The sequence below is a fragment of the Saccoglossus kowalevskii genome, chromosome 17 (genome assembly GCF_978046115.1).
Source record: "Saccoglossus kowalevskii chromosome 17, keSacKowa6.1, whole genome shotgun sequence".
NCBI classification, from domain to species: domain Eukaryota; kingdom Metazoa; phylum Hemichordata; class Enteropneusta; family Harrimaniidae; genus Saccoglossus; species Saccoglossus kowalevskii.
In genome coordinates, this window is record NC_140657.1 from 29,713,948 (window position 1) to 29,858,126 (window position 144,179).

Sequence of the window (144,179 nt, forward strand, 5' to 3'; positions counted from 1 at the left end):
TCGTGTTATGCCGTCTCAGCTCAACAGCAGCCAACCCAAACAGGTTGTTATAAATAGGCAAGCTTTTATTAGGTTTTTCCGCGATGGTGTAATGAAGATCGCGTTCAAGCACCTGATGTTAAATATTAAAACATTGAAACAATAATGTAATGGTAGTCACTCTCTGAATGATGGGGTGGTCCTGAATAGGGCACTTTGTCTTGTGCTAATGTTCGCTCAGTTAGTAAAGTGTGGGAATCGAACGGGATTGACACGACAAAACCTCACTGTACTTTCCTAGTTTGGTTCATTAGTTTTGTATTCTTCAAGTTAATGATGGCATATATACTGTTTTGTTCCAAGTGTATCAGCCAAATATAGTTAACTTATTGTATTAGTACGTGTAGCCTGTGTTATTGGACAATAGTGTACAGCTACGGGTTGAACATATCATTACAAAAATGCCGAAGATTTATCATCACAAGTTTGTATAGGTCGAAGAGCTTCTTGCAGCCAACAATTTACCCCCACAGTGTTGCTTCAGCATTGAAACTATGCGATGAATCATAAATTGCAAACATATTTTTTTACACGTTTTTTCTTTGATGTCTCAGAAAATTTACTATATTTTTAGTGGGTTCATAAAAGAGTTGTATTCATTGAAGTCTATTGAGACCGCTGCTAAACTGCCACTGTATGCATATTATTTTAGCGCCCTCTAAAAACAGATTTACAGTGAACCAAATATATTTACATACTGTAAGAAAATTGGTAGTATGCCATTGGTTAGTGCATTTAATTTGTTTGATGCAATCATTGTGCCAACTATTTCTTATGGTAGCGATATGGGGGTGCGTAAATCTAGAGGATACAGATAACATTTTGCAGATATCTACCCGGTACTTAGCATTAATAGTTGTACAAACAATGTAGCGATGTTAGACGAATGTGGAGGACTGCCATTGTGCTATGGTTATTCCAAGCGTTGTATCTCATGTTATCTCATGTTATATCATGCTTAAACGATTAGACAAGACCGGCAGACTTGCTTGGGAAACCCACATAAAAATCTCCTGTTCAAATATGGTTTCCGCATTGTCTGGTTTGGAAAACAAGTTGGAGATACTGCAAATTTCTTAGGGATATTTACTCAAAGAATAAAAAAATAGTGACATGCCTCAATTTCACAATCATCCAGGCTGGGTACTTTTGGAAAAATCAAAGTAATATTATAACCTGGGAGATTTATTGGCAAGCAATTATAGACTAAAATATATACTGACGAGTTTTGGCCATAAACATAATGTTGAATTAGACAGACAGACACAAATACAATTAGATCAATACATTTTTAGTTTTTGCAGTGATACGTTCGAATTTAGCATGGTAGAAAATGAAATTCACTTTGTTTTTATATGTCCATTTTATAATGATTTAAGGGCTGATCTTTTGTCAATAACCCTATGCAATTGTGCAAATACTGACAGTCTGGGCTTACTTCGTCGCTACACAAACTGCCACACCATATATCAAATAGCTCTATATCTTTTAAAAGTTTTCAAGCGACGAGATGAATATGAATTCAGCTTAACTTAGTACCATATGTTTACATGGATGTTGTATTGTGTTTAAAACGTGCTATGCACTTTTCTACCCATTACATTTTGTACGATAGGCTGAGGCCCTGTACAGAAATAAAATTGACTAATACTAAAATGAATAATTGTAGACAGATTTCGACATGAAATCGTGTCACTTTATGTGCGCTAACATCTGCGAAGAGCGAAAAAACTCGTAAGTAGCCTTCTACCTTGAAATACTCATAATGCTAAGATACGTACAGTCTTGTCTTTTTTGTGTATAACATTTTGCCGTAGTGGATCAATGGTGTGGTCGTGTTTGTCTGTAGGTGAGGAATAAATAGCTCAGGACCCCTTCTCTAAAATGGGAAAATAGTTCAAAGATGTTATGTGAAATATCTTACCAATAAAATTTAATATAAAAATGTCTGTAACAGAGCTCAAAAACACTTTTTGAATATTATAAAATTCACACATTTCACATAAATATATATTATTGTTTTTTTCGACCCCCCCCCCCCCCCATTCAAAAGTGCTGGCTACGGGCCTGAGTAAACTGGGTCCTAGATTTCAACGTGGTGTTTTCCCATACAAATAGTATGCGTATTTTGACCTCTATGTGGCCAACCACTGGACACGATAAGTTTGCGGCCGTTGCCAAAGAGCCCCGCGTCCATTGGCTGGCGATGCTATTATGTTTCACCCCCTCCAGAATGTTCTACTTTCGAAAAATCGCAGGAATTTGTAGAAATTTTCCTGTTTTGGCCGGATTGTTGATAGAGAATGTCTTTCTTTAAAAAATGCTGGAAAACCGTGAGTTTTTGTCTTAATTATTTTTTAATCGGCAAAAAACTGCGAATTTGGTTGCACAATTTTCCCCCTACCATATACACCCAGGGACACTTATGCCAGCTGACTGTGCCAGTTATTGGGACGCAATGGCGATATATTCATAGCGGTAAACCTTCAAGATTTTTCCAACTTGCTACGAAATGTCATGGTTTCCTCGCAGTATTTTTTTCAAATACATTTGCCGATTTCTACAAATCTATCTGTTTCACACATCCCTAAAATCACGCTGGCGACCGTTGCTGACTATCATGGAGAACATTTTTTCTACACAGCATTTTATTTTATTTAAATCTATAATTATCACATCATGCATTAATAGAAAGTTTGCATTTTATAGTAGCCCAATACTAACAACTTTAAAATATTCTTTTTTTTCTTGTACAGGCAATGGTTTTAGGTAAAGTTGTTGAATAACTGGCTAATGATCTATTTGTTGTTTTTCTGCCCAGGTTTGCTGGCAGTTTTGGGAGTTCTTTTCAGTTGGTTGACGGCCTTTCATGAACTTCCTGTATAATGTTTCCTTTTTCTCTTCAGTTTTCTGGGTCCAATGTATGTGTTAAACTTTGACATCCAAGGTGCAAGTTCAAAATTCCCATGGTCATATAACGCCCGTCTACAATATATTTGATGCAGTTTCACTATTTTATATAGACCTATCAATCAAATCAGACATCTTCATATTTTTCCAGTTTACTAGTATTAGCAGTTTTATAGTGTGGTACATGGATTCAGTTATTTTTCCAATCGATCTGAATCCACTTGTTATTTTGGCGCAGCTGAAAAACTCCGGAACGAATCTATTGTGCAATGTTTAAACCCAGGCAATGAGAGTGAATATTGGTCGGTAAATTCAATAACACAAATTCCTGTTTTGAATATCGTTCCTGGGCAGTAATTAGTCGAACCGTGGCGAGACATCGTTATAGCCGCGAGAATTTCCACAGTTCTCCAAATAACTATAGGCTTACAGGGCACTGTTCACAAGCTCGATACGATAAATGATGAATTGCAGCTTACCCGATTTCCGTCAATAACAATTAAACGTGAACACCTCAGATCCTGTCTTGCTTGTTTATTCTGACAACACTGCTCACGTTCATTCAACTCTATTCTTTAATTACAGCAACTCGCCAAAACACGCTCGTAAAAACTTTGTAGTCCACGCAGCATCGTCACGAGTCTTCTACGCAGTTCAAATGGCTTCTAACTTAAACAAACGATTAAACAACTCTTCAAAAACAGTAAAATCTAAATTGGCGACTTTACACCATCCCCCAAATTTCACAAAGCAAAATGCAATTTCTGTCGCCAAGACTCTAATACAGATAAAACAATAAACAAATTTCTATTCTATCGTGGTGTATAATAAGGTTTGAAAGTACAAATAAATGTTAACTCAATCGCGATCTACATAGTCTTCTGGCTTGCATCCCTCATCCAGACAACGACCATTCGCCTACAGAGCGAACAGGTCGGTAGAGGACGCGGTATGCCTTACTTTATACAATGTACTAAATATCTTGATTCAAAAGGTTCACCCTATGCTAGGCTTCTTTTTATTTTATTTTATTTTCTCTGCGTCCACATGTCCAGCGACGTGGTCGGTGCATGATTTTAATGATTTATTCCATCCCGTATTTCTTTTACTGGTCTTCTTCGTTAAGTAAATTGTCTAAGGGCATTCAGAAACAAATCTGCTACCTCGATGTGGACAGTACGTAATGCAAGGCATGTGAATACAACACCATAACCCTTCACCAAACTTCTTTTTAGTTTCACACCTATAGGACCAAAGTAGTCAAAGGATGGGTCACCAGCTTTCAATCGATCAGCTGGGAGGTCTGTCATTTTCTGTTCACAAACCTTGGCTCGATTTTATTTACATGTCACACATTTGCTAACCATCTTTCTCACTGCTGAATTAGCATTGGGAATCCAATATTTCTGACGTACCTCAGACAGCATATAAGATCTTCCAAAATGTTGGCCTTTTATGAATTTCAGATAGAGTAAAATCTGATACATGTGTTTTCTTAGACACGATAATTGGATGTCTTGATTCTTCAGAGAGTGTCAACAAGCTTAAACATCCTCCAACACACAACAAACCCTCGTTGTTCAAGACAGGATCCAGTTTGTAAATTCAGCTACCTTTCAAACCACTGCCACTACCAGTATGCTGTATTTTCTTCCCCTTTAAGTTGTTAATTTCTCTGGGGAATGCATTTTGCTGCACGAAACCAATAACTGCATTCTCTGCCTTCTGTAAGTCTTGAACCGTTGTATTTCTCAGTAGCTTTGTAGTCATCTAATTTTTGAAAGCGCTTCAGCAGCCACAGCATCATATGTTGACACAGTGTGTACCACAGAATTCTTCTTTACTTCCAGATCATCTACAATCAATTTATTGGCAAATAGTGGTTTAGGCCATTCTTTTTGTCTACACCACAAATAGTCAGGACCATTAAGCCATATCCTATTCCTTATCCATACGAACTGCTACTGTAGCAGCCATCAATTCCATTCTTGGAATGGAAATTTGCTTCAATGGAGCCACTCTGGCCTTGGCCATCAAGAAGGCACAATGTGCTTTACCACTCTTATCAACCATTCTGATGTATGGCACCATAACCTGATTCGCTCGATACTACCAAATTCATTAGGCTTTATGCAGGAACCTTGAACCTTTCTTCCAACTTGGACAGATCACGCAACCATTTTTCCCATTGTTTTGCGCTGTTTCACTTAAATTTCATCCTCCCAGTCCAGTTTGTCCTTGCATAAACTTTGGAGTATCATTCTGGGTGGCAGCAATGCTGGAGCTGCCATGCCTAATGGATCATATACTGAGCTAACCACTCCCATAATACATCTTCTAGTTGCTGAGCTCTCCTTAATTCCATTTCTAAATCTAAGATGGTCTGTTCCTACGTTTTATTGCACACCCAATGCATTCTCTGTTGGCAAGCTATCTCTGTCCAAGTCCAAGTAAATCACACCTTTAGCTCTATCACTTTCCGAATTGGCTTTAAGTATCACAGGTTTGTTGCTCATCCATATTGAATCCACTTTCTTACATGTATTCATTTCCCCTTCTTCTACAGTTGATACCGCTTTTAACATGTCATCAACATAAAAACTATTCTGTATGGTGTTCTGAACACACTTCAAAGTGTAGTTTGCGCAGCTGCGTGATGATGTAGCACTAAATATATATAATTTCATGTGGTACTCAGCTGGAGCTGCTTGGATGTCACCATTTGCCCACCACAAGAACCTTGATAGGTAAGGTGAACCCAAAGAAAACGTTGGACATCAATGCTATGTGTTCTTGTCTGAACCGTATTAGCACTCCAATCTGTGAGTTGACCAAACCTGGTCCCTGCATCAACTCCTCATCTAAAGAATTCCCTCTATATTCTGTGGCACAATCAAACACAACTCTAATTTGCTGATTCTGAGGGTGATAGACACCACACCGAAACCTTCAGAGAAACCTTCAAAGCGACTTAGCTGCCTCTGTGCCAGAAGTGCCAGAACGCCCACCACCAAAGCCCTGTTTCTAGGGCTTTTTCTGTCGCTAAGGGCTGTACCGATTCCACCTTGGTACTCGGTGTCGGTACTAGATACGCTGTTTACCGACATCGGTAACTGTGGTGACTGGAAACTCTGATCCCCCAGCAAAAGCGGCGGAACGGTGTTTGTCTGCCTCGGTAACTAACTCCACATTGGGAGAATTTAGTCCCGTTGCGGGTGTTTCCAAGTTATCGACCTACCCCCGTTTTGAAGGTCTTGTCACAATCGTCGATCCCGCTACATCGAGCAGGGAGTCAGATCGTGAAAACACTATCATTCTCGGTTCTCGATCGAAGGCGAGCCTCGTCGCGATTACCAAGTGGAGGGAGAGATTATTCATTCATTGAATCAAACATTTCATCGCTAGCTGCAGCTAGGAATTTCCCCTTTTTTATCGCAACCTTTACTAGCTTTTAATCACTTGCCATCAGCCTTCCACCTCGCCTCGCAATGTGACCACGTTTTAGGATCCCATTGATCGCAGAGACCCTCTAGGCAATAACCTGAGTCCCTGACACAACCCAAACATGAATGGCTACACATGTGCGGATCCCAACTAGGCATTTTTTTAATGGCAGGAGGAGCATGTCCCAACTCTGCATCAGCACCTTATTTGTCTTTTTTAGAGACTTAGGCATTATGCAGTCTACAAAAAGCTAAGAAATGAAATCATGAAAAAACAAGAAAATTCACCAAGCCAAAAATAGGAATCGAGGCGAATATAAACTGAGCTGGGGATTCAAATAAAGGTAAAAAATAGAGCCCTTAATAATGGAATGCCTTTACCGTAATGATGTTGTTGTCCACCACTAGAAATTCGAGATAAACTGCAATCTGTCTTTTTATTATTCGGTAGTACCGGAGCTGAAAATTATGCAACCGTTGGCTAGCGGAAACAGAGGCCTTGTATGATTACCCTTGAGGGTTGTATATTTCATCATCAAATGCATTCCATGTGGATGTTTGCTTAATGTCGCACGAATTAAGTCGAAGTTTATCGGTATATGTTCTTTGATATAACTCTTAAAGATGGTTTCAATTAGCATTGAGTCTTCAGTTGTAAAAGTCTTTCGTTTGACAGCCAACTTGCCAACCTGATCAAGCCAATTACTGACATTGTCCATTTTCTTATGGTATTCCTCCTCATCTTCTTCTTCGCTTGAACAATTATCAGACTCTTTAGATGGCGTTGATGGTGGCTTTGGAAAAATAGTTCGTCTGGCTGAAGTCTTTTCTTGATGTTGATCACAAATGACTACTTTTGCTGGGGATCCTACATCTGACGATGCCTTGGTGATTAGAGGTTGGGCCGCAAATTCTCACCCCATGTCAGAATATACTTTTGTAGGCGTAAGAAGTTTTCTATTTGCTTTAGTTTCAAATAGCATCTCATCTTTGATCATGCCAGAAAGTTTGTCCATTACAGATGTTGATTGAGCTATGGAACAAATTTCTAACTGTGACACTGATGAGTTATTGTTCATTTGATAATCATTTGGCATTTCATTATGATTGCCTTCAGGCGAGCATATTATTGACGATGCGGCTAATGGTATTCCCACTTCTGAGTGCAACGTAGTCAGAATTATCTTCACTCCAGATCCCACTTCCACTTCTCCATGGATCGCTGTGTCTTTGTTAGATATGATTGTGGATGAAGTGGCACAGGTTTCTTCGACTTCTGAGTGTAAAGTTGTAATACATGTGTTGACTCGACTAGATTCAGCTTCCACATCAACATGGCTCCCTTGGGTGCTAAAGGTTACTGTAGCTGGTGAAACATGCCTTGATGTGGTGGCAATCGATGTAGAGTTTGTGGCAGTAGTGGCACATGTTTCTTTGACTTCTGAGTGTGAAGCGGTAATACATGTGTTGACTGGACTAGGTTCGACTTCCACATCAACATGACTCCCTTGGGCACAAGAGGTCACTGTAGCTGACGAAACATGTCTTGATGTGGTGGCAGTCGTTGTAGAGCTTGTGGCAGTTGATGTATATTTCTGATAGATGTCAAATAGCTTCACAACATAGTTGTCACTTTGCTGTTGACCAAGAGACATTTGATAATGCTTCTCTTGAGTTCTTCTGCTATGCTGCATGTGCTTCCCAGCCATGGGGAATAATTCTGGAGCATCATTCATTAGGAGTGTTGGGATGCTCTTTCTGATGTCTGTTACTGTGCCATGTGGTCGACAGCCTGTTTCTTTAATGGCTTGAGAAATACATCTGCTGAACCTGGTACTTGTTAGGGGCAGGACCCACAAACACATTAGGCGAAGGTGTTACTGGTCGGATCATAGACACATAAAGTCATACATTTATAAAGGCACGCACATTTTCGCTGATCCATAGTCTTGTGCTCCTTCACATTAATTACCAATAAATCACCTGTGATCTTCTTTGCTTTATACAGATCTTCCAGCAACATGTTACATATGGGTCCGGCACGTTGCCATTTCATAATTCTAAGGTGATTTAGAATGGAGCACTGGTCACTTGTACTGACAGCAGATATATTGCCATCTCTGGCATTTTCGATTAGGCCTTCTATTTTAGTGTATGAGTTACTTCCACACATGTTAGATAGTTCCTCTCTGGAGAAAATGTGGTTGGCTGTTTTGGATTGGTACTCCGCTCGTCTTGCATTTTGTTTTTTGCCACATACAGAAATCCAGTTGGATACAACTCCTTGTATTCTAGCTATACCTGCTGTACGAGACGGTTGTACTACATCCAAATATTTAAGAAATCTTCTGTATGAGCCTAGTTTAGATAGCGTCATGCCTGGCTTTTCTCCTTCCAGTGATTGAGACATTCCCTACACAGATCAATGTTCACTGCTACTCTGTACAACTCATTTGTTGTCTTGCACGGATGGTTTTTGGAAATAAAACAAATAATTTATGCCTTTGTGACATGTTGTTTACGAGTTTTTTCTGAACTTTCTTTCATTCCGCCATCTATAAATTTCAGATGTTCCATGAAGTCCGAAAACACAAAAGAGAGTCATAACTGCGTCAGTGTCCACTTCAGTTGGCATCTTTTTATTCTTTGATTTGGCAAGTTGTATCTGATGGGTCATCTTGGTCGTACTGCGACCTTTTTTATGCTTATGTTCTAAGTGGGAGTCCAACCTTTTATACGTTTTATCACTACAACATCATTACTGCATCAGTGTCCACTTCAGTTGGCATCTTTTTATTCTTTGATTTGGCAAGTTTTATCGGGAGTCCAACCTTTTATACGTTTTATCACTACAACATATAGGGCACTTCAAGTGTTTTGCTCTTGCACGTTTAGTGAGCTTGTCCCTGATTGTTCGTTCCAGTTTCCACTTTCTCATAAACTCTTTAGCCTCTACCTCTTTAAGCTTATGAATGTTTTGCCCCATCTAATGATGCAATAACTGCGACTGGCTTTTGTCGCATAGTTTGCAAAAATCTATTCGCCTCCTCCTTTTCTTGCCATTCTACTTTCAACAGAAAATGTAGACCTTTTTCTGTTTCACTCCTCTGAGTGCCGCCTACCACATACTTCCTCTTTGGTTCACTCTGGTCATCTCTGTCAACTGAAGGATCTCTGCCATACCACTACTTCTTCTTTTTCTTTCCTTTCTTCTTCCAATTCTGTATCATCCCCTGAACTGTCATTATCATCTTTAACTACTTCCTTACTTTGTGGATTGTAGTCTGGTTTGTTAAATAGTCTTGTTGTTACAATTAGATAGTCAACTAAACTTGAACTATTATATGAGTGATTATGTAAAATTACCATACAAGTCAACATTTTTTCACCCATAAATTATTTTCATAATTTTCATACATTATCTGTCGATAAACAAAGGTCAATTATTTTATGTCCATAGCAATTTATATTTGTATCTTTGTTCGATCTGTTCCTCATATTATCAATTTCATGTTAATTTGGAAGTGTTATAGGCTCCACAGTGTCATTCAGTCGAATCTCCCAGAAGAATTACATCTCCATTAATTGGATGATTTTTTTTTTTGAAAATAGACGAGTTTTCTTGTGGTAAATATGCCACACAGATATAAATATCATTTTCCAAATTGAAGAACTTGTTGTCTAACGTAACCCATATAACATCATTAATGGTGGTATGCAACTTTTAAATTGCACTTTTAAACCTATGTTTGAAAAACAGTGCAACACCAGCAGAATTTTGCCTTGAAGCTTTAGTTCTATCATTACGAATATAACTAAACTCTGCTAAAGAAAAATCGTCTACTGCATCTAACCATTTTCCTTCTAATGCTAGAAAATCATAGAGAGTAACAGTGTTCATAAAATCACTATGCTTGATTTTTTGTTTAATACCTTGAATGTTCCATGTCATAAATGACAAGACATTGTTCGGATTTGTTCTCATAGTATTTCTTGCTATGCTCATTAAATTTCTGATTTAGCGTTACATTACATTTTCTGAGTTTTCTCTAAAATAACTCTCAATATAACTCCTTAAAAAGTCAATTAATTTATGTGCTAACTGTCCATCATAGTTTTTTTACAGTGCCATATCTAGGTTCTTCATACGTGGGCTGCTGTTCAATTTTCTTTGATCGTCTGTATTGTTGGTCATTGTGTTGATTTCCTCTGTTGTCATCTCTGTAAGAACATTGACTTTGTGTGTGTCGGCAGATGGGTCTGTTCCATGCATAATTCCCTCTCATCAATCCAGGTTTTCCATTATTCATTGACTTCTTTATATCTGATACTAGCAATTTCACTCCATCGGCATTACTATGTATCCCATCTTCAGCAAATAACTGTTTGCTGAGTGATAATTTATGATGGGCATTAAATACACAGCCTTTTTTGTGACAGAATTCTTTCACTTCTCCATTTATATGCAAATATCATTGTTCATATCAACACATCCTTTTCTTGGAAGAATTGCTGATATTCCAAATTTTGCTTAATTATGTTTATTTTCTCTTTCACTATCCACCTTATCTGTATCAATCTCATTAATACACATGTTTGTTTTATTGTGTGAAATTGCCACCCACTGGACAAGTACATTCTATTGACACTTGTCCTGGCTGTGTGATACTATCCTGTCCTCCATCTTGACCTTGCTTGTCTTTAACACTAACTTCCCTTTCAAAGATGTTCTCATCATCAACATAGATTTTAAGTTCAGCATAATCTTCCTTCACCCACTCCTCATAGTTTTCCCCTTGTATCATGACTCCCCTTTAGTATAAAATGTTAGTACAACGTATGTATGTTCCTTGCTACCTTGTTTATCTTTCCACAGTATGAGTATAGCCATCTTGCCTGCTGAGTTGATTTCCTTCCATTCTTCTCACAATACTCCTCTGAGTATATTTTCTTAACAGCCTCAATCCATTTTTAGTCTTGAACTTTATATTTGTTGGCACTACTTCATCTGTCTTGGAGTCTTGAATGAAGTCAATGTGTACTGTTTCTTCAGCCTGTATCTCTGACATTGATGGGTGTGATACTGTGTATGGAATGTCATACACATAATCTTCGTTTAAAGTCGTTTTTATACTCATTTTGCTGCCTGTCATGACTGTATATAACTGTGTATATCCGTATAAATATTTGTAACTGTCAGAAATGAAAGTTACTTGTAGAGCTATGTCTTTTACGCTGCATGTGCAATGGCGACCATGCACATAAAGCCACAAACAACCGTCATTAACTAGTGATAACAATGAACAGTACCTCCTCTCTGCCAACACTGAATATTTCAAAAAAACATTGCCAGTTTCGGGCAGTCGACTAAAGCCAACCAGACTTATTTTAGAATACCTGCGAAATGTTTAGATTTGCACATATACTACTCCGATGTTGACTAACTGGTCTGAATATTTTAATAAAAACGAAACTTACTGACCGTAACTTCAACCCGACATTGCTATTTCTACCATATTTGGAAGGTCAGGTCATTCTGAGAAATTCTCGTCTCAGCTTCATGACCTAGGTATGTGAACTAATTGTGGTGTTTTTGCTTTTCCACAACGGAAAACCAACACCAGCAAATAATGTCTTTTAGAGCTTTTCCCATTCACTCCTTGCGTTTGATTCTCTCTGCGATTGCGCGAACCCGAGCGAAGTAGGATTTCTGAAAGCCGGAAGTAACCACAAGTTGTGAGACTTTTGTGATCATCGCTTTGTTATTACCTGTCGCCATAATAGTTTATATATATCCTAGCAACAACAAAAGCCTTTGTTCTCACTTGTCCGAGAGTAGTTTGTTTTTTGGAGTAAACTAGAAATTCTTTGTGCAGTTTCTGTTCTCATGATTAATCATATATCCTGGTGTAAATTTAATATTGACTACTGACAAATTAAAAACATTTCACTTTCTCCTTTATTACAGACAAACATTATACAATTTACCAAGACTTTATATCCATCATAATCAATCAAGATCACTTAGGTAAGTTTATTACATTTAGTATATACTATAATACAGTAAATCTACTGATATTCACTGGATTTTAATTTATCAAATTATCTAATCAGAAAAATAAAATAAGACCAGGTGATATTACTGATAAATGAAAACTTTTGTAGTATCCTGTAATCATATAATCTGTTGATACAATAAAGGTTCAGTAAATCACACATAATACCCAAGATTATTGCATGAAATGGGACGTTAGTAACATCTTGTAGGAATAAATATTTTTTTCTTTTCCTTAGAAAATGTACTTTTCCAAAAGTGTTGTATGCTGGCAAGGTGATAAGAAGGTGACCCTCGTACCCCTAACTCACTATTGGGCATCATTTTTGACTGGGGAAAAAACAGATAATTTTAATAAGCCCCTATTATGACGGACACATTGTCAGACATTTATTGGCTTTACTTAATAGCAAGACGGGACATATTTTTTTCTCCATTACCATCAAGAAACATTTTTGGCTGTTTAATTTTAAATGTTACTTTTGATTATTCAAGTATTGGAAATTTGGCCATTATTTTTTTTAATTATTATGCAGGTGGTTTAAAGTTTGATGCTTCGTCTCTGTCTGGTCCATCAAGTGAGTCAGAAGATGTACCATCTGACCCTTAAATCTTGAAATAAAAATAAATGTTACCACAGTAATATGTTGTGATATGTAGAACTTCCCATAAATCATAGTTTGTAACACGTTGCAGACTCTTAGTTTGTTCACCTATTTTATTTGGGAGTGCAGGTAAGTGAATCTGGCTAAGTGAAAGACACGTTTATTAACAATATTCAATCTAACTTTTTCCCATGGCCACTAACATTATATTAAATATAAGCAATTAAGATATTCATCACTGTTTCAAGCAGGTAAGTTGCATTGGCTTAAATGATAAATCTACTATGTCAGTTAACTTTCATTCAACTGGCAGTCATGTATGAGTTCAGTGTTCCCCATACCTGACAGTTGTTCTGTATACATGAGAATCATTAATTCTCTTTGAAATTTATGGTAATAATTAAAGTGATCTGTGCACAAAGAAGGGTGATAGTTTCTTTCTGAAGAGCACTGGAGTAATACAACTGATTTCATATGTTACAGTTCTAAACTGGCAACATCAATTAGTGAATCAGAGCCTATTGAGGTAGGTAGTAGTATATCTAATGGCCAGGTTATGGATTTGTTTAATAGTAAGGGGCGTAAAGTCACTGCACTCTGGTTGATACAATCAAAAAAACAACCTATGAGAGATCGGTCACCAATCTGGTATCACGATACAGAAAAAATGAGATTAGATGAATTCCTGACTGGCAAATATATATTTCCATCAATACCAAGCAGAACACAACCCACACAAAAAAGTAGCATGCTGCCTGAACCAGAAATCACTGGAAGTCACTTACCACTGAAGTCACGCAACTAAAATCTTAGCTTCGCAAAAAGCAAAAAGATTTTAAACCCGTGAAAGAGTTGTCAGTGGCAAAGCCCACTATCAGATTCAAATAATCCGAAGAACTATAGTTGAAAGAAAAATTAAATTGGCAGAAAATGGCCCAAAAAAAGAACGACACAAAGAGAAGATTATTGGAGGGGTAAGTTTGTGAAATTGACGGAGGAGAGTGACCCCAAGCTGATAAAAAAAGGGAAATAAAAAGTTACAACAAATGATTGTTGAATTGTACAATCAACTTGATAATTTACATGGAGAAATATGAAAGATAAAGTTTTTGAAAATATATGATGAGGAAGGGACGTAATCACAAGCTGCCTGAAACTGGTGCATAACAAGCCAACAAAGTACAAACTGCATCAACAGTGACGAATATGAATATTCAGCGTTTGTGGTTGGCCTCGCATCACCTTTGAAGAAGAATATTCCACCAAAGAAGAAACCATCCTCCATACTGATGAGACCTCCAAGTATGAAGATAAATATGGGGCTTATGCTGGACATGACAAAGAGGCGGATTACTACTGTTTAGGTCTGCACAAGACACATTGGACACATTCCAAACTATACTGCAGGATATCAAGACCAGATCCAGTGTATCAGACTGTGATGTTGGGAAGAAAATCTTGGGCCACATTTCCAGTACTATGTCAGACAAGGCTGCTACTGAATGCAAGATCAACAGACTACTAGAAATTCATCGTCTGCAGATATTCTTCCTGAGGTCCAGCCAAATTCCCATCAATTGACAGAAGAAGGTCGCAGTTCAGTAGGCTTTCTGATGAACTTCCATGTGGGCTGCACAGTCTGGTACGCATGGCAGAAACAACCAGGGATGTGTTCAATGCTTTAGAGAAAGACCATTTTGAAAGTAGTGTCCCCCTATTTAGTTCAGATTATCGTCGGAGAGATGAGCCAGGCACACTTGCATTAGATAGGATTATGATTTTCGGGGTGTACCGAGTGAATGGTGTAAGGGTATTATCCAACCCTATTATCCAACCTATTTATAAAAAGGGTCCTCGTTTCGATGTTAATAATTACAGGGGCATCTCAATTTTTACCAGTATTTTGAACAAGCGTTTTTGTGATTGGGCCACTGAGAATGCTATTATTATTGAAGCTCAAGCGGGTTTTCGGAAACAATATTCTTGTTGACAATATTTTTAGTTTACAGGCCATTGTACAAAAATATTTATCAAAGAAAGGGGGACGCATGTACAGAGTATTTATCGACTTCTCGAAAGCTTTCGATAGGATAAATCATAATAAATTGTGGCACAGATTGATTACAAAGAGCATACATGGTATTATTATACATCTGTCACCGTAACGCCATAAGTTACAGCGTGCTGTAATTTTGCGGTATTTTACGGGGTATTTTCATACTACCATATTAGGAAATGCGAATTCCAAATATGGAATAATTACGCGCGTAAGCGTCCTCTAATAATAAAAAACAAACATGGCTACTACCAGGATTTGACCGGACTCCATACAAAGAAGTTCGCTGATTCTGTTCTAAACTTTTTGGATTTCGGCATTCCCATGATGTGTCCTTGGAAGGAAAAGATGTATAATAATAAGGTTATTACGAAGATACCTCAAAGTATGCACTCAGACAGTACGCTGTCGTATCGACCTCCGCTGCGCGACGGTCGATACTGCCGCTGTACTGTCTTCGTGCATACTTTCAGGTATCGTTGTAATAACCTTATAGTATTTTGAGGGTTCTTCGCTCAATGTACTCCCAACTAAAGTCTTGCGTTCGTTTTAATGATTCCCTTACTGAATATTTTAGTTGTACAGTGGGAACAAGGCAAGGATGTATTTTAAGCCCCTTTCTTTTCTCTATTTTTATTAACGAGTTGGCTAATTATATGGATTTTGAACCAGGGGGAGGAATATATGTTACCAAGGACTGTCCATCAGTTCATATACTTTTATATGCAGATGACGTAGCAGATGGAGATGACATGCCAATTTATTTACAACGTAAATTAAATATGTTAAGAGTTATTCTGTCAACACTGGGAATGCAGGTGAACCTTGACAAAAAAATATAATAGTATTTCGTAATGGCGGGTTCCTCAGGAATTATGAAAAGTGGCTTTATGCTGGTAAAAGTTTAGATACAGTAAAACATTACAACTATTTAGGGTTAACCATTTCTTCTAGACTGGTATGGACTCCAGCTTAACAAAATCTAGCTATGAAGGGTGGCAATGCATGCTTTCGGGTTCAGACAGTAATTAGAAAGTTGGGTGGTATTTCTGTATCTGCTGCTTTCAAACTTTAAACGCGATGATTGTACCCACCTGTTGTTATGGGAGTGAAATCTGGGGCTACGAATATAGTGAAATAATTGAACGTGTTCAGGTGAAATTTTGAAGATTTTTATTAGGGGTCAATAGTAGTGTTAATAACGTAGCAGTTCTGGGCGAATGTGGACGAGTGCCATTATGTTGTATTTATTTTAGGCGATGCATCGCATATTGGTTAAAACTTTTAAAATTAGATAACAATAAATACCCGAGAGCATGTTACACAATACTCAAACGTTTGGATGAAGCTGGTAGAACTACCTGGGCTTCTCACATCAAAAATCTTTCATTTAAGTATGGTTTTGGTATCGTGTGGATGGGGCAGCAAGTTGGGGATACTGACAATTTTCTAGATTTATTTTCCCAACAAATTAAAGATTGTTCCCAGCAGGAATGACACAGTGAGGTTACACAATCTTCCAGACTTGCCACTTATAGGAAAACAAGTCATTGTCAATGACACGTCCCCGTTCCATTCATATTTGAGTGACATATACATTCAAAGCAGATCATGACCGAAATCTCAGTGGTCTGATCCGAAATGCACCTGCATATGTACAACACATTGTATGATGTGTGTGAAATGTGGTCTTGATCGGTTCAGGCATGCCTGAGATATGGATGCTGAACTGTATTCAGTTAAAACCTGATTTGGAAAAAAAAACGTGATTCAAGATACCATAATGTACAATGTATGCATGAAGTGTGAACTAAATTCACCCATGGTGAATATGTGCAATTTTGACGAATTTTTGACCTTAAAAAGACTGGCCCAAATGCACAGGCATATGTATGATATAATGTATGATGTGTATGTGAAGTTTGAACTTGATCTGTCCAGGCATGTCCGAGATATGGATCGAAAACTCAATTTTTTAATTTTGAACTTGATCCGAAGAAAAATTTGTGTGCATCAAGCTTATATTATGTTTAATATATGCACTAAATCTGAACAAAATCCATCCATGCATGACTGAGATCCGGTTCCGGAATTGTGAAAATACGTGATTTTGATACATTTTCGGCCTTAAAATGGCCATCATTCAGCTATTGTTAAGCGGATCATGAAACAAATGCATATACATATTTGTGATATGATGTACCTTGTTGTGTGTGAAGTTTGAACTCGATCAATCCAGGCATGTCTCAGATACGGATCCACAACTGAATTCTTTAAAACAAAATGGCTGCCAGTCTGCCATTTCAAACCCGATCCACACAAAAAATGACGTGCATCAAGGTCCTATTATGTTAAATGTATGTACTAAATTTGAACAAAATCCGTTCATGCATAACTGAGATCCGGGTCCGGAATGGTGAAAATGTGCGATTTTGTTGCATTTTCGGCCTGAAAATGGCCGCTATTCGGCTATCGTTAATCGGATCATGAAAAAAATGCATGTGCATATGTCCCATATAATGTGTGATGTATGAGTGAAGTTTGGACTTCGGTCCATGCATGTTCGAGATACAGGTGATCACGGACGCACACATGGCAAACCATAAGTCCCCGTTTTCGGACTACGTCCGAACGGGGACTAATAAAAACAGCACTTGCACCTGAAATGTATTGAATTAACAAGTAATCATAGATTAAAATACATACTTGCAAGTTTTCGTTGCTAAGGGTATAAACTCAACATTGAAACGGGTAGACATCTGAAGCTGCCAGTTGAACATAGAATATGTAATTTTTGTAGAAAATGAGTTTCATTTTGTTTTCAAATGTCCCCTTTACAACGACTTAAGGTAGCGAGACTATTATTTGTGTTGAAAATTACGATTTTCACATTTATTTATTAATTAATGAAATGCACTATAAACTTTCATATGATAAAGTCAACATAACATAGAATGTCATGTAAGTTGGTTAAAATTTAGATTTTCTGAAGGGAAGCAAGGCAGCCTCAGTAGTGTTTTCCAAAATCAATAACATAGGTTTAATCTGTGTGTTTATAAGTTTCAAAGATAAACTCAAGACAAAGCAATGTTAGGATGTGTTATCAGTAGCTATCTGACACACAATGAGTGTTTCCTAACATTTGAGTGGTTTGTCTCCGCCCCTGTTTGTTTCACAGATTAGTCATTTGCATATGAATGTGTCAGACACAAGGTCACACAGCCACTGAAAAAAATCATTGATTTTGGTGTTTTCATATGCCGAATTTATCCAATTATAGCTATCCTATTCCTTTATTTTTTTGGTTTCCAATAGCCTTACACATTTGGATGTCCCTACACATGTTAAAGCAGACCTTGATGGGAAAACAAATTGATTGTGCCGATAAACAAGCTTGAAAATCTTTGCTGTTACTTCATGGACGTTTTCTAGGAGTTTGTTTTTCAAAATACAAGGTCTTTAACAAAAAATAACGTATACTTATTGTTGTCGGATTAACACCAAATTTTCACAGCTTTAAGGTGACAGTGAGAGGAACTTGAATGTGTCCAGACAAACTATTTCATCGATTATTTACCAACGAGTTGTGGTTTGAGTTGGGACAATGCGACTAAAACAGTAATTGAAATTCAGCACACTATTTTTTAAAACGCATTGCTTGCATAAAACTGACCAGACACATTCAATTTACCAGACTATTGAACAACTAGGAAAAGTGAAAAAAAAAATACTTCTTATCGCCAGCATAAATGCGTAAATATTTTTTTTACAGAAAAAGTAATTTTTCACCTTTGATTACGTAACGGGTCATAGAATGCTGATACGGGCATGGCAAACACACCTTTGCAAAGCTTGACGTCTGGCGATTCTAAAAATATATACTTTGCTGGGTCTATTTGTAGTCATTTGGTCACAATTAGAAGATGAAAACAAGTAAGCAAATAATAGTCCCGCTACCTTAAGAACCGATTTATTGCCAATTTCTCTGTGTACTTATCCCAATTCTGAAAAAAAATGGTGTCTCTTTTTTCAACATCCCAGCCTTGTATTATTCGTCGTTTAGCTATATATTTGTTACAAGCATTCAAAAGACAAGATATTTATGAGACAAGTTAAATGTAATATTTTAGTGATTTATTCATTCTTTACATGTAAATTAATTATCAATATTTTTTTACTGTTTTTGTGGTGTTGTAATTAGTAGTTTGTGTTTATTTTTCTCTGTAAAAACACCTCTACCTATGTATTTTTTAAATATTGTACGATGGGTCGTGGCCCAGTACTAAATAAAGATTGATTGATTGAATGCAAAGCTTTTGCCATTAAGTTATCCAAAGAATACTTTAACAGAGTGTGTATTATATTATTTAGATCAGGTTTTTTATGTTGCTGGATGTCGGGCTCTAGGCTTAGTTTCCAAATTTATTTCAACACCTCTGTGGAAATTATAGATATAGAAATACACATCATGAATATGGCAGCATATCATCTAAAATTGGTGATATATTTACATGATTCTTCAATCGATTTGGATGATTTCATGGAGGGCAAGATGTTGCCATTTGAAAATATACCAATAAATGAAGACCCTGTTCACAGTGCAGTATATGACCCGGATAAAAGAACCATTCTTGGGACATTATTACCAGCTCTTGCCAAATTTGTAAAGAAAGAATTCCAGGACCAACTTCCTGGTGGCTTCTTTGAGGCTGGGCAGTGGACAGACCTAATGAGACTACGCACGCAAAGTGTGGAAAAACACAACAACATGTTTGCTTATATGGATTAGCTATTGCGCTTTAAGCCAAATGGAAGTGTTTTGGCGTCAGAGGCATACCCATTGTTTTGCCTGAACAGAGCAATGGCTGTATGCCAAAGATAATGCCCTAGCTAAAAGATTGATAGGTGCTGCCCGCAAGGGTGTTAAAACCATTAAAGAGGAATTTAAGGCAAGAAAAATGGTTATCGAACAATGAAAACAGCAGAGTTTGAGAGAGCACCAAGAAAAAGACAAGTACAAGTAGACACAATGCTGAGTACACTAAAGAAAAAATAGGTGCTTTAAAGGCTCAGTTAAGATTCAGGGAAAATGTATTAAAACAAGATCCAGGAAACCAGGATTAGTTTGTTTCCAGGAGGGATGGGGCTCGCAGGGTTGCATTGACGTGGGAACAGTTATCCGAGCAGGTCATCGCTCTAGTGGACCATGCCTGCAAAATGCCAACCAGTCAATCGTCTGGAACTGCCTTTCTGGCTGGCAAAAGAATTAAGCATAAATTCGAAGAGGATGGAAATATTGTTGCATACTAAGATTAGTTGTGTTACAGGTAACAGCTTTGGATATATTTGGCACAACTCATGTCAATAACACACTAAAATCATGTTTGGCATCATTTTAAGTATAATACAAAACATTAGTTCACACTCTGAACTACGACTTTAAAATGTACTAGTTATTATTTCCATCATATTAAAGTGAAATATTTAAAAAAAATTACTTTTTATCAAAATTAGAGAATTAAAGGAAACATGAAATTAACAAATCCAAGAGAGGCCTACCCAAGGTGCATATACACCAAGTATCAAAGCATTCAGGCTCGTAGTTTTCAAGAAGTTGACACTGAGACCGACGGACATTCACTTATATGATAAAATCCGCTTTCGACTGTGCCTATGTATACCTTCATGACATATCTTCATGACATGTATGTGTACCAAATAATAATTATTTAAATATGTGTGACGTGTTTTATTGCTCCCCATTCCCCGTATATTCTAGTCCTTTATATATATATATATGCTGAAAGAATTCACGCACACGGGTGGTAAGAATCTGGCAGGTCTGACAGTTTAATAAGGTTTGTAGAAATTCCTGAGTAGTGCAGGTGAAATTCTGTTTTTTGTGGTTGCGACCACAGTTTCTATTCGGCCGTGTACTTTAGTGACTTGCGAGTCACGTGTCAGACTGCTTGGCCCTTCCACACGTGACATTTTGGTGGCAGCGGTGGGATAGCAGACCGTGGTTTGCTATCAGGTAATTTTGTGATTGCAATTGGCTTTATACAAAGTTCTAAATTATTCAGCAAGGACTGTACGGGTATGTGTGGTAGCAATTGGTAGGTAGGTACTATTTTGTATGATTGTTTCATATGAATGCTGATGAGGTAGCACATGCTAGATCCCTGGGGGAGGCAGCGGGTCTGGAAGGGGGGATTAACTAAATATGTCCTGGCCGAAGTTAAAGAAAGACAAATAAGTGATAGAGAAGAAAGGGCTGCTAAACGGGAAGAAAATGCTCTGGCGATAGAAAGGTTAAAAATAGAAGAAAGAGAAAAGGAGAGGGCTTTTGAAATTGAAAAAATTGCTTCAACAAGGTGAGCGATATAGTGGAACTGGTGATGTTGGCAAACCCCCTAAGTTACCCGAATTTCACAATGGAGATGATATGGATGCATATTTAATAAGATTCGAGATATTTGCGAAAAGTTTGAATTGGCCGGAAGACCAGTGGGCTGTAAATTTGGGGGCTTTGTTAACTGGAGATGCATTGATGGTGTATACTAGTATGGATAGGCAGGATGTGACTGATTATGTCATAGTGAATAAGGCATTACTACGTCGGTATGATCTCACTGATGAAGGGTTTAGGAAAAGTTTCGATCTGCTAGACCTGGTAACTTGGAGTCCTATAAACAATTTGTAGTTAGGTTACGCAATATTCTGGAGCGATGGATTGATCTGTCCAATATTAGTAAGTCTTTAGAAGGTTTGTCTGATTTGATTGTACAAGAACAGTTCATTAATATTTGCAATTCTGATTTGGCGTACCTTCATGAGCGCACTCCTGTTAATTACCAGAAGATGGCTGAACTGGCCGATAAATATAGAGGCTCGTAAACTCACTGGGGGCAAGAATGCATCTTATCTGAATAAACAGAAACCCCAAAATTCGCGGGGGAATTATGCAAGTCAGGGTAAACCTCCAGAGTCTCGTACTTGCTACATTTGCCATCAAGTGGGTCACATTGCTCCAGATTGTCCACAAAGGAATTTGGATCGTAGGTCAGGTGAAACTAACAAAAAACCAAGCCAATAAAATCAGCAGTATGCATTAGCAGTGATAAACGCCATAGTGAAAGTAATAATCATAGTAATCATAATGAAGATGGTATTGTGAAACAGACCAGCGCTACATGCATGATAACAAGCGATAGTGCTCATCAATGTTTGGAGGGCAAATCTAGCGTTATATTAAAATGTGGGCACGAGTTGCCAGTAGTGAGCTTGAGTAGTGTCAGCAGTAACCAGGTGTCTATGGGAGATTTACCAGTTGTGAATGGTGCAGTCGGTAGTCATAACGTTACTGTATTGAGAGACACAGGTTGTAGTGGTGTGGTTGTACGTCATAACTTAGTTAATCCTGATCAGTTTACAGGTGAAGAGAAATTGTGTTTGTTAATCGATGGGACATGTCGTAGAGGTCCTGTAGCTCGAATTCAGGTCGATACTCCATATTTCACGGGTGAGGTAGAGGTATTATGTATGCAGAAGCCGGTGTTTGATTTAATCATTGGTAGCATTAAAGGTGTTAGAAGACCGAATGAACCTGATCCTGATTGGCAGGTAGAGCACAGTGAGAGCTCAGTATCTAACATTAGTGATGAAACTAGTAGTGTGGGGACTAGTAATATTGTACTACATGATTCTGGTGATAAGAGTGAATTGAACACTTGTGTAGTTAATGAATCTAATAGTAATAATGGTAATGTAGATGTTACTAGAGAGGTCATTGGTGTGGATGAAACCCGTAGTGGGATGACTAGTAATATTGAGGCGTATAATTTTAGGAGTAAAGACAGTGAATTTGATACCAAGGTTGATGAGTCTGGTGGTAATGAGAGTGTTATAGATATGACAGGAGACTTAAATAATAGTATTGATATAGTGCATGCAGTACAGACCCGGGCTCAGATTAAAGCAGACGCTAGGTCTATGCGACCATTGGTGGTGCCATTAGTGGATGTAGTAGTGAGAATCCTGTTGATGCTGATGTTTTTAGGCAAGCTCAACTAGATGATCCTACATTGTGTTCGGTGAGGAAGAAAGCAGCTTCTAATGAAGAAAAGATGTTTGGTAGAAACATATCAGTGGGATTTAAGATTAAAAACAAATTACTTTATCGTACCTTTCAATCCCCTAGAGTTGAGCAAGGCAGGGTATCTGTTCAGGTGGTTGTGCCAACTAAATATAGGTTACAAGTTATGCGGTTAGCCCATGACTCTATCCTAGGGGGCCACCTGGGTATTAAGAAGACTACTGATAAAATAATGACATCGTTTTATTGGCCTGGTATTGCAGGTGATATAAAAAGATACTGTCAGTCTTGTGACGTTTGTCAAAAAGTAGCTCCGAAAGGGAAGGTGAGCAAAGTCCCTCTAGGAACAATGCCATTAATTGACATACCATTTAAGAGGGTAGCCATAGATCTGGTGGGGCCTATTGACCCAGTTACTGATAGGGGTCATCGCTATATACTCACTCTTTTTGATTATGCTACCTGATATCCGGAAGCGATTGCCTTAAAACTGATCACCACTGAGGTTGTAGCAGAGGCCCTTGTTGAGATGTATAGTAGGCTGGGGATACCAGAACAGATGACGATGAAGGAAGTGAATAGGCTTTTATCGGTTAAACATCTTACTACTACTCCTTACCATCCATGCTGTAATGGTTTAGTTGAAAAATTTAATGGTACTCTTAAGTCTATGCTGCGTAAGATGTGTATTGAACGGCCAAAAGATTGGGACCGCTACATTGTTATTTGCATACCGTGAAGCCCCACAGGCTAGTTTGGGGTTTTCTCCATTTGAATTGTTATATGGGCGTACTGTGCGAGGTCCCCTGGTTATACTGAAAGAACTTTGGACGGGCGAAACCCCGGGGTCGGATATTAAGTCTACGTATGAATATGTTTTAAACTTAAAGGAAAGGTTAGAACATACTTGCAGATTGGCCAGAGCCGAGTTGGGCAAATCACAAGCTAAATACAAGGTAAATTATGAAAGATGTGCTAAAGCTAGAAAACTGAGTGTTGGGGTCAAGTGCTTTTATTACTGCCTACCCAACATAATAAAATGCAAATGCAATGGCAGGGTCCATATTACATTAGAGAGAAAGTAGGGATAATGGACTACAGAGTAGAAGTTAAAGGAAAGTTGAAGTTATATCATGCAAATTTATTAAAACTGTACCAGTCACGTGACACCAAAGATGAAAATGGGTCACGGGAAGCTTCTATCTCTGTGGGTATATTGCAATGTGTTGCAACAGGTATAATTGATAATCAGGAGATAAATGCATCCTATCCTGAGACTGAAATAGTAGAGACCCCTTCTATTGAGAGTTCGGAATCAATAGAAGACGTACATATTAACGAGCAACTAGATGTTCATCAGACAAAATCTGTTAAACTTTTATTAAGAGAATTTTCAGATATTTTAAGTGATATACCTGACAAATGTAGAGTGGGTGTTCATGATATTAAGTTAATTTCTGATACTCCTGTGCGTATTAGGCCATACCCCATAAATTATGCTATGCGGGGGATACCATAAATAAGGCATTTCAGAAAATGATAGATTTAGATGTGATTGAATAATCTGATTCCCCCTATGCTTCCCCTGTGGTCCTAATTAAGAAGAAAGACAATACTATTCGTTTCTGTGTTGATTATCGTAAACTTAACCAGTTAACAACCTTTGATGCAGAACCTATGTCTGAATTTGACAAAGGGATTTTGGCAGATTCCACTCACAGAGGCAGCAAAGGAAAAAACAGCATTTCAAACTCCGAAAGGGTTATACCAGTTCAAATATATGCCATTTGGATTAGTTAATTCACCGGCGACCTTTAGTCGCATTATGCGAAAAGTACTTTGTAACTTGGAGAATGTGGTAAATCTGATCCATGATATATTAATATACACGAAATCCTGGGAAACGCATCTACATGCAGTTAAAACAGTATTTATGCGTTTGAATATGGCTGGGCTTACAGCAAAGCCCAGTAAATGTTTTATTGGATACCATACATTGGAATTTCTGGGACACCAAATTGGGGCTGGGTTGTTACAAATGACCCAAGAGAAAGTACAAGCTCTACTAGGCTAAGTAACCATGTACAGTCAAACAAGTTAGATCGTTTATGGGATTAGCTAACTATTATAGTAGATATGTGCCTAACTTTGCCACTATTGTTGCACCCCTGACTGACCTGACAAGGAAAGGTCAACCTAGACAAGTAATATGGCGTGATCCACAAGAAAAAGCTTTCACTGAATTGAAATGTATATTGAGCAAGCAACCAGTTTAAGACTGCCTGATTTTAGTAAACCTTTTATTCTGCGAAGTGACTCTTCCGATTTGGTAATCGGAGCTGTTCTTTTACAAGAATATGATGGGTACTATTTCCCATTAGCTTATGCAAGTAGGAAATTTTTAGTGCGTGAAAAGTCGTATGCAGTGATAGAAAAAGAGTGTTTAGCTGTAATATGGGCAGTTAGAAAATTTCAACAGTATCTGTATTTTACAGAATTTGTTCTGCAAACAGACCACCAACTTTTAATATATTTACAGAAAGCAAAGTTAACAAATGGTCGTCTTATGAGATGGGCAATGTACCTACAATCATTCAGGTATAGAATTGAAGCAATCAAGGGTAGTGAAAATATTGGTGCAGATTATTTAAGTAGGATAGGTTAGGGATAGTTCGTGATTGCCAATTATAATTTATGTAAGTCAGTTGTTACCATAGCGTCACTAAAGAGTGACCTGTGATCCTCCAAGACATAGGCCCAAGAGGCTATGTCTTGAGGGGGGAGTTTTGTCACGAGGTCAATCTTTAGTTGTCTTTTTTGTATATATCTATATAGTGGTACACAGTGCAGTCATTTATATTTGCATAACAATGGTGGTGCTATCACAGTGCAGGAGGGTGGGCCATTATCCAAAGTGTGGCTAGTGGCAAACCATGATTGGCTGAATTTATGTGATTATGTACACCTGGGTATGGGTATAAAAGGCAGTCACACCTTAGCCATGTGCTTCTTTTTTTCCCCATTTCGTTTTGGTTTGCACAAGTGAGGCAGGGTCCTGTGCTTTTGTTTCAACCCCTGAGTTTATTTGAACATTGGTTTATAAACTGTTCCTGTTCAGAGATGTAAAGTGAGCCTGTTGCGTGCTGTGGAAACGAACATTCTAAGACTCTACCTAAGTGCTACACCGGGAGATGTCAAGTCAACAGAAAACAGTGTTCTGTGAAGTCGCACATTGAGTCGGAACTTCGCTGTATGCTGTTATCTGCAACAAAAAGGACAACTTCATTGTGCTTCGGGTAGAAGTCAGAAGATGGTCCAGCGCTGTGAAGGTCGTGAACTGTGAGTGCACTCGGGGAGTTACGAGACAATTTATATTATTGTGGACTGTGTGTGCATTAATTTGGAAGCCATTTAATTGAAAGTACATTATTTCATTGTGTTTGTAATTAATCATGTATTAGTTGTTGCTAGGTGCAGCTCAATTCTTGTTTATTCAATAATAATTATTTAAATATGTATTGACGTGACGTGTTTTATTGCTCCTCATTCCCCGTATATTCCAGTCCTTTATATATATATGCTGAAAGATGCATATTTCCACCGAGATCCGTGACCATTGAATGTGTATCACCAGTGATCAGTCAAGTAGAAATATTTTCTCAATTTTTGCATGATATTTTCATACAGGACATCTGTCGTTCATACTCAGGGAAGACTTTATACTGATGAATAAGATGACCAAGTTTGAAAAAAAATTAGTAAAGTTATTGTGCACACAATATCACTTATTAACGGCCACAACAACGAGCAGAAATTTTTCCCTTAATGTACTTTTCCCTTCCATCTTTGATGGTACAGGCAAGGTAAAAACCAATCAATGTTGCATATTAAGAGTAATGATATATTTTTTATCTGGAAAAGACAGTCATTAAAACATGTACAGCTATTTGTTTATATAAATATTGTTTGCTGGTCGTCTCTACTGAAAGTCAGTCCTCACCTAACTCCATATAGTTGGAGGAATATATAAATTCTGCATCATATTCAACACTACTGCCTTGAAATCAATAATAAATAAAAACCAGTTGAGTCAAAGATTGAAAAAAATACAATACAATGTTATTAAATCAAAGCAACTTACTTTCTAAAAATTAACAATAATGCAAATACAGTACATTAGTATGCAACTTTTTTTAAATAATTATTTTTCAAGAAAGGGGATGTTTCCAAGTTCAATGTGCCTTAGGTGAACAGTAAAATAATCAAATTAGGACCCATTTAGTCATATATAGATTGCAGAGGTAAAATCCTAATTTTCCCCATCATATATAAGAAATTCTTCATCCAAACTCCAAGGCAAAGCAAATATACTAGCTGGTAAAGGCGTGCAATGAGTAGAATCAAAGTCTCCAAGGTACTTGCTTGCCTGCAAACAGAATAAAAAACTTAGTAAGAACTCATGTGTGCTGAGAGTATTAAAAATGAATTCTAAATTACTTGTACTTGAGATAATGATGGAAAAGCTGAAAACTGACTAATTATGCAAATCATGCAATTAAGTGTTATTATGTACAGAGTTTCTTTGAAATAGGGTAATTAGTACTTGAGATATCAGTTTGAAAGTATACAAACTAGGTAAATAATATGCACAGGGTCTGTGCATTGTCCTCGAGCATCTATGTACCAAATTTCATTTAAAAGGGATGATTAGTACTTGAGATATAAGTGGAAAAGCTGAAACCTAACTAATTATGCAAATTAGGTGATTAATATATTTAATATTTACCAAAAAATAATCAAGTGCATAGTCCTCAATTATCAAGTAATTATCTGTACCAAGTACAGATCAACTCTATCACGGACCATTGTTTGGTCCCCAGGCGGATAAGTGGAGAACCTCTGGTTGATCTGTTTCTTCCAACTTGAGGGCAACATAAGTTTTTTTTTTTTTTATCGTATTCTTTCAAAAAAAACAGGTGATACATTTCACTTTCATATGATAAACATTGACATCTACATGTCTCTGAAGAAAAAGCATCACTTACCAAAAATAGAACAAGTTTCATCTTCATATCTCGACCGAGATCATCTCCTAAAAGGTAAGTTTGAGTCAAATTCAAATTTGGCACTACTTATCTTGTTACTGTCCGTACTTGTAATGCAATATTAATAAGAACTTCCCATTTACTTTATATAATGGAAAACTATTACCATACTAGAAAATGTCATTTTTTGAAATCTTTCAACAATATTAGAAATCATGACAATAATATAAGTTTGTTTCTCAAGTCGCCGAGCAAATTTTTTAGATATGAAGAAATGTTGCCATAGAAACCAATGCAATTTTTACCGTATTTCATGACATTTTGAATCCTGTTTCTCATGAAACTGCCTGTTGACCTTGTTTTTTTTTTCATTTTCAATATCTAAATATTAATAACCCATAACAATCTTTCCCTGAAAATGATCAGCTATTGATCTATCAATATCTTCAAAGAATTGTCCACAATTACTACTTTTAGAAATACTGTAAAGATGATTTGCTGACTGATTTCTGTTAAGGTGTAGTTCCATACTTTACCTATAAGCATTGGATAACTGGTAGAATTCTCTTCTACATAGCTTTGTAGTATCTGAAGACACTCAGATTCGTCAAGCTCCAAAGAGGTTGAAATAGACACTGCAATAAACAGATAAATGTACATCAATTAAACTGAAGATCTTGTTGTATTTGGGATGTGTCTAACCCCTAGTGATTAGTAGCTATGCTTTTACTGACAGGTGATATAAACACAAATCTGAATATGAGGGGGGGGGGGGTGATTTTTTTAAAAGTACCTTAAAAACTTTTTTAAATAATCAATTTTGAAAGTAAAAATCAGTGATTACAAAAGTTCCATGATGTTATATACAAGTGTCACACTGCTGTAATACATACAGAGGTAGGCAACTTGTTAATAATAAATAGATGAGCGTTTGTTTGTACTACTAGCAGTGTCAGTGTCAGTACAGGTATGAGTCAAGGCTGCAAGCTGTGGGCATTACAATTGGTTCATTTTCATAGTAAGAAAGTGACAAACTTACGCTGTGTTATTGTATCTGGGACTGATAACCATGTATTAAGAACAGAAATGCTTTCTTCTGTCATTAATTTTGGATACCTAGAAAGAAGTCAGATTAATTAATTGTAGTGTATATTAGATGATGAATCTTCATAACACATTCTTTTTTTTGAAATACACATGTAGTCTTGCATCATGACAATTCAGGGGTGGTCCATGGTCCAGAACATTCCAGCAACAGATACTGATTATTCATAACTTAGGAAAGCATTTACATACACAGTAAAAGACAGTTTGATTCAATTATATACAGTAAAACCTGTCAAAACCAACCATGACTGGGACCTATGGTCGGTTTTCAGAGGGAGTTGGTTTATTCAGGGTGGTCGTGACTTTGATTGAAACAACAATTACATGTGCTGTAAAACACGGGACAAATGAAAGACACCATAGTTTGCCTCCGGTGATTATACATTTATTGTATTGTTTCAATAAAATAATTTACCAAACAAGACAAGAATATTATGGTATGTACATGAAATCAATAAACATTAAAATAACTGTTTGAATAGACCGAGTAAGTATCACGTATCGTAACTGAAGGCGACCATTTTAAATGACATCACAATGTAAGTTCACATGAGCTACATGTAATTATCATAATTTATGCAGACAGTCAATTTTGCTGTTAAGTCAATGAATCAAATTACGATGTAAAAAAATCATCAAGTTTTGACTGCTTTAAAGAACATCTTTTTTCAACGATTTTGTTTTCTGTTCGAATTATGACATTTTGGGTATCTGTCAAGTAACTGGAGTCTTTGTTTATTGTGAAGTTCTGTAATCTTGTCAACATGTCTAGCACATCGCCATGCGTCAAGTTACTGTCATCGTGAGGGTCAATAATTTGTCTGCAATAAAATTCTCAACAATCTGTTGCTCTCACTCGCCGTCATACATTGCTTCAGTTGGTATACGTTCATCAAAGTGGAGGTACTCATCAACGCTACACTGCAACTTGCTAAATAAGGTTTCCGAATTCTTTGTTGTCGTCTGCTTCTTCGTCATCATAAATTTCAATCTTGAAGCCCCCTTTACAGAAACATTCGAAAGCACAAAATTGTCGATCAGAATCGTTATGGAAAGAAAACAAGCAGCCTATCGGCTGAGATAGCTCCGCTGTTAGCAATGCACATTTCAATTAAAGAACTGAAGACATCATTAGAAAATGAACAATATGAATAGTATCAAAGCAATCGGACTTACAGTTTTCAACAAAAAGTCGAAAATATCACTTTTTACCAAAAATGACAAAAATATTCACCAAAATTAGAGAATATCATCACAAAATGAACAAATCTGAGAGAGGTCCACATGTAGTACCTATATATGTAATATCAAAGCAATCGGACTTGCGGTTTTTAACAAGAAGTCAAAAATATCACTTTTTACCAAAAATGACAAAAATATTCACCAAAATTAGAGAATTGAAGATATCATCACGAAATAAACAAATCTGAGAGAGGTCCACATGTAGTACCTATATATGTAGTATCAAAGCAATTGGACTTGCGGTTTTTAACAAGCAGTCGAAAATATCACTTTTCACCAAAAATAGAGAATTAAAGATATCATTACAAAATGAACAAATCTGAGAGAGGTCCACATGTAGTACCTATATATGTAATATCAAAGCATTTGCACTTGCGGTTTTTCACAAGAAGTCGAAAATATTCACCAAAATTAGAGAATTAAAGATATCATTACAAAATGAACAAATCTGAGAGAGGTCCACATGTAGTACCTATATATTGTGGTTTTTAACAAGAAGTCGAAAATATCAGTTTTTACCAAAAATGACAAAAATATTCACCAAAATTAGAGAATTAAAGATATCATTACAAAATGAACAAATCTGAGAGAGGTCCACATGTAGTACCTATATATGTAATATCAAAGCAATTGCACTTGCGGTTTTCAACAAGAAGTCGAAAATATCAGTTTTTATCAAAAATGACAAAAATATTCACCAAAATTAGAGAATTGAAGATATCATCACGAAATGAACAAATCTGAGAGAGGTCCACATGTAGTACCTATATATGTAATATCAAAGCAATTGCACTTGCGGTTTTTAACAAGAAGTCGAAAATATCAGTTTTTACCAAAAATGACAAAAATATTCACCAAAATTAGAGAATTGAAGACATCATCACAAAATGAACAAATCTGAGAGAGGTCCACATGTAGTACCTATATATGTAATATCAAAGCATATGAACAAACCTAAGAGAGGTCTACCCAAGGTACATATACACCAAGTATCAAAGCATTTAGGCTTGTAGTTTTCAAGAAGAAGTCGAAAAAGTAAAACATTGACACGGACGACGACGGACGACGGACAATCACTCATATGATAAGCTCCGCTCGACAAAGTCGACAGCAGAGCTAAAAACTCAATGTCTTGATCGTTGAAGAAGTGATAATGCAGTGTGCTTCATCGCAGTTGATGACCCCGATCATTTGTTTATATCCGGGGTCATTACACTGTCCAGACATCACGCGATGCGAGGGCGTGTGGTTTGAAAAACTTATCAGTTGCTACTGTTTTATACGGGACGTTACTTGTAGTGTGAGATTTGATATTGTTTCTATGACGTTCATGGTAAATTTAACACAACACACTTTTTAGGTCGGTCAGACTGGATTACTAGACAGCGGATGTGGTGCAACTGGTCCGATGGTCGATGTATTCAGTGTGAATATTGGACTTGGGACCGATCAATGCGGCCGGTGTTCAGAGTAGACAGTGGTCGGATTTCACATCGACGTCTATGTAGAAATTCGGGACTACATAAATCGGTCGGTTCTGAAAGTAGGTCGGTCTTGACAGGTTTTACTGTACTAAACAATAACTCTCAGCACAACATGGCAAACATCCAAAGTGATTAATTATAACAATGTATCAATGTGGTGATGGTGGATATGATCAGACATGAATCTCATGTCTATAATCTGCACAGCTGACAAGGCAAGTTGTACACAAATCTGACTACACTATCTTTAAAGTGCCTGTGAAATGCCGACTATTTTATGGCTTATATTACACTTGAAATATATCCTAGTACAAATGTTGGTCATCGTATGATCACAGAAAATAAATTTAACGCCAAAAAAGTGCTTTTTAGTTACCTCTTGCCACATAGCAATGATTATGATTAATAGATGATTATAGTGATTCAAATGGAAGTGATATATACTAACCTGCACTGCAGCAACTTAATCAATAGAAAGTTACCACGATTAGTACTTATCACACCTTCTCTGTAGAGAAAACAAATACAAGAATGTTTACACGAGACAAGAAGCAAAATCTTTTTTTTGGCCTGATAGTTTAAATTCATTTTGTACATTTCACAATATTAGGATGTCACCAATACAGCAACCAAGGTGGCTCACAACATGGCATTTTTATAAAAACTATTTTGACAATTCATTTACATTTTATAATCCTTTTTTTTAACAACCATTTTCAGTTCTGAAATCCGTTTTTAAAACCCAATTTCGTTTCTGGGATCTGTTTTTATTTTAAAACATAATTATTTAAATCAATTTTTGTTTTTAAAATCCGTTCTCATTTTTAAAATAAATTTTCATTTTTTAAATAAAAAATGATTTGTAAAAATGGTTTATAAAAGGCCATGTTGTGAGCTACCTGGTTGTCGTACACCAAAAGCATGCGGGATTCTCTGTTCGATAATCAAAGATGGACTGTATTACAAAATCAATATGACAGGATTTATTGTAGTGACAACAATAATAACTAACATAATAAACAGCACAATATGTCAGATTTCGATCAGTATAACTTGTGTAACTTTCAGATTTGATTTTTGCACAAAGTTACCCAAAACTGAAGAAGCTTTTATTCAAGTCAACACATCTATGTAGTCATTTATACTACTGCTCATGCCATATGTTTATTACCATAAATCCACCCACATTATGAGTTATTCATATGGAAATCGTAAATTGGTATTGTAGTAACTGCATATATTTCAATCTTATATACTATTGAAGGCATAATCTTGTGAACATCATTTGAAGTTTAACAAGATCCTAGCACAACAGTGAACCCACTCCAAAGCGTACAATCATTTACACTAAAATTACATTATATATAATTAAGACTTACTCTGTAGTGATGATTTCATCTTTACTTCTTCTGATCAATCTTATTGGCCCTGGATACCTAGACAACAAACAAGTAAAACCATGTAAGCAAAAGCAAGTACTAGAGCCAGATTAGAAATCACCCAAGGTCTAGTCAACAGCTTAGTCACATTAAGGTAGTAAAATGACAAAAACTTTGAGATGATATATATGTTGTTATAGTAACATGCTCAGAAAGTTTTAACTCGTATTTCCTCAGGAACTACATACACTAAAGGAATTATCAAAATTGTTTACTTCTGTAGTATTTTTTTATAGATGTTAAAACAATTTTTTTGTGTGAAGATTGTCAAAGTGCAGTCCCATAAATAATTAATTTACACAAATACTGACTCATTTAGTTTATAGTGTTAACAGAAAAATACATCACAGAATGGTTCTTTATGAAGGAAAATAACTTATCATCTCTCCAATAAAGTTTAGCCAGTCAATCAATTTAAATCCAATCTGGAAAACCCATCAAGGTTCTATAATGTCCAATGCATGTACCAAGTTTGAACAAAATCCATCTATAAACAGCCGAGATCTGGTTCCGGAATACCAGAAATGCTCAAATTTGACGATTTTTCAGTACACAAATGGCTGCCATTCAGCCATCTTGAATCAGATTGGGAAACAAATTGATGTGCATATGTATAATATTATATTTGATGTATGTGAGAAGTTTGAATGTGATAGGTCCAGGCATATCTAAAATACAGGTCTGGCCACAGAAAATGCACACAGAGGTCAATCCATAAGTCCCTGTTTTCGGACTGCGTCTGCTGCTACCACCACCAATGGGTAACCAGCATTTCAGCCAGGTGACTTATTTTTGTTGACAATGAAGCCATTCATCTCTATGAAGAATGATGAACATTACAACAGAATTTTTGATAATTTGTGTAATTATTCATTTTAAATTCAAGTGCATGCATTTTTTCTCTCATTTTCATTGAGTTAATAATAAAAATTTAATTAATGAGTAGACTTGTCATGATGATGGTGTCACATGGATTTATCAAATGTTGCAACATTCATTGGTAGTACGTGTTTTTGTCTTGTTTTTATTTTGGTAAACATAAGAGCAGGTAATTAATATGAAAACAAGCCATGCATGGCACAGTCCTCGTTAGTTATCAAATTTAAGATATATAGTTTTGTTTATAGTAATATAGCTGGAATATAACCATGTCAGGAATATGATTTTTCAACATTAAAATGATATTGCTCTGAAACAGCATTCAAAATCAACCATTTTGAATACATGTATATATATAACATGATGTATAACGAATATATAAAATTTGAATATAATCAGTCAAAGCATTTAAGAGATGTGGCTCTAGAAGCCCAATCATTAAAACAAAATGGCCGCCAGTCAGCCATTTTGAATCCAATTTGAAAAATAAAATGACGTGCATCAGGAACCCATAATGTCTAATGTATGTACCAAATTTGAACGAAATCCGTCCATAAATGCCAGAAATGCTCGATATTTGATGATTTTTTTAGCACAAAAATGACCATCATTTGGCCATTTTGAATAGGATCGTCAAACCAATATATCTGTATATCTATGACATGATGTATAATAAATATTTAAAATTTGAATATAATCAGTCAAAACAAGTCGGAGATATGGATCTAGAAGCCCATTCATTAAAACAAAATGGCCACCAGACAGCCATTTTGAATCCGATCTGAAAAATAAATGATGTGCATCAGGAACCTGTAATGTCTAATATATGTACCAGGTTTGAATGAAATCCATCAATAAATGCCAGAAATGCTTGATATTTGATGATTTTTTAGCACAAAAATGGCCACCATTTGGCCATTTTGAATAGGATCATCAAACCAATATATCTGTCTATCCATGACAGGATGTATAATGAATATTTAAAATTTGAACATAATCAGTGGAAGCAAGTCAAAGATATCGCACGAGAACCACATTCATTAATACAAAATGGCCGACTGGCTGCCATTTTGAATCTTATCTGAAAAACAAAATTATTTGCATCAAGGTCCCATAATGTCTAATGTATATACCAAGTTTGAACAAAATCCATCTGTAAACAGACGAGAAATGCTTGATTTTTAGGATTTTTTACCACAAAAATGGCCGCCATTCTGCCATCTTGAATCAGATCGTGAAACAAATTGACGTGCACATGTATAATACCATGTATGATATATGTGTGAAGTTTGATTGTGATTGGTCCAGGCATTTCTAAGATGCACACACAGAGGTCAAAACATAAGTCCTTGTTTTCGGACTGCGTCCGAACAGGGACTAATAAGCTAATTAACATATGCAGATTAATTCAAAAGTAGTGTGCATTTAAGAAATTTTATCCCATTTGAGAAAACAGTTGGATATTAAAAGAACATGCTGATTAGGAAGTATTGGAAATTCAACTACAACAGTATGCATGAACCAAGCTTTAAACATATCTGAAACAACTGTTAAAATATAAAACAAGAGTTGGCAGAGCCATCTCGATGCTGGGAAATAAAAGTTTAAAGGTAAGTTTTTGGAGCAATGGATTGGTAAACAGGCAGAAAAGCAATTTCAAAAACTTTGTTTTAATGAAAATTTGAAGTATACATGAGGGTATGACGTGTGTATTATTATATATTTTTAACTGAAAGAATTAAACTAAATTAAATAATAATGTTTGTTTATTTTGAACCTTAGAAATGACCACTGTTCAACTCAAGACGTTTAATTGTACATTACTATGACAATCAACCAATTAAAAAAAAACAGTCGACAGTGACTAAATGCATGGTCATAGCAAAATCGCTGTTTAATTGAAATAAAAAAAAAACAAAGAAGGAAGGGGAACGACAGGCGTTACGGCAGGCATGTTTGTTTCACCTCGATCAATACAGCATTACCCACAATGCACTATTCTCATTAGCGTGGATATGTGTAAGTTGTACTGCAGTCAAGAACAAGGTAAGACATTACGTGACGAGACCATCCCATTTTGCCGTTGATTTCTGGGTTCGGGTGTGTTTCATACTAGAAAATCGATACGCACTACACCACCGAGTGTAGTAGACATAATCCCGATGGCAATAGGACGTTCAAATTAAGCTAATACAGTTGATTTATAACAGACGAAGTAAATGGAAATCACTTCAGTCGAGAACACAAACGTATTTAAATGAGTTGGTAAACAAGAGACGATGGCAACTCCATGTTGTGGCAGATTTACACACTACTACAGTTCAACTAATGTTTACAAACACCACGGTCAGTCACACAAAGTCCCCCAAATCCAAAGGGATAAACAAGATGAACAATTGTGCATACTCCACGTTATGACGCAGCTTGAAAATGGCAATTTAAACTTTGCTTGCAGATTTTCCCGGGGCAGATTTACATAATACTACAGTTCGATAACACGGCCAGTCACACAAAATACATCAAAAGGGAACTGCAAGTCGTATAATGCCAAAACAGTACTATGATTTCACAACTTTCGAAATATGTTCGCTTTTATCGATGTTCACTGTACACCAGTAAATGTCTTCCGGTTTGCAAGCACTTTTTAATCTTTCATAAGTAAAATACACTACAATTTACTCCAGAAAAACAATTTTCCTGGTATATTCCTACATTCTTGCATACTAATGAGGTGTTCAGACACATTCCAAGCTGAAAAATTTTCTTGGACTAATAACAAAGCTGGTCAATCCTTTCCCCGCAAAAAGACATGTTGGAAATAGTCAATCATTATGCAAATTAGCTAAAGTAACTAGATAATAGGGGAACAAATACACACATCCTTCAACCCATGGATTCATCCACAGACAATGGTATGACATTAGCCTCTCTTTGTACTCTGCACATGAGAGCCAATAAAATTAATATACCATATTTGTTCTATTAAAAGCACAAGAGCTTAATATATGTAAATGATAGAGGTCTATTGGTCAAAATAAGATGTATTTCAATGATCTAGCATAACGGTACAATAAATGCAATATTGTGGAATAGTTTATTTTCGCTGGAATTAATTTTCCCTGAAAAGGCTTTTGGGCGTTTTGTATGGAATTTATTTTCACTGATTTTTGAGGAGTTTAATGTGAAATATAGGAAAAAAAGTATATTCGCTGGATTTTATTTTTACGGAATCATCCCTTCAGCGAAAATAGCAAAAATAAATTCCAAGCAAAAATATAGTATTCTACAGTATTTGGTTTGTATGCGCTTCCAATCGAGTAAATACTGTATCATGATTTACTTACTGGCAGAGTTGATCAGCAATGTTCAAATTAAAGTAGTCTCGCATTGACCGGATGATTAAACCTTCTGTAATTGAAAAACAATTAAGAAAGGCATGAGTACCAAAGGTCACCACTTGAATAATTAATAAATTAAATGCCCATATTTGTTAACTGGTGGGTGTGATTTATTTCATGTTATTGAAACATATAATACAAAAAAAGAAGCACATTACATTAGAAATGGTGGGGACCAAGGAGGTAGTTCAGCGAGAGACCATTGAGGAAACATGGAAAATAATTGAGTCTTATGTAAAAAAAAGTTGATAAATGAATATTTTCATGAATATGAGAAATTAGGAACTAAAATTTAGCAAAATAACAGAAAAAAATATATATACTTCATTGTAATTAGATTTTTACAGATATTTTAAGCAAATATGATCATTAGGTGGGAAAAAATACCAACAAATGGATAAATAAATATTATGAAGAGTATGTGAGATAACTAAAATAACAGAAGAATATCAGGCTGTTTTAATTAAACGATTTTTAAGAAAAAGTTTGAACTTCGAACGTGACTTTAGGTTTTTAATAGCATATGGTAGGTCGTTCCACAGATGCACTATTGAGTGTGGCAATGAATTCTGGGTAATTATGAGATTGAAGCCATCATTGGATTTTAACCATGTATTGTATGTATGGGGTAACTCGTGGATATAACGTTCAAGAGTGTGTGCATAGTGTCAATGTTTAAGGTCGAATATAAACATTAATTTGCGTTTTACAAAGTTTATAAATGTCTAGAATGTGTAGACGTGTGGGCACTTGGTTTGGAAAATGTGATTATTAAGCTGATTAACTTTTTTTGTTTTTTAAGAGAGTCAATACATTTCAATATAGTACGCCAGATGGGGCAAAATTAAGAAATGTGTTTAGGAATTAAGAATCTTATCTGTCCGATGACTTTGACTTTAGAATTTATTTTGCGTATGATTTTCTTATGTGTTACAAAATCCTGAAAATGATCTGGTGATGCGATGATTTGATTTAAAAAATCATGATTGTCGATCTGAGCATGTGTGAACAAAAGATATTGTGTCACAAACAGGCACATCGTCCTCCTTTTTGTTTCTTTGTTTCAAATAAACAAAATGTTGAGTGCAGCCTTTGAAACTGATGCGCTTGCTGACCAGAAACAAATCTAGTTTTTCGTTTTCTTTGGCTTTACATAATCACAACATTGTCTACAGCAATTACATTTGAGTCTTTCCTAATTTCACTAATACAACAGTTTCAATACAATGTACAATATAGAAATTATTATAATTAAATATTAACTTACTCCAGCTATTTGGCATTTTAGAAATAGCTAGTGGTACAATGTCATCAAAAGTGGCATCAAGAACCTAGTACATAAGAAAATAATAGACCATTATTGTACCTCAGAATATATAATTTTTCACAAACACTTCTAATTATTAATTACATTTGTAGCAGTACGAATTTCACTGTGGTTCTAAATGAATCAGTGACTTTACAGATAACATTTAATTATTGAATTGCTACCATACATACATGTAGCAGCAAAAACATGGCATGACACAGTCCCTGTTGTGCAATAGTAAACAAAGCTGAAAGAAGACAATGATATGGCTGGTGAATAAGATACACTATTTTCGCTGAAGAAATGATTCAGTGAAAATAAAATCCGCTCAAAACACCCAAAAAGCCTTTTCAGCGAAAATAAAGTATTTCACAGTATTAAAACAAAATGGCCATCAGCTGGCCATTTTGAATTAGAACTGAAAAACACAATGACATGACAAGGACGAGTGTATGTACCAACATCCAACCACGCCATGTCAGAGATCTGGCTTCAGAATAGCAGAAATACATGATTTGGATACATTTTAATTAACCATTCAGCCATCTTAAATCGGATCAGGAAACAAATACATGCGCACATGTATGACATAATGTATGTGTGTCGTTTGAACATAATCAGAGCAGGCATCCAGATGCAGATAGATGAACAGAAGTCAATTCAAGTCTGAGGTTCTCAGTTTTGTCTCAACAAGGACTAATTAAACTTTTACTACTTACAACAGCCTTGATATCAGGGTAATTCATAGCGGCCAGTGTAGCTGAATAACCACCGATTGACCATGCAAATATCACAATGTCATCAACTTTGAATCCAAGTTTTTCAATAGCATACTGCATGACGACATCCACTGCATTGGCTTCATTGACTGGATATGGTACTCCCTGTATAAACAAATAATCATTAAGTGGCAACCTAGTGTAAAAGTTTAATCAAATCATGACTGAACATGGATTGGCTTACAGATTCACATGAATCAAAACTCAGGCTTGAATTAAAAATATTGTGAGAGAGCTATAGTTTGAAAATCTTCAGATTTACATTTACTAATAATGCTAGTAGTACATCTATTTTTATAGATAATTATATCTACCAAATAGTAATTTGTATACTGTAACTTTATATACTGTAGGACGAGAAATTTTTACGCAATGAAATTTTCGTGTGAAAGCAAATTTCGTCTAATTGGCACATTTTGTCAATAAATTTAAAATGGAATCTTAACAAATAAGAACAAAGAGCATTTATTATTCAATGTCTGTTACTGATTCACACATTAAAAACGAGTCTTACACTTCAACTAGCCAACACACGTCCGAGGATTATCGCATTTCACACTCAACGCGACAGCCATTTTGCCAAGTAAAAAATAGGGAAAAGAATGCATCGGTATTTAGACACAGTTATCATTCCTACACAACAACAACATCGCCACTGTGTTTGTTCAGACCTGTTGTACCGATCGGCTACAACCCCTTCATCTTGCCATCAACAAACCTCTCAAAGACTCGCTGAAATCTAACTTTCAATCATGGTAATCTGACAGTATTTTGAAGGAACTGCAGACGGAAGCTGATATTTCCAATGTCAAAATCAATCTTTGTCTTTCAGAATTAAAACCATTTCATGGTAAATGATTAGTTGAAGCCGTGCCGTCTATTGAAAATCCCCAGGCATTATGTACACAGAGTTTCCAACTTGCTGGCATTACAGATCGACTGAAGCCACTCCCCGAACATGTGGAACAAGTTGACAGTCACATGAATATTGCTGTTGTTCTAAAAGGTCTCCTTTTTAAAACCAGAATTCAGACGAATACATAACATTTTCATTCACTAGTCTTGAGTTACTAGTATAACATTCAGAAGGAAAATGTCTTAACTTGTTTTTATAAACTTCTGGTGCTGTCACACTGAGGGGTCAGATTTCAGACAGGTTTTTAACTACTATTTGTGCGAAAAAAAATTTATTGATTGTAAATACAATTTTTAACAATTAAATAAATACTTTGTTTTTCACTGCTTGAATGACGTGAATGGACTGTTGTGTTGTGTACATCACCAGTAATACAAAAATACAGCGCCCCCAGCAGCGAAATTAAAATGAATAACCCCTGAACAAAATGTTCACGCATTTTAATTTTAGTGCAGAGAGCCACCTCCTCGAACCACACGAAAATAAAACTACACATTCAAATAATTTCCCACTCTACAGTATGTCATAGATAATGTACAACTTACAGTACTGCCAGCAAAGCCAGGATGGTTCCAGCCAAGTACAGAGTAACCACCTGTCAATGATATGTAGATATAGAAATGAATGTTTCATAGTTATGGATAACAACACTGCAACAAGTCAGTCAACCAAAACATGCACATGCAAGGAACACACATGCATCCAACTTCATAAAATCCAGCATTGCCTTCACAACACATCACCTGAACACTAACCTTCAAGAAGTGTACACATGCATCTAACTTCATAAAATCCAGCATTGCCTTCACAACACACCACCTGAACACTAACCTTCAAGAGGTGTACACATGCATCCAACTTCATAAAATCCAGCATTGCCTTCACAACACACCACCTGAACACTAACCTTCAAGAGGTGTACACATGCATCCAACTTCATAAAATCCAGCATTGCCTTCACAACACACCACCTGAACACTAACTTTCAAGAGGTGTACACATGCATCCAACTTCAAAATCCAGCATTGCCTTCACAACATACCACCTGAACACTAACCTTCAAGAGGTGTACACATGCATCCAACTTCATAAAATCCAGCATTGCCTTCACAACACACCACCTGAACACTAACCTTCAAGAGGTGTACACATGCATCCAACTTCATAAAATCCAGCATTGCCTTCACAACACACCACCTGAACACTAACCTTCAAGAGGTGTACACATGCATCCAACTTCATAAAATCCAGCATTGCCTTCACAACACACCACCTGAACACTAACCTTCAAGAGGTGTACACATGCATCCAACTTCATAAAATCCAGCATTGCCTTCACAACACACCACCTGAACACTAACCTTCAAGAGGTGTACACATGCATCCAACTTCATAAAATCCAGCATTGCCTTCACAACACACCACCTGAACACTAACCTTCAAGAGGTGTACACATGCATCCAACTTCATGAAAACCAGCATTGCCCTCACAACACACCACCTCAACACTAACCTTCAAGAGGTGTACACATGCATCCAACTTCATGAAATCCAGCATTGCCCTCACAACACACCACCTGAACACTAACCTTCAAGAGGTGTACACATGCATCCAACTTCATAAAATCCAACATTGCCCTCACAACACACCACCTGAACACTAACCTTCAAGAGGTGTACACATGCATCCAACTTCATGAAATCCAGCATTGCCCTCACATCACACCACCTGAACACTAACCTTCAAGAGGTGTGCACATGCATCCAACTTCATAAAATCCAGCATTGCCTTCACATCACACCACCTGAACACTAACCTTCAAGAGGTGTACACATGCATCCAACTTCATGAAATCCAGCATTGCCTTCACAACATACCACCTGAACACTAACCTTCAAGAGGTGTACACATGCATCCAACTTCATAAAATCCAGCATTGCCTTCACAACACACCACCTGAACACTAACCTTCAAGAGGTGTACACATGCATCCAACTTCATAAAATCCAGCATTGCCTTCACAACACACCACCTCAACACTAACCTTCAAGAGGTGTACACATGCATCCAACTTCATGAAATCCAGCATTGCCTTCACAACACACCACCTGAACACTAACCTTCAAGAAGTGTACACATGCATCCAACTTCATGAAATCCAGCATTGCCTTCACAACACACCACCTGAACACTAACCTTCAAAAGGTGTACACATGCATCCAACTTCATGAAATCCAGCATTGCCTACACAACACACCACTTGAACACTAACCTTCAAGAAGTGTACACATGCATCCAACTTCATGAAATCCAGCATTGACTTCACAACACACCACCTGAACACTAACCTTCAAGAGGTGTACACATGCATCCAACTTCATAAAATCCAGCATTGCCTTCACAACACACCACCTGAACACTAACCTTCACAAGGTGTGCACATGCATCCAACTTCATAAAATCCAGTATTGCCTTCACAACACATCACCTGAACACTAACCTTCAAGAAGTGTACACATGCATCCAATTTCATGAAATCCAGTATTGCCCTCACAACACACCACCTGAACACTAACCTTCAAGAGGTGTACACATGCATCCAACTTCATGAAATCCAGCATTGCCTTCACAACACACCATCTGAACACTAACCTTCAAGAGGTGTACACATGCATCCAACTTCATAAAATCCAGCATTGCCTTCACAACACACCACCTGAACACTAACCTTCAAGAGGTGTACACATGCATCCAACTTCATAAAATCCAGCATTGCCTTCACAACACACCACCTGAACACTAACCTTCAAGAGGTGTACACATGCATCCAACTTCATGAAAACCAGCATTGCCCTCACAACACACCACCTCAACACTAACCTTCAAGAGGTGTACACATGCATCCAACTTCATGAAATCCAGCATTGCCCTCACAACACACCACCTGAACACTAACCTTCAAGAGGTGTACACATGCATCCAACTTCATAAAATCCAACATTGCCCTCACAACACACCACCTGAACACTAACCTTCAAGAGGTGTTACACATGCATCCAACTTCATAAAATCCAGCATTGCCTTCACAACACACCACCTCAACACTAACCTTCAAGAGGTGTACACATGCATCCAACTTCATAAAATCCAGCATTGCCTTCACAACACACCACCTGAACACTAACCTTCAAGAGGTGTACACATGCATCCAACTTCATAAAATCCAGCATTGCCTTCACAACACACCACCTGAACACTAACCTTCAAGAAGTGTACACATGCATCCAACTTCATGAAATCCAGCATTGCCTTCACAACACACCACCTGAACACTAACCTTCAAAAGGTGTACACATGCATCCAACTTCATGAAATCCAGCATTGCCTACACAACACACCACTTGAACACTAACCTTCAAGAAGTGTACACATGCATCCAACTTCATGAAATCCAGCATTGCCTTCACAACACACCACCTGAACACTAACCTTCAAGAGGTGTACACATGCATCCAACTTCATAAAATCCAGCATTGCCTTCACAACACACCACCTGAACACTAACCTTCAAGAGGTGTGCACATGCATCCAACTTCATAAAATCCAGTATTGCCTTCACAACACACCACCTGAACACTAACCTTCAAGAAGTGTACACATGCATCCAATTTCATGAAATCCAGTATTGCCCTCACAACACACCACCTGAACACTAACCATCAAGAGGTGTACACATGCATCCAACTTCATGAAATCCAGCATTGCCTTCACAACACACCATCTGAACACTAACCTTCAAGAGGTGTACACATGCATCCAACTTCATAAAATCCAGCATTGCCTTCACAACACACCACCTGAACACTAACCTTCAAGAGGTGTGCACATGCATCCAACTTCATAAAATCCAGCATTGTCTTCACAACACACCACCTGAACACTAACCTTCAAGAGGTGTACACATGCATCCAGCATTGCCTTCACAACACACCACCTGAACACTAACCTTCAAGAGGTGTACACATGCATCCAACTTCATAAAATCCAGCATTGCCTTCACAACACACCACCTGAACACTAACCTTCAAGAGGTGTACACATGCATCCAGCATTGCCTTCACAACACATCACCTGAACACTAACCTTCAAGAGGTGTACACATGCATCCAACTTCATAAAATCCAGCATTGCCTTCACAACACACCACCTATAACAAGTACAAAAAATATAACAGTAAGAAAACTATGTTTAGTTTCTATTTTAGCAATGATTGTATATAGTATACTGATTTATAAAGTATCGACAAACAAATCTGAGATGTTTTTCTAGAGACAAACTGGGAAACTAATTAAAGCACTGGAATATCCTATCAGACTTTATAACACAATAATATTCAACTGTAAAATTAAGAATGCAGCACTAATTTTTCATAGTTTTGAATTTGAATAAATTTTTAATCAGCCCGACAAACATTTTCAAATCCAATCCGATACTTTCAAATATTCAAACTCACTAGCAACAGCAACCAGTCATTGCGAACTTTTTTGAATATGTGGAATTTTATTTGGATATTAAAGTAGCATAACATACTTACCAGTATATTGCCGTTATTAAAATGTTCCTTCTGATTTCTTCTATCTACAAACATAGTGTCAATTTCATTGTTATCTCTTGCCAGCAGTTTAGCCCTTATACCATTGTGCTGTTCACATAACTTGGCCCTTCCTTGGAATAACATAGGACCTGATAAGATTTAAAGGCCATATAATAATAGTTAGTACTGGTGTAGGGTGATTTTTAGATTAGAACGGATGGTAGCAATCATTGACAGGCAACTGGTAATCAGACAGGAGATAGAGGCTCAGTTGGAAAGAAAAATGATGGTGGACAGAAGAAGGGTAAATTAGTGTCTAAGGTGAATATTTGTATACAGATGGAAAGATGGGTAAATCAGTACAGTGTTTGGTTGTTTGATAGGAGGATGGTTAAGTCAGTACAGTGTTTGGTTGTTTGATAGGAGAATGGTTAAGTCAGTACAGTGTTTGGTTGTTTGATAGGAGGATGGTTAAGTCAGTACAGTGTTTGGTTGTTTGATAGGAGAATGGTTAAGTCAGTACAGTGTTTGGTTGTTTGATAGGAGAATGGGTAAGTCAGTACAGTGTTTGGTTGTTTGATAGGATGGGTAAGTCAGTACAGTGTTTGGTTGTTTGATAGGATGGGTAAGTCAGTACAGTGTTTGGTTGTTTGATAGGAGAATGGGTAAGTCAGTACAGTGTTTGGTTGTTTGACAGGAGGATGGGTAAGTCAGTACAGTGTTTGATGATTAGATAGGAGTGTTGAAGTCAATATATATATGACTTTTGACAGTTTTTACCAGACATTACTGAAAGTAAATTTAACAAGTCACCGGAATTAGGAGGAATGTTATTCATGCCAAAAATAAAGTAACATGCACCAAAAGCATAGTTAATACTTTAGAGTGAGCAGGACATGCATGGCACAGTCCCTGTTAGTTTAACATACATAATTTTGTTTATAGTAATATAGTTGGAACATAAACATGTCAGAGATATAGAACCAGAAGCTTTATTATGATGATTGACATCTTGAATCTGACCGTCAAACTAGAACTTGTCCATATTAAGAGATATTGCTCTAGAACAGCATTAATTAAAACAAAATGGCCATCGGTCAGCCATTTTGAATACATCTGTATATCTATAACATGAAGTATAATGAATATATAAAATTTGAACATAATCAGTCAAAGCATGTCGGATATATGGCTCTAGAAGTGCATTCATTAAAACAAAATGGCCACCAGTAAACTATTTTGAATCTAATATGAAAAATAAAATGACATGCATCAAGGTATTGTCCAACATATGTACAAAATTTTAACAAAATCCATGTATAAATGCTTGATTTTGATGATTTTTCAGCACAAAAATGGCCACCATTCGGCCATCTTGAATCAGATCGTGAAACAGAATCAGATCTAGCATATGTATGATATTGTGTGTGATGTATGTGTGAAGTTTGAAAGTAATCGGTCAAGGCATTTCTAAGATATAGGTCCGGACACACACACGAATGCACAGATGCACATAGGTCATTCCATAAGTCCCTGTTTTCGGACTGTGTCTGAATGGGGACTAATAATTGGCTGGTCCAGTATCAACAGAAATTATATGTATTAAAATGACTCTTCCAAAATCGTCAGCCATCTTTGATCTGATTCTAAAACAAACTGACATGATTATGTATTCCAATATGTATGATGCGTGTGCCAAATATGAATGAAAATAGTCCATAAGATATAGTTGTATGGTCAAAAAGCAAGATGGCCGCCAGTCAGCCATCTTTGATTTGATTGTAAAACAAATTGTCATGGACATGTTATCTAAAATGTATAATGTATATACCAAATTTGAACAGAGCAAAGCAAAGCATGCATAAGATGCCGCATTTTCAAAAAAACATTATGGGTGCCAGTCAGCCATCTTGGATTAAATCAGTAAACCACTGCATGTGCACATGTCCCATATAAAGTACTGGACACCAGAATGAACAGAATTGGTCCACAGGCTTCTGAAATACGACTGGATGGACAGACAGACAGACAGACAGACAGACAGACAGACGGACAGGGAACTTACCAACAGCACCAGCCAATAGAGACAGAGATCCGGGGTATATCATACGACGACCAAATGTGTGAACTAATATGTAACTGTGAAAAGAAAATAATGTATTAGTTAGTTGGTAGCAAAAACTAAATCTAATATATGCATGTTCCAGTCAATGGCTACAAGTGTAGATCAATTTTTGGAAAAAAGGGACAAAAGTTCACTTTTTTATCAAAAAGACAGAAAATAGTTAGAATGTTAGATGTACTGAGAGAGGGCAGTGTTCATATCATCTATAGTGAGAGAATGTTAGATGTACTGAGAGAGGGCAGTGTTCATATCATTTAATCTCGGGGGCGGAGCTACGTCACAAGACGTTCCACGTTGCTACGACGCGCACCACTGTACATGCATTTCTATGGGCTCTGTGCGCGCTGCTGTGGAACGCCGGTCGAGCCAGTGAAAATTCGAGAAAACAACACAAACTCAACTTTGAAGTAATCCTGAACAACCAAATTTATATATGTTACACACGTAGGGCTAATCTTGTTACACTGTTCAGAGGAGTCTCAACAATCATCCCAAAATACCGTTTTCTGCGAGTTTTGGGCCTTTGTTTTCACCGTCTCCGGTTGCCAGGCGGTGAAAATACCCGGATGTCCCCCCCCCCCCCCGAGGATAGTGAGAGAATGTTTGACGTACTGAGAGAGGGCAGTGTTCTATCATCTATAGTGAGAGAATGTTTGACGTACTGAGAGAGGGCAGTGTTCATATCATCTATAGTGAGAGAATGTTAGATGTAGTGAGAGAGGGCAGTGTTCATATCATCTATAGTGAGAGAATGTTAGATGTACTGAGAGAGGGCAGTGTTCATATCATCTATAGTGAGAGAATGTTAGATGTACTGAGAGAGGGAAGTGGTCGTCTTCACTAGACTGCACATCCACTCAATAATATGCAATACACGGTATCAATAAGGTAAGGTTGCAGGATTTAGCCACATGACAGTCCGACCAACCAATTATTTGTACTATACAAAAACGCAATAAAGAAACAACTTAAGTTCGCATTACTGAAAAGTTAGTAATAAACTTGAAGATGAAAATTAACTGAAACAAAATGCATATTCCCCCTTTGTTTGGCACACAGCCGCCCAGAAAAAAACAGAGATAAAAACCCCTTATTGTGGAAAAATACAGCTGGAAACCTGTACCCGTAGCCTTGCCATGTGTGCCAGAGGGTGGATTTCGGGTTTCATCCAATATGCTAAATTAGACTTAATAAAAATAAACAATAAATATATTTATGCACGACTGAACTGTGGCTAGTCCAGCATAGAATAATTGCTCACCGCAGACTTCTGCTTTTATACGTACAAATCACGTGATTAACATAAAGCCAACGATTGGCTGTTATCATCATGTGAAGACAATAGTTTCCCGCTATACTGGCGAACCGCAGGAAACTTTATATATCATCTACAGTGAGAGAATGTTTGACGTACTGAGAGAGGGCGGTGTTCATATCATCTATAGTGAGAGAATGTTAGATGTACTGAGAGAGGGCAGTGTTCATATCATCTATAGTGAGAGAATGTTAGATGTACTGAGAGAGGGCAGTGTTCATATCATCTACAGTGAGATAATGTTAGACGTACTGAGAGAGGGCGGTGTTCATATCATCTATAGTGAGAGAATGTTAGATGTACTGAGAGAGGGCAGTGTTCATATCATCTAAAGTGAGAGAATGTTAGATGTACTGAGAGAGGGCAGTGTTCATATCATCTATAGTGAGAGAATGTTAGATGTACTGAGAGAGGGCAGTGTTCATATCATCTATAGTGAGAGAATGTTAGACGTACTGAGAGAGGGCGGTGTTCATATCATCTATAGTGAGAGAATGTTAGATGTACTGAGAGAGGGCGGTGTTCATATCATCTACAGTGAGAGAATGTTTGACGTACTGAGAGAGGGCGGTGTTCATATCATCTATAGTGAGAGTATGTTAGATGTACTGAGAGAGGGCAGTGTTCATATCATCTATAGTGAGAGAATGTTAGATGTACTGAGAGAGGGCAGTGTTCATATCATCTACAGTGAGAGAATGTTAGACGTACTGAGAGAGGGCGGTGTTCATATCATCTATAGTGAGAGAATGTTAGATGTACTGAGAGAGGGCGGTGTTCATATCATCTATAGTGAGAGAATGTTAGATGTACTGAGAGAGGGCAGTGTTCATATCATCTATAGTGAGAGAATGTTAGATGTACTGAGAGAGGGCAGTGTTCATATCATCTACAGTGAGAGAATGTTAGACGTACTGAGAGAGGGCAGTGTTCATATCATCTATAGTGAGAGAATGTTAGATGTACTGAGAGAGGGCAGTGTTCATATCATCTATAGTGAGAGAATGTTAGATGTACTGAGAGAGGGCAGTGTTCATATCATCTACAGTGAGAGAGGGCAGTGTTCAGACAGACTGACTGATAAATTATCTGTATTTCGTAGATTAGCAGATAATTGCTATCTATTCGTATGTAAATTATTCAGGTGCCATTGCACCTGCTCCGATTGGTTAGTGGCTAAGTAGCCAGGTGCTTATGAGTATATAGTAAGAAGAGTATTCAATTGTATTCAGTCTCGATTACAAACAACTCACGATGTATTGTTAATTTTTATAAATGTATAGTATTCTTAATATGGATGACTCCCAACGTCTACCCCTAGGTACATCTGACATTGCGTCGGGTACAGGTTTCCAGATGTTTTTCTCCTTTGACAGGTTTTTATATCTACTTTTACCAGGTGGTTGATGTATTCACGATGGGGCTTTGGCATCAATTTCGTGTATATTTACATAATGTAAGTGGGGGGGATAAATAAACATTGTAATAAACGCGTGTGGCTCTTGGGTGCTGCAACCACCGCATACCGCATTTCATGCTTGCTGTGTAATTTGTATGAATAATTGAAGTTGAGTATAGATATACTCCTCAGAATATATCAACATTTATAGATGAACAAATGAATCAATAGATGATCAAAGAACAAATCCATCAGTCTTGCAATATTCAAGAACAAGTCGAAAATCAAATTGCTAAAAGATGGAAGATGAACAATAACCTATATGATCCACACTGTCAACGAATGACAGTGAAGCTAAAAATTGAACAAAATATAATGCTTTCGATTAGTTACTATGGGTATGGTGGTCATGGTTGCTAAGGACACAACCACTTTCCTCATCAATGTAGTGGGCCTCATCAATTTGGTGGTACATGTATACTTGTATCTGACAGCATGCTTAGAATTGTGTAACTGTATACAACATCAATGATGTGAGTTGGGTCTACTTAAACACTCATCAAACCATTGTGCTGATAGAGCAAATTATTTTAGTAAACTTTGTGTATTTTCAGTTCATTAGGTTTATTTGGGGGTATGGTTCTTACCTTAAAACTTGACATGGCAAACCTTTCACATGTTCCACAAGACCTCTGGATTTGTGACTTTTACTCAGTAATCTTGTTTTCTTCTCGTCACTTGAAAATACAATATTATAACAATTAACATTTCAATACAAGATATCCCCCAACTCTTGAAAATTTAGTTAAATGAAAAATTTAATCTGTGTGTGATATTGCTGATCACTATATTTGTTTACCAATAGCACTAGAGCTTAATCTCCAAGATGATCAATTAGAACAGTTTTTGGGGCATGCATTATACTGGTACATTGTCATACATTGTTTGACCTAATAGCATTCATTGTTGGATGTTATTGGAAGATTTCATTGCTGACGCACTGTTTGAAATTTCTTAAAATTGTGTACCAGACACCAGGGTACGCAAAAGTTCACAAGGCCTGCTAGAAAGTTATTACCGGTACCCTGCCTTAACAATTATTTTTAAATACCTCTATTCTTATTCCAGCTAAGCACACCAGCTAAGTATTAGCAAAAGTAAATAATGACAATAGCAATGTGAAAAATTTCAGTGTCACTTCCATGTAGAGTCTGATTTATAATTAAAATATTCAATTTAAAATGTTATGATCTTTGTATTAGTCATACTTGTAGAAGGACCTCATATTATTTAGTTAAGCTGCATGTTAAAAATTTTACTTGAAGCAAACAATGAAAAAATGTCACCAGACCACTGGGCATCCAAGTTTTAATTTATATCTGACTGGAAAGTTTGCCATCTTGGCATACAGACAGGCAGTAATTACAAACACTGGTTAACATTGAATATAACAGCGAAACTGGGTAAAACATGTATTACTTTCATAATGCATAGACATCCGCTATAACACTGTGACATTCTGTGATATTTTGAAATGTGAATTGGTCATGTGATTAAAATGTTATTTAATTGTGATCCTGAGTGAATTGGTCTGAATGTTAGGTTTGAATTAGAGGATTTAATTAGTGACTAAATGAAAGTAATCAATCATTCACTAATATCGATTGTTAGTACCTATAAATGTAAGTGTTAAGGTCCAACTGGCATGCAAGGTTAGTCACAAATGTGCAACTTACTTTTCAAGTTCATCCCATCGGAAATCTACAGGCCAGGCTTTAAAGTGAAAATCATACTGCGATAAAAGTTTCTGCAGAAAACAAAAAAAACATAGTGAAAGTCATTTTTCAAGTGATATCACATGATATATCAGGTGATGTATTGGGTGATATATCAGGTGATGTATTGGCTGATATATCAGAGGATGTATTGGGTGATATATCATGTGATGTATTGGGTGATATATCATGTGATGTATTGGCTGATATATCAGAGGATGTATAGGGTGATATATCAGAGGATGTATTGGGTGATATATCAGAGGATGTATTGAGTGATATATCATGTGATGTATTGGGTGATATATCAGAGGATGTATTGGGTGATATATCAGAGGATGTATTGGGTGATATATCAGAGGATGTATTGAGTGATATATCATGTGATGTATTGGGTGATATATCAGAGGATGTATTGGGTGATATATCATGTGATGTATTGGCTGACATATCATGTGATGTATTGGCTGACATATCATGTGATGTATTGGGTGATATATCAGAGGATGTATTGGGTGATATATCAGAGGATGTATTGGGTGATATATCAGAGGATGTATTGGGTGATATATCAGAGGATGTATTGGGTGATATATCAGAGGATGTATTGAGTGATATATCATGTGATGTATTGGGTGATATATCAGAGGATGTATTGGGTGATATATCAGAGGATGTATTGGGTGATATATCATGTGATGCATTGGGTGATATATCATGTGATGTATTGGGTGATATATCAGGTGATGTATTGGCTGATATATCAGGTGATGTATTGGCTGATATATCGAAGAATGTATCAGGTGATATATCATGTGATGTATTGGGTAATATATCATGTGATGTATTGGCTGATATATCGAAGAATGTATTGGGTGATATATCAGAGGATGTATTGAGTGATGTATTGGGTGATATATCAGAGGATGTATTGGGTAATGTATCAGGTGATGTATTGGGTGATATATTGGGTGATGTATCATGTGATGTATTGGCTGATATATCAGAAGATGCATTGGGTGATATATCATGTGATGTATTGGCTGACATATCATGTGATGTATTGGCTGATATATCAGAGGATGTATTGGCTGATATATCAGGTGATGTATTGGGTGATGTATTGGGTGATATATCAGAAGATGTATTGAGTGATATATCATGTGATGTATTGGGTAATATATCAGGTGATGTATTGGGTGATATATTGGGTGATGTATCATGTGATGTATTGGCTGATATATCATGTGATGTATTGGGTAATATATCATGTGATGTATTGGGTAATATATCAGGTGATGTATTGGGTGATATATTGGGTGATGTATCATGTGATGTATTGGCTGACATATCATGTGATGTATTGGCTGATATATCAGAGGATGTATTGGGTGATATATCAGGTGATGTATTGGGTGATTTATCAGAAGATGTATTGAGTGATATATCATATGATGTATTGGGTAATATATCAGGTGATGTATTGGGTGATATATTGGGTGATGTATCAGAGGATGTATTGGCTGATATATCAGGTGATGTATTGGGTGATATATCATTTGATGTATTGGGTGATATAACAGTAGATGTATTGGGTGACATATCAGGTGATGTATTGGCTGATATATCAGGTGATGTATTGGCTGATATATCAGAGGATGTATTGGGTGATGTATTGGGTGATATATCATGTGATGTATTGGGTGATATATCATTTGATGTATTGGGTGATATATCAGGTGATGTATTGGGTGATATATCATTTGATGTATTGGGTGATATATTAGATGATATATCATTTGATGTATTGGGTTATATATCAGATGATATGTCATGTGATGTTTTGGGTGATATATCAGGTGATGAAACATGTTGAAGTTGATAATTTTGTGAATACAGATCATATCAAACACTGACCACTCAAGGCCATTTTTGTCCAAAGCAACCCTCACTAGGGTGAAACACATTATTAGTGGTTTATTGGCCCAAATTAAAACACAACTGTAACTATATGTGTATATAAAGTTGATCAAAGACAAAGTCTTCTCTTCACTTCGTGGCTGTTGAGCCTTATGCAAGTGAATATCTACCATAGTTGTCAGAGTATAAACCACTCCAGGAAAATGGCAAATTGACGAAAAATTGGGGGGGGGGGGCTTATAGTTAAAAGTTAAAACTTCTCCTGAGTGATCATTTATGCTAATTTATTTATAAACAAATCAATGTCTTCATCAACTACCATCGTCCAAATTAACTTGAGGATCGATCGTTACGCCCTAGGGTCACTAATCACTCTTGGGTGCATTTACTAAGTGGAACAGAATTCAACCCTGCGTTTCACATGAATATTGGTCTGTATGTTTTGGGGTCCAAACTGTACTCGTCTTTTCCGATTAAATGATGGTTTTAAAAAAAAATATATAATATGACACCCGAAACGGCACACATTTATCAGGGTCCCGGGTCACGAGGATGGGGTCATGGATAGTTCATTACATACATGTTGTTTATTCAAATCACCTCATTCATACATCATCGTCAAAAGTTGTCGGTGCTGATAACCAAAGACCTGTTAATCAAACAAGTGTCTCTCGCGTTTGCAACATGGAACTTTGCAAAAATAAACTCTGTGGATATAGTCATTTCCATGTACCAACTCAGACTATCAAGCGCAAGTGATCATGTTTCATGTACAATCAATCCTGTGGAGTACATTGCAATACATGTAACTTTGAAAAGTCCGGAAAATGGGAAATTTGTTTAAAGTCTTTCAATCAGATGGCATGTAGTGCAGACAGACGTCATTCAAATTAAAAGGGCATTGTGTCATGTACCGGTAGATGAACATATGTTTTGCACCTCGTTCTTACACCATGATAACCAAAGACCTGTCAATCAAACAAGTGTTTCTCTCATTTGCAACATGGAACAAAGGCAATGTTTCTTTAGAAAAACATTTGTGGATTAGGCAATTAAACGCAGCTACCGGCGACTGAAGCACAGGCCTTTCTTCCGGGTCTTTCCTCAGTGAATTGAATACGATTATGGGCAAATCGAAAATTATAATACACGGCATGTTGGCAGTTGGCATGTCACATTACAGATGTAATCAGCTTGAGTTTGGTGTGCCGTATGAGCTTCAATGCAGACCCTGTGATACGGTGTGGTAGCAAAGTGCAGACCCTGTGATACGGTGTGGTAGCAAAGTGCAGACCCTGTGATACGGTGTGGTAGCAAAGTGCAGACCCTGTGATACGGTGTGGTAGCAAAGTGCAGACCCTGTGATACGGTGTGGTAGCAAAGTGCAGAACCTGTGATACGGTGTGGTAGCACAGTGCAGACCCTGTGATACGGTGTGGTAGCAAAGTGCAGACCCTGTGATACGGTGTGGTAGCAAAGTGCAGACCCTGTGATATGGTGTGGTAGCAAAGTGCAGACCCTGTGATACGGTGTGGTAGCAAAGTGCAGACCCTGTGATACGGTGTGGTAACAAAGTGCAGACCCTGTGATACGGTGTGGTAGCAAAGTGCAGACCCTGTGATACGGTGTGGTAGCAAAGTGCAGACCCTGTGATACGGTGTGGTAGCAAAGTGCAGACCCTGTGATACGGTGTGGTAGCAAAGTTGCTAGTTTGCAACAAGACATAGCATAGATTGTTTTGAAGATTATGGATAGCGATCTCTCCATGAATGGCCGATATTATCTGAAGGCAAAGAAGCCAGTGTTTAACCACTTGCCAAGAATCTGTGTTGCCCAGCTATGTTGCAATGGTTTCCTGACTAAAACTGAAGCTGTGCCTGCGGTTCAACAGTTACTACATGGAACGCATTTCAAAGTGGGGTACATTAACGTTTGTGTATACTGTGCAAACAAATCAAACGGCCATTTTCAGGGCCACCATATCCTTCAGAAAGGAAACTACCGTTATTCACATACCAAATAATTTTCCAGGCCGGGGTGGGGGCGATTTATAATCGGATAAATGACTTGTAAAATGCTGTAAATTGGAGGGGGGCTTATACTCGAGCAGGGGTTTATACTCGGACAAGCACGGTATAAGAACACAGCATTCATTATGGTAATATTATTTGACACCATGAAGAGAGCAATGCAATGTAACAACAACAATACCTTGGCATTTGGTGAATTGTTAACACTTGCATCATGTAATATTTTAAGAAATTGTCTGTATTCAGGATTTGAAAGTCTACCAATCCCTACAAAAAAGAAGAAATTTTGGATAAACACACAGCATGATGGTACATCTATGTAGCCTTAGAGGAGATATCAGACTCGCACAGTGATTCTGATAGGGCAGTAGAAAAATGTTTTATTTGATACCACCAATACATGTATTGGAGGGCATCTCAATGAATAATTACTGTAGCAGTGTCAGACCATTGTGATGTTAAACAAAGTACTGTGTGTTTACCACTATGCTGTATATATCTTGAGAGAAACATTAGACATTAGAGGTAGTAAAGGTACTGTAGTAAAGATCAGCGTATATTTGACATGCGTAAAATGAAGATACTGTAAAATTACTGACAACTAGATTTTATGTGGTATGTGCAATTTGAGGCAGTTTCTCTGAGATTTACAAAAAAAAATATTAAAAAAAACATACAAAAAGGGAAGACATCATTTGAGACACCTATACATGTACTTCCTTCTTTTCTTGAGATGGGACACAACGCTGACAACACACATACCACAACAGTTCACATAACAGAATCCCACAAAGATTATAATGATATTTGCCACTTGAGGGCACCAGTGTTTACTTGACATACCTCTTACACAAACTGCTCCAAATAACAACACTAATATACTACCAGCAAATTTAGCCAAACTAAGCAGCCCTTCAGGACAGAAATAACCTACAAAAAAGGAAATACAGTAAGTTTTCAATAAAAGATATACTTTGTAATATTATTTTATAAAATACATTGCAATGAAATGAGTACTGGGTATCTGATTACTTATTTGCTTTTGTGAGAATGTTTGTTTGCTATTCTTACCTCGTCTGTATAAAAAAAGTCCAATTCCCGGTGACATGTACCAGCCTACATTCCAAAAGAAATTAACCTAAACAAATAATGATAGAAAAATCACTATGACAACACAATTAAAGTACAATGCTTTCATGTGTCTTATAAATCGGTAAAGTGCTTTAATTTTAGCAACAGACAAATTTAAGCAAATTCTGTAGCAGTGAAAATTTTACTAGTTTTATTAGGTCCTAGAGAGTTGTATTGACTTTTCACAAAATGCTATCCGCATGAACATCGAAATCATCAATTCATGAAAAATCCATAGCAGTGACCGGATGGACATTTCTATGTCTTGATCAAAATTTCAATAAAAAAAATGAAAACAAATGATGCAGGTTTATATTTTGAGAAAGAATGACTTTGTCATTTACATGTACAGTATAAGGCGAAATGAATTACAAACCTGTAAAATACTTTACTTTAGCTGGATTTTATTTTCATTAAATCATCTGTTCAGCAGAAATAGCAAAAAATCCAGTATTTTCATGTGTACATCAGGATTGGGTTGTTCCATCCACATGACTGCACCAACATTATAACATGTACATGTATTTGCCCATCTTCACTGCCATCATCTATATCGACTTTGTTTACATGTTTGCCACTTAATTATGATTGAGCGTTTTTAGGCTAGTAGTGTGAGCAGTTTAATTGTAATGACATCGTTTTAAATTTCCAGTATTTGGACAAACACGTTAGGTTGATTGCTACATGTACATGTATTGTTGGAGGGTTCAGTTTATGGGGCGATGTCTGACATAAGAACACAGGTTGGCTAAAACTAACAGCAGTGACATTTGATCTGAAACTCACCCATTTTACAACTGTATCACTGTGTCTTTCTAACCGATTAGCTTCATAATCATGGCCCTGCAATCAATCAAATCAAAAACATGGTGAAACAAGCCATGCATGGCGCAGTCCCCACTAGTTATCAAAGTTATATAGTTTTGTTTATAGTAATAGCATAGTAATATTTTAGGTAAATATTTCGTAAACGTTCACTTTGTACTGAATGGTACTGAATGGGGAATACAATGTAAGCTAAGATTAAGTGACCACACCCAGCTTTTACTCACAATAGCCACACCCAAATTGAACTCCCCACACAGCACTATTAGCTACAACGAATTGGGTACTGGACATCTCAACCCCAAAAAATATCGGCCCATTTTTTTATTGGACAACTCGACCCAGTACCCCTAAGACATCTCGACCCACCTACACCTATAGCCAAAACAAAGTCAGCTTGGACATTCAGTTGTGATACATGACAAAACAAACGCTGCCAGTGATATATTTTGCGAATAACAACCCCAAAATAAATGCAATCAAAGGCGCCGACCACGCGTGTTGGAAATAAATAGAACACGTGAAACAAGTCTCACCAGCCTTTTTCGCTCACGCAAACGCACACACACATGCTATTTCCGTATATTGAATATGATGGCAAGGGGAAAAAAACACCGAAAAGGACAAGTTTAAATCATGTTATATTGCTCTCTGTGGCTGGTGTTCCAAATCAATAGATGTCGATCAACGTTGAACTAGATAGAGGTTTGCGCCGCCACATTGAGATAGGGTATATATCTTATTCTTGTTCACAATTCAAACAAATAAATAAAAGTAAATTTTGTTGTGATTCGAAACAAATCACTGAAAAGCTACAGTGAAGCATCACAGAGTTGAAATTGTCATTATTGTCTGCTTGTCCGAATTTGAGTTGTTTCTAGTGCTGAAATGACATGACTCACTCCGACCATGTAAATACATAGGGCCCAATGATCGAATCGTAAATATGAAATCTCCCATTATGACTTGTCTTTGTACCAGCTTTGAAGAAAATCTGTATGGCGTCTCTGAGAAATAACGACGGACGCACGCACTGGCGGACACACACACACGCAGGCACGGAACACAAAACACAAGTGCCCGTTTCGGATTACGTTCGACGGGAACAATAACCCAGAACCCAGTTCGTCCGTGTATTGTACAGTATTTTATTTTATGGGCAGTTTGTTAGAATATGACACAGACACCACCAATATTCACAGACAATTAACACATAACCTGGCCGACTTAAACCTCTGGCCGACCTCTCTGAGTTCACTTTCGGGGTCAAATAAAGATACCTTTTTCTCGAAAATTACACCCAATTTTGTATTTCACGTATGGCCATGACTACAGATATTTCTGATATGGCAGGTTCCCAATCTCTGCATTCCACCACGATGTCATGCAACTCTCCATATTTAGACTAATACACCCCTCACCCCCAAAATGATGGTGATGTGAAACCGGAGATGTGAGTGTCTCACTCGAGTTGCATCATCGCGACATGGTGACATACTCACCGTTTTGGAGATCGGTTCGCTATCACTGGAATAGCGCAGTATCTTCAATTTTTAATCAATATTTTTTGGCTGAAATACTTATACTCACCCTAATTTCACCTTTACCGTATAGTCTATACAACCGCGGTCCAAATACACAGCGTACTACAAGAGACGCCATGTTGGATTTGGCTCAATACTTAGCCTCGTTCGAGGTACTGAGCATTGCACGTTACAAGCCGAATACAGACTGGCTCAGCTGTGTTGATTTTTTCCATCCTTATTTATAGAATATTGAATAAAATGCAATACAGATGCGAAGAAAGACAAATATAATATAATGGTGAATATTTAGTTTACTAATGTATGTACATGACCTTGTCTTGAGGTAGCTGACTTCATTGTTTTCAGTTTTCTATGTATTTTGCTATTTGTATTATTATTTTTTTAATCTGTAATATTTAAAAAAAAACGTAAATGCGCAATTTATTTTTGTTATAATTGTTTGTTATAATTGTTTGTTTTTGTTTTTTGTTTGTTTCTGGGTGTCAATTTATTACACGTCACTATTTTTCCAGACAGTATTTTTATATAATAAATTGTTATGTTCTTTTCTATTATACCTTCGTAATCGTTCTATTAGATAGACACGTGTTTCTATTTGCCTACTAACATTTTTACTGTGAAAACAGAAGCGGGAAAAGTTAACACTGGCGTTTAAGACCAGACTTTTATTATCCCTTGTTTCGCAAACCCGCCGAATGAACAGGAGTCGAAAATGAAATAAAAATAAAATTTTATTTCAGCGTAATTTCCGAATTGTAAGTGCAAAAAATTGCTAAAAAAACTTATTTTTATCTTCATTTTTTTTCCACCCGCCGCATAACACCCCCAAGTTGCAATTCGTGGGAATATATGATCAAAGTACCGAAGTCTTGCGCAGATGAGAAACAAGGTTATACATCGATTAAAATTTTATTTCATTTTTTCTCTCCGATCAATGATCTCACTTACAATTCTTTGAGAATCACACAAATCTAAAGGAAAAAAATAATTAATTTTATTTTTTCCGCCCTCCTCAAAAAAATTGCCTAACAAAAACCCGAGAAACAAGAAATAAAAAAAAGTCTGGCCTAAAGGTTAATAAATTCAGTTTCAATCCAATTCATTCTACGGTGCTTTTTCAGTATTCCTATACTGCCCTAACTGTGCAAAACATAAAAAACGGCGGAAAAATTATCTACAAGAATATTCACAAAATGATGCCAATACGATGTAAAATAAGCTTTATTGCCACAGTGACTGGTAGACAGCATATAGTTAGTTCGTAGACATTATATTATTAAGAAGAACACGGTATATTTTTCGAAGTTTAAATGTCCGCCAAAACCAAAAATGGGCATTTTATTTTAGAAAAAATTACTTCACGAAAATTCATAATTGTATCTTCAGCTTGTCCTCTAAAATTATTTTACAAAAAGGAAGGAGGCGGTAAATTTAAAATCAGTGGAAACAGGTTGTTTTCGACTTTGCAGAACACTCATATAGAACGCCTTTGATATCAAACAGAAAGACATAAGTTATTAAGTAATATATCAATATTACTTAAGAATTTCTGATGTTCAGGTATTTAAATAAGTCATGAGTTCAAGAGAGAATATCATAACGAGAATTATTATTATATCATGATAATTCGATATATCTGTGGTTCAGGTAGTTGCCATGGTTGCGCGCCGTATTACATGTCATTATGCTGACGCGGACAATGTAAAACATTCTAAACTTCTAAAGCTGGGACGACGGCACATTTCCCAGTCTGAAGACACCATCGGAGCGACAAAGTATTGACAGATGTTATCCCTAGCCTGAAGACCACTTAAAGTACCTTGATTGCTCCTAACTCGAAGATCATGGACAAACTATCTTTATGTAATGCGCCTCTCTGGCCGTCCGTGCTGGTTATCTTAAGTATCGCTTGTTTAGCTTTTAGCAATAATCTTCCAAAGATTGTTCGTGGACGCCAGCTTTGTTTACAAGGAGCGTACTACCTTTGTAGATTATGTGTCTATATTTACGTTGGATTTCATTACGTCTGGGTCCCAGCGAATCGTTATATGGCTACACTGGTGAATATATTAGTAGTGTCGGACATCCCTTTGGAAGACGAGGAACGCGTTTACTATGCATTATCTTTGCTTGTTTCCGAGGCATTCTTCGTATTTTCTATTATGTATTTTGGCAACGCGTTCTCCCTCGATCGCTCTGCTCTTAAGGTTACACTTTCTTGGCTACTGCGTCGAACCACTCGTAAGAATAAACGCACAACGAAGACGAATAATGGTACCAACAAAAAACAAAGACATCGTAAAATAGGTGTTGTACTTCGTCGTTCTGACGCCTGTCCGAACTTGCTACATTCATACAATATTCAATCTGGAAAAAAAGTTATCAAGAAAAACGTTGGTGTTCAAAAGAGAAGTCGACGCAACGCTCACGAAGATGGGTATGATTGGACACCAATTGCTTCCCGTTCAAGTACCAACCGCTTCTCGTCTAGAAGATGCACTGCACATTCACGAGATGAGTATATGCTACGTTCCAAATACGATTTCAGTGAACGCAATGTGTTATCCTGGCCATGGCAGTTTCAAATTCGAGGAAAGGTTCCTGCCAGTTTACGCCGTCTCTTGTAATCACGAGATGTATTTTAATGTACTTTTAAAACCTCATTTCGAAAAAAAAGTTATAAGCCCAAAAAATGTTAAACTAAACAACAAAATAAAATTGGTTGTTGATCTGATAAATGGTGTTTTGTTTGTTTGTTTGTTTGTTTGTGTTGGTAAATACCAGTGAAATACCCTGATTTGTCACAGTGGTCTTGGTCAAGACAATAAAGATGTATACTGTTGGGATTGTTCATGGCCGGGTTTAGTCATCGAGACATGACCCGTTAATCCTGTTTTGTTTTTCGTGGTTTTCTTGTAAATGAGTACTCTGATGTGATAATGAAAGCAAATGTGTCTCTTCGTAGTCAAGCTCGATTTGAAGGAAAAAATAACAATCTGTTTAAAATCCGTTGTAGGGTATAGGCCCATTTTTTCTTGAAGAAAATAGACGGAGATAAACAAAAATATAATCATAAAATATGACAAATAAATATACTGGTGTCATACATCAGATTTTAATCAAGATTAGTGATAAGAACATCTACAGCAAGATGAACCATGGCAATAGTTCTATTTTAAATGAGGGTATAACTTGAATAAAATCAATTATAAATTGCGTTTTTGGGAATAATGATCTCATGGTTCGTCCATTAAACGCCCGATTCTGGCGGGCATTTTGAATTGAAAATTTGTCATTATACTGAACAGAAATTGTTCCTTATTAGGTTCATATTTCAAAAACTAGTTCCGGTAGCCCAAGTCAAGTTTTTCATCGATCACCAACAGTTAAAAGGCGGTGGTCGTTGCGCTACGCATGTGCCAGGTATATGGGTGTAATGTAAACATATAAAATTACTGTGTAATTTGTTAATATTTTTTTTCTTACTTTTTATATGGGCTTGTCCTGAAATAAAAGATAATAATAATAAAATAAACAAATGTGGCGACTTTGACTGTTGCGCAGATCAACGAGTACAAACTAAGACGTTACCAAGCTTTAATTAGGTATTTTTAGGTGATTGGAAGGTATCGAAGGAGTCACCGGCGGTAATTAGTGTAAGTCGCGCCCAGGTCAAACCTCATAACTTCTGTTTACCATTAAAAGAGCGCATTGGATTGTGGGAAAATCAATGTTTATCAACACTAATGTCACACATGCGCAGCGCGACGACCACTGCCTTTTAACTGTTGGTGATCGATGATTTGGAATGGGTATACCTATCGTTGAAACCATAATAAGCCACAGATATAATAAGGTGTGTTTCGATGTTGATAATTTCTATATATTTATTGATTATTTGTTCCAATTTAATGAGTAATTCCGAGTTATGTGTTTATAGATGTTATACATATTTATTTCGCTCCAGTTTGTATAGAAATCAATCTCTGAAATTCCATGATTAGTTTAGTACGCAGTCACTGATTGGTTGACCTCCTTTTTTAAAATTTAACGGCAGTTCTGTTCTTGTTGGTCCGTGCTCAACTGTCAACGTTTATGTTTTATGACATTCTACAAGTCTCTGTAACTACCAGAAGTTTACAATGGTAAATTCGTTTGAAGTGTTTCGATCAGCAATAAATGATGTTTACGTTGAATAAGTGATTCGTGAGTTTGCAAGCTCAAGTTTTTCCGTTGATTGAGAAATCGTATCTAATGAAGTTGGAATGTGTCCGACCGAACCCAACTACAAACAAACTCTATACAAACTCTATTGGATGTGTGAAGGTTAAAAACGGCTTGACCAATACTTTCCCAATTGAGAAAGGCATCAGACAGAGCGATGGTCTAAGTCCGCTGCCTTTTAATATATACTTAAATGATATTAAAAGCCATATAAATGCATCACACAATGACCCACCAACTTTATTAAATAACCAACTTCCATGTCTACTCTATGCAGATGACTTGCTTCTCCTTTCAGAAACCAATACAGGTTTTCAGAATGCGATTAATTCCCTGCAATTATACTGCCACAAATGGAAGTTGGAGATCAACATTACAAAATCTAAAACAATCATATTTAACAAAGCAGGTAGACGCCTAGACAAATATAATTTTTTTATAAACCAGGATGTACTGGAAAGAGTGACATCATACACTTACCTTGGCATAAATTTAAATACAACAGAGAAATTAGAAAAAGCCCAGGTAGACCTAAAAAACAAAGCTCTTAAGGCCTGCTTCAAAATGAATCAGCTATTATTTTCGGCAACTTGTACACCACTCAGAATTCATTTGAAGATGTTTGATGCAGTAGTTAGACCAATTCTCTTATACTGCACTGAAATATGGTCTAGTGATATTATTGCCCACACAAAACAGCTTTGGAATTTGACAACACCCATGGAAAAACTCCATACCAAATTCTGCAAGTTGTTATTAAAGGTGAGCAGCAGAGCCTCAAACTTGCCATGTTTAATTGAATTAGGGAGGTACCCTCTTACAATACAGGGTACAAAACAATTGTTAAAATATTGGATGAGGGTTCAGGAAATGCCTGAAAATACATTAGTATGTAAAGCATACAAGCTTGGTATTAAGATGCATGATTCTGGTACTAAAAACTGGGTATCTGGTGTGAAAAAGATTTTGGAAAACCTAAATTTAAGTAATATCTGGAAAGATGTGCAAATTAAATACAGCAATGCTACTATTGAAGACATTACAGAAAAACTTAAAATGCAATTCCAGAAAAAAAGTAAAGAATGCATGTTTGATGATGATAAGGGCGTGCATCACAAAAACAAATTGAGAACATACAGAGAAATAAAAACTGATTATTCTTTTGAGAAATACCTCCAAATAATTAAAAATCCACTATATCGTGCTGCAATGACTAAACTTAGAATAAATGCCCACCGTTTACAGATTGAATCAGGTAGATACAAAAACATCTCCATCTCTGATAGAATATGCCCTGTCTGTGATCTTGGAGAAATTGAAGATGAGAAACATTTCCCTTTCACGTGCCAGCTATATGATAAAGAAAGAACCAGCCTTTTTACTAAACATAAAATGTATGTAGAGAGAGACATTAATAAACATATTAAATAATTAAAACGATCACATAATTAAAGACGTTTCAAAACACATTTATACTTGCTTTATGCTCAGGGAGCAAAAAAATCAAACAATAATTTCAGTACCATCTGCCTCAAAAAAAAAAAAAAAAAAAAAAACCCCACAAAACACAGATTCACATTTATTTACATTATATTACAATTATTCATTTATCTCTTATTGTGAGATATGTATTTATTTCATTCATTTACAGTATTTTTAGTATTTCCTTTTATTTTCATTTTTTTTTTTTATTATTACATGTTTTTGACTTTATTGTATTTTATGTCAAGATCTCAAATGGGATACGATAGCAATAAAGAATTACTTACTTTCTCACAATACCTCTTCCCCTCTTGAATAACTCCGTGAAACAAATCGGACAATAATTCCATGTTGGCATTGTAAAGCAGGGAATCCGTATTAGCCGGAAATCAGGGAAAACATAGTATTTAAAAAAAAATGAAATGAACAGGCTATGGTACACACTGTCACCGTGAATCCTTGCTTTCTGAAAACGAGGCTTGAACCAATCTGAATAGGAAACTAATTGTCTTTGATAAACATCAGCTGTTGGCGTGCATGGTCGATCGTTTTCCGGTAAGCTTCTTTATACGACAGCTACGATGGAAGTTGATGGACTTATGCTGAATTTGGTGAATACCAAAAGGGCAGATCCAAATTCCATAGCGACTGATTTAGGAGTTAAGAATGAGAAGAAAAAACTCGGCGGAAGGGTGAGTCGAAAATTTAATTTTCAAATTTAACTTTTCGTCATTTTCTAAAGGTTAAAAACACGCTACATAGAAACGTTCATGAATGCCTGTCATCTGCGTCAATTGTGGTACTACATGCATGTGATGTTGTGTTTACCATGGAGGCATAAACAGAAGGACCCTCTGTTTATACCTCCATGTGTTTACTAAGTGTATTGATAAACACTGAAAGGGAAACAGACGCACGAACACATGTTTGTATTTCGTAATGATCACGATCGGTTCAGTAGGACGCCCTCATCTGGTGACCCTCGATCGTTTTAATTAGTCCCCGTTTCGAACAAATTACGATTTATGGGTCCGTCCATGCGTTCTGAGCCATTTCTCAGAAATGTTGTGACCAAGCTTGTTTATATACCTGGTACATATGCACATACATTTTTTTGATAATTTGGCCGACTGGTGGTCATTTTAGACCTAAATTCTAAATTATGATATTTAAACGTGTACAGAAATGTTTTCATTTGTGTCTGTGTTGATTCCTGACTAATACATTGTCTGATTCAGATTAAAGTTTGCACACAAGTACTAGAATCGCAGATATTACTGTAAGATCTGTTATTTCGTGATTCAATCAAATTTGACAAATTTATGTCCATTTTCTTCTGTACTTCCCCGATCATAAGCCCCTCCCGAGTATAAGCCCACCCCTCTATTTTTAGTGATTTAATGAGTTGAGGGCATTCCTGATTATAAGCCCAGGGTTTTTTTACCAACGTCAACGACATTTAGTGAAATATGCATGTAAAAAGGTATATACAACTTTGATTCTTTACAAGGCAGTTCACTGCATACACACTTGCAGCAACAAGATACAAGTTAGTCCAGTGCTTAAACTACATTCAGGACATCATTTCAGAATTAAAATGTCCATGTGGCTTACATTCAACATGTGAACCAAATATTTTCTATAGCCGCAAATAATCCCCATAATTGTGGATCACTACTAGTGATGGACATTGTATTTAATACAGAACTGGGACTGTGAATTTTCAATGCTTATTTCTATGAATATTTTCAGGTTATTAAAGTTGAATATAATAAATTCATGCATAATTTTTCCTTCAAAGGCTAGGTTAAAAGAAAGGCAACTGAAAAGACGAATTGATAAAAGATTGTCACGTACTCGTCAACTTGAGCAAAGCAGTGACCAAGTAGAACAATTCGACATAGAGAAAACCGCAAAAGTGAAACTCAAAAAATCCAAAACACAACTGGAATCTCCTGTGTCGTCCACGAAGCGACCAAAACAGACTATTTCATCATTATTTACACATAATCCAGATGTCCCACAAGTTGAGAGGTAAGAATATGTAAGCTATTTATTTAATATAAATCTTACTGGATGGGCCTTTATCATGTGCAGACTCTTTTACTGGGCCAAAGGGGGGGGGGGAGGGGTTAATTAAAATTCTGGCACAATTTGTACATTTAGGTGTTTAACTTAGCGTTTATAATGTGTAGAAATCCCTGTAATTTTTGCCAGGGGTATTATCTTTGAATAGAAAAGGGTGTGAATTCAAGATTCTCAATGTATGCACATACCGGTAGGTGAATACAACCTTGTTTTTAAGTCCACATTGTATGTGAAAAGTGTTGTGCTTTCACCAGAGTGTGTTGAGGGCAAAGATTAGAACCCAATCCAACCAGGGCACATTTAAATGTATTTTCCCGTACAAAAATCTGTCTGTGTTAACACTGTCCAATCACCATGTTTACAAATCCAAGTTTAATTTTCAAGTGGCGATTTTTAATCGGCCTCTTTCTCTACAATGGCAAATAAATAAATGTTATATTCTGTATGTGTGTTTGGTAAGATATTTTTTGAAAACTTTCTTCACTAGAATATTTTCAACATTTCTTCTCTTCTGACCCATAACTGCAAGTGATATTTACTTTTACTGAAGGATACATCAGTAAATTCTTAATTTACAGAAATACTGCTTTTAGCTAACACAAAGTACAAATTGATTGCAGTTTTCAGAGAAACCAAAATTTGAAATAAATACTCTTTTTGCTGCATTAGTAGTGTATACGCTAAAATAGTCTATGTCTGTAGTCAAAATAAGTTGTTTTAATAATCAAGTATGCAATATATCCCAAAATGGTATCCCCCAAAATCAACTGCTTAGGAGGTTGGTCTCCTAAAATAGTATGTGAATGTATAAACTTAAACAATAATATTGTGGCCCGTGATTTCTTGTTATTTTAAACTTATTCTTTTTATGAAATGTCAATTTCATTTTATCAAATTACAAATTCCATAACTTTAGTGTGATGTTCTCTAAGATCAATGTATAATGTAAGTCAATTGCATGTCACATCAGTTTAGAGGGTACACAGCTTCTAAATACAGGATTAAAATGAAATATTTAATTGAGGATTTTAAAATTCAAATTCTATATTCTCTGCAGACAGACAGTGAAAGTGAAAAGTGAACCGGTATTTTCATATCAGTCATTTAGTGATTTAAACCTTCATGCCTACATGGTAAGTCACTTTTCATTAACTTTTTTTTTGAGTGTATATTTTATTTAAAGTCACAATCATCAAACATGCTTCAGACTTATAGCTAACTTATAGCAGTTCTGGTTCAAGGCTAAACTGCATCTCACCGACTGTAGTTGTCCAATTCTTAGACTGTCAAAGTCAATTCTATGCAGCCGACAGTGTTAAAATCAATCAGTCAGCTGACAGTTCAAATTACACAGGCCAAAATTTCAATTGACTTAAACACAAAAGTTGATACATGTCATTCCCTTTGTCAACAGTCTGCCAACTGGCCGATCAAAATATGCAGGTATTCCTTCCAATGTGTTAATTTTTACACTAATAATGAGTCATTTGAACAGAATTCTGTAAAATACCTCATTTTCGCTATTTTTGCTGAGGTAATGATTCAGTGAAAATAAAATCCAGCGAATATACCCTTTTTTCTATATTTTACATTCAACTCGCCAAAAATCAGTGAAAATAAATTCCATACAAAATACTCAAAAACTTTTTTCAGCTGAAATTAATTCCAGCTTAAGGTAGCGAGAAGGGAAATTTTCACTTTTTTCTTGATTTTTCAAAAATTGATAAAACGGTTACTTTAGACCTTGATACATCACCCCAGGTTTACAAAAGATCGAAATTGCGAAATAACGTTGCTCAAATTAGTGTTTTAAAACACTAGCAGAAAAGACTACAACTGCAGTTTCGTGGATATTTGCATAGTGTTTGTCTTTGGAAGGAATTAAATGATAAAATTTTATCTGTATACTCTGTTGTTGACGATTCTGATATAACGGGTGATAAGCTTCCAGTTGCAAACAATGCGTGTTTATCTAACGTCCATTGTCAGCATTATTGTCAGTCGAGACTTCGTCGGAGAATCATGGTCATACAGTACTCATTTCGCCCAACCTTCCGCTTTTACATCGACCGTTTATCGCTTAATTTCCGACCACGCGGTCTTGTCCGACCGGAAACCGACCGCATTTTAATCGCGTTTTTTTTTTTCGCTCGCTCGCTTATTGAAAACATTGACCGCTCGCCCAAACACTGAAAACTGGCACATGGGTGGTCGAAATGGTGGTTTTGATAGTGAAGTGTGAACATACAACTAGTATTAACTATTATTACATTCTGAACGACACAAATCTAATAGCTGTATTACACTTGTATCGTGAAAGCAACTGAACTGGGACCTCTTGTTACGTGTTTTGGGTGCTTGTTCTAGATGTAATATTTTTATTTTAATGAGACAGTTACGTGAAAAAAGCCTAGGTAACTCCTTTTGACAGAGCAGAGAAACGAGGAAATGTTAGTGATTAATTCCAAAAATAACGATATCGAATCCACATCGGTCCACGTCTGGTAAAATTTGACATTTAATTTTTAAAATTAAGTCACGATCATTGAATGAGCTCGGTCTATACTGTATACGTACCGCAAAAGTGTTCCCACAAAAAATATTTTCGACTAAAAACGGCCACATGCCCTGAAAAAATCGAACAGAGCTTGACATGTATGAATAATTTATTGGGCTTAAAAGAAAAACGTGTCAAATTTAGTTATAGCCATAACTATTTGGTGGCCAGTCGATGAACAATGCAATGTCCTTCAGGGCTGAAAATCATCGACACTACTCTGGTTTACTTTATTTCACAACTTGCAGAGAAAACTGATTCGCGTGAGCTCTAATGTATCTTAGCCTAGTATTTTCTTTTTGAACTAAGGTCAAATTCCATCAGTTTGTCAAAATATATGTTTTTCAGCGAATAATTGTGAAGCCTGTCACAGCACAAACAACTATGTGACTCGACGCCGGTGATTGGATTGTACGACGACCCTTCAATTAGCATCAAATATGCTTTGTTACAACATCATTGATTGGCTGAGAGTCACCTGATCGGAGCACGAACTGGGTCACAGAACCATATTTGTCCGTATTATCAACAGGACTTTGCAAAATAACCACACCCACATTTTCAATCTTTTTTAGCGCGGAAGTTGCCAACAAATGTAAAAAAAATCATGAATTTCATGGATTCGAATAAAATAAAGCAAGCGATTGATAAGGATGATTATTAATATTTTCCCCGATGCTCTTCGAATTTTTATTTTTTTTATTTTAAGGTAAGAAATGGCTAGTTGAAGTTGCATCGTCTTCAATGCGGTTGTTTCACCGCGAACAACTCTAGCTCTGTTTTGGACATGGTTTAGTTTTGCGATGTAAAATAAAATATATATTAAAATAATAATACTTGTTTAATTATTTGGGGTTTCAGCCCACAAATTACGGACATGATCTCCATGAATTACGGTCAATGTTTGTCTTCTCTCGGCTGATTGTCACGGTGTTGATCGACGCCCTTCCTAAACTCAGTATGGAGAAACCAATGGGGATCGACATTCCAAACAAACAATCGAAATTGTCAACGAAAGACGAGATTTTTCTAGATATTTACAAACATACTGTCATGACAAACATATGTAAAATTAACAAATACACAAAGAGGTGTAATATTAGGTTTTATTTTAGGCTTAGAAATATTTTCTTTCACTCAGGTCCTTCAGCATCGGGGGAAAACAACAATAATTATACAAAACACATTGCGAAGACTCAACAATCAGGAAAGAAACCCCAGACAACCATGTCGTACTTGTGTTGAAATACATTTTGTATTTCACGTCAGAATATTGTTTAAAATAAAATATTCAGTCCACGCCAAATCGAGGTCAAAGGGTCAGATTGCGTGCATATAATTATATACAGTTAAAACAAAAAGTATTTGAACTTTTGTCAGCTGCTCAACATCTATAAAAACCAGAAAGACAATTAAAGGACAATGTGAACCTCGGAAATTATTCTGTTAGTCCGAATTTTAAATGCGCGCAAGCGAGCAGGTGGGCGGTGATATTTCGGGGTTTGCGCGGTCGAAAAAAAAGCGGAAATTGTCCGGTTGAATTCAACAAGCGGTCGCAAAAGCGAGAGAAAATGGTGATTGGAAAGTGGAAGCGGGCGGGAGGTTGTGCGAAAGGAGTACTGTAACTTTGCACAACTTTCTTTTAAATCGTTTTATTTTCCAAGTCAATATTCTATTTTACTAATACATTTTTTTTCTAACGCAATGGCGAAGAAAAGAAAGAAAGCGTTGACAGACGAGGCAAAGAAAAATCTGCCACTCAGTGTCGCATTCTGACACAGCAATTTTTTTTCAAACATCGGCCATTTTGTTTCACCATGAAAACCGTTTTATTAGATGTCTTATCTGAGACACTTAAAGGATTAGCTTGTTTGTAAACTGTCGGCGTGTACAGTGGGACAGTAATGTTTGTCAGAGGATTATCCCTCGTTGTTCGTTTGCATAACAATGGAAAACCCGAACGTTCCTGGAGTACGGACTCAAATGCCAGCAGTTTTCTTCATTTTTCACGCTCGAGCTTGAAATTATTCATTATCTGACACTCTTTATGAGTTCTATGATATCAGTGGGTAATATGTTTGGCCATTTTTAGTGTATATTTATAATAATGCAGCAAATCTACAGTGTTTTATTAACCAAAACTGTTTTTCGCGTTTTTCTCGAGTTGAAGATTTGATCGAGAACGACTCATTGGGACCGCCGCCAAATCAAGTGCGTTCGGACTAGGACATTCAAACTCGCAGTTATCGTTCAAAAGATAATGATGGTGCGAAATATGTCTGGGTTTTTAAAGAAAATGCTTTGTCACAGAATAATAGTCTGTTAAAGGTGCCAAGTATGAAATAATTTGGGGACAAAAAAACAAACCTGCATAGAAATCGGAATAATAGGTCTTTTGATTATCGGAGACGCATTTCAATGGACTTGATTACGGACAATGCATAACTTAAATTTCACCAGTGTGCTCTCGCAATCGCGTACTTAGTCATTTTTACAAGGTTCGCCATTTTTGATGTCACGTGATAATTTTGTAAACAATGTATGTCCAGTTTGTGCGAACTTGCACCTCTATACTTAGTCTTTTGATATATATAACCTAAATTACTGTTCTGAACGAGACAACAGACAGAGAATGTTTTATTTAAAAACGTCACAAAACCTTCTCGCTACCTTAAATAAATACTTTACAGTATAATATTTTACCATATTTAATGTGAGTGAACAGAATTTCACTGGGACTATTTTGTGGAAGGCGAAAAAATTAACAAAGGCAATGAAAAGATTATACAAACAAGAATGTGTTTACATTACTGTATTATTTCTTGTAGATTTCTAATTTGGAAAACAGACTGAAACTGTCAACAATGACCACAGTACAGAAAGAGGCTATTCCTAATTTACTTGATGGAAAAGATGCATTGATACGTTCACAGACTGGTACAGGTATGTCAGTCCCCGTTCGTCCGTTCATCCGCGTGTTGTATATTACCGGATTCTGTCGTAAATTCGCCCATCCGAAAAATTGCCCTGGGCGGTTTCACGGCTGATGGGCCCTTATTTGGGGTTAAAAAAAAATTTCATCAAATATTTTTAGGGGGCTAATATTTTCATTGAAAAATCCACCTATGCCGATTTTCAACACCGGCAGTTGGACCACCCAAAACGAAAGAAACTAAAATTGTATACATTTTTTCTAGCTGGATTAATAAGTAGACCGCGCATCTTTCTCCAAAAAAATCACATTAACGAACCTTGTGCACCAAATACAATTATTTCATTTCATTTTATTAGTAACGAAAGTATATTCTAAAAGAAGTTTCAAATAACAACGAACACAACTGCATTGTTTAGTAGCGAATGATCGTGGTAGGGCAATCTGGCCATGCTGTGTTTTACAATTGTTGATTATTACCTAGTAATGATTATAATAACGTGCAAAAAATAAATTCGTTGAATTGTTATGAAATGCAAATAAATTTCAACTTATTTCATCGTAAGCGAATGATTCCGATCACATTTTCAACGTTCGATGCTGTAGAAATGAATATCCGCCATGTTTTGACCTGACCTGACAGGTCAAATCGATAATTAACCAATGAAAACGATGGATGATGCCAAAGTGTTCAAATTACCATATTTAAATATGTTAATGTTATTGAACCCAGCATGGAAGAGATTTGCCGATGTTGTTGTAAGATCTTTTGGCTTGGATTTTGATGGGAAAGTGGCATGATTTGTTTTTAAATGAAAAAAATAGTTGTTTTCAAAAGATAAACTGAGCATTTGAAGAATAATTCAACACTATTTACAGCGATAACTCATTGTCAAAATGAAGCTAAACCATTCACGCTAGTTGCAATAAACATCAATACCCGGTACTCTTGAATAGGCATCAATGACTACGCTGAAACTTTTAGGCATCAGAAAAGATTAAAATAACACCTTAAAAAAATTGCCGAAAAAATGCCCTGGGCGGTTTCTTGGTCCCAATTTTTTTTTTTAAAACCCGAACTGTCGTTTAACGGCAAATTTACCGCAGAATCCGGTATAAATCATGTTATAGATGTACAGATGTATTGGTTTGACGATCTGGTTCAAAATGGCCAAATGATGTCCATTTTTGCGCCGAAAAATCATTGTAATCAAGATTTTCTGGCATTCCAGAACCGGACCTGAATGTTTACAGATGGGTTTTGTTCAAACTTGGTACATACATTGGTTATTATGGGTCCCCGATGCACGTCATTTTGTTTTTCAGATCGAATTTAAAATGGATGACTGGTGGCCATTTTGTTTTAATGAATGCAGTTCTATAGTATATCTCTGACATGCTTTGACTAATTATGTTCAAATTTTATATAATCAATATACATCATGTCATAGATATACAGATATGTTGGTTTGACGATCTGATTCAAAATGGCCAACCGGTGGCCATTTTGTTTTAATTAATCCTGTTCTAGAGCAATATCTCTCAATATGGACAAGTTCTCGTTTGATGATCAGATACAAGATGTCAATCATCCTAATCAAGCATCAGCTTCTGGATCCTGTATCTTTGACATGTTTATGTTCCAACTATATTATTATAAACAAACTATATAGTAAATTTGATTTACAAAGGAGTCAGCATTGCCCATTTCATAACTGTCTCGATAATCATTATTGAAAGGATTGAGCGGCCCTAGATACAAACAGAACACAGTCCCACTCTATCAGCATGTTGTGAAACACATGTATGCTAAATTCACATAGACAAAATTTTTCTTGAAACTGCTTTTTTCTTTCACTTTGTCCACAGTAACACTTCCATCCCATTTCCATAAAATAAAATATTTCATTTAATTTGCTAAAATCAAAACAAGCACCCAAATCATGTTACAAGAGGATACAGTTCAAGTTGCGTTTGTGAACGTTATAAAGTGGTATACCCGGTAGATTTGAAGTGTTGTTCAGAATTTAATGACATTTAATATTCATTGTATTCCCAAACCATACAAACATGTACTTTACACAGGGTTTGCGCTAGTGTCTCGACAAGACGAGTCCCATTTAAAAAAATTTAAGAAATTTATATATGACCCTGGATCAATTTATTAGACATTGGACCCCAGCTTGTCTGAAAAACTGGGTCCCTCTTCAATAATTGGAGTCCGGGAAGCAAAATATGGGGTTAACGCAATCCCTGTTTACAATATTTATTTATTCACTGTTTACTATAGCTAGAACGTTGTACGTGTCTTCACTTTCAGGTTAGTTCTTCTGCCAATTTTTTGCAACCAACAACATAATTTTTTATTTGGGATTTTGAAAAACTTAACATGAATCATTATGGCATCCATACGTACAACACCTCACAATGTTTCACCTTTTAAAATGTCAGTAAACAAGGTCTTTCATAGTAGTACTAGAATGAACAGCTGAAACGCAGCCGAGCGTTTTGACCATTATTGGGCATGATTATTAGATTTGATTAGTGCCACCAACAGCGCAGAAGTGATGTGGTAATTTCCTGCGGTATTTTCTTTTTGTGTTTTTTTAGAATCTTGGACAAAAATCATAATTTAATGTGATGAACTAATATGCAGGTCTCAAATGCAACAAGGTCTTGTAGGTTTTAGATAACAAAATCAACGAAATATCATTCAATTTACAGTGACCTTCGTGTTCACCTTTCAAAATCAAAACATTAAGTTTGGCGTTTTTGTAAGTGTCGCATTTTTTTATAAAAACACTTTTTCATTTTCTGTTTTGACTAGGATAAAAAATATAACTGAAATCATAATTTAAAATAAAAATATAACTGAAATAATTTAAAATAAAAATATAACTGAAATCATAATTTAAAATAAAAATATAACTGAAATCATAATTTAAAATAAAAATATCAGTGCTACTCTCAGCAGACGTTACAATTTTGACCTTTGCACTGGCGTGCATGACAAACCACTTTCTATCTTTCTATCTGATGGTGTTCCTGGCATTGACGTAGCATGACTTGTTTATGGAACGATCTCAGAATCCTGCAGTCTTTGGCTGTCTTCTCACCAAATTTAATCCAAAGCTTTTACCAAAGAAAGCAGTATTGCTTACTAATCGTATTGTGTTTTGGGGTCACATTGAGGATTTCAGTGTATTTTGTTTTATTTGTCCTTATCTCTGTGTGTACCGCACATGGTACACGTTTATTTTCTTGAGCCTGAAATTCTTAATCTGGAATTTCTTTTTATGAGTCAGTGTATTATAGCTCTGCTGCGACTACTCAGCGTTTGTTTTCTGGATTATCAATGTGCGTTACATCTCAGACCACTATAGCAGTTCCTGTGATGTGAGACGGCTTGCAGGATTTCATTTAAAATCTATGGCTGAATGCAGCAAGAACGCTAAATATTACCGATAAATATGACCAATCAGAGGGCGGTACCAGAAAGAGTTTCAGGGCGCCAACTTTATTACTGTTCGATTGCGTTCTTGTTTTGGAGTTTTCACGAGCTCACAAGCACAATAGTGTAGTTTTTTGTATTGTTCCAAACTTTAGTCAGTTGACAATAAACAGTGTTTGTTGAGTTACATACTACGAGACGTTGTGTTATCCATAAGTCTACAAATTGAACCTGCTCAGTGACGCCTGATAAAATACAGCTCAGTCGTCAAGCCACAAAATCAGTACAATGATTCTGCCTACTGGATTTTGTGGCACATTACAGTTTTGGGGGATTCAACCAAATATGCTCAGTCCATTACAGTACAGTGCCAGCAACAATTGACCACATCACAGGAACATTTATCATAATGTACACCCACACTTCTGGATCACTTCTACCGGTAGTCATGGAATTTGGCATTAAAATATAGAATGGGGACTGTTCATTGTCAGTGCTTGTTCTTTCATTTATTTTATACTGCTTGAAATCCAATCGTGGATAACCTAGACAGGCATGCCTACATTGATTCAGGTATTTTTTTTATTTGCAGGTAAAACCCTTGCATATGCCATTCCTATTGTGGAGACATTGGGACGTGTAGATCCAAAAATACAGCGATGTGACGGACCATACGCATTAGTATTACTACCAACCAGAGAGGTATTTCATTGTTATAACCACTTCATCAGCATGTTGGTTTCACAGTTTCAATTAATAAAAATGGTACAAACGTTGTCCAGAATCCTGAGTACCGGTAACAGCTTTTAACCAAATTTGAAATATGCTGAAAGTCAAAAAACAATTTATTATGAAACATATTTGTTAGTACAATGTACTCCAGGATATATTAGTTAATACTTAGACTTCTTACATGTACATAACATTAGTTGCATTAATAACAGAATGTTGTTAGGAATACAAGTCAAACCCATTCCATCCTATACACTTTACTAATATGTGTGCAGTAACATGCAGTGTAGCTCCCAGCGATCTATTAATGTCATTTTTTTTTTGCTTTTTGCATTTTTGGTTTCAATATTTGGTCACTATGTGCACTATTCTGATTGGTTGTAATTCATTCTTTTAATTTGCATACAGCTTGCTCTTCAAAGTTATGATGTTATCTCAAAACTTGTTCAGGTAAGTTTCCTATTCACTTCATCATCAGTGGTTGTCATGTTTGTCTTACATCAGAGAGCTAGGGTGTTCAGTCTCTCTAACTGACTGTTCATTCAGCAGTAGAATCAAAACATGCCACAATTAAGACTGTTGCCATGTCAGCCAATCCAAAACATAGGCAGTAGTTCATGACAAATATTGCTCCTATTATCATCAGTAGTTGTAACACAGCTTGGCCATAATGATGAAGACAGCAATTGCACATGATACTAAACTGGTTGTGTGTTTTTCCAACAGCCCTACCATTGGTTGGTGCCTGGTTGCATAATGGGTGGTGAGAAAAAAAAATCTGAGAAGGCAAGAATACGTAAGGGCATCAATATCCTTGTTGCGACCCCAGGGCGACTAGTTGATCATTTGGAACATACTGAAAGTCTGAAGCTAAGTCGAGTGAAATGGGTGGTATTGGATGAAGCTGATAGGTAAGTGTGGACTGTGTACATGTTGACATGTCAAGAAGTGCTGTATTTATTGTTCCATCTTTGTCAACTTGTGGTTATTTGAAACTTGCAGCATACATGCAATGGCCACTCTATTTTGTCCTTTGGTTGAAATGGAAAAAAGGTTCTCAGTGTAAAAATATGTAATAAGTCGTGTTTTTTACCTTGCACATACCAAAAATGAAAGGGAAAGGTATAATTAATTAATGTGTTATTGTGTACACAATAACTTTACTAATTCTATTCCAAACTGTATCAAACTTGGTCATCTAATTCATCAGTGGAAAAACTTTATTTAGTGCGAATGACAGATGTCCTGTGTGAAAACATCATGCAAAAATTGACAAAGTAGTGGCCAAAATCTGTTTCAATTTGACTGATTACTGGGGAATATGCATTGCTGTATGTCTTACCGTTAAAGTCCTAATATAAACCGCATACGTAATAGTAACCGCACCCCCAATTCCGGCTTCGGGGTTAAAGAGTTCTTAACAAAAATTGAAAACTTGAAAAGTACCTATTACTAACCGCACCCCCAATTCAACAAGGCCGTGACTGTCTTCATTGTTTCAACCAGCTGGTCCAAAACGGCATTGTTCTTAATCCTATTCATTTGTTTCGACAACATGCCTAAAAATATTCACACCTATTTATTGTTCAGCGGTGATAAGATGTCAGACAGGCAATGAAACTGCTTTTGTTCTGGCGGCGACCTCTGTCAATACTCTTTCTGAATACGTCTGTGTTTCGCAAGTTTTAGACAATGAGCTTTTATCACCGTAAAAGTGTTAAACTGAGCATTGAAGAATAATTTATCTTTCGAAAACAAATAATTTCTTGATTTAAAAAAAAAATCATGCCGTTTTCCCATGGAATCAAAGGCAAAAGATCGCACTACATTATCGGTAAATCTCTTCCGTGTTGCGTTCACCATGAGGTCGCTGAACTGTCATTAACATATTTAAATGAGCTATATAATTTAGACACGTGGGCACCATCCAGCATTTTGATTGGTTAATTAGCGGCTTGACCTATCCGGTCAATGATACGTCACGTGAGCATTCAAAAACATGGCAGATATCGTCACGGTATCGGCTGTTTACATGTGACTGAAATCATTCGCTTACGGGGAAACTAATTTGAATTTTACTTGCATTTTATAACAATTCAATGAATTTATTTTTCGTGCGTTATTGTAATCACTACTAAATAATAATCACCAATATCAACACTTCGAAAACAAGTAAGTTATTCACTTGTGACCCGCAGCATGGCCGGATCGAGCTACCGTTATGTGATCATTTGCTACTAAGCAGTGCATTCGTGTTTTTATTTGAAACTTTAGAAACTGTTAGAATATACTTTTCGTTACCAAGAAAATTAAAAAAATAAATGCATATTACATTAAAAATACTGAGTATTTTTTGTATCATGTGGAATTTTTTTTTTGATTGACTGTAATTTTTCAACATTTCGTAACGCCTATTTTAGAACCAAAATAAGGCCTTTCACTCTTCCCCGACGCCTATTCAAGAGATTGTACGGTGTATTGTTTGTTTTGTGCATGTGTTGTGTACAAAAAATGACCACGCCCATTTAGTGATTGCAATATGTACGTAATAGAAACCGCACCCCGAACTTGAGCTTTTGATCCCAATTTTTAAATTGATACATTGTAATATAAACCGCGGTTTATAATAGGACTTTAACGGTAATACATTTATTCCAATTGTCTCTGTGTTGGCTGTACACTGTTTACTGCTGTTTCATTCCTAAAACTTGTTTGTATTCAAAATAAGTTTTGACAATGCATATTCATTTTGAAACAAAGTATGATAAAGGAAACAATATAACAAAGAGCAAGATCACCAGAGTTTAACTATGTTGACATTTAATTGAAAACATTCAGTGAACCAAATGATTGTATCCCAGTTATTGTATATAGCTTTGGAGACAAAAGTTGTGGTTTGTATTTAGATGACAAAATTTGATTCTTGTGATCAACATTTCAATAAACAAGTAAATAAATCTTTTATTGTGTATTAAAAAAGTTCAATAATTTGGTCAAGCAAAAGTCAATGTTATTAATTTGATGTAATTTGTATTCTAAGATTTTTATCCATGACATCTATAAACAAAGCTGTCTTAAGTTCAGTTATTCATGTGGTGTCTGTGTTGCTCCTTTCTGTTTTTTTTGTAAAAATTCACAATTTAAGAACCACCCTCTTTCTCTATGGCAACAAGTAACCAGAAGTTGATTCATGGTCTTGTGCCATATATGAACAACTTGCCTGAATTAGAGTTTGTCAACTCTTACAAAATAAATGTTTTTTTGTTAATTTTCCCAGACTGTTGGATCTAGGATTTGAAAAAGATATTGCAGCCATTTTGAACAAACTCAACCTAGAAAGTGGCGAGAGGCAGTCAGTGTTATTATCCGCTACTCTCAGTGAAGGTGAGGTTGCCCAACTGTTTATGTTTCTTTTATTACACACATTTGAGTTGTATTGTGGTTTTATAAAGCCTGTATGAAACATTAATTTGTGGTGCTCTGCAAAATATTGAACTGTTTTTGACAATAAGAATACATGGAGTACGGTATATTTTTGTGAATATATACAGTCAAACCTGTGTTAACGACCACCTGTGCAGAGCGGCCACCTGCTCATAGCGACCACCTTAGTACAGTCCCTTTGCAATTTACACGTTAACGACACTGGATATAGCGACCACATGTCCAACGCGACCAGCGACCACCCTATTGTAGACCTATTCACACTTTAACCTTTGTATAACGACCACCAACATTTCCATCAGACGGTCTCAGCAAAAAGACAATAGCTACTTGCGAATTGCTAACAGGAACGTGGCCACATGTTACGTTCAGATTACCAAGTATGCAATCTTTAGGGTTAATAGACAGGGTGACCATCGCAACTTGGTTTGTGAAGTTGCGAAAAAGTAAGAAAAAAAAAAGTTGAATATCATCTGAATGTAACGTCTGGAGACTGGAAAAATGTTAACAACAAATTAAAAGAGTTTCATTCAAAGTTTGAAATGAAAAACTAGCTTGTTTCTGATCTATACTATCAATCCCCAGCCGGCCAGCGGTACTTTTGTGGACTGTCTCGCACATGAAGAGCAAATTCCTCCCGTCTCGAAAACGAGAAAAATGAACCAGTTTTATTAAATGAGAGATGTTTTATTTACTTTGTCGGCATGAAATATCCAAACAAAATAATAAAACATTTGTTTATTTCATTGTCATCGCGGGATTGCAAAATCCGATCTATTTTGGCCGCCATGTTGTTTGTTGATCGTTATAAATTATGCTAATGAAGCTAGCACATGGGCAAAACGTATTGTTACTGAGGGGTCATCTCAGGGTTATTCTCAACGAAAGATGTTTTCTATTTCGATCCTATTTTTTTTTTATAAACAGTAATATCAATAATTCGCAATCGAGAAAATTTTTTTCGTTTGGGCAGTTTTGACACGTCTATGCTTGAAACAAATAACTGTAAAATTGTGTGTACGATCATGAGTGACTTTTATTAAAAAAGACATATTCATTGTACAATGTGTAGGTTTGTTTTTATGCTTTGCTTATGATCTCCCTTAAAATTCATGCCCTAATTAATATTCATGATTGAATGAATAAATTAGGCCACCTCCATATAAAGACCACCTGTCTATTATAAAGGACAGTTTGGCTCAGTCCACTGACTGTCCTTTATAGACAGGTTTGACTGTCCTTTATAGACAGGTTTGACTGTACCATAAATATATAAGGGAATTAATTTTAAACATTAGAATTGTTTCCCTGATATACAAGTTTACAAGCTGGATGAGATTTCAGCATAATTAATAAAAGTATTATTCAAAGAGTTGTTCAAAATGAGTGTCAATCATGAGTTTATGCAACATCAAAGTGTTAATTTCTAGCTGTTTGTTACTGCTATCACCCGATGGTCTCTGGTGTTGCTTCTATCACCCAATGCTCGCAGGTGTTGCTTCTATCACCCGATGGTCTCTGGTGTTGCTTCTATCACCCGATGGTCGCAGGTATTGCTTCCATCACCCAATGGTCGCAGGTATTGCTTCTATCACCCGATGGTCTCTGGTGTTGCTTCTATCACCCAATGCTCGCAGGTGTTGCTTCTATCACCCGATGGTCTCTGGTGTTGCTTCTATCACCCAATGGTCGCAGGTGTTGCTTCTATCACCCAATGCTCGCAGGTGTTGCTTCTATCACCCGATGGTTGCAGTTGTTGCTTCTATCACCCGATGGTTGCAGTTGTTGCTTCCATCACCCAATTCTTACCTAATTTGCATAAATTAACCAATTTATCACGAGTACCACTCATCAAATTTCAATGAAATTTGGTACATAGGTGCTTTATTTATAGATGTGATTATTTCATATATCAAATATGTTAATTACCTACTTTATACAAATACGTTCACATGATCTCATTAATATGCATATTAAAGTGTGATATATATAGTGACATGCAACCAGTGCTCTAATGAAAGCACAGGACAAGAGACATGACTTATGTATCAGATGTCTATATATGGTCATGTGACCTTGATAATATGCGTGATATGAAATATCACATCATCATATATAGTCATAATTTCATTAATTATTTATTAGAACGAAGTCCGAACCAAGTACTTTATAATTCGGTCTTCGTCCGTTCGAAATCATATTTCAGAACCTTATGGACCAAATCTGTTCATTGTTTGCATGTGCCCAGTACTTTATCTGGGACATATGCACAGTGGTTTACGGATTTAATCCAAGATGGCTGACTGGCAGTCATTTAGTTTTTTGAAAATGTGGTATTTTATGTGTGCTTTGTCATTTTTTGTTCAAATTTAGTACATACATTATTCATGTTAGGATAAATGTCCATTGCGATTCGTTTCGCAAGTGGATCAAAGATGGCCAACTGGCGGTCATCTTGCTTTTAAACTATACTATTATATCTCCACGGCTTATGGACCATTTTCATTCATATTTGTCAGTTTTCAAATTTGATAAGACATTATACATGTTAAAATACATGTTCATGATGATTCGTTTTATGTTTTGTATCCCTGTACATGTGACTCGACAAATGAAATTCAATTTGGATACAAAAAAAACATGAATAGCATATCCTGTTTAATTTCTGACCATATACATGTATTACAAATTAATACATCTAAATTCTGTTGATACTAGACAAACCAATAATTCACTCTAAATTATAAAGTATGCTTTTGGTTCATAACCACCGTGATCACTGCTTGTAGTTGCATTTTTCACTTTCCGATTTATTCTATTAGAAGCATATCTGTTCAAATAACAAAGACAAGTCTGTGGTGAAAATAAGACATACTTCAATGTTTTTGCATACAATAAATACAGTTTTTGCTTTATATGAATTGAAGATGTGTTCTAATAATGTAAATATAATATTCCTTATTTGTACTCAATACCCTTAGTACATGGGAGTTCTTTCTAATCTTTTTTTTTTTTTTATGGCTTAGCTGTTAAAAGTTTAGCATGTATGTCCCTGAAAGATCCAGTCTATGTAAATATACAAGGTGATGTGAATACTGCTAGTAATAAAGACGTAACATCAACAATGGAACAATCTATTGATGTATCCACTCCTAAACAACTACGGCAATACTTCATTATAGTGCCAAGTAAACTGAGGCTTGTCACACTCGCTGCATTCATCATCAGCAAATGCAAGGTATGTAAGCTAAAACACTGATTGTAACAAAACCTGCAAATATGATTCATGTGTTTTTGGCACCCTTTGATACTATGTTTGATTACAAGTTAGTTTCTGAAATTGGTTCATGATGTGCATGAACATTGTAGCTTGTACATCATAGCTTGTACAACCCCAAATTTGTGGCAAGTGATGACTATACTTTCTGTATTTTCAAAATTGTTCTTAGTACACATAACAAATCAGGAGTACTGTAGAATACTTTATTTTTGCTATTTTCGCTGAAAGGGATGATTCCGTGAAAATAAAATCCAGCGAATATACTTTTTTTCCTATATTTCACATTAAACTCATCAAAAATCAGTAAAAAGAAATTCCATACAAAACGCCCAAAAAGCCTTTTCAGCGAAAATTAATTCCAGCAAAAATAAAGTATTTCACAGTAAACTGTCTGCAGGGTAACTGAAATCTTCTAAACCTGTAAATGTACCCTTCATTAGTATATGTTTGACATAACAAACTAAAAATATTTGTATTTTAATTTATGAAAAATGTTTATTTTCCAGCTTGCTTCCGAGTCCAAAATGATAATATTTCTATCCAGCAAAGATTCTGTGGAATTCCATTATAGTCTTCTTATCAATGTTTTAAATGACGAGGACAATGATGATGATGATTTAGAAATATTTCAGCTCCATGGTAGTATGCCACAGGAGGTAAGGTCCAGCATACCACTAGTTTTACTATGCTTACTCAATTTACCAAAATCTAATGTTAAGCATGGTATAGATAGTGGGCTTATTGACTGAGGGAGCCCTATGTTGGACATTTTGTACAAGCCCAGGTGCCATTGAAATTGGTCACCTAGGGGGTCCAGCACCCTCTATCTCCAGTTCTAAAGTCATAAAAAAAGGATGTCTAAAAGATGCCCAAAAGTATAGCTTTTCAGAAGTTCAGAAGTCAAGATATCGTTTGCTGATGTTGACCCTTCACATCTGCCTGGGACGGTGAGGTTATACTCTTCTGATTTCTTTTTTGTTTGAAAATAGTTTTCTGGAGAGGTCGGATTTTCATATGGTTCGACCACCATTTTGGCAGTTATCAAAGACAGACAGACTGTTTTGTTAGTTCCAAATGAAGTCGGGACTCGTAATTTTGTCTCCGTCCATCAGGAGTCATATTTCAGAACCCTCTTGACCGAATCCATTCTTTCTTTGCTTGTCCCGAGTACGATGTCTGGGACATATGCACATGCAGTGGTTTAGTGATTCGATTCAAGATGGCCGACAGGCAGCAGCCATTTTGTTTTTTGAAAATGTGGTATCTTAGACATACTTAGTCATTTTTTTTGTTCAAATTTGGTACCCTGGAATTGCTAAAAAAATTTCAACATGTGACTTCTTTGGACGGTAAGCAAACTACCGATAGTGTAGTCTACCCAATGCTAAACATCAGAATTGGCAAGGTAAGTATGACTTCACTGTGTAAAATTTTGAATTATGCCAAGGAAAATTTGTTTTAATTTGCTATATTTGAAGTCATTTCACTCTTCTAGGAGTACGTAATATCACCATCATAACAAGTTATTTATTCTAAAATCTCTTGTTGTTGTTTTTCTAGTTTTGCAACAGCTTTCAGTTTTACACTGTTTTTAAGAAATTAACCATATAAAGTTGTTGCTGGAAACAAACCTATTTATAATTCAGATGTTTACATCATTTCTACATTCAGTATTTTAAACCAAGAGAACGTGACTTACTGCAAATATTTTTTAATCATTTTTCAATCTTCAGGAAAGAAGAAAAGTTTATCTTCACTTTGTTGAATGTACCACTGGAGTTTTGTTATGTACAGTAAGTATCTAACATAAGATGTATATGAGTTAATATTTGGTAATCATTGTCCTAATATTCAAAATAACTAGGCTTTTTGAGCAATTGTTCTTCTTTGATAGCATTTAAACAACAATGACAATTTAAGAGTATAATTATGTTAATTTATGTTGCCATGACACAATCTAATTAAAGGTCTCAAATCCTGGTAATTTGTGGTGGGACTAATTCATTATAATTAAACTTTTTTGAATTAAAAAACAGTCAACACTACAAATATTGAGAGAAAAATGATTATCGTTAAACATTTAGGTACCAGGATGTGTGACCTTTAAGTACCAGGATGTGTGACCTTTAGGGGTGATGCATAATGCTTAATAAGATCTCTACTTCACGTACCTAACTGAATCCTCATTGCAATAGTTGAATGTCTTTGACTTTGTTGAATTCTGCAGGATGTTGCTGCTAGGGGGTTAGATCTCCCCGAAGTAAAATGGATTGTGCAGTATAACACACCAGGAACAGCAGCAGAATACATTCATCGTGTAGGGAGGACAGCTAGGATTGGCAAGAAGGGACAGGCACTACTATTTCTTGCTCCATCTGAAGTTGAATATGTTCAGGTTCTGGGTTCACATAAATTAAGGTGTGTGTGTGTGTCTCATCCATTATTTGCAAGGCATATACATATGCCTTTACCATGTGAAGTAGTATGTGCCATATCAGTCAATATAAAGTCCATCCATTTTGGAAGCTCAGTCCTTTGTGTTTAAAGGAACTATGAGGTATTGACTGCCCCAACAAAGATATGCCTACCCAGACAACATATGTTGAAATGTGTTAAAACTGGTTGCCATGGCAATGACTCAAACAGGTATGGTGGCAAATGATAACAACAGTAGATTTGTATAATATGCAAATATTTCCGCTTTATTATGCAAATTAGGGAGAACCTGCAAAAAATCCAATGTTAACATGAGTTTTTGTGTTCATCACAATAATGAACCAATAATTTGTCCGTTTGAGACGACTAGGAAGGTGTATGGTTACTCCTATACCATCATATGACTACCTACAATTAGAAAGATTGAAAAGTGGTACAAATGTGTTGCCATAACAACACAAAAAAGCTACAAATTTGACATGTCCTCCAAAGATTCTACATATTCTGAGCATTCCATAAAGGTACTTGCACCATTCCTAAATGCTATCCCTCTGATAGCCTGTCTGACTACCTACTTATAGATATGTAAAATGTGTAATATTTTTACCTGATAGGATACCCCAAAATATTTAATGTTATTATAATTTCTTTTTGTTCATCACATACTTGTGTGGTTGAGAGAACTATGGGGTTACCTGGTTGCTCCTATAACAGGATATGCCAACCCAAACAATTAGGAATCTTTAAAAGTGATGAAAATCTGTTGCCATTGCAACATCGCTATGCTACCATGTTAATATGTCCAGCAAAGATTTTCCTAATCTACTGGTACTGACTGTCCAGAAAAGGTATCGTGGGACTTGCTCGCAAAATGGTATCAACAATCTCTCTGACTCGTGGACTATATACCAAATGTAACATTATGGTATTTGGAAGATATCTGGGGCAAAACACACCCTGAAGTAATCGATTGGTCATTAGTAATTAGTAATTATTTCAGTAACCTATTCAGATTTAGCCTGATGTAAACAATTCTCACCGTATGTCAAAATGTCATTTGATTACACATGGTGAAAAAAATCATACGTAGTTATAAGACAGTAATTGATGGTTGTCATGAATATGATGAATTATCAGTAAATTCAGATAAGTTTCTGATATTTTTTTTTCATGAAATACTGTATTTCCCCAGGTCATAAGCCCAGGGGCCTCAACATGTAAAATTGGGGAAAGAAAGGGGTGTGTGTATACACTTTTACAATGAAGAAACAAAAATGTTCATAAAAATACATAATATTTGGAGGAAGTATTTAACACTTTTCACAGACTCCAACAGGTAACGTTGAAGGCATAGTTTACATCCCAGCTCTCCCATTCATAATAGTTTCAATGGACAACATCTTTTAAGTTTAAACTTCTTGTGACCTTGGCTATGCATCAACTGATAATGCAATAATACTGTCTTATTTTGATTCTTTACATACTGTAGTTTACAGGAAATAGACATGAATGGCGTCTTGAAACATCTATTGCTGTATAAGATGGGTCGAATGAAACGAACTGTGGAAGAATCAGCAACAGCGTTACAGAGAGACTTTGAGGAGTGGGTGAACCAGGACATCAAATTCCAGAAGTTAGCCAGGAGTGGTAAGTGAAACCGGTGACAAACATGATGAGACCGCAATATTGGTCACCGATAATGTAGTGGTTTCTGCTCCAGGGATTGGTCTTTTATTCAATTCATATCTGTAGTAAAACACCTGAAATGGATTAGGAAGTGTACCCTGAGTGAAGATGCCATAGATTTTATGAACAGGTCTAAGCCACTACCTGAGATTCACAAATGTGACTTTGGTTAATATCTGCAGTGTATATTGCTTTAAAGGAAAAGTCCAAGCAAACTACAAAATGCTACCAGACAAAGAGACTCCACAAATGCAGGAGAATGCAATCTAGAGTTTGTATCCCCTATCAAGTGCAATTGGGGGATATAATGGTTACCAGCCGTTCATCTGTGCCTCTATACAAAGCACTGTTGTAGAGACAATCACACAGTGTTGTATTGAAAACATTGGGCTCATCATCTGATCAAAATATTTAATAACTGTATATGGTCATGTGACCTCATTAAAAATACATAAGGCTACACTGATTTAATTTTATGGATGACATCCTCTGGAGACCCCAAAACTAATGCGAGAGGGCAAAAAAAAAAAAATCCTGCCAAAAAAAAAAAATCCTGCTAAAACCACAGGACTACGGAGCTGTTATTATGAATTGAACCACAGTGTATCAAAAAATCAAGTCTTGATTTGTAGGAGGCACATGTTGATGTACACATCTCGTACTGTATAACTGTCACAGATATCATCACCTTTGATTTTTAAAAGGCAAGAGGAAAAGGCAGATGTTAGCTTTGCCAAAGGCATACACATCAAGTCAATAATAAAGAAAAACTTACTGTGTTGTATTGAAAAAAAAAAATTTTTAAACAATAAGTTTGTCAACAGCAACCTGGAAAACCTTCTTTGACATTCAAACTACAGCTTTTAAAGTGACACTTCAGATAGACTAAGTGTAGACACAAATGCTCTAGTACTACTTCAACTATGTAACAAACTATAAGAGGCTTGATATTGGAAAAAAAAACATCAACAGAGAGTCAACAAAAATTTGGATGCAGAAAATTATGTACATGTATCTTGATGAAAATTTGTAATATGATCAAAATATTACTGACTGTGTGTGCAAGCAAATTATCCGAATCAGAAAATGAAAAAAAAATAATAAGAACTTTTCTTCACCCCGAAAGGGGACTTCGGTCAAGGAGCTCCCGCTGCTTTCATTACAGTTTTGTCGACTTCAATGCGGACAAAGTAATCGAACTGACTTGTTGCCTGACCGACTTTTAGGCCACCATACACCTCCACTCCTCTCCCATTTCTCTCATCGCTGCAGAAGAAACGCGGGACAGCCACTCTGGACAATATGTCCTTAAAGTTGTCTGGGCGAAACTCGCTTGCCGCTACCGATCTCTCGTATTGCTGTGTAAACGTCACATCTCCCTGGCCAACATCAATTGCGTACCAGTCTACAACAATCCCTCCGTTTTACCTCTGAACTTTTATGCTCATGTATTTTGGTGGTGTGGTCGCCATGTTGGATCATTTATGACAATTTTGGCATGTTTTGAGACAATCTCCTTCCAGTAGGTCTTTGCGCTTTACGTAACGCGCATCTAACTGTGCGGAGTTTGGTTTTGAGGTAGTCCAAAACGAGTTTTACGACAAGTTGGCACTTTGCGACAATATGAGCCGGCAAGTTCCAGACAGAAAACCGATCTGTGGAGACTCGTCGCCGGAGATTTTTTATTTTTTTTGAGAGAGAGAACAGGTGAAAACTAATGTGCGCGCGGATGTCATCCATAAAATCAAGTCGGTGTGGCCTAACTATTCTATCTGAAGCACTCTTGCAGATGTAGATATTCAACCAGTGCTTGAAATAATGTCAGGAGATCTGCCGGCTCTGATGGCTTTCTTGTTTTTACATGACTTTTCATTCCCTAGATTCTCAACTTTTCATCAGTATTATGTAGTCAAACATCTTGCTTCTCCAGCAAAGGATTATGGGTAATATATGATGTCATAGTCACTGTTGTGGAAATTTGCATTCTCCTATATTTGTGGAGCTCTTATAACCGGGAGCATTATGTTGTTTGTGCAGACTTCCCCTAGTCTAGGCACTTTTCATGCTGTCTGAATATGGAGTATGGTTTCCTCGGCAAAAAGCACTGTATCCACAGTTTTTACTCATCATGGAGTAGTCAGGAAAACAAATTGTTTACTTACAGTGGTGATTAGTTTTAACAAGCAAGGTGTTTGGTTCTATACTCTATGGGGTTGTTCACAGTACAGATCTCAACGTGTGTTGACTCCGTATGTGTGAACGGTCGGGCCGAGTCAGCATCTGTCGAAAAGAAGTCGATCTAGGTTCCAGTAGAGAGTCAGAACCAAGATTTGCCACCTGAACACTCGGCATGAGCCAAAATCATGCCCTCAGTGTTGAACTTAAGAGAACACATACTATTTCATACTATTATACATCTGTCAAACAAACATGGCTGCCACCAGGGTTTGACCGGACTCCACACAAAGAAGTTTGCTGATTCTGTTCTAAACTTTTTGGATTTCGGCATTCCCACGATGTATCCCAAAGATGTATAATAATAAAGTTATTACGAGGATACCTAAAGTATCCATCGACCTCCGCTGCGCATCAGCCGATACTGTGTTCGTGCATACTTTGGGGTATCCTCGTACTAAACTCATGAAGATGAAGGCAAGTGCAGCTAGACATGGGTGGATACTGAAGTAATGAATGAAATGAATGCAGAACATTGTCAGCAACACATATTTATGTGCTGCTGTAACCAGTTTCTTTTTGCTTTGCGACACCAACATGAAAAAACAGTTCTTTGCCATTCTTGTGTACAATAACAGCAAATGGATAGGATTTCAAAAAAGTAATTATTATCATCATATGCTTATTGTCTACTATGTTTTGGTCAACTAACAGGTCGCTGAATGAGGGCGTGATTTTTGACACGAGCTGAGTGGGTCCTGATGTGAGTTCCTCCATGAATGATTAAAAAGTTCTGCACACATGCCGATATTCCGTAACGTGAACAATAGTATATGTCTGTTAATAACAATGTGGTGCTGTAACACCTGTGACATGCAAGGAAAAACAAATAGTTTCATCAATGGAAACATGATCAAATCCATATTAGACAGGGAGTCAATCATTTCTATATGGCTGACACATGCCTTCATTGGAGTGATGTATTATTAAATTAAAATAAATTAAAATAAAATAAATTAATACATATTTAGAAAAAAATAAATGAATAAATAAAAGAAGCCCAAACAAGGATCTTATTTTAATCAGATTTTTCTGAACCTGACTGTCATTTTTTTTTGTCTCAGCTTATCAATCTTTCACCAGAGCATACGCCACTTATCCAAGTGAATTCAAACATATCTTCCACATCAAGCGTTTGCATCTTGGTCACGTAGCAAAAAGTTTTGCACTGCGAGAAGCCCCACAGGCAATTGGAAACACGCTTCCAAAAAGGTGAGTATAGCGCTATCTAGAGTCAATATATTTTGTTTATTTTGTTTTTTTTTCTGAACAAAAGAGGGCAGTGTTAACACTAGATCAAAGCATTGTTTTTTTGGCTTCATCAAAATTCAAACACTAATTTATATTATAATTTTTCACCTACATGAGTTGAAATGTTTGTATGTACTACACATATGCAAAGAACACCTAGACAGCTAGCTTTGTATATGCAAACAGCACCTAGACAGCTAGCTATGTATATGCAAACAACACCTAGACAGCTAGCTATGTATATGCAAACAGCACCTAGACAGCTAGCTTTGTATATGCAAACAACACCTAGACAGCTAGCTATGTATATGCAAAGAACACCTAGACAGCTAGCTATGTATATGCAAACAGCACCTAGACAGCTAGTTTTTTATATGCAAACAGTACCTAGACAGCTCGCATTTTATATGCAAACAGCACCTAGACAGCTAGCTATGTATATGCAAACAGCACCTAGACAGCTAGCTATGTATATGCAAAGAACACCTAGACAGCTAGCTATGTATATGCAAACAGTACCTAGACAGCTAGTTTTTTATATGCAAACAGTACCTAGACAGCTCGCATTTTATATGTAAACAGCACCTAGACAGCTAGCTTTGTATATGCAAACAGCACCTAGACAGCTAGCTTTGTATATGCAAACAGCACCTAGACAGCTAGCTATGTATATGCAAACAGCACCTAGACAGCTAGCTATGTATATGCAAACAACACCTAGACAGCTAGCTATGTATATGCAAACAGCACCTAGACAGCTAGCTATGTATATGCAAACAGCACCTAGACAGCTAGCTATGTATATGCAAACAGCACCTAGACAGCTAGCTATGTATATGCAAACAGCACCTAGACAGCTAGCTATGTATATGCAAACAGCACCGAGACAGCTTGCTTTGTATATGCAAACAGCACCTAGACAGCTAGCTATGCATATGCACACAGCACCTAGCTATGTATATGCAAACAGTACCTAGACAGCTAGCTTTGTATATGCAAACAGCATCTAGACGGCTAGCTATGTATATGCAAACAGCACCTAGACCGCTAGCTATGCATATGCAAACAGCACCTAGACAGCTAGCTTTGTATATGCAAACAGCACCTAGACAGCTACCTTTGTATATGCAAACAGCACCTAGACAGCTAGCTTTGTATATGCAAACAGCACCTAGACAGCTAACTTTGTATATGCAAACAGCACCTAGACAGCTAGCTTTGTATATGCAAATAGCACCTAGACAGCTAGCTTTGTATATGCAAACAGCACCTAGACGGCTAGCTTTGTATATGCAAACAGCACCTACACAGCTAGCTATGCATAAGCAAACAACACCTAGACAGCTAGCTTTGAATATGTAAACAGCACCTAGACAGCTAGCTTTGTATATGCAAACAGCACCTAGACAGCTAGCTTTGTATATGCAAACAGCACCTAGACAGCTAGCTATGTATATGCAAACAGCACCTAGACAGCTAGCTATGTATATGCAAACAACACCTAGACAGCTAGCTATGTATATGCAAACAGCACCTAGACAGCTAGCTATGTATATGCAAACAGCACCTAGACAGCTAGCTATGTATATGCAAACAGCACCTAGACAGCTAGCTATGTATATGCAAACAGCACCTAGACAGCTAGCTATGTATATGCAAACAGCACCTAGACAGCTTGCTTTGTATATGCAAACAGCACCTAGACAGCTAACTTTGTATATGCAAAGAACACCTAGACAGCTAGCTATGCATATGCAAACAACACCTAGACAGATGAAAATTATTTGGTTGGTAACAATTTCATGTTGCTATGGTAACATGACATTTCACCACGTGTTTACTTATTTTTTTAGCACAAAGGTACTACAGTACAGATCAAAAGACCGTATTTGCTCTATTAGAAGTGTATACGTAAATTACTCATGTTTTTCTATGGTCAAAATATATCAGATTTTAATGATTCGATATACAACAAATTTATATGTATTTCTAATAGAGCAAACACGGTATAAGGACAAATTAGGGAAAACTGGCAATTACAAGTTAATCTTTTGATTTGGCAGTCCCATTCTTCCAGTGACATGTATATTACTAGATACCAAGTAATACCGGTAGATAGTGATGTATGATTCTGGTGATATATGATTAAGATCATACAAGAAATTTTGAGATACATTCTATATTAATTTGCGCTAGTAGTTTATGGCAAAAAATAAAATCGTCTCATCGTCTTGGGCTGTATTTCTAGTATCCTTGCATATCTAAAATGTCTTCTGCCTTCTTGCATTGCATCATTTGTTTTCATGATTCTGTCACTGTGCACACTCAGGTCATTTGTCATTTGTTATACTGTAAAAGGGTTAATTATTCACTGGGTTTTAATTTTGCTTATTTCATTGACTGGAAAATGCGCTAAATTAAAACCCAGTGAATATCAAAATTAAATAAAAGTAATAAAACCATGAATTTAAAACCCATTGAATATGCCTGAAATGGTAAATCAGCGAAATTTAAACCCAGTGAAAATTAGTCATTTTACAGTACTTGTTTACTTTTAACAAAATATTTACTAGCATCTTGCAACAATTTTGGTGCTTATTTTTCAACTTCAGTCCTGAAGTCAGCTTTTGTCAAAGTCTAAGGTCATTTGAAAATTATTTGATCTGAAATTAACAAAGAATTTATAAAAAATGTCCAAAAATGAATGCCAAAGGGTTAATACAAAATCACGTCACATGATGTTTATTACTTATTACCGTCCGTTATAAATTCTGTTTCATGTTTCCGACCAAGATATTGCACATTCCTTGTTATTGATTAAAATCATTGGCAACTTTATTCCATTGACAGAAACTAGAATGAAAAGTCAGAGCGGCCACTTTTATCACATGCACCTACCAGAAACAATATTTATTTTGGCCTTATCTGAAATATTTGCAAATATTTCTCTCAATGGTCATTGTATTGACCAATACGTCTTTTTTCAACTGAAAAATATTGGACGGTTGTTTTGATGGTATATATGTCAATAAAAATAATTTGAAATGTCAAGTTTTTGAATTTAATTTAAAATTTAATTCTAGTGACAGAATAAAAACAATGATATTGTGTTTTTCTCATAGTATTTCACCCAATGAATGGTGGACGCAGGCTCAAAGCATTCCAACAAAGAAAATGACTTTATTAGTGTCCATATTGTTACTGTGAGGCAGGGGTCAGAACAATATTATTTGCATGTAGTACTGTACTGTTCCACAGGCCAGTCAATGTATCATTTGATTTTGTAGCCAATTATTATTTAGTAGCAAATACCATGAAAAAGTTATTTTGAATAATGAGTGAGGACGATACATCAATAATAATGTCATTTCTTTCTTGCTTTCACTGTACAGCAGACTACATGATTTTTTGTACTGTAAAACAAAATAATTATTCGATTATAATTATTAATTATTTGTTGATTAGGTTTTAAAGTGATGGCGCCCTCAAATTTTCAATCTCACTATTTAATTTAAATCAGCTTAACATCCCAAATATTGAATGTAATATCACTGTGAAATACTGATGGTAGTCTAACTAATTATTAGACCTCAACCTGACTGGTAATTACTGAATCGTGACTCACATAGTAATACTGCCCTCAGGTGGTGAGATTTTGTCAGTGTTAGACTAGTTCCCTGCTGTCAACCATGTGAGCAAGATAAAAGATAAATGCTTTTTGTGTCGACAAATCTCATTGGCTCTTGTGTGTGGCTGTTTCACTGAATGTGATTGGTTCATTTTGTTGTAGAGGAACATCTTCTATGTACGTGAAAAAATGTTTTAGCGCATTGTGCACAAAATATTGTACCTTTTCATTTAACTTTTAAAAACTGATGGTGTTGCTATGGCAATCACATGAATACCATACCATACTGTTTAGCGTGTACTAACAGTCTGTTAAAAAACAACATTTGCGTGGCTCTTTGCAGACTGTCCGACATGCCAACAATGGCTGCAGATGGCGAGGGAGCTATTCCACACCTTAAGTCTGTTGCCACGGTACCTCACATCCATGATATTCTCCCATTTTGATAAGTCATTGGAATAGTTGTTAGGGATTAAATTCCAAGCAGTTGCTATCTACCAGGGAGCCCACCTTCAGCTTTGTATGTTTGCTGTGTGTGCCTCTGTTCTTTTGTGTTCAACTGGAAAGTCTTGATTCTCAGTCTTGTTACTAAGATATAATAAGACCTAGATGTCTTTATTTACCTGAGACTTCACCAACTTCTCTCTTCCCAAGCAGTTTTAATGTTGATCTTATTGCCACATTTATAATTGTTTTTGTTTCATATATTACAGTAATTATAAATTTATACATACATTGATGCATTCATCCCGCTGTAGATCTTTTCAGTTGTTATACTCTGCCATGCGTGATACATGTGCACACATATCATATGCCATGCCTGCAAAATACATTGTATGAACATGCACTACTGTGAATTAAATTTACTCTCTGGGAGTATCGTTTTTTTAGAAGTGTATTTTATTCTCTCTATTTACACTGAAGGGGTAGAATTTAAAAAAGTAAATTTGTCTGAAGTTATTCCTCACCCTTTCAATGTTGTAAAACTCAATGCACACACGCATAATGTACAAATATGTTTTCAGTAAAATGATTGTTCCACAGATGAATCTGTTGTAAGGATAGACACAGCTAACAAGATGCTTGTGGACATTTTAAAAACACTAAAAATTCTTAATAATTTCCCTGTAGTATTAAACTCTACTTTGATGTCAATTTTTGAAAAAAATATGCAAAATATATACAATTAAGGTGCATAATTCAAAAACTAGTTTGCATACCATATTATTTTTTCTTGAGAATTTAAAACAGCTGCTTACAAAAAATAAATTTCTGTAAATTAAATTAAATTAACTATTTTTAAACTATCTTTAAACCCAATGAATCTGAATAAAATAGTACTGAATTAAATGAGAATGATTACTTTTACAGAGGTTCTTTCATAAAGCCTGTTGTAAAGTTAACATTTTTAAATTACAGCATACTTTTTGGGTTGAAACTTTGATTGGAGATTTTCTTGAAATTTAGTTTGCATGAATGATCGCAGTTATAAAATCATTTTTTCACAGTAATTTGAATTTTTTTTAAAAGAAAAATATAATGATAGAGATTTTGTGGCATCTGTGGCATGAAAGTTTGAGTTAGGGAGATGAAGATTAATTCAAAATGATGGAGACAGAGAGAGGGGAAGAGAGATTGGGCCAGCAAGCTGGGGAAAGAGAGGGACAGATTGGATAAAAAAGACTGAGGCCCAGCCAAATTGTTAGAGACAATGAGAGACAAAAAGATTGAGCCAAAAAGATGGAAACAGCTATGGATGGAGAGATTGGCCACAAGATGGGGACATTTAGGTTGATCAAACTAAATTATGGAGACAGAGGAGGGCAGAAGGATTGAACCAAAATGATGGCAACATGCTTTATTAGATTGAGCCATGATGATGGGTGAAAGAATTAAGCTAAAATGAGGGAGACAGGGAGGTTGAGAGACTGAGATGAAAAGATGGAGACAGAGAGGGCTGAAGAGATTAAACCAAAAAGATGGAAAATTGATGGTTGCTATTACAAAATCTGATAGATCCACAGTAGCTTCATATCCAGGCAATCTAATGTTGACAGTCAGCAAAGGATGGACAGTGACAGATAAACACTTGTATGAACAGCTCTTGATATTGTTACAAAAATGAGAGAGGGAGAATGCAGAGAGACATTGAGCAATGAGAGGAGAATGAGAGATTGATCCGATCGGTAATAGTCAGAAGCTGGTGAGCGGTTGGCCTGGGGAGGCTGATAGATGGATGAATGAATGAATTAATGGATGGTCTTGGAAAGAAAGCTGATTGAAATGGAGAGATGGAGGCAGTAGGAAACTGAAAGATATGGAGGGACAAAGATTAGCAAACTGAAGTGAGAGGTTACTGTAAATGCATTAATTATTCATTGGGTTTTAGTAAATTAAAACTATGTGAACATGTAAAATAACAATAAAACTCATTGTTTCCTTGGCAAATCTGTAAAATTAAAACACAGTGAATATGCTCAAAACATCAAAATAGTGAAAATAAATGGTTTTACAGAATATACACCATAATAATCACTTGTCTTAATACAAAGCAGACATGGATGTACTGTATTGGTTTATTTAAATTAATCTTCTTCCACATGTCATACTGTTAATACAATACAATTTTCTAGCATCAACAACTAGGATAATTTGTTTTCAATAGTTCAAAAAATCTCTCACATTTGAACTTGGACCAATTGTACATTGAGTAGGTGTATCTAACCTTTGTAATTACTTCTTGGATGTATGTCATAGCTATGGGTACCCAATCAGTGATTAGCATTATAATCTGTATGGTTTGAATGGTATGGATTGGATCTCTCACGATCATACAGTGGTACATATCTCTGCGCACTAAACATAGAAAACTAACTGAAAGCTATATACAACCATTATTAAATTAATTTTTTTACCCTTTGTTTCTGAAAATTTCAGTACCAGATAAATCTTTGTTCGTCCATATTCATATATTCTTATAAGATTCTTTATTTAATCTTAAAATAAATGAAAAGCCCATCTTGGTTTTAAAAAAACTTTTAAAAATCAGTCACAATGCTAGAGACTAGTATAGATATTTGACTCGCACTGCTTCATCCTCCACCATGGTAAGCACTGTCTTCAAAGCATATATTAGGGCATCTTAATGGTAACGTTTTGATGTAATATCTGTCCATATAAAGGAGTTTCAAACTACCGTACTTGTTGATTCAAACTTCGTCTAAACAAATAATGTAGTTTCCGCGTCTTGTGTACGTTGCATCGATCACAACGCGACGACACTTGCTCTTTAAGAAAGTTATGATTTTGTTTTTTTGAAATAACAGGACAGAGGTTTATATTAATGTAATACTTGACACAAAAGAGAATTTCCAGCACGTGTATGGTGATGTTATTTGACCACAATGCTAGATATTTTATTAGTTTATTTCAATGTACTGAAATTGGAGTGCAGATGCATGACTTATAATATATTATGAATTTTCAATTTTAACGATTTGTACATTATGCAACCCAAATTGTTTGAAACAAGTGAAAAAAAATCATGTAGACACCAAAACACAAGTATGCCGTGATGTTTATTCAATACAACACATCATACATGTATATGGGATATCGACTAATTGAACTGAACTTTTTAACTCCGCTGTCGACTTTGTTGAGTGGAGCTCATAATATAAGTGATTGTCCGTTGTCCGTGCCAATTTTTTACTTTTTCAACTTCTTCTTGAAAACTATAAGCCTGAATGCTTTGATACTTGGTGTATATGTACCTTGGGTAGACCTCTCTTAGGTTTGTTCATTTCGTGATGATATCTTCAATTCTCTAATTATGGTGAATTTTTTTTTGTCATTTTTGGTAAAAAGTGATATTTTCGAATTGTTAAAAACCACAAGTCTGATTGCTTTGATATTATACATATAGGTACTACAGACTGTCTTCACTCAGATTTGTTCATTTCATGAGGATATCTTCAATTTTCTATTTTTGATGTATGTTATGTTATTTTTGTTAAAAGTGATATTTTCGACTTCTTGTTGAAAACAGCAAGTTCGATTGCTTTGATAATATACATATAGGGACCTCAGGTAGACCTCTCTTAGATTTGTTCATTTTCTAATGATATCTTCAGTTCTTTAATTGAAATGTGCATTGCTAACAGTGGAGCTATCTCAGCGGACAGGCTGCTTGTTTTTATATGTGGTTGTATTGCGCATGTCCATTTAGTCACTGTAGGTACACGTTCATTACACGCTATTTCAAGTCGTATTTGTTGGTACAGCTAGTTTGGCATACAGTGGCGAGGCTCTTTGTCGTGGTTGTCAGTTTGAATCTTGTATATTATGTTGTGACTGTGTTTATATGTTTGTAAAATACCTGTAAAAGTCGCCCATAAAATAAAGATCAAATTAAGTTCAATATTTTGCTTTGGATTACATGTACTTGACTAATGTTGACAATGTTGATTAATTTACATAAGAATCATCTGATCAACATATGTAATGATTGAGTTGAATCTTTCTCTTCCCAGATTCAATTATATTGTTTTCAGGGTTGTACTTTTTAAAATGTTTATGTGTAACAGTGGTGCAGTGTGCGTTCCATTAGCACAGTTTACAAATGACGTCATTAAACATTACGTAATATGATGAAATACTTAGAAGGACATTTGATTCGAACACTGTTCCTAACCATGATTCAAACAAACAAATAAGTAAACAAAAAATAGAACGGCGACAGACAAACGTATTTATTACTGTAGCATTGATCACACATTAATGAAAAGCAACAGCAAAGTAGCAAAATTGGGATTGAAAATATTATCATTTACTTCCGTTGTTCTCATCGTCATCATCTCAAAAGTTATTTCGTGCAAGCATTTTACTTTGACATGTTGTATATGTTGTGTGGGACCCATATAGAACGTTCAAAAATTAATTTGCGAAATCTGGGATCTTTGTGAATATTATACTTAGAACGTAGAATCTACTCATATTTTTTTTAGAAAGTTTGTCATAAATTGCATGACAATGTTCATTGGTTTATCATGTAAAATCATGGAGTATGAAATAGCATTCTTTTGTGTGTTGCAGTGACGTATTTTTAAAAACTTGTGGGAATATTTTTTCAAAATTCCTAAGGAAAATTGCATTTTTTTTACCCTTTTTAAAACCCCAGATTTTTTATATAATTTGGGACAACAAAAAGTGTCCCATCATTCACAATAAATAATCACTTCAGCCTATGTCACCAGATTACAATTTAAGATATGACATAATATCTGCCATAGAAACTTATGGTAAAAGCATTATAATACTGACAAAATGGCCACTATCAACTAAAATTCAACTTGAACCATCATTTTCTCAAACATTAAGGCGATGACCCCCACATTTTTTCAGTCCTTATAATATTGTATTAAGGCTTCTACCTTTAAAATATATATGTAATTCCACCTGGAATGTATAGCAGTTCAAATAAACACGCCACATTTACTTTAAATCTGATTCCACCACTTCATTCCATCTTGATCTGTGCATTATTTCTGTTGCCTGTTTGTTCTTATGTTTTGACTAATTCATGGGTCTTCAAGAAGAAAAATCCTGGAGTTATTATACTGACTGAAAATGTGGTTGTCTTTAAAAGTGTCTTTGCTAAACTGTATATGAATATTAATATCCACTGGCGTGAATACAAATGAATTTGTTGCATCAGATAAGAGTAGTTACTCATAATTGTGACTTCTTTCGTGGCTGTGACCCGTTGTCAACATCTTCACAATGTATTTGTTGCTTTGGTATTCCTTGCAGATAAGTACATATAATAATATATCTATTTCAAATCCTGAATCACGTTGTATACATTTCAAAGGCTTACAGACATGAAGTGATGTCTGGTGTCTTGAAAAGTGTGAGCACCTGACGTGTGTTGTGCCACATAGTCATATTCAACCAATTCCTGCTTCTTTAGTATGGACTACACTAAACAAACGATGCCTGATATAATCTCTGTAACAGAATTGTGTTCATAAGCTTCTAGTATCTGCAAAGAACACCTGGGGAAGATATTCTTTAGAATAATCTCAAATGAGCGTCGAATGCAAAATCATTTGTTTCCTTGTAGCTTTCGGGTCATTGCTCAAGAAACGATTATTTGAACTTTTTCTCTCCGATTAATGGTGGCTATAATATCGGTTCTGGCGTTCGAGTTTATACATACATGCTGCTGTCAATTTATCACCCCAAGTCAATTCTGAGATCGTTATTAATTAATAAATCAATTTAGCTTTGTATCGCACTCATTATTCAAATCTCAGTGTCTCAATAATTATCTTTTGCACAATCTAAATTGTCCTCAAGTATGTCAAGTCTTCAATATCAATCATTGAATTTAATATACTAGTACTTCCCAACAACTGGACGTACATGCCTATATATAAATACTAATTTTGCGACCGTTTTGTCAGAGTTGTTGACCGTAAACTCAAATATTTAGGCTATTGAAAGTGAGTTAGGGTTTTAGATCAATTCATGCCAACCTGCTTAACGTATGATTTTGTTATCAATTCATCATTCAAGGACGAAATTGGAGCTTCACTAAATGGTGGAAACACTTTTGGTTTCAAAATGACGTGGACTGTCACGTGACTTGTATCATATGTTTGGCGATGTTTACTTTAGATCAACGCAAATGAATGCACTCGGCCGTATATAGTAATGCCTTTTTCGGAACTGTACATCAGAGAGAAAAAAATCGAAATCGCTGGTGATTGGTTTGTGACTCATTCTGTACCATGTGTACATGGGAACGATTTTCCCCTCGCTAGAGGCATGCACCAGGTCAGCTTTCTAGCGGCAATTTTGTGCTATCATTCACGCTCAGTGAAATTTAATTTTACTGTTTTTTATAAATTCCCATGTTCCCTTAAGTGGGGATTACCCCAGTCAATAATGGCTGATAATCGAGTTTAATTAGCGTTCGTGATAGTTTCCAATGCACTGGGTCCATTGAAACAGCTAAAACTAATTGGGGCGATCGTTTTTGGAACCTATCCTATTTATATCGTCATTAGAGCCGCATTATTACGACAACTGCTCCCTTTTCACTTTCGTAATCGTTCCATTCAGTTCAGTATTTTTTTTTCTATTTTTATTTATGCCACACGTAAGCGCCTGCTGTGCATGACTGTCGACCTCCAAACATTATCCAAACAAACTACCAGATATTATGAAAAGTTGATTTGCTTTCTTTGATGTTACCAAATCTTGTTTTGACAAACTTTTCTCAATTGTTGAAAACAACAATATTCTAGCTTTAATGATGTGCAACGGTAACATCGGTTCTTATTGCAATTGCTAAACAAAGCCTGTCCGTCAATACATGGCATTTTGTGGTTCATATTGGCATAGTCAAGCGCAAATGTGTGAGCGAGCTTGGCGCGGAAATTCACGTTGATACATGCTTAATGCGGGTAACATGCCGCTGGTAATACGGCTAATAATCGTTTTTTGTACGATAATTAAATAGACCATAATTCGGTATTGTTGGCTGAGCATATCCATGGCTGGGCGGTGCAATGCATTAATACAAGATCCGTTACTGAAGTAGATAGCGTGTTTGCCTTGTTTATTATCCCGTCGCTGGGAATATACCCCCCCCCCCCAATTGCCGTAGTCTTGTCAACACTTAGTATTTGACTATTACGCGAGGGATATTAGCTAGCCAATTCGTTCTCAATTATTGCTTAATTTATTTGTGGCTGTAAAAAATTAACGCGATCGGAGAGTGACTCCGCAATGTTTTCAGTACTCTAATCCAGCTCAGTCGTCGCTGCAGCGTTTGACTGTGCCTCCATATCCTGTGCTTTTACCCCTCAGAGAACAGTAAAATTAGCTAAATTTGGTAGTACCATAAATTACCTGCCCAGAGCCTCTGGAGATCGCCTGAAGATAGTGATAAAAGACAGTTGTAAGTCGACTGTAATAGGAAAGTAATAAGTCATCGGGGAATTGGCTTTATAAGAGAATTAGTCTAACACCTGAGGTTACAATCTGATTGCAGTTAGCCGGCCTTTCAGAGTCTTTCCTTGGATTTTTTACACTGAGTGAGCTGATGCATCTATTACATCGATGCGTGCTCGATGCAGTTAAATTAAAAGGCGACACATTTGTCTTAATAGTCGATGGCAAATTAATGTCCCTTGTTCGTCAGTCTGAGGATGTATGACGCGGTATTGAGAACCGTAGTAATCCCAGGCTTGACGTCTAAATATGCAAAAGTCAGTGAAATGAAGAAGTAATATTTATGATTCCCTAAGACGTTCAGGAAACTAGCCTTCAATGGGGAAAGTAAATGGAAACTGTCCCAATCTGCGAAATACGTTATACTCAGGAAATGTGTGTCAGTGGCATTCGAGTGGAAGACGCCGCCCCGTCTCAGCGTCATGGGCAATCGCAAAAAGGAATTCAGTCAGTTTCTACAGATAATTGCCTGCCATGTGCTGCTCCATTTCGAGCCATTTTCCTGTTAGCCCTTGGTTGATATCTAATCGATTGCTGTTCAGTCATTCCGTGATGGCCGAAGTCAGTGGGGCAAAACTAAAACGCGTATAGTAGAAATGACTATCCATGATTAACTTGCAAAATGGAGAAATTGCTGCGAGCGCTGAATCAGTAAAAAAACAACCGTGTTCATTCCACTGCCTTATATGGTGTCGTGTCTATTTTTTTATTCTTTTCATTCATGTTGCTCTCTATGAATTTGTGCAGATATTGTTTGTGAAATCGGCTTACTAAATGATGTTATTGCAATAATTGAAGGCTGTATACGTGAGTGCATACTTGCGAAATAATTCAAATAGTAGTAATCACCGGAGGCAAAACTGAAATGTATATTAATTAATAAATCAATTAAACTATGTGTCGCTTTAATTATTTTGGAAAGGTCTCGGTTCATTTTCACCCCAATGTCTCAATAATTATTTTTCGCACAATTGAAATTGTTCTCAAGCATGTTAATTGAGAAATATTAGGTCTTGGATTTCTAAGGAACTGAGAATCGTGTTTTCCATCCACAAAAACAATAGTTATTAGTAGCTTAGGAAAGGAACGTCTGATCGCGATAACGAGCTTATTGTCGACTTGTGTTTCGTCATACAAATATATGTGTTCTGTTTGTTTTTTGATTGCAGGAAATTCAAGAAGATCTTACAGAAGAAACGCAAACCGGGGATATGTGATTATTCGAGTGGTTTGGACGGCGGTGGTCTGGTGTTACGTTCGAAGAAACGTTTCAAAAAGCGTTAATTTTCAAATCGGTCTGAAAACACAACTTAAATACACATCGAAATGAAAATTAATTTAATTTTTCGCACTCCCACAATTTTATTGAGTGATTGAAAGGTCACATTTTGTGGGTTTTACGACAATTTCTTGATTTATCTTATTTTTAGTTTTTTTCTTCACTGGCGGGCATTTCCATCGTTATCGTCCTGCGTCTTGTTCACTTTCACTAACAACTCGACCGACTGCTTATCAGAGTTGATGCCACCCTTTGATCACAATGCCGAGTCTTATACTTAGTGACAACCAGGTGGTCTGTGATCGCAGAATGCAACTGTAAAATGCCTGAATTTAAGCGTTAATAATTAATAAACAAGTTTCCACCAAGCGAGATTCAACGATGTCATGTCATGGGTTATAGTTTGTGTGTTTTAATGTACCATTTCCATCACAATTGTCTCTCTTTACATGTGGCCTCCGCTGTGTACCATCTTCACATCTACACGATGTGCAGTGCCCACTACGTTGCCGTTTTCCGTCCCGGGCGGTCCCATTTTAACACGTCGATCTCTCGCCCTATTGTAATTAAGTTGCTGTGACGGAATGGAGCCACAATTGCTCCAAGGTGTGAAACGAAATTTCCACTTGCTAGTGCTCTGCATAACAGACAGTTCGTTCAACGTAGTGCCATTCGTAGCGATAATTCATCGAGGTAGTGTGGCGTGAAAAAAATCAAAATGGGGGCCGTGAAAGTGACACGAGCCTGTGAAATGCACAGTCGACGTTAATGCATTGAGTCATTTTAGTGTAGAGACATTGCCTGCTCATGTGCTTAACAACACGTAAACGACGCAAAAATCGCACCTGGATTGCAGCAAACGCCAATAAAGTTCACTGATTAACATTTTAATTACCGCTCTGACACGCCTATAAATTGGAGCGTATAGATCTAACGTTAAGACGTTTTTTTCTGCCCGTGTGAAATGTGTCAACCTTGCACCTGTGTTGTTTTCCTAAAAACATTATCCGTTTTATGTACCTTTCCCTTTTGACCACCGTGACCCGATTATTTTTATAGCTTAATTAGTTAGTTGGTTCTAAACCGGTGGTACAAGTTTGTATTGTAAAGTGTAACAAGCTTGTTCATGGGTGGGGCTAATGAGATTTTTTTTCCATAAGTGAACACGGCAATAAACCTTGAAATCTGTGCCATATTGTATCTATTTCCGACATGGTACTACTAGCACATACCCGATAGTTTAATATGTGACAGACTAAACTCGAACCGCGTGTTTCGACGCGAAACAGCGTCGTAATAAGTTACCAGATGTACTAACCGGGGCTGTAGGAATTTAATCTGCACATTTGTTATTCATATCTGTATTGTTTTATTCACATAACACGCATTTAATAAAATATTGTGCAGTTCATTTTCCCCTGCGACAATGTCTCTACCCTCCCTATTTTCAAATGGGAACCCCTAATCGAACGCTGTCAAATTCCGTAGTTACTTTCGGTTTGATTATTGTGTATTGTTTCCGCTCATTGCCTCCACGTGCCCGGATGTGATCCGTAATAATAAAAATCCTCGCTAAATACCCCCTTTGTGGATATTTTAGTCCTGTTTCACATCCATTTTCAGAGGGGTTTAAAAAATTATTAACAGGGCATTTGTCTTTCGTTCTATCATCGTTTTAATTTCATAGTCGACTTTTATTAAGCCTGTCATTGCCGCCGTTAAACATCATTTAATCATACTTGATGCGTTCATCAGTTTTTCCCATTAGAGCCCAATTAATACTTGACAGTCAAGATAATTAGGAATGTCGAAGTAGACCACTATGAGTACATTAATTATAAAATTTATTAAATAATTCGTTTCTGTCGCTGTAATTACACGTGGATCCTTTTCCCGCCAAAATAAACAAGAATTGTGCGATTATTCTGCGTGAAGTTGAAATTGTTTCGCTCGAAACTATAAGAATTCCAATAATTCGTCCTTTTAAAGTCCGTGTTTGACAAACAAGTTTTCTTGAGTGAGTTTTCTTGCGTTTCGTGAGAAATTGTATATTTCTATTTCCCCCAATAATTGATAATTTTGTGAATTTGAGCGTTTAATATTTTGAGTACTTTTACAGTTCGTATATGAAGCATCAGTACAATGATCGCAGATCTCGGTTGTCTGTGAATGGGTCCTTTTGGTTGCGATGATTAATCCACAAGGACCTTATGTCTCGCGCGAGTAGCAAAAACAAACTTAAATGCAAAGAGCACCGTCATTTTGTGGGTAAATTAGTATAAGTCCCTGGTAACTTAAAAGTCGTTTGTGTAATACATAGCTGCAGCACCACTCAAATTTGGGTTCGTAGAATGGATTGGCTTTTCTGTGGTACGCCATGTACTGAAGAACGTGTGGACGTCGTTTCCATGACGACCGTGAATCCATCTCAGTTTAGCAGCATATACGTGTCTGTCTTGGGCTGGTCAGCGTATTACAATTGGCGCCAATCATGAACACAATGAGTGTCGAGGGAAACATTGAAAAGCTATGTAATATACATTATTGCTGGCCTGTTGGAAAATGATGACACATTAAATGATACGACGAAGATAAGGACCGAGGGATTATGATCTCCAAGCCAGACAGCAAAGTGATGGTGGTGATGATGATGAACAGAAGACAAATCATCGATGACGAGGATGGGGTTAACGGAGCATACTAAACTAGGCTGTGAATGGTAAACTGATGGCACATAGATGACAAATTGTATCAGTGATAATAAACCAGGCAGGGATAGGCCACGGTTAGTAACCGTGGATAGGCGATGAGCAGTTTTGTCATTATTCGGAATGTCTTTTGCGATAACACATTATTAAAAATGACAGTAAAATCGATCACTGATCTGTGCGAGTCTATCTAAAGGCTTAAATATGAAAACTTCAAAAAATATTGACGCCCGGGAAACAGTCGAACTCATTTGTTGTGAGGTACAGGCAACTAATAAGACCGGTCTTACTGACCCAATATTTACATACCTGTGTATGTGTCAACCCCTATGATAAGTGTCAGGCTCGGGTAATCCGTTTACCGTTGTTGGGGGTCATGGACGGTGTTGGGATGTAGTTCAGACGACTTGGTACCATGGGTAACGTGCAGGTTCAGCAGTAACTCTGGTTCTTTAGCATTGGGTAGCGACAGAAAAGGGGCATTGGGGTGGGTCAGGAAAACTAAGGCTAAACTGAAAAGTTAATTTTATGTTAGTATTAATCATGGTGGGTAGTAGAGTAATGTGGATAATAGTTCGTCATGATCATAGATTATTGTGAGTAAGTGTAGGCCATGGTAATGGATTAATGTGAGTAAGTGTTGGACATGGTAATGGATTAATGTGAGTGAGTGTTGGCCGTGGTAATGGATTATTGTGAGTAAGTGTTGGCCATGGTAATGGATTATTGTAAGTAAGTGTTGGCCATGATAATGGATTAATGTGAGTAAGTGTTGGACATGGTAATGGATTATTGTGAGTAATTGTTGGTCATGGAGATGGATTATTGTGAGTAAGTGTTGGACTAGGTTATGGATTAATGTGAGTAAGTGTTGGACATGGTAATGGATTATTATGACTAAGTGTTGGCCATGGTAATGGATTATTGTGAGTAAGTGTTGGCCATGGTAGTGGATTAATGTGAGCAAGTTTTGGCCATGATAATGGATTAATGTGAGTAAGTGTTGGCAATGGTAATAGGTTATTGTGAGTAAGTTTTGGCCATGGTAATGGATTATTGTGAGTACGTGTTGGCCATGGTAATGGATTATTGTAAGTAAGTGTTGGCCATGATAATGGATTATTGTGAGTAAGTGTTGGCCATGGTAATGGATTATTGTAAGTAAGTGTTTGTCATGATAATGGATTAATGTGAGTAAGTGTTGGACATGGTAATGGATTATTGTGAGTAATTGTTGGTCATGTAAATGGATTATTGTGAGTAAATGTTGGACAATGTTATCGATTAATGTGAGTAAGTGTTGGACATGGTAATGGATTATTATGACTAAGTGTTAGACATGATAATGGATTAATGTGAGTAAGTGTTGGCAATGGTAATAGGTTATTGTGAGTAAGTTTTGGCCATGGTAATGGATTATTGTGAGTAAGTGTTGGCCACGGTAATGGATTAATGTGAGTAAGTGTTGGTCATGATAATGGATTAATGTGAGTAAGTGTTGGATATGGTAATTGATTTTTGTGAGTAAGCGTTGGCCATGGTAATGGATTATTGTGAGTAAGTGTTGGCCATTGTAATGGATTAATGTGAGTAAGTGTTCTCCATGATAATGGATTAATGTGAGTAAGTGTTGGCCATGCTAATGGATTTATGTGAGTAAGTGTTGGTAATGGTAATGGATTTTTGTGAGTAAGCGTTGGTCATGGTGATAGATTAATGTGAGTAAGTGTTGGACGTGGCATTGGATTAATGTGAGTGAGTGTTGGACATGGTAATGCATTATTATGAGTAAGTGTTGGACATGATAATGGGTTAATGTGAGTAAGTGTTGGACGTGGTAATGGATTGATGTGAGTAAATGTTGGCCATGGTAATGGATTATTGTGAGTAAGTGTTGGCCATGGTAATGGATCAATGCGAGTAAGTGTTGGACATTGTGATGGATTAATGTGAGTAAGTGTTGTGATATGGTAATGGATTAATGTAAGTAAGTGTTGGCCATAGTAATGGATTAATGTGAGTAAGTGTTGGACATGGTAATGGATTAATGTGAGTAAGTGTTGGCCATGATGGTTAATGGATTAATGTAAGTTTTTACCAAAGTGGTTAATGGAAAAATGTAAGTAAGTTTTTTCCAAAGTGGTTAATGGATTAATGTAAGTAAGTTTTTACCAAAGTGGTTAATGGAATAATGTAAGTAAGTTTTTACCAAAGTGTTTAATGAATTAATGTAAGTAAGTTTTGACCAAAGTGGTTAATAGATAAATGTAAGTAAGTATTGACCGAAGTGGTTAACGGAATAATGTAAGTAAGTATTGATTGAAGTGATTAATGAATTAATGTAAGTAAGTATTGGCCATGATGGTTAATGGATTAATGTAAGTTTTTACCAAGTGGTTAATGGATAAATGTAAGTAAGTATTGACCGAAGTGGTTAATGGATTAATGTAAGTAAGATTTTTCCAAAGTGGTTAATGGATTAATGTGAGTAAGTATTGGCCGAAGTGGTTAATGGATTAATGTAAGTAAGTATTGACCAAAGTGGTTAATGGATTAATGTGAGTATGTATTGGCTATGATGGTTAATGGATTAATGTAAGTAAGTTTTTACCGAAGTGGTTAATGGATTAATGTAAGTAAGTATTGACTAAAGTGGTTAATGGATTAATGTAAGTATTGATCGAAGTGGTTAATAGATAAATGTAAGTAAGTATTGACCGAAGTGGTTAATGGATTAATGTAAGTTAGTATTGACCGAAGTGGTTAATGGATTAATGTAAGTAAGTATTGACCAAAGTGGTTAATGGATTAATGTAAGTATTGACCGAAGTGGTTAATGGATTAATGTAAGTAAGTATTGACCAAAGTGGTTAATGGATTAATGTAAGTAAGTATTGACCGAAGTGGTTAATGGATTAATGTAAGTTAGTATTGACCGAAGTGGTTAATGGATTAATGTAAGTAAGTATTGACCGAAGTGGTTAATGGATTAATGTAAGTATTGGCCGAAGTGGTTAATGGATTAATGTAAGTAAGTATTGACCAAAGTGGTTAATGGATTAATGTAAGTAAGTATTGCCCAAAGTGGTTAATGGATTAATGTTAGTATGTATAGACGGAAGTGGTTAATGAATTAATGAAAGTAAGTATTGACCAAAGTGGTTAATGGATTAATGTAAGTAAGTATTGACCAAAGTGGTTAATGGATTAATGTAAGTTAGTATTGACCATGATGGTTAATGGATTAATGTGAGTAAGTATTGACCAAAGTGGTTAATGGATTAATGTAAGTTAGTATTGACCATGATGGTTAATGAATTAATGAAAGTAAGTATTGACCAAAGTGGTTAATGGATTAATGTAAGTATTGACCGAAGTGGTTAATGGATAAATGTAAGTAAGTATTGACTAAAGTGGTTAATGGAGTAATGTAAGTAAGTATTGCCCAAAGTGGTTAATGAATTAATGTTAGTATGTATAGACGGAAGTGGTTAATGAATTAATGAAAGTAAGTATTGACCAAAGTGGTTAATGGATTAATGTAAGTAAGTATTGACCAAAGTGGTTAATGGATTAATGTTAGTATGTATAGACGGAAGTGGTTAATGAATTAATGAAAGTAAGTATTGACCAAAGTGGTTAATGGATTAATGTAAGTAAGTATTGCCCAAAGTGGTTAATGGATTAATGTTAGTATGTATAGACGGAAGTGGTTAATGATTTAATGAAAGTAAGTATTGACCAAAGTGGTTAATGGATTAATGTAAGTAAGTTTTTACCAAAGTGGTTAATGGTTTAATGTGAGTAAGTATTTGCCGAAGTGGTTAATGGAAAAATGTAAGTAAGTATTGACCAAAGTGGTTAATGGATTAATATAAGTAAGTTTTGACCAAAGTGGTTAATGGATAAATGTGAGTAAGTATTAGCCGAAGTGGTTAATGGATTAATGTAAGTAAGTATTGACTGAAGTGGTTAATGGATTAATGTAAGTAAGTATTGGCCATGATGGTTAATGGATTAATGTAAGTAAGTATTGCCCAAAGTGGTTAATGGATTAATGTTAGTATGTATAGACGGAAGTGGTTAATGAATTAATGAAAGTAAGTATTGACCAAAGTGGTTAATGGATTAATGTAAGTAAGTATTGACCAAAGTGGTTAATGGATTAATGTGAGTAAGTATTGGCCATGATGGTTAATGGATTAATGTAAGTTTTTACCAAAGTGGTTAATGGATAAATGTAAGTAAGTATTGACCAAAGTGGTTAATGGATAAATGTAAGTAAGTATTGACCGAAGTGGTTAGTGGATTAATGTAAGTATTGACCAAAGTGGTTAATGGATAAATGTAAGTAAGTATTGACCAAAGTGGTTAATGGATTAATGTAAGTTAGTATTGACCATGATGGTTAATGGATTAATGTGAGTAAGTATTGACCAAAGTGGTTAATGGATTAATGTAAGTTAGTATTGACCATGATGGTTAATGAAAGTAAGTATTGACCAAAGTGGTTAATGGATTAATGTAAGTATTGACCGAAGTGGTTAATGGATTAATGTAAGTAAGTATTGACCAAAGTGGTTAATGGATAAATGTAAGTAAGTATTGACTAAAGTGGTTAATGGAGTAATGTAAGTAAGTATTGCCCAAAGTGGTTAATGGATTAATGTTAGTATGTATAGACGGAAGTGGTTAATGAATTAATGAAAGTAAGTATTGACCAAAGTGGTTAATGGATTAATGTAAGTAAGTATTGACCAAAGTGGTTAATGGATTAATGTTAGTATGTATAGACGGAAGTGGTTAATGAATTAATGAAAGTAAGTATTGACCAAAGTGGTTAATGGATTAATGTAAGTAAGTATTGCCCAAAGTGGTTAATGGATTAATGTTAGTATGTATAGACGGAAGTGGTTAATGAATTAATGAAAGTAAGTATTGACCAAAGTGGTTAATGGATTAATGTAAGTAAGTTTTTACCAAAGTGGTTAATGGTTTAATGTGAGTAAGTATTTGCCGAAGTGGTTAATGGGAAAATGTAAGTAAGTATTGACCAAAGTGGTTAATGGATTAATGTAAGTAAGTTTTGACCAAAGTGGTTAATGGATAAATGTGAGTAAGTATTGGCCGAAGTGGTTAATGGATTAATGTAAGTAAGTATTGACTGAAGTGGTTAATGGATTAATGTAAGTAAGTATTGGCCATGATGGTTAATGGATTAATGTAAGTAAGTATTGCCCAAAGTGGTTAATGGATTAATGTTAGTATGTATAGACGGAAGTGGTTAATGAATTAATGAAAGTAAGTATTGACCAAAGTGGTTAATGGATTAATGTAAGTAAGTATTGACCAAAGTGGTTAATGGATTAATGTGAGTAAGTATTGGCCATGATGGTTAATGGATTAATGTAAGTTTTTACCAAAGTGGTTAATGGATAAATGTAAGTAAGTATTGACCAAAGTGGTTAATGGATTAATGTAAGTAAGTTTTTTCCAAAGTGGTTAATGGATTAATGTAATTAAGTTTTTACCAAAGTGGTTAATGGAATAATGTAAGTAAGTTTTTACCAAAGTGTTTAATGGATTAATGTAAGTAAGTTTTGACCAAAGTGGTTAATAGATAAATGTAAGTAAGTATTGACCGAAGTGGTTAACGGATTAATGTAAGTACGTATTGATTGAAGTGGTTAATGGATTAATGTAAGTAAGTATTGGCCATGATGGTTAATGGATTAATGTAAGTTTTTACCAAAGTGGTTAATGGATAAATGTAAGTAAGTATTGACCAAAGTGGTTAATGGATAAATGTAAGTAAGTATTGACCGAAGTGGTTAATGGATTAATGTAAGTAAGTTTTTTCCAAAGTGGTTAATGGATTAATGTGAGTAAGTATTGACTAAAGTGGTTAATAGATTAATGTAAGTAAGTATTGACTAAAGTGGTTAATGGATTAATGTGAGTAAGTATTAGCTATGATGGTTAATGGATTAATGTAATTAAGTTTTTTACCGAAGTGGTTAATGGAATAATGTAAGTAAGTTTTTACCAAAGTGTTTAATGGATTAATGTAAGTAAGTTTTGACCAAAGTGGTTAATAGATAAATGTAAGTAAGTATTGAACGAAGTGGTTAACGGATTAATGTAAGTACGTATTGATTGAAGTGGTTAATGGATTAATGTAAGTAAGTATTGGCCATGATGGTTAATGGATTAATGTAAGTTTTTACCAAAGTGGTTAATGGATAAATGTAAGTAAGTATTGACCAAAGTGGTTAATGGATAAATGTAAGTAAGTATTGACCGAAGTGGTTAATGGATTAATGTAAGTAAGTTTTTTCCAAAGTGGTTAATGGATTAATGTGAGTAAGTATTGACTAAAGTGGTTAATAGATTAATGTAAGTAAGTATTGACTAAAGTGGTTAATGGATTAATGTGAGTAAGTATTAGCTATGATGGTTAATGGATTAATGTAAGTAAGTTTTTACCAAAGTGGTTAATGGAATAATGTAAGTAAGTTTTTACCAAAGTGGTTAATGGATTAATGTAAGTAAGTGTTATCCGTAACATGTAGGTGGCCCTGTTTATTTAACGGTTTTGTAAATTGTAAGAAGGCACGTAACTAAAAAAAGCATTTTACTACTGTGTGTATGGTTTTCGGGCGATATCGGCGGTTAGTCTTGCAATACGGAATTACTGAGATAAAGAACGTATTTGTGACGGACACGATGTCGCTCATAGTTCGGTGCACATATAAGTCACTTTGTCAGGTCACACGACTTGACAGATAATCCAAGATGACAGCCTCGTTATCGCGTCAATGTCACGACAAACAATCAGATTGTGTGGCGACAAGATATCTAATTAAGTGATCTTTTCTCCTTTCTTTGTATCGACTGCTCTTTTTAAAGAATCCACTATTCCCCGAAGAATCGGCATAACACCGCCAGCCACGGTGGAATAATGTCGGTATTTTCAAAGATCTAAAATTTGTGCATATTATATGTAACAATGTTTATATTGGCGTGACCGTGAAGGAAATTAAAACAGTTATATGTCTACCAGACATATTAGTTTATAGAGCCAGTCTCCTGCCACTCTAATTCATGGAATCACAATATTATTGAATAACCGGTTTTAATGTGTTTTTATTCAGCGAGTAATCGACAGATAAGAACTATTTACGTCGTACCGACTGTCAGTCATTCATCATAAACATTTGTTTATATTTGCCATGCCGATCGATTAAGTTTTCTGGGAGAAATATTTGTTCCTGGACATCTTTCTTAAGTTCAAACCTATAATTTAGAATGTTCGCAGAATTGTCGTGCATATGTGTGCTTCTTGCGCATATTTCATGTACTGATGTTGCGTGCACTTGTTTCTTTTTTAATGCTCTGGACGCATGCCTCGTCATCGAACATGACGCTACTAATGTTTTATTCACTTTCGTGTCGGTGATCGCATTTACATGACAAATCATTGTCAGTTCAACGATCTTGTTGCGATAAGAAATCTGTCCAGTTATCTCCTCGTGGGCTTGAAGGCCGACTCTTTCTTTCTCAAGGAACCACATTGTCTTGGAAATCGATTTCATGACACCCGCGAGGACGAGATTGGCATGAATATTGTAATTTTGTCAACGTTCCAGGAATTATCAAGAAGGGATGGTCGATAAATGACAAAACAAACATGTTCAATTATTATCAAATATAAAACAAGAAATACAAGTCTCCGGTTTTAATCCTTCTCAAACGTCGTTGTCTGATATACGTAGATTGAACTCCTGCGATGTTTGTCATCGCTATTTCGACCCAGTCTTATTATTATTGAAATATCTAACACAAATAATAACAATTTACTCACGCGGGATTATTTCGCAAGATGTGTACTGAAATTGACGTTTTCCCAGGTGCGTTGGCCGAATGATTCATTTCCTGCGCTGTACAGCGCGGATAGTTATTGACGATGTCTCTCACGTTCAAAATCGGTTTCCAGTGCATTGGGACAGAAAAGCTACGAAAATGTCGAAACTTTATAAATGATTAAGAGCGTTTAGTCACAGTTACTGCGTATCGCTGGAGTGCATCAGTGGCAAAGGCGGCCGACAGCACGTACAACGTTCACGCTGGCGAGGAACCGCGGTGGAGCGCCCACTCTTGGCATTTCCAAGCCATTTGGCTGGCTACGAAACACATATTCATTCTACACAATTTGCCGCATAAACGTAGCTGCCTATAAAAGTTTCAGGCACATCAACATAATGTCGAACAATTGAAATGAATTAAAAAGAAATGATATCATCTTGGCATTTTGTTCTTCTGCCATCTTTCACTGCAACGCAAAATACAGCGTTATTAAAAAATGCCGTAAGAATAAATAACGTCGACAAAAAGTGTATATTTTTTTTTCTTCAACTTCCATTAGAACAATGTATCAAATAATATTTATGTGCGCCCATTGCACAATTACCGTGCATTGTATTGGTCACTTTGCGAGGACGTCGGTTTATAAATATTCCAGAGGGCGAACGTGACGGTATCAACACATCGTCTCATATCGCAACATGAGAATTGAGCCACGAGCGAGAAAACGTGGATCAGCCGTGACTAGCATGGAAGACGTGGACATGCGGCTCGCTGTAAAAGAGTCAGTTCATTTTGAAAAAAAAAGTCCCAGAGGAGATTAAAAGTTGACTCAATTTTTAATGGAATGCGCCTCATGTCGGTGCCGAGTTTGTCCTCTCTCCTTGTCTAATTATAGTCGGACTTAAATATATCCGTTATGGGAAGTATGTTATTTTAGGTGTATTCGCGAATGTCTGTTACATTTTTACGATTTGCCATAGTAGAGTGAGCGGATTATTTCGAATCACATTATTTAATTTTTTTCTATTTCCAATCACTTAAACGAATCTTAACGATTATGTTTTATTCTGTCATTGTTCCAATTATGTTTTTTTTAAATATATTTTGAGTAATATTGGTTCGACTGCCAGGTTACCCGGATGAGCATACAATCATACATGTTGTAAGTTGAATCAATGAAATAATGAAATGTACAGGTCTATTCGCCTTATTTACTTATATGGAAATAACCATGGGACGGTTCATTTGGCAGAAGTAAATAATGTTTTACAGTCAGAAACGTTCTGCATGAAACTTAATCGATTTTTGAACAACTATTCGACTGGTTTGTGCCGAGTCAGACGTCACTGCAGTCACCGACGGAGCAGAAAACTCGTCAAATTATTATACACCTTTCCCCGTCAGATTTAGAACATTATATGCCATCTTTGGGATTAATTTCAGCGGTTCAATTTAATGTAACAGTTCGTTTCAAAGTCCCTGTTAGTTGCTTCCTTGTGTTTCGACGGTCGGTAAATTGCAAGTCGGCGTTTTGATGTATTTCGATTCCGTGTTCATATATACTAAGCAATACCCGTTGCGATATAATATGATAGTTGTGTTGCTAAATAGATCGAATGCTCGTATTTTCTCGCACACAAATAAAATCGAAATCACATATATACAAAATACCATTTTTATTCCCCAACACTTGGTGAAAATTATCCAAGTATATTTTAATACGAATGACTGCCGTCAAATCTCCGTTGCGCACACACGTGATAGACAGTTGATTAAATACGACGTTTGAAATAGAGGTCCCGGCACTTGATGTATTTCTTTTAAACAGGAAGGCGTAAGAGTTGGCGGAAATTGCTTCTAAATAGAAAATTCACTATCATTAGACGGGGGAAGTAACTGCCGCTATAACTTGCGTGACTTTCACTGGTTCATTTATTTAAATACATGGCTATATTTGTAAAATTATATAAACGTGGCGAGTAATCATCACCATACTTCGGACATAACGAAAATAAAATCAATAATTGTTACCTTTATGTTTAAGTAGATGTTTCGTCAACTAGACGGTAATATAACAAAAAAAGTAGAACATAACTGCATGTAGATGAGAACATTTTTCGCTTGACTGGTGAGACAGTCATCATGGCGCCTGCATAAATCAAAAAATACAACTGTGATCATCGTTTTAGCAAGTCTTAGTTTGTGAAAACAGTTTTATTTCTAAATTGCATAATTAAAGCTCTTTGAGGAGTATCTGTATAAAACAGCGTCGCCCGAATGGACATTAAGTACATAAGAGCGGGTCACCTTTCAAATCTAAAAGACGTATGTATTAAAATCGAGGATTAAGCCCGTCTCATCAAAATGCGCTCAACTCATTTCTAAAATACCTTATTAATATATGACGAATGAAGCGAAACTTGATCCCTTGTAGACAATCAAAATCTATTACCTATACCTCTTTCAGTAATCCCGCAAAATGCATTTTGCAATTTTTTTCTTTTAAAAATGCAAATTTTTTAATATATTCATGGCAAAGTATGAAATGCGCGTTCAGTGTTGTTTATTTTGATCGACGCACTGTACGGACGACGCTGTCCTAACAGCGTGACAGTGCATCATCATGGATATGCATCCCAGTAGGTCGATCGAATCACGTGACGCGTGTTAATTTCGTCCGATATTACATTGTGTCAATGTGAATTGGTGTTTAGAAAGCATCGTTCATTTCGCTATGAGTTAATTATTTTCAATTTTCTGTCATAATCAGCGCGATAGATTTGTTTTCCGGGGCGGCAATGTTTACATACGCAGGTCGTACGTGATGATGTGATATCGCCACTAATGACAATTCTGATTACAGCTGAAATCAACTATAAACTGTCGTCGACTTCATTTATTGAAATGCGTATCCGTTTCACGCAAACACTTCGCGCAATTGTTTAAAAGAAGCCTTGATTGACAACGTAGACTTCAGGGCAGTGAAAACCTATCGATATCCACAAAAAATGCGAGAACCTTCTGTTTTTGTTTGATTTTGCAAAAAAAAAGAATTGCGCGTGGGAGCGAGGGAACACTTCACACGTTGACAGCTCGATCTAACCAAAGCCCAAGGAGATTCAAAGAAAAAAATATTAGGTCGTATTTTAGATATATGCTGTTATTGGAAGGACACTTACACATTCTAAAATTATGAAAAGCTGTGCATCATACTATGGATACGTTCGGGTCGGGTTAATAAAGGGTTTGGTGAAGAAAACATTATCCAGAGGGAAAACCCCAAAAAAAGAAATTGTACAAAAATGGCTGTATAATGTAAAAGTTCGGGGGAGGGCGCAAATTCAACATTCAAGCAGATGTGAATGTTTGGAGAAAACCAATTTCCTCCAGCCCTCACTTTTCAAATTGGGTAACCCCTAATCATCATTGATGTCATTTCAACTCTTGTACTTTTCAACTTTATTTCACGACCTCAGTCGGACAACATACTGCAAACGCTGTAAGGATGACCGCACGGAAAATGGTGGACATTGACATTATCATCATCATCATCCTAGCCAGCTCGTCTCTAGCGCAACGTATTCAGAGGTTTCCCGGAATACTAACAAGGCAATCAAACTGCCATCTTAATGTCCACAATGATGCATCACTAGCACGATTAATGATTCCTCTGTGAAAACAAGAAGGGAGGAAAATTGAAATAATGAGAAAACTGTGCTCTATTTCTTACAAGAAAAAACTCAGCTAATTACAAATTTTCCGCTGAATTGCTTTCGTTTATGAACGTTGAAGTGATTCTTAACTCGGTCCTTCTTATCTTAGCAGAAAGAAAGACGATTCTCTTGACTAGTTATAAATTCCCTTGCATGACTCCGCTATAAAACATTTATCGGCCTCGCTGATAAAACTTGTTTTTTATTTAGGGCATGTTATCTCCTGTGTTTGGTTTGATATCGCCAGGTGGCCTCTCTACAAGGTAAACTGTGACGTCATTTAACGTTTATTGCTCTTTCATGGGTCTTGCCGGCACTTGACCTGCGTAACGTTGCTTTCTGAACCGCCCAGGAGTTGTGCATTATTCTGTTGAAAATATACACAATTCAGATAACTCAATTGATCAGACATTGATAATAAATAACAAATACTTAAAAATAAATTTTAGATAATATAAATGAACAATAAAATTATTGTGCGTTGTTACTGTTTATATCGTTGTAAGTATAACAATCTTATTCTATGGGACTGAATGGGAGAACGAAATTTGCCTTGTCTCTAAACAAATATGTTACTGTGACACTGTTAGACGGCCCGGGCCTATTGCTGCTAGTTCATTTCAGTAGTCCTGGCCATTGGTAAATCAACATTTTCCAGCTCGATCCATCGTGCTAAATTTAATCTGTAACATGAATGGTTGTTGTTGTGCATTTATTGTTTCACTCCGCACCCCTGAGTACAACACTATTTATCAACGCTTAATTAAAGATGCAATGTGGATAACTATATTGCATGATTTATTGTAGTATTAAAATTATGTTTTAGCTGAGAACTTAGAAGAACTTGTTAGGCAAAACACTAAAAAACACGAGTTTGTAATTACCTGAACGTATAGTTAAATTCAAAATGCATGCACATTATTGTTTTTTAAGTAATTCATGAAACAAATACTGCTATATCTATTGGGAAAACAAGGTTGTTATTTTATGATAACTCGTTACCTAATGTTTTATCAAAATGTAGTATAGAAAGAAAATATTTAAATATGCCAAATAATACTCAGGCTTTAATGTTTTTTCGTAGAATATTTTTTTTCGCTAATGAATTGCACTTGACAACTACTAGTATGCGAGTATCTTATACAGTATATATAATGCGGTTTACTTTTAAATACAATTTAATAAATTGTCAGCGTTTTAATGAACATACCTAAAAGGAAATTGCATAATTATTACTGGACACTCGATTTTATTCGTTGTTTTCGAATGAGGCTGAGCCGAGGCACTGAGATATGTCAGTCTCCCTGACTGATATGTTAATCTGTTCGTTGCGTCTGTCGATTCAGATTTTTATCGGCTCAGACTTTCAGTTTTTTTTAAAAAATTACAATTTCCAGCTTCGGGCCTACTCCAACGTTTTGCCACGGTCCAATAAATCGACTTATCGTGACTTTCAGCTCATTGTTTTCACAATTTTGTTCCGCTTCTTATTTGTAACTGGGTTAAAATTTTGATTTGTTATTTTCACTGAAAACTTATCAAAGATCGTAGTAACGGTAACACTAAAAGTAGTGTCCTTATTTGGATATTTGGGACGTTTTCCATTCATTTGAAAGTAATTAATGAATGGTGCGGTTGTTACCAACATACCTGGCCTTGAAATCACACGCGCACATGTTTACATTGCAGCAATTCGCTCACGTAGCAGTGCGTTTCGTGTTTAGTACTAAACACTGATATGCGCATGCCGTGCAGAGTCAGGAGGAGGCGCGGAGACTAGATAAATACACTGGAAAGTGCATACCCTCCGGCCAAATCGGAATTAGATTGCCAACACATGTGAAAAATTAATAGAAGCTCGCTAATTGAGTCGCTAAACACACTTATCATTGCATTTGAGTACAAGAGTACGCACGGAACCGAAAATATTGAATTTAGCTAGCAGCTACCATCACTCATCCTCCCTTGGTACTCGCTCTTAATTGGCAACTTTATGATTTCGTTTTCCAAACTCTTTACATCTGGGGTATTTTCTAAAGTTTGTGCTTAGGGCGATTTGGGTTCCATCATATGTGGGTTCCCTTATGTAATCTTGAGGGGGATCAACGCTAACAAGATTTAAGGATTGTATTTGATCACTGTGAGCAGATATGTCAATTTCAATAATAAAGTCAGGTAGTGCTGCTGAAGTCGTCACATGATATGTATGATATTTTCACGTCGTATATTTTGTTCATAAGTAGGCGTTGAATGCATTGGTGGGAGACACAGCTAGCATAACATTATTTTTAATGTGTGCACTTGTTTTCCTTTTTTCGATAATTTTTCGTGATTATTCTGTATAAGCGGATGACTTATATCGATATCAGGTTAGATGCGTCAGCCTGAATCTGCGCCTAACATTCTACTGCAAAAAACATAGCCGAGGAAGCTTGGTAAATTACAGAAGGGGTGCGCATACACGCGGTTCCAATCGACGTACGCTGCTTTCTTTCCTCAAAAGAATGGGACCGCCACTGATCGAAAAGACACGAATAATCCGTTATCCCGGTATGGAATGTAAAACAAATTTTAGCCGCAGGATAGACTGCATAAACGTCTCATTTAAACGTTATTAAAAACCTCCCAAATGCAATATTCATGCACAAAACACACAAATCGACGCTGCTTTCGTGTGGTGTTCGATTTCTCTCTCGTAACTCTCTTCTGGCTTCCTCTGCTAAACTATTGTCTGTCGCACTGTTTTAACAGCAAAACCAACACATATTCATTCGCAGAAGACAAATTTCCGGAGAATAAGTACGTATTTCATTGCTTAGTATAAACAATTTTCTTTCCTCGATTTCTTGCCTATATTGTTATCATTTCTTTTCTTTCTTTTTTTTGCGTGAGAAAATAAATAAAACTTCAATGATTTGTAATGTTATAGATGTACGCTTTACTCAGATTATTTACGTCAGATTATTATATTATTTGAGGAGTGATATGTAATGGATATCAGGACGCTTTCGGGGGTTTCATCTTCACTAAGAAATTGTGCCATTTTCTAGTAATTCAGATTTGCATCGGGCTTCATCAGATCTAGGAAGGGTGCATAATTCCTCGAGAAACAGAGTGATTACAGTTGTCACGTTAATATCCCGTTCAATTTGTCTCACGGTAAACTTTCTCACTGAGCAAAGTGTTTTGTTGTACTGAATAGAGTCGGTAATTCTTTTCAAAACAGACCCCAGCCTCCATCGCCATTCAAAGCTTCGTCGAAGACGAAATCCCTTTTTGAACACATTTCCGGTGAATGACAAAAGAAACTAATACCCGAAACTTGTTGTAGTTTACCTCTTCGCTGGGCAGTCTATAAATGCACTGGAATGAACACGTCCGCCGTGTTGGCAGGCTCTTACGCCATGTGTTCAAAATGAACACACGATACGTTTACTTGGATGCCCAACGATTTTAAACTCGACTAGTACAATGCTGGACGTCGCACTATCCCCGATAAACTAAAGGTTGTATTGTGTGTTTAAACATTGCACAACTGAAATATTGTGTATTTCATGGTGCCAGGGAAAACGATGAATTGACGATTACGGTTCGTCTGTGTCCATGTTCGCAAAAATCTCATGTTTCAAACCGTTATCATTAATTGTAGTCGCTATTCATATTGTTTGTATGTACTATAATATACTACCAAGCAAATTTTATACATATAGAAACAAGTAAAAATTGTGTTGAACCCAATGCTTACGACATCGTGCTTTGCTCATTGCCCATATTCCAGAGAGAGGGAGAGAGACACAGCACGAGAATTCACAGAAAGAACGCGAGAAACGAATTAAATGTTAAAAGCGGAGGAACTTGTCCCAGAGTGCTAGGTACATACCCGTTCACATTTCCCCTCATTTCGAACGTTTTAATAAGTTTCTCACTGCATATAATTATACGGCACATTTTTATAAGAAGGGGAGTTGTAATGGCCTTATATAGGAGTTTAACTGTTACTGTACATCCTGCATACCTTGAGACGGGGTCTTTTGTGCAGCATCTATTGCTTGCCTTGTAATAGTGTAAATGTAGAAAAAACATTGACTGAACCCAAGATAATGATACTAAAGTGGTTTCGATCGACCAATCAAATAGTTTACTTTTTCTCTACAGACCTTTTGGTAATGGGTACAATGCAAAGAATGGAAGCGACGGTATACCTGAGGCTAATGTGTGTAATAGCAAATAATTTATTGTTCCAGTCATGAAAACACATGAGTAAATAATATAGGAGAAAGAAATCGCTTAAAATACTAACGGCACCTTTGGTACAAACCCGCTGCTATATACTAAACGATTAATAATTCTTTTTTTCAACGAAATTTGCATCCTAATGTCTGTTAAAAACAACATAGAACGGAGAGAACCAATCCTATGTAGCGTACTCTATATTTTGGTTTTATTCGTTGAAAGAAGCTTTTGCTAATTTCAGACATGTACACAAATCATCGTGTGGTATCGCCTGTGGTGGTGTTGTTATTATAGTATCTTTGTTTGTACCTTTCCCACGTTTGTTACAAAATGAAGATTGTGCGTGGGTTTATTGTGTTTAGATACCGACCAAACTAAGGCGGACATGGCGCGTGATGATTGGCCGCAAAGTGAGGGGGTTGCGAAGAATACAAAAATGATACAAAAGTACTAGTAGTGGGAATTGTCCAAGACGGAAGGTGAGCTTGACAGGGGACCTTGATAAAGAATTGTTTTTTTCAATCAAAACAGTACATTTCTGTATAGAATTAAATATTTTAGCGGTAATAATGTGTCAATGGCAACTATTTAATAGCAAAAATATCGTCCATTATATAGCACATTATATTCTATGGTCGACACAACTGTTAAATACATAAAAAGAACTGTTTTGTTACGAAATAAAACATCAATATGAAAAAGTTGACAGTATTATTAAAATATATACATGAACTTTGTAGCTATGTTCTGCAGATGTTCGTGGAATTGGTACAGAGTTCCTAGGTCACGTGACAACAAGCTGTCCGTTCAATGTGGCAGGGGCTGGCCCGGATGTATGGCTCTTGGAGCAACCGGGAGTTGATTAATGTGCTGTTGAAGCCCATGAAGAAATACTCTGGGAAACATCGGCCTCTGGGCGCCATGAAGGCTGTATATACTGTCCATATTTGAAATTATACTCTGGTTTGGATGGTAGAAATACGGCGATGGAAACATTCGGTGCATGGCATTGTAACTGCCCGCTTCTGCTAAAAGCTCCAGACCCACCTGTGTTTGGCGTTTCCATTTTGTCCTGAAAAGACAGATATAAGAAGACGTGTTTAAAAATTACATATCCTTAAAATCGCAATAAAGGGTTATACATTTCATATCTCGTTCACCATAGTTTCTGCTTAACAACCAAATTGCAATATTTCTACTACACACACAAGGACATAATTTGAAAACTACTTTTAACAATAGATAATTGATTTAATTGTATGAGAAAACAGTTTTTAATACTTTTTATTTGCTGAAATAATGCCACTGCGTATCCCAGGTGGCAGAGTCAGTGTTATAAACCACCGTTGACCTATACGCGCCTGTTCAATTCGAAATCTTCAGCGGATTACGTGTCGTCGATTTCTACGGCTTTGTTCGGGTTAACACAGTGCAGCGCTCGATCCGTGTTTCCCTCAGTACACCAGACAGCTGCGGCGACACAAGACAATATACCAACTGGCCTGTTTTAATTGATTTTTTTCTTTACTAAAAAGCAACATAAGAATCTATCTGTGGTATCTTTTGACTTGGCTTTTAGTATAACTGTAATGTTAACGCCCTGATTTGTTTGTTAGAGTAGGGCGACAAGGGCACATGCCTTGTGGGCTGTCCATCACCGTATTCACTGTCTTCTCTGACTGTGTAATTGTCCAGCATCTTTTTGGTTTGTGAGATTTCCTCCATTTAATCGTCAACGGGTCAGTCTTCGACCCAAAGTGGAGCCAATTACACCGATCTGATGGCGTCTTCTATGCGGACAAAACGTTTTACAATGTTCCATTGTCTACCGTAATTCATGTACGAGTTTCCAATTTCTCGTTTTTCTGAGCGAGTAACTTTCAGTGGCACAGTATTCTTAGTGAGTTTACTTTTCCCTTACAAACTTTCACATAGAAAACACTCGCTTTCATGCCCCTAACTCGGTCCGGTTATTTTGTATGCGATTGCTTCTAACAAACACAATTTTACCCCGCCTATTTAAGATTACCCGGGAACCGATTAACTATCCAAACACTTGAGATTAAAACAAAAAATAACAACTTTTGATTAACTAACCCTATTGAAGTTCACCGATTTTTGTGTGTAACTCTTCTGTAGTGCTTCGTTTCTGTTACAGGGAGAATCTTACGGACAATGACACCATAGTCGATCAACATACCGTCTTTGAATTTTCACAAAAGGTTCTGTTTCTATACCACAAGCACCGAAATTAACTCCGTCAACAAATATACATGAAGGAAGTGTAACCATTCTATAACCGATAACGCCAGCGAAAATCGACAAGGAAAAACTCAGTCTGCCAAACGTTCAGAAATTTCACCTGCGAGATAGAGAATCGTGGCTATGTCCCAACAACGCACCCACAGTGGGTAGTTTTAATTAATGAGTGGCCATATAACAGGAGTTGAAAAAGATATTGACAAAAAAACAGCGGACCTTCAAAAATTCAGACACAAACAACGCGTACTACATAAACAGCGAGATAGAAGGACGTTGTCCAGCTCTGATGCGTACACGCATTTCCGTTCGGAAAGGAACCGGTTACGTCTGTATTTGACTCATTGCTTGTGGTCATTTGAGCTGCTAAGAAATCTTGATGGGTTTTGTACTCACTGAACTAAAATAATTTGCAGTAATGTACGTCAACTTGAAATCCAAGAATGCTCGTTTTTTGGACTTGATCTAAAATGTGTGTTTTTTTTAGAAATATGTGCGTGTTTTCATTTTTGTATGGGCCGGTAAATTAAAAAAGAAATAATATCGTTTTACTTAAAAATACAATTTGCCACGAAAAGTATATTTCTAGCATAATATCACAATTATTAGTGTTATACGGTAAAGTAAATATTGACAGTTCACAAATTAAAAGCAGTATCCTTTGTTTAAATTGGCACTCTCATTGTGTGTAAGAACAGTTTAACAGTAATTGGACTAAATTGCCCTCGGTGGTTTTGACATTCAGTTTATGTTTTTAAATGTATGCTTTAAAATTTTAGTGAATTTGGTTAAAATTCAATTGCACAAAATATAACTATGTCGATGTATTCCAGCGCCGCTTTATGGCAGTCACGCTGCTGGAACGGTGGAAGCCCCGTCGATTTCTACGACCATCGACTTCTTCGTTTCTCTAAAAGTGTACTGTCACAGACCGCGACTGATCTCAACAAAATGAACCGTGAATTAAAATGCTCATATTCTAATTAAGATTATTTAAATTATATAGCAATAATATTTAGTTTAATAGTTTCGTTTATATCCATTCCCGATTGCCATGTAAAATAATTTCACTTTTTTTTAAATGAGGTATTCAGTGCCTCTTTAATGCATGCTGTGTCTGTGTACCACCCGTGTCTGCCGTGTAATTGTCAGGTATATATTTGGGTGAATAAGAAACTGGTTCGTGTGTAGATATTTAAAATATCAAACTATTAATATCATTTCTGCTATATCTCCAAATAAAAATCACAGACATCTATTTTGTTAGTCCACCATGGCATCGTCGGCACTCGTCTGTCACCATGAAAATATCGGAGTACGACCGAATTCCCGTTCAAGAACATCTTTGATGAAAAGCGTTGAAAAATCCCCTTAAATAATACGTAGTAAAAGGCCGATTTTTTTCACGGGGAGAGATTCGACACGAGGCAGGAAACTTCTGCAAACACCGATAAAATAAGATAATAATTGTACGTGTCTCACCTTCGGTTCTGATACCACGTTTTAACTTGCGTGTCTGTCAGATTAAGGGATGCTGCTAAGTCCATTCTGTCTTGAACTGATAAATACTTTTGTCTTTCGAAACTTCGTTCTAAAGTGTTCAGTTGGTGATCGGTGAATGCCGTGCGAGCTTTCCGCTGCTTCTTACCGGTCCTGGCGAGTGGGCTATCGCGACTTGAGCTAATTTCATTATCTTTACCTGTAATTTAAATTATAGCTCAATATGAGGCGGTGTTGCTATATTAGAGTGTCGATACCGCTATTTACTCCCATACAACGACTTATGCTTGACGGACAGACAAAGAACACCGGAAAAGGCGGCAATATGATCGGAAAGTCATCTATTCAACGATTCAAATTTATCGATGATTAGTCTGACGATGGATTGTAATACCAGTCAAAACGTGCGAATATTTTCCCAATTCGAGAAAAAAAACATAGTATTGACGGCACTATTTAAATCGCCAATCTCCTATCCCTATTTACGGCACCTTCAAAATACGCTGTCGAACTACAGAAATGTTGGACGTAAACTAGAGACGAGCCGGTAAATAAAAAAAAAAACATCGATAGAACATTCACAGTTATAATACGATAGTAATATTTCAAAACGTAGAATCATCTATTACTAGTTTTCCACCCTTGATTGGAATATACCGATACTGCAATCAACTGCAGCTGCAAAAGGCAGAAGTACAACAATACTAACCGACTTCATAACATAATTGATAATGTTGTGTACATCTTTATCTTATGAATATAATAGACAAGGTACTTTCTCGGACAAATTGGTCCCGAAAATGGCGTTAAAGTCTTATTTCAAAACTGATAATTAATCTATGTGGCACAGATACAATCTTTTAGTGAGGGAAACAAATTAGCAAAAGTGTTTGACATTGATAGAAATTACGATTATCCTTGACAGTGTCAGACAACACCAATTAAACTAGCTTTGTAAGGTTAGTAGACATTATTTTTTCTGCGTTCTTTCCAAATACTAGTTGTTCACGTTGTACAACAGTTAATTTCATCGTTTCAGTTTGATCCGTGTGAACAGAAATGTGTAAGCGACATATCTCATTGCCAAAGTCGTTCAGCAAAACTATTTTAACGAAATAACGCAAATACATCCAGATACATTAATAATTTTATGTTCTTTGGGCTGTAATATTGGTGATGTTCTCACAAAGTGGCCGTATGATTCACAGAATACAACAACAGTGTGGTGTAATCTCGCCTGGATGCACATCTATACAACACATACAAACACATACACTCTCACGTACCTTCAGTGTGGCAAACATCATCTTCCTCGTCATCGTATTCGTCTTCGTCTTCTGGAGCCGGCCTCTTGTTGCAAATTGGGGTACTTGTAATTTTCGGGTCGCACGTCACAGCTGTTGTGTTTATTTCGTCATATTTGTCGCTTACATGGTGATTGTGCGTTTCTTGTGGCCCCGACGTTATCACTTCTGTTAGCAGTTTTGTTGTTGTTGTTATTTGTGTTGAACTCGCTGTTTTCTGACAATCGCGCTCAATTTCATTCGTATTCAAGTCACTTAAAATGTCTTTTATAAGAAAAGAAGATGATGTAGTTCGTGGAGGTTCCACTGGCAAATGTGGACGATGTAGTCTTGTCTCATTTTGACTAAGGTTGCCGTCGCTCTTGCTTAAAGCATACGACTTGTTACCGTCCTGTTCGGGCTCACTCTCTGAGATGCAAGCCGGACTGTCCCTTTCACTCTCGCTGTCACTGTACACACTTCCCCTATCCATGTCTGTGTTCTCGAAGTCAAATTTGGTCTGCGTGTCAATGGATCCGCTCCTGCTGTGCGTCATCATACCAAGTCTCACTAAGTATGACGTTCCCAGACTTAAACTTGCTTGATGCTTGGGAAGCTCCGGTGTTTAACAACTGGTTCGTTCGTCTGATGTATATTCCAGATATGTAAACCTAGATAAATTTAAAAATAAAAAAATATGTTTTTCATTTAAAAAGCTAGCATTTTTGCAATTAACATTTTCATTTGGGTAGTTTTCGTTCTTTACGGCAGATGTTTGTTTTCTGAAATATACTTTACCAGCATTGTCATGACCGGCTAATAGTCTTTGCCAGCCCCAATAAATCGACACAGTGTGTTAGACCCTAACATCAACGCGGTCTGTCGCATTATGTTAAACAACACAAGTGTACACAGTGTATTCAACCTCGTCTCCAAACTTACGTGCTGTAGCAGTCGTTCCGAATACTCTCCACCGATCAGGCATGCATGCCGCGTCGGACACAGTCACACATTTACAGTCTCGAGCCGCGCGTTGGTTCGTAAGCTTTGTCACTATTTTGGCAGCGTCCAATCACGGTCCCGCCCGCTCTCATTTAACACCTCCTCTGCGTACTTCGAAATCAGCTACTGACAAGCCAAACTACCAAATTTACCAAATGATCACATGCGCACAAGACGACCCGACAAAAGAGCCATTTGAAAGTAGTTTAGTAAATTAGATAGCAACAACAAAAAGCGGTCCTCTGATTGGCTGTTGCGTTCTGCATGATTTACCGTGTTTTTGCATGCTGCTCGTACAACGTATACATTCTACTCGCGTAACCTTCTCCAATCCCCACCTCTCCCATCACATACCAATAACCATCGAATGGAGGCAAAGCGTTATTGATGGTCTGACTCACTTTTATTTAGGCATTTATATCAAAATAGAGTCGCTGTAAACAAAGTAGAACCCTGAAGGCAGAGTGTCGGGGTGTGTTTAGACAGTACCGGTGTGCTGTATCGCGACATGGGTGACAGGCCGCTGTGTAAACTGGATGACACTGTGGGGCGTTTACTTGCTAAATAAACAACTAAACAATCAAACAAACACCACCTGATAATAGGGAGCTGGACAGCGACTATGATCGTCACAACAATTCATTGAAGAGCAGCTACTGAGATTAGCATTTGAAAAAGCGGTCACCTCTTTACGGCTTGGCTACGTGAAAGGCCGTCCCGAGTACAGAGTATTATTGTTGTGAGTTCATTTGTACAATAAAATACACAGATGGCTTATTTATTGAGTGCGATTCAGTGGATGGGGAGAGCGATTTGCGTGTATATGCGGATTAGACCACTCATTAAATGTACCCGGCTTTTAACAATACTACAATGAATTAAGGCATGGAGAGGTATTCCGGCACCCACACCCCGAATTTATTATAAAAAAAAAATCTTTACACAGCGCCTTCCATGCAATGCAACCAGCGAACAGATTTCAATACGTGCATCGTGGGCTGTGATATTAAACTCGTTCGACTCGAGAAGACATTACAATATGTCCCGCACATTCATGTAGTAAGGATCACTTTTTCAACATTTACTGTAATGACCTTGGGCTTTATATCCGTGTTAAGATTTTGAGAATAATCCTTGAAATGTGCCCTCTTTATTATTACAAGTTTGTAGCAACATAGAATTGTTTTTGTTGTATAATATATTTCACGTTGTTGCTAGACGGCGTGGTGTCAAAGTGTGGATTACTTGTCCTAGACAACACTTTGTCTGTTTGTAATTTGTTCCAATTAACTACATGCAAACTAATTTACACCTCTTTTGTTTCGTTCATAGTGTTACTGTGTTGAACAAAATCCGTCAAGTTTTACCCATCCAAAATTCAGCCATACCTGACAATTTTCAGACGTAGAAACGGTTAATTATGCCTTTGTTGGGACTGAGCCGCAATAAAACAGATGTAGTACCGCTCAACACACTCACAGTTGTTCTCGACCCAATAACAATGTCCATCAATATTTGAAATGCAACATTTTTGTAGACAAAAGATCCCGTATACGGTTTCTTTGCTTGCCTGTATCTAATCACTTCACTATAATGTGTGTGGGGGTGCCCGCCCTTCTCAATATAATTCTTAGTACTGTTGTCGGGATTTTTGAATTTTTTTAAAAGTTGTTCTTGTGAAACTCGAAAATGCATTACTGTTAATTATAAATGAATAGTACACAAGAAGATAAACCAAATTAAAGACAATTATCATTCATAGGATTGTCATATTATGTCAGTCGCATATTGCCCGGCTATTTTAAACAGCAAGGACGTAACGTCTAATTTTGATGGGAATAATCACGGTTCATCTTAACTTAGTTTATTGTCCCCCGTGCATCCACCTTCGACGGCGACTCGTTTTTTGTATGGCAATATATGCATTCATTGGCGGACACTCCGCACACACTCGATCACCGCCCTTTACTTTATGTTTTATTTCTACTTTTGACGGTTACCATGGCTAAACGTTGGTAACATCCAGGATGTGACGAGCATAATTGGCTGTCCATATTGTCAAGCGTGAGTCGTTGTGTGGTACCATTGTTTTCGTGGTCTCCTTCAATGTGTGTGTGTGTGTCTGCAACGCTGCAACCAACTATGTACAACCAACGCTTCTTCTCAACTGATTACTAGTATGAAAAAGCTGAGAGAAATTTGTATTGGTCGCCATACATGGCCATGTGGGGCATATTATCCATTGTTTACGATTCATGGCCGCCTGTTACAATCGTATTAAGAGCCCAATATGGTACATACAGCGATGGTATCATTTTGTATCCAAACTGGCGTTTAAAAGTTTTCATTTTCGTTTTTTCCAGTTGACGTACACGGAAAACAAACTACCAACATTCGATCCATTAAAATTAACAGGGAAATGCCAATAGTACATACAATTAAAATTAAGTAAATCCGGAAGTTGACGTCAGAAGTGGGTATTGTTAAGAAACATTTTGATGTATTAACTCAATGGTATAAATAAACATCAAATTTTCTGCTTGCTAGCCGCCACTCGGCGAAATGTACGGTATATTACCGTTGCCATGATTTGAAAGACTGTTACGTTTTATATGTGTTATACTTTGCACTCATCTTACGACGGACAACTAGTGCCTGTATGGCAACATCATATTGTTTAGAATTTAAAATATGTCCCGTTTTCACCCGGACACGCACATTAATAACCACAACATCATTACAGATCGGAAATATTACACCAATTCGCTATAAAAAAAAGTTAATCGTTTTTCGTGTCACGTCACCAACTCCAAGTCGACACGGAAGCATTCTCAGAAACCGGTTGTTATAATAGCTGGCAGTTGATGTATAATTGATCTTAGTTTGTTATCCTAATTTGTAATAATCCAATTTAAAGGAATAGCTGACGGTTAGTCGTTTTTAGATTGATCAACCGACGATATTCGCTGTTTATTTGTTTTTATTCGACATATTTACATCTATAAATCTCAACGTGTTTCCTCTTTGCAATATATTTCGAGTCGCTCACTCCAAAATGGACGTCAGCGTGAATGCCACTCGTGCTAAATGGCGGTATACCCAATCACCGAAACTGTGAGATATTTAAAAGAATTTAAATGATGCGAGATGGGTATGTTTTAGATTGCGAGAATTGAGCTGAGTAAAGAGATTATACAGATTTGATAAATAAGGGGTGTGGCAGCACTTGAGGCAATAACACGGAAGTAACAATACAGGAGCGTGCGATTTGAAACGGGCGTGTTCGATGACGGTAGGTTTGTAATATCCGATGTAGGATGGGAAGGCCGAGCTGTTATAAAGGGGTGTGGGATTTCGTCACGGTTATAACGATTTTTTCAAATAGAGGAGGAATATAGATTTTTAAAGCGCAACAAGGAAAATAACTCGCCACGTGACGTTGTTCTAAGCAATGGTACACAGCATCCTTAGGGACAAACCTGATGGTCACAGAACAATACGTAAAACAGACCACCCGACTGACCGTTTCAGACAACGGGCCGAAGTACTGTCAATTGTTAAATTCGCAAACACATGTCGATATCGCATGGCAAGTGATGAACAGTCGGGAGCCACCGTCATGCAATCAACGATCCTCGGTCAACCATCTTGTTCGCGGAATTTCCATGTTCACAAATACTTAACCACACAATCCAATAGAATTTATTTGCGTAAAGAAAATTATCTTCATCGAGTCATTTCACACAGAATAGCGTCTAATGTTTATTAAAACAAAGCAATTGCCCGGTAATGAGGCAAACTCGAGCGAAGCTGATCATCAAACGATCGGGTTTCTGTTTAACGAAGGCGATTTTAATAGTAAATTACATGCAAATCGAACAGACTCCCTTTGATGATCGAGGCAGGCACTTTAAGTCCAATTCACGGAACAAAACGATTCATTTCAAACTCGAAATTGTTTTCGTGTTACACACACTTCGATGTATTGCATTGATCCATCAGTTGTTGAATAACGCAAACAAGATAGTGATCTGGCGCTAATTGAAAGCAAACTTCAATATTTATTAAAATTGTAAAATAATTATCTCAAGATTTACAAATCTCCCAATTACGTTTGAGGAGTTATTATTTTTTTCCGATTCATAGAATCGACTTATTTCTTAATACTCCCTCTAGATTTTTGTTATTTGGATACACTCCGTTTTTGTATTCCCTTTATTAGTTTCCTAAATTTATTCGAGATTTATTTGGCGAACGGAGTTGATCGCCTGACTGCTGAAACTTAAAGGGAAGCAATTTTGTATTTTTCAAGTCCCACTCATATCGGCTTAAACGAATGATTGGGATTTGGGATGGTTTTGATTCGTGTTTTTAGAAGGAAATGGCATTTCCCAAGATGCGATCCGATTAGAAAGCCTTCTGCAAATATGATTGTGCCTACGGATTATTGAAATTATAGCTAGCAAACCGTATTGATATACCATATCATATTGTTAATAATTTTCACAATCCCGCTTTTTTCAAATATTATTCATTGGAAATAATTTAACGCCTCAGTGTGTTTATTAACTCTTGTAACATTCTATTCGGACTGCTCTTCGGATGTGTATTTCCACACAATCTTTTCTCGTATTCTAAGTTTATTAGTTTGTTCAAAGCTTTTTTTATCAATATCGGTTCGGGAATAAATTACGGAGGTGATTTCTTATTTTAAAAAGTGTGTTGAGTTTTCCCGCGCAAACTACGTTAGTATATGCTGTATATTATATATTCATATCACTCTTCAATAAAACAATCCGATAATGAACACACAAAATCGGCGATTACTAGCAAATCATTAGAATGAATTACTCGGATAACAATCTCGTTATTCGACAAATTTAATTGTCGATTTTTAGCCGAATTTCAAACATTTTCCGTAACGTGCACGGTTATCCTCATCGTCTCGTGATGGCGTCATTCTCGAAATACTGCGAAGAGGAGTGAGGGGACGTACAGAGCAAATTAATGGCTAGGCTAGGGTCGGCCTTTCTGAATTAGAACATAGCATGCCTATTTTACAGATTTGTGTTGAGAAGCTGAGCAGCGTCACAAGTTGAACGAAGTAAAGTCATATTTGTTGTAATATAAAAACATTTTAGGAAAATGAAACACTGACATGAACAAATCGAATCATTTCAACTCACCTAAGAAACCAATGTCAACAATAAAGACATCCTATTATTGTAATTATTGTTTGCTTTCAGCTTTCCACGTATGGCGATGTCTTCACGTTCTTTTCCTCCTTCTGCTACGCACACAATAAACTCAGGACTTTAAAAGTATTGAATATATTCCCTCTTCAAAAGGTGCTTAAATAGCACTCTATCTCCATATTAAATATTCATAAGCTGTGCCCCTCTTTATGTGCCCAATTTCAATCGACAGCAATTATATGGTGTAAAACACCGTGAAGAGCTCGTCACACAGCCTTCTGGCCACGTATCACCACTCTTTTCTAATATATAACTTGGTCAAAATAGAGTTACCAAAAAATAAAAAGGGTTGAATAGAAAGTAATATTGTATTTTGGCCATTAATGGCCCTACTTTCAGAGCCATCTTTAAAGTCGTGTTCAAAGTTAACATAATTTATAATGTGGAAATTGAATTGACGTTTGAAAACAGACGTACAAGTTCATATCATTACAAAAGAACTTTGTGTTCATACTTCTGACGTCATTATTACGTGTATCAGTCTCGATATTAATGTAACGCTACGAAACATACAAATAGTTCAACGTCCGGTAATGAAACACGGGGCCGAGTTTGTTTATTTTGGAGAGGAGGGATGATTTTTCCGCAGTGATGGCATATTTTCTGAGTTCCGAATTTATGAACACGATTGGGATCGCCGCTCCCTGGACCCATGACAGCACATCCCGTGTCTGCGCTATTATGTGCCCATCCATACACGACAGTTGGTGCAGGACAACGTCGGCCACACTGCAAATGTTTAGTGCGTTTCTTGGCATTCTTTGCTTCGTTAGTCATGAATTGTTTGCATCCCCCGGGGGCCTATCATATATCACAGCAGAGCAATGATTCCTCTGTTAAAACCAACTTATAAGCGATTCATGAGCTTGTATGACGTTCTCAGCTTCCCTTGCATGCTACGAGTCTGGTAGTCTCCGCTGTCACCGCTGCCGTATGCTTCGTCCCCACACACCAACTCGAAAATAAAATAAAGAACAAAACACCCATACTCTGCAGCGCCTGATAGTGTTGCTAACATTCAATAAATATGATCATTATAATATTCGTTCTCATATATTTTAGAATATCAAAATGATGTTAAATTAAGGGTGGTGTTTTCTTGCTGTCCCGAAAGTACTTGAAATGTGTGGTTGCAGGTAATGTCAGATGTAGGCAATTCAACAGAAACGTGTCCGATCTCTCCAGAAACCATTCATCATTATATTTTCCAACAAAAGAGGAATAAGTTTGAAACAGATCGGCTAAGGTAAGAGAGAGTGAGATATATATATATATATATACATGTATATATGTGTGATATACGAAATCGGTATTTAATATTCATAAGAGCCGTAGCACACGTTACACAAGTTGGATGCCTCCGTGTCTAGTTAAGTGGCATTCGTGGCATGGTGTCCCGATTAATGCAATACTCTGTGCCTGACCGGGGGTAACAAAACATTTAAGGGGCAAAATGTTTAGAGCGAGCGTGGCGCTATTGTGCCAACCAGCCATAATTCACGCCGTTATTAAAGTCAAACGCCTCGTTGTGAACACTGTTTTGTTGTCATCTGTTGGTGAATTCGGGTCAGTCACGTGGTGTAATGTTTCTTGGCGCGGTTGCACCCCGATGATTTACCATTTGGAGACAAAAAACTTGCAAAAGTCAAATTCGTACGTCGTCACTTTTTATCGCATTAAAAGTAATGCTAGGATGTATATTAGCATATAAACGCTGAACAAAGCGTGCACATAGGTCCACTATGTACGGATAACTGTGTGTAGTGGCTGTTTTACTTGGGGCACTATTAGGGGGGCTCTCTCCGAGGACCTGTTATGGCGGCGACTACAACAAAGGTTGCAACGACGATGTTTGTAGATTGGGGACGATTGTATGCTTAAAACATTTTTCAGTGTCTATGAAGTGGAACTAGTGATGCTCCCTCCGGCAGAATTCTATCAAAACCGTTATTGAGGGATTGGAGAATTAATTAGATGGCCATTGTTTCCCAAAGCCCAGGCAGATTCAAATGGATAGCTTGGGATGTGATATATGGTGATATCTTTGGCTGGACATGAAGTAGTCCCTATATACGGATGGTGTGTATATTGAAATCAATGGTGTAATTATTTCGCCATCCTGGGTCCATTATATCTTGCTCCTCCCAACGGGCATTCGACTCATAGCTGTTATACGTCACAGCTCTTCGGCGCATGGCAACATCTGTGGCCAAAATTCCACTTGCCGGTTATTGCTAGCTAACCACAACACCACGGTTAAAATAAAAACATTATCGCTGTCTTAAAGTTGTTTGTTTTCGGCACAACACACAACGCGACGCTCAGCCTGGAAAAAAACAGTTGGGCGCTAAGTTTCCAATATTTGGGGAAATTTACGAGCATTTCGGTTTTCCTCGTTGGATTATGCTACGGCGAGAAAACGATCGTAAATTCCGTACAGCACGCGCCGCTCATAAAGACAGGGAGTAAGCATGTAAAAACCCCACAAAGAGAGTAACAGATTGCACAACAGAAATGTACTATAGCGTAGATTTCTGACAGCGAAAAAAAAGATTTTCTTGATTTCACCGATGTTGTAATGGGTACCGTGACAGACTTCGTCGACTTTTTGTCAATATCATAAATCACCAAGACAACCGGCCACTAATTACAGATACTTCGTCCAACGTTCTCTTCGAAGTCACACATCATCGGCATCGACTCATCAATATCCTATCCCGATTTTGTTGAAAACAACAGTACATAAATTCATTTAAATTGGGCGCAAAAGTTATATGATTGTATTTTGGAATATGTATACCCATGTTTTGTTATCAAATTGGGCAGAAAAAAAGACGCAGACTTGGTCCTTGGCGCGGCAAATTCTGTTTGTTCAAATTTAGTGTGTCGATCTTGTTGGTTGGTTATCCCTTGGAGCTTTTATGGTTAATGCATACGGCACATGTAGACAGATTAATGCGTATTTTTCGGGTAAAATATTAACTCGATTGATTGCGGGGAAACAAGCAAATCACATTTGTCTGAAATGACTGATCATCATTCTGTCAATCACGAAAGAAACACTATTTTTTGATTAATAATTGAAATTGAACTTCGTCATAATTGAAAAGAAACAAATTTATGTACGAATTGTATGCTAACTCGCAGACTAATATTGGAAGGAATGCTCAACACAACATAGGTAATGCGAGAACCTCAACTCCGTCGATATCGTGCTCATGTTCTATCGGGTATAGAGAAGAGTCATTTTGTAAATAGGTAACATCAAATTATGTTAATACATAACAAACTTCTTTGGCTTTTGAGGAATATGTAAAGATAAATTCAAGTTGTCCATATAGTATTATTATCGCCTACTTTTTTTCAATTCCCGACAAAGTTACAAGATAAATATATTAATTTCTCACGGCTGCGACGTTTTGATCAGTTTCGGTTTTTCTAATTATCGTAGCGCTATTTGTTTCCCATTTCAATTATTTATGCCCGAGAAAACAGGAATAGATGCACACGGAGAGAATGGCTGAAGAAGATCTCTAAATATTGTTATATAATAATACAATTTCAATTTGGGGATCGTATTTCCAGGCTTTGTCCGTGACTATCTCGCGAGGTATGTTGAAAGAACCCACTCTCGACTTCCAATATACCATTTCCTGGTTTCAATGTCACGTGACGTCTTGTCCGAGTACATCTGAAATACGCTATATTCTTTTCGTAGCTATAGTAACCAGTACAAATGACACCATGACTTGTTACATCAATGTTCGACTATATTAAATCCACAAGGTATGTAGTCACGAGACCTTCGTCTTGTTGGCGCAGTCCAACACAGCAATATTACGGGCACAAGAACCCGATTTATTAAAGGTCCTGTTACTGAAGTAATACTGAAGACCATGAGAGAAATCCTTGTACGCCAACTAAATCTGTCGTGCCATATTATTATTTTCATATTCAGGGTCCTTACCATCTAGTGCCATTAAAATTCAGTCGTGCTCATATCTGTCTATTCTGTTCCGGATTGCAAAACCCCGTGCGCAATATCTACAGAATACAAGTACGGTTATTTCATATATTTATTTGTTCCAGAACATTTGTATAAAACTCCCAGTGACGCATGCGCATTACTGACATTCAAATAAACTAAACGATTCGTCTTTTGCCATTTTCTTACATGATCACAACTAACATGATTTAATTGTGTGTTCTGACGTCACAAAAACGGCGGTGATTCAAAAAATATACAAATGCCCACAAAATCGATGATCATGAGCGGTTGAAACATACAACATTTTGCTACACTCTATATTACATAATTTAAACGATTGAAATTATGCCCGTTCAGACGTTAAACATAAAATTAGCTATGTGTGTTCCTTTGCGCATGTCATTGGCTGACCTTTCCCGACCTTTTTCTACTCATTAGACAACCGTGGCTGGGCACCACAGGCAATTATTATTCGGATTCTCCGGAGGGGAACATGATACTCTCAGTCGATGAATATGTAATCTCTACTCTGTTGACATACTCGTTAGGTACACCAAGGTACATGTTTATAAATATTGACAAAACCGAACACATTAATGCCTTCACATGTATGACGTCACTTATGACGTGCCAGTGATTGATCGAAGGAGATAGCAGAATAATCATATAAAATCATGTTTAATTACTTTTGCACTTTTTGGTTCCACTTCATCTCAACCCCTCTTCCTCCCATCCATTCCTTGGTTTCTTCGTTCACGCATTAGCCAGTAAACGGAATGACAGTGCGCATGCGCTGTAACATAACAACTTTTTTCCAATGCAGATCGAATCAAGTAAAACAATACATATTTCTAAACTTGTGTTGTCTTGCGAACTAGAAGTCAGTATCTAATTTTAAGGTTGCAAAGGTATGAAAGGTTACTACGTTGCCGTAAAACATGATGACCATGGTCCGGTGAAGTCGGCGTGTTTTTTTTTATATTAATATTTTTTTAATAAAAAAGGCCGATGTTTCTCTAACGCAATATTAAACTGATACCACATGCCACTCTGTGGTTCAAGCAAACAACACTCATATCTCCGTGGAGCCTGGTTCAGTGAAACAGGTTTTTATTTTATTGTGATTCTAGTAAAATGGTACTTATAAACTAAATCATTGCGGCAACAAAAAGGTATAACAGGTTAACACAACACATCAACTGATTGGTTTATTGGCAGCGACAACTTCATTACATTTAATTTGCGCTATATTGAAATCGTAAGTCTTCTTTTACATACTGTCTTCGTGGAGGCCATTGTCGGCCTCTCTTGTTTTCTCTTTTCCCTAATCCTATTAAAACCTTCATGTTTCGGAGACTTATAATCTGTATTTTCCCTTTCTATGTCTCTGTGCAGCATTACAGTGGAAGTAAAGACTTCCTTTAAGCTACCTGGCGGCTTATTGAACGTGGTAAAATCATCTTCGGGATTAACTGAATACCTCAGCTTATTCTCCAAGCGGCGTCATAATTCGTCATAGCAAAGTGTCTTGTTCATCGTCTCATATATACGCTAGCAGAATTTATTTCAAAAGCTCGTTATCAAATACGTGCTAGATTATGTTATAACCCCCTCCCATCGGGCGAATCAAACTAATACAAATTTAATCTTTTAATTAAAAACTAACATTGTCTTTGTTGTCATCGACTTTTAACATTTCTTTTAGAAACGGTTTTTGGAACTTCCCGTCCCCTTGGATTGTCCGCCTGCCGACTAACTGTCGCATTCCACGTGGCCCTACCAGCCTCCACGCGCATCGCCGTCCCTTCTACCAATCACATTTTGTGCGATCGAAATCGGACATGAACGGACGCGATGCGTAGAAACTGCATTTTGTCTGCGCACCATTAGACTTTACTGACATTTGCCAATTTTACTCAATTTAACTATCATTGCTACTATGCCCCGGGCGCCAGTATATTGCTTGTTCTATGTGCATGTGTTTATCAGAGGGCAGAGAACAAACACCGGATATAGGACACACACACAAACAATTCACTCGTCAATTACAAATTACCAGAAATAATGAACGATGACTACTTATAAATTAATATTTAAAAATCAATCAAGATCATAATAATACTCAAATTGCAATTTTACGACCTTTGACTTTACGATAATTATTGATCATTATTATTGCCATTAAAAAGACGCGCGTGTAACGAGCGTGATAGGATTTCAGACAGTTTGTACTGAAGTACATGATCGTGAAATAGACAAGCCGTGCCACCCTTTTCTGTTGTTCGTCGATTGGGGGCGCAGTTTTATGACATGCAACCGCTTCCCACCAACGTTTTGATTTTTGTAACCAGCATGCACCGATGGGAATTGTGTTCCAAGTAACTTGTAAGATTACGGAAGATGCAATTTGAGAAATGAAGGCGAGGAAATTGGTTTACATTTTCTTTGGGCCACTATTTCTATTCGGTGTTTGTAATCAAGATCCATTTATAACAACGATGTACGGGCGACTATACATAATTTGAATAAATTAAAAAAATGTATCAAACCAAAAACAAATTAATACCAATTAAAACGACAAAATAAATAACGACATCGTTATTACATTTGTTATTTATTTATTTATTTATTTATTTATTTATTTATTTATTTATTTATTTATTTATTTATTTATTTATTTATTTATTTATTTATTTATTTATTTATTTATTTATTTATTTATTTATTTATTTATTTGTTTGTTTGTTTATTTATTTATTTATTTATTTATTTATTTATTTATTTATTTATTTATTTGTTTATTTATTACTCCCCTGATCTCATATCCACGGGCACAAAGTTCAATTGGATATCTGAAAGCTGTATCACTTACGAGAGCTAACATAAAGAGAAGAAACCATCGTCCCCGCGGAACATCTGAGAAGATCATGGACATGCCCATGATATCGACATAATGTTATTATTTGTAATATGTAATAATATGTGCACTGTGTCTGATGATTCTAATTAAATGATAACAATAAAAAACAGACAATAATTACTAATAATGATCAACTTGTTCAACGGTTCATATAATAATGGAATATTGTTACATTAAAAACTACATCATGTTTTGGCAAAATTAAAACATATTAGGATATAAGGATTCATTGCGACACTACGTTTAACATCATGGTATGCTAATACTGATCATAAATGTGACAATAATGATATAAAATTGATACATAAATGTTACAATCATTGTGATGATCATATAATAATAATATCAATAATAAGACTATCGATCTAGTTGTATGATGTATATCAATCGCCATGACATATGTCATCATCTTATATATCAATATGTAGATGTTAATAATAGTTTTTGAGAAAAAACTATCTAATATTTTGCAATAATTGTCCTGTACACGTTGATTATTATTGCCATTATTATTATTATTATTGTCATTATTATCATTGTCATTATTATCATTATTATTATTAACGTCAAGCTATTTTGAATAGGACACAGATTGCCAAATAATATGTAATAATTATCATCATTGTCAGACTGATCTGTGCTTTCATTTTGGGGTTGAATTGAACTGTCGTGTTTTCATGCGAAAAACTTTCTTTTGAAGCAATGAATAAATAGCAACACATTTAATGTGTTTTTTTTTCTAAAATTTAAGAAGATGTACAATATAATAAAACAAGAAAGTGTCATTGCACTGTGTGAATCGTAGCAGTAGTCTCCGTGTGGACAGTAATCTGTGTATGGATATCCACTACAATCACAAGATACATAAAAAAACACTCAGACGATGGAGACGATTTGAAAACGTAACTAAGACAGTAGCCCTGGGGTGAATTTGGAATATAAAATACAAATATAGGACTGAAGTATAGAAACACAAATTGAAGTTGTTATTTTTGTTCGAAACGATAATGCACGCCAGGTTTCACAATACGCGGGATACTTAAGGAATAATTGTGATTTAGATGTTAGAAATTCACGAATATAGGCTTATAATGTCATGTATTATTTGTACTGATATGAAACCCAATTTTGTCAGTGTATGAAATTCTGCGATATTATGTACCTGGCATCAGAGCAGGGAATTTTCTAAAAAAATGCTTTTTGGAAAGATTTTTTCAATAATTCTAAATCATATTTATTTTTGTACACAAAAATAACATATTAAATCTAGTTGGTAGGTTAAGACATTTATTCGAAGATGGACACTGAAGAGGATTACATTTTAAACATTTATTCTATTCATACCGTATTCATTTAGTGTGAGTCTCAAATTAGATACACCACCAGATTTGCCTCATGTTTGTCTATATTTTCATTTCTGTAATGTCCTGTATTTTCTCCAGAGGAAATGAGATTGAGATTGATTGGATAGATCACAAGTTGACGTTAATTATATCATTCCACCAGCAATCAGAAAGTATTATTTAAAACAAAATATTAAGGCAGGTAGGTAAGTCTGGATTTCATTCAGCCCAAGTAAGAAATTTCCTGGCTGACTAATTTTAAGCACTGGTATTGTATATTTCATTCAGCAAGCATCCTGCGTAATAACATCGTTCATTATATTAAATGCGAACGATTATACGCCATGATTAGAAGTTTGAACTAGAGCATTATCATTCAGACAGTCATAGAAATAAACTTTACACAATGGCAGTAATGTTCCTGTAACTGTCACCATATGACACCATGTTACCATCTCACCAGTCTATCCTCTGAACGCCTCTGTACATATGAGTGCGTGAGTGTGAGCGCGTGTAGGGTGTACATTTTCGGATATGAGTTGATTAAAAAATATATCATATGTCGCTCCTATTCCTCGGTGCCCGGGTGTGACGTTGTAAATATTCAAATTAATCCATGCCACCCGTTATTACATACAAAAGGTAAAACCCAAGAATAGTCCGTTATCCTGTGTTATTTGAACTCGCGATAGAGCATCACTTAGGACAGTGTGTTGCGGCTCGGCCTTCTGTTTGAATCTTACCCTTAACATTGGTTTCAATGCATACAAAATGACCCAGGGTATTGGTTTCAACTTATTTCTTTCATTTTCGGTGTAATTTCCAGTTCTTGCCCGAGGGGAACAATAATATTACTACCTTGCATAGCACTTGTGGCATGACGGGGGACATCGCTCCGGGCGATACAGTAAATAGGATCTAGGCAACATGTGTCTTGAAACGAACTGGGAATCGCTGAAATGTGATACGACGCCTCGCAGCCGAGCCTCTACGGACTCTGTGATGATCATTTCACTCATCAATCCTGGCCATGCACCTTTTGTTTCGAATAGTATCAAGTTTGTTGCAGTATGACTGGGTTTGCTGTCGTCAAAAAGAAACATATCGAATATTTTCAATGTAGACATTTTCGCTTTTTTTGTTATTGATTTCTGCGTATTTTTTTTTGGTTTTTAGATACTTCGTTCTTTGACCTCAGATAACAATACTATTAATATTTACATCGTACTTAATTACTATAAATAAGTTATATCGCGATTCTTAGGTCAAATAATGACGTCATGCCCGTGTAATACCAATGTGATAACATCATGATACAAAACGATGATGCGGATTCCGGGGGGGGGGGGGTAAATTGAAGCACTTCCTTATATCAACGCGTTTTTTCTATTATATTTCTTTCAATGGAGGCGTGAACTTTAATGGGGACTTCTTTACATACATTAATGGATATGATTGATATAAACTAATAATGATCGTGTTAATTGATAAGAATTGCAGCCGAGATGGGTGCACTGTCGGCGCGTAATTCAGTCTGGGAGAGTGGTAACAAACTGAGAATGAAATAGGCGAATCTTTCCATTTTCAATTGTAGTTACATATGTGGTTAGAACTCATTCTACATAATGCCCGCCGTAATATCAACAGACCCCGGAGGTAAAACTGCAACGGAAATCTAGAATAAAAAATATTTTCATCACTAGTCGTTTTTATCAGTGTGTAGGCATTTTTTTTTTAAATTTCCGTGTCACATTTTGACAGGCGTATTTACAATATGCAAATTGGTATACTTGAATGAATACGAACTACTGTAGGTAAATTATTTTGTATTTGTAACTTATTTATACTGAGGTAAACTTACTAACTTTGTGACATGATGTACTGGTACGAAGAAAAAAAATCAATAGATTTGCATCCAG

General features: G+C 36.4%; 3 protein-coding genes across 6 annotated transcripts; 1 reads left to right on the plus strand and 2 right to left on the minus strand.

The window, feature by feature from the left end:
• Positions 1 to 27,090: 27,090 nt before the first annotated feature.
• Positions 27,091 to 59,581, minus strand: LOC100375565 (phosphatidylserine lipase ABHD16A-like). Of its 2 annotated transcripts, none has more exons than XM_085492294.1 (20): positions 59,507 to 59,581; positions 57,878 to 57,934; positions 57,032 to 57,098; positions 56,804 to 56,890; positions 56,142 to 56,227; positions 51,972 to 52,042; positions 50,883 to 50,972; positions 47,462 to 47,535; positions 45,397 to 45,545; positions 43,455 to 43,518; positions 41,347 to 41,396; positions 39,826 to 39,990; positions 39,065 to 39,128; positions 37,744 to 37,807; positions 33,461 to 33,517; positions 32,530 to 32,589; positions 29,288 to 29,364; positions 28,785 to 28,883; positions 28,249 to 28,295; positions 27,091 to 27,629 (listed from the first exon to the last, which is right to left on the minus strand). In XM_085492294.1, the coding sequence occupies exons 1-20, from the start codon at positions 59,576 to 59,578 to the stop codon at positions 27,513 to 27,515; spliced, it is 1,617 nt and encodes a 538-aa protein (XP_085348420.1). In that variant the 5' UTR covers positions 59,579 to 59,581; the 3' UTR covers positions 27,091 to 27,512. The 2 variants fall into 2 exon arrangements, with proteins under 2 accessions (XP_085348420.1, XP_002732542.2); XM_002732496.4 differs by lacking the exon at positions 43,455 to 43,518 and adding an exon at positions 44,946 to 45,009.
• A 6,079-nt stretch (positions 59,582 to 65,660) lies between these two features.
• LOC100375263 (ATP-dependent DNA helicase DDX31-like) lies at positions 65,661 to 104,564 on the plus strand. Of its 2 annotated transcripts, XM_002732494.4 has the most exons (15): positions 65,661 to 65,861; positions 66,971 to 67,203; positions 68,315 to 68,390; positions 72,643 to 72,757; positions 76,790 to 76,899; positions 77,338 to 77,379; positions 77,656 to 77,840; positions 80,207 to 80,313; positions 83,400 to 83,611; positions 84,160 to 84,309; positions 85,387 to 85,446; positions 85,881 to 86,071; positions 87,579 to 87,736; positions 91,075 to 91,222; positions 104,081 to 104,564. In XM_002732494.4, exons 1-15 carry the CDS (start codon positions 65,751 to 65,753, stop codon positions 104,193 to 104,195), a joined length of 2,013 nt encoding a protein of 670 aa, XP_002732540.2. In that variant the 5' UTR covers positions 65,661 to 65,750; the 3' UTR covers positions 104,196 to 104,564. The 2 variants fall into 2 exon arrangements, with proteins under 2 accessions (XP_002732540.2, XP_085348421.1); XM_085492295.1 differs by lacking the exon at positions 77,338 to 77,379.
• Positions 104,565 to 123,277: 18,713 nt separating this feature from the next.
• LOC100375119 (barH-like 2 homeobox protein) lies at positions 123,278 to 128,936 on the minus strand. 2 transcript variants are annotated; one of them, XM_006813696.2, is made up of 4 exons: positions 128,695 to 128,936; positions 127,756 to 128,423; positions 126,452 to 126,668; positions 123,278 to 123,782 (listed from the first exon to the last, which is right to left on the minus strand). In XM_006813696.2, exons 2-4 carry the CDS (start codon positions 128,309 to 128,311, stop codon positions 123,518 to 123,520), a joined length of 1,038 nt encoding a protein of 345 aa, XP_006813759.1. In that variant the 5' UTR covers positions 128,312 to 128,423; positions 128,695 to 128,936; the 3' UTR covers positions 123,278 to 123,517. The 2 variants fall into 2 exon arrangements, with proteins under 2 accessions (XP_006813759.1, XP_085348201.1); XM_085492075.1 differs by lacking the exon at positions 128,695 to 128,936 and adding an exon at positions 128,551 to 128,638.
• Between the last annotated feature and the right edge of the window lie 15,243 nt (positions 128,937 to 144,179).

Coding starts and splice junctions, on each gene's coding strand:
- LOC100375565 (XM_085492294.1), bottom strand. CDS start 59,578: ATGGCGTCTCTTGTAGTACGCTGTGTATTTGGACCGCGGTTGTATAGA. Junction 56,891..57,031: donor ACTTTTTTTATACAGACGAG/GTAAGAATAGCA, acceptor CCTTTTTTGTAG/GTTATTTCTGTCCTGAAGGG. Junction 47,536..50,882: donor TTGCCATGTCAAGTTTTAAG/GTAAGAACCATA, acceptor TTCTTTTCACAG/TTACATATTAGTTCACACAT.
- LOC100375263 (XM_002732494.4), top strand. CDS start 65,751: ATGGAAGTTGATGGACTTATGCTGAATTTGGTGAATACCAAAAGGGCA. Junction 65,862..66,970: donor AGAAAAAACTCGGCGGAAGG/GTGAGTCGAAAA, acceptor TTTCCTTCAAAG/GCTAGGTTAAAAGAAAGGCA. Junction 77,380..77,655: donor TTATCTCAAAACTTGTTCAG/GTAAGTTTCCTA, acceptor TTTTTCCAACAG/CCCTACCATTGGTTGGTGCC.
- LOC100375119 (XM_006813696.2), bottom strand. CDS start 128,311: ATGATGACGCACAGCAGGAGCGGATCCATTGACACGCAGACCAAATTT. Junction 126,669..127,755: donor TGATGTTTGCCACACTGAAG/GTACGTGAGAGT, acceptor TTTAAATTACAG/GTAAAGATAATGAAATTAGC. Junction 123,783..126,451: donor ACGTGGTATCAGAACCGAAG/GTGAGACACGTA, acceptor CTGTCTTTTCAG/GACAAAATGGAAACGCCAAA.